The sequence below is a fragment of the Oncorhynchus masou genome, chromosome 33 (assembly GCF_036934945.1).
Source record: "Oncorhynchus masou masou isolate Uvic2021 chromosome 33, UVic_Omas_1.1, whole genome shotgun sequence".
Classification (NCBI taxonomy): Eukaryota; Metazoa; Chordata; class Actinopteri; order Salmoniformes; family Salmonidae; genus Oncorhynchus; species Oncorhynchus masou.
In genome coordinates, this window is record NC_088244.1 from 8,490,074 (window position 1) to 8,634,252 (window position 144,179).

The 144,179-nt window shown below is 43.7% G+C and overlaps 6 protein-coding genes across 10 annotated transcripts; 2 read left to right on the forward strand and 4 right to left on the reverse strand.

The window, feature by feature from the left end:
- The first annotated feature begins 2,249 nt into the window (after positions 1–2,249).
- Positions 2,250–42,620, forward strand: LOC135527641 (syntaphilin-like). Its single transcript, XM_064956127.1, has 7 exons — positions 2,250–2,393; positions 20,650–20,769; positions 24,140–24,238; positions 34,980–35,090; positions 36,022–36,174; positions 36,585–36,877; positions 36,992–42,620. The coding sequence occupies exons 2-7, from the start codon at positions 20,720–20,722 to the stop codon at positions 38,710–38,712; spliced, it is 2,427 nt and encodes an 808-aa protein (XP_064812199.1). The 5' UTR covers positions 2,250–2,393; positions 20,650–20,719; the 3' UTR covers positions 38,713–42,620.
- Positions 42,621–43,497: 877 nt separating this feature from the next.
- LOC135527770 (syntenin-1-like) lies at positions 43,498–66,624 on the reverse strand. Of its 2 annotated transcripts, none has more exons than XM_064956323.1 (9): positions 66,446–66,624; positions 55,904–55,955; positions 54,501–54,612; positions 48,220–48,320; positions 47,111–47,275; positions 46,730–46,905; positions 45,939–46,110; positions 44,640–44,731; positions 43,498–44,530 (listed from the first exon to the last, which is right to left on the reverse strand). In XM_064956323.1, the coding sequence occupies exons 2-9, from the start codon at positions 55,952–55,954 to the stop codon at positions 44,476–44,478; spliced, it is 924 nt and encodes a 307-aa protein (XP_064812395.1). In that variant the 5' UTR covers position 55,955; positions 66,446–66,624; the 3' UTR covers positions 43,498–44,475. The 2 variants fall into 2 exon arrangements, with proteins under 2 accessions (XP_064812395.1, XP_064812393.1); XM_064956321.1 differs by having other exon boundaries at positions 47,111–47,278.
- Positions 66,625–68,066: 1,442 nt separating this feature from the next.
- On the reverse strand, positions 68,067–74,216 carry LOC135527774 (peptidyl-prolyl cis-trans isomerase FKBP1A-like). Its single transcript, XM_064956331.1, has 5 exons — positions 74,083–74,216; positions 73,824–73,871; positions 70,647–70,759; positions 69,602–69,747; positions 68,067–69,464 (listed from the first exon to the last, which is right to left on the reverse strand). Exons 1-4 carry the CDS (start codon positions 74,117–74,119, stop codon positions 69,619–69,621), a joined length of 327 nt encoding a protein of 108 aa, XP_064812403.1. The 5' UTR covers positions 74,120–74,216; the 3' UTR covers positions 68,067–69,464; positions 69,602–69,618.
- Positions 74,217–74,516: 300 nt separating this feature from the next.
- LOC135527771 (sodium-dependent lysophosphatidylcholine symporter 1) lies at positions 74,517–89,922 on the reverse strand. Of its 3 annotated transcripts, XM_064956324.1 has the most exons (14): positions 89,654–89,922; positions 89,423–89,542; positions 88,480–88,604; positions 88,101–88,233; positions 84,388–84,466; positions 79,577–79,764; positions 79,152–79,242; positions 78,914–79,035; positions 78,706–78,789; positions 78,524–78,607; positions 78,308–78,420; positions 76,003–76,146; positions 75,516–75,692; positions 74,517–75,065 (listed from the first exon to the last, which is right to left on the reverse strand). In XM_064956324.1, the coding sequence occupies exons 1-14, from the start codon at positions 89,738–89,740 to the stop codon at positions 75,023–75,025; spliced, it is 1,590 nt and encodes a 529-aa protein (XP_064812396.1). In that variant the 5' UTR covers positions 89,741–89,922; the 3' UTR covers positions 74,517–75,022. The 3 variants fall into 3 exon arrangements, with proteins under 3 accessions (XP_064812396.1, XP_064812397.1, XP_064812398.1); XM_064956325.1 differs by lacking the exon at positions 79,577–79,764 and having other exon boundaries at positions 78,524–78,603; XM_064956326.1 differs by lacking the exons at positions 79,577–79,764; positions 84,388–84,466 and having other exon boundaries at positions 89,654–89,921.
- A 7,881-nt stretch (positions 89,923–97,803) lies between these two features.
- On the reverse strand, positions 97,804–101,519 carry LOC135527773 (NSFL1 cofactor p47-like). Of its 2 annotated transcripts, none has more exons than XM_064956330.1 (9): positions 101,382–101,519; positions 100,523–100,626; positions 100,249–100,326; positions 99,649–99,814; positions 99,386–99,481; positions 99,145–99,254; positions 98,804–98,941; positions 98,311–98,481; positions 97,804–98,207 (listed from the first exon to the last, which is right to left on the reverse strand). In XM_064956330.1, exons 1-9 carry the CDS (start codon positions 101,481–101,483, stop codon positions 98,045–98,047), a joined length of 1,128 nt encoding a protein of 375 aa, XP_064812402.1. In that variant the 5' UTR covers positions 101,484–101,519; the 3' UTR covers positions 97,804–98,044. The 2 variants fall into 2 exon arrangements, with proteins under 2 accessions (XP_064812402.1, XP_064812401.1); XM_064956329.1 differs by having other exon boundaries at positions 99,145–99,257; positions 101,382–101,517.
- A 10,434-nt stretch (positions 101,520–111,953) lies between these two features.
- LOC135527642 (perforin-1-like) lies at positions 111,954–114,880 on the forward strand (the record flags this gene model as incomplete). Its single annotated transcript, XM_064956128.1, has 3 exons — positions 111,954–112,022; positions 114,211–114,444; positions 114,866–114,880. Coding segments are annotated over 3 exons (318 nt in total), but the record flags the coding sequence as incomplete, so codon positions are not given.
- Positions 114,881–144,179: the final 29,299 nt, after the last annotated feature.

Consider the following 144,179-nt stretch of genomic DNA (forward strand, 5'->3'; position numbering starts at 1 on the left):
GCTAAGCTACAGGACTGTTTTGCTAGCACAGACTGGAATATGTTCTGGGATTCCTCCGATGGCATTGAGGATTACACCACATCAGTCATTGGCTTCATCAATAAGGGCATCGATGATGTCGTCCCCACAGTGACCGTACGTACATACTCCAACCAGAAGCCATGGATTACAGGCAGCATCCGCACTGAGCTAAAGGCTAGAGCTGCCGCTTTCAATGAGCGGGGACTCTAACCCGGAAGCTTATAAGAAATCCCGCTATGCCCTCTGACGAACCATCAAACAGGCAAAGCATAAATACAGGACTAAGATCAAATCGTACTTCACCGGCGCTCATGCTCGTCGGATGTGGCAGGGCTTGCAAGCTATTACAGAATACAAAGGGAAGCACAGTCGCAATGGCAACTGCTCGGCCTCCGACCGCAAGGCACTACAGAGGGTAGTGCCAACGGCCCAGTACATCACTGGGGCCAAGCTTCCTGCCATCCAGGACCTCTATATCAGGCGGTGTCAGAGGACGGCACTAAAAATTGTCAACGATCCAATTGTCAACGACTCCATTGTCAACGCCACCCTAGTCAAAGACTGTTCTCTCTGCTACCGCGCGGTACCGAAGTGCCAAGTCTAGGTCCAAGATGCTTCAAAACAGCTTCTACCCCCAAGCCAGAAAACTCATGAACATTTAATCAAATAGTTACCCAGACTATTTGCATTTCCCCCCAACCCCCCTCTTTACACCGTGGCTACTCTGTTGTTGTCATCTATGCATAGTCCCTTCAATAACTCTATCTACAGTACATACTACCTCAACTAACCGGTGCCCCTGCACATGGACTCTTTACTGATACTACCCTGTATATTGTCTTGCTATTGCTGTTTTACTGCTGCTCTTTAATTACTTGTTACTTTTATCTCTTATTCTTGTCCATATTTTTTGAAAATGCATTGTTGGTTGGGGGCTCGTAAGTAAGCATTTCACAGTAAGTATTCGGCGCATGTGACGAGTTGGATGACAGTTCAAAACATATTTTCCTAGTCGGAGCAAGTTTTTTTCTGAGTTCCCAGTTGTCTTAAACTCACTGAAGTCTGAGATTTCCCAGTCAAGAGTTTCCAGTTGTTTTGAACACGGCAGAAGAAATTGTGGAATGACAGCATGGTCAATGTATTCACCCTTTTCTTGCCCCATGGCATGTGAATCTTTTAATCTTGGAAAAGAGACCCTCAAACCCAGATTTAGACCACACTCCATTGAACAGCAGGCTAGTGATTGCTTTGCAACTCTTGCAGTTGATTCCTTCAAACCACTCATTGTTAAATTTGCGATTTCAAACTTGTTGTGTAATGTTCATGTTCATGTCCAATTGCCAATAAGCACCAATACGTTTTTATCTATAATTTCTCTTCATTATTTCTCTTCATATGACAAGGATTGAAAAGGTTTTGCCAGTAGATTGTCAACTTAATTCATGATGATGACTGCTAGCTTGCTAGCTAAGATTTTGAATGTATTATGTTGACATGATCAGTCCAATCAAAACTACGGTAGATATAACGATATGTGACACATACTAATGTCAAAATAACATGCAAAACAGGCAACAGGTGGGGCTCAAACAATTATTATTATTATTTGTATTTTTTTTAACTCAACTCGTCGAGCTCAGACATTCCTGCAGTCAGCATGACAATTGCACACTCCCTCAAGTTGAGACATCTGTGGCATTGTATTGTGTGACAAAACGTCACATTTTAGAGTGGCCTTTTATTGTCCCCAGCACAAGGTGCAACTGTGTGATGGCATGCTTTTAATCAGCTTCTTGATATGACACACCTGTCAGGTGAATGGATTATCTTGGCAAAGAATAATTGCTCAAAAACAGGGATGTAAACAAACGTGCGCACAACTTTTTAGAGAAATAAGCTTTTTGTGCATATGGAACATTTCTGTGGTATTTTATTTCAGCTTTATTTCAGCTTGGCACCATCACTTTACAGGTTGCATTTATATTTTTGTTCAGCGCATATTTTGTTCAGAACATAAATCATGTGAAGAATTATATAAACTGCAGACACATGAGTTCACTCCTGATTCAGTCTTTGTTTGTGCCCAGGACTGTTATTAAGATGCACGTTTGATATGAAGATCGGTGTTTCCCTTTAAGAACCAACGTAGCATTACGCATCTGCTTTCAACAATGCACTTGTCTTTCCGTGCGGCTCTCAAACGCAACTCAGGCATTCCGGTTATCCACCTCGAGCGCCCGAGCAGAGGCACACCGATCTCTGGCGGAGTCCTTACCGGAGACGGGAATCGCGGGGTAATCAAGAAGGCAGGCGGTAAACCATCCCGGGCTATAACGATGGAACCGTAAAATAAATACGGAAGGGGGGAACAGGTAAACCTCATTATTTTTCGATTCAAGTCGTTGTAGCCTAATGCCATTTGGCTTTGCTGACATTTTACTAAGGATGCTCCGGTGTAGGGCACATCAACGATTGTGAATAAGTATGAATAGAGTATTCCAGAAATGGTGACATGCAGAGAGAGCTGCAAGATGTTGCCAAGCCGAAAATAATATTGTTTATAAAAAGCAGAGTCACGCACGCACTTATAACATAGGCCTAATGTTATGATGGTTGGTTGTTTGTTTGTGTCGCTGTCCAGCAGCGAGCCTGCTGCTGCGAGGATGCAGCGCAGATGTGTGTTTACCTTGCCATCCTGCGCTATACGTTGGTAGTAGCGGTACTAGTCTATTCTCCGGCCAGGTGATCGCAAGCCCTGTATTTGAGAATTGGCGTTATACATTATTGATGCAATCTATTTGGAAAGCTTTTGATAGAGATGGTTCATATAAATGGCAGGTTCAGTAAGCGTTGGGAAAAAGCACAGTAATCTCAAGCCAAACACCTGCCATTTTAGTAGCCTACTAAAGTCGTGACTGGTCTCCTGGCATGCAATTTGACCTTGCAGTAGTTTTCGATTTTCAGTAAAATAGGAAATCTCACGGAAATATAAACATCTGGCTTGTGAAAGGGCTCTGGACTTTGTGTTTGTTGGTGGGGACATTCTAGATTGTAGGTCAGGTTACTCACACTCTCTCCAAATGTCCTCTAGAAATAGATGTTGTTTTCCCAGGAGTCTGCAGTGACTCAGCTTTGCATTGTGGTTGTTGGTGCATATTTTGATGACCTTAGGGGTAAAGGGCCCAGTTGTTGAGAGCACATGCACCCCACATACACCCTGCATGCACCCCACATACACCCTGCATGCACCCCACATGCACCCCACATGCACCCTGCATGCACCCCACATGCACCCCGCATGCACCCCGCATATAACCTCTGCCGGGTTCCTAAACAACCTCTGCTTGTTTCCAAAACAACCATAGCCTGGTCCTTTCCTGTCTAACAACATCCTCTTTAGTGTTTGCAGATTGGAGATGACTGTCACCGGACTGATCACATCAAATCACATTTTATTTGTCACATGTGTCATAAACAACAGGTGTAGACAAACAGTCAAATGCTTACTTAAAGGGTCATTCCTCAACAATGCAGAGATAAAGACACAATATAAAAATATATATATAAAAATTTAAATAGTGACACGATTAATAAATACACAGTGAATAATGAATAACAATGACGAGTAAAAATAACATGGCTATATACAGGAAGTAGAAAATAACATGGCTATATACAGGAAGTAGAAAATAACATGGCTATATACAGGAAGTAGAAAATAACATGGCTATATACAGGAAGTAGAAAATAACATGGCTATATACAGGAATAGAAAATAACATGGCTATATACAGGAAGTACCAGTAGCGAGACAATGTGCAGGGGTACGGGATAATTGGGCTAGATATGTACATATAGGTAGGGTTAAAGTGACTAGGCAACAGGATAGTTAATAGACAGTAGCAGCCATTTGATTAGCTATTTAGCAGTCTTGTTTAGCAAGTCTTATGGCTTGGGGGTAGAAGCTGTCCAGTTATTGTGCCACCACCTATAGCCTTCAATGCACTCAGTGAGCCTCTGTCTTATTGCAACACTGACGCTTTCCCTTCAGATCTGCAAACACTGAAGGTGTAAGGGCTAGAGGTTGGACCAGGCCTGCAGGGTCAGACAATTTTCTGCTGTCCAATCCCAGTGAACGACTGACCAATCCACTGCCAGTATCATATTCGCTAGCTACACACATCCTGATATTAAAAACACACCCTTGATCCAGTCTGTTACTGGGCATTGGGCAGCTCACCTTCTGGATAAGTGGCGGAATGACTGTCTCCATGGTAGCTTGGCCATCACTGTCATAGCATGCTGTTTCCTGTCAGTCTCCATTGTACATATCTCTCTCCAACTCCTCCTGAGGTAGAGTACCTCATGATAAGCTGTAGACCATACTATCTACCAAGTGAGTTTCATCTATATTATTCATAGCTGTCTATTTCCCACCACAAACCAATGCTGGCACTAAGACCGCACTCAATGAGCTATATAAGTGATTCATCCAATGGCATTGAGGAGTATACCACCTCAGTCACCGGCTTCATCAATAAGTGCATTGACGATGTCATGCCCACAGTGACCTTAAGTACATATCCCAACCAGAAGCCATGGATTACAGGCAACAGCCGTACCTAGCGAAAGGCTAGAGCTGCTGCTTTCAAGTAGCGGGACACTAAACCGGACACTTATAAGAAATCCCACTATGAACTCAGATGAACCATCAAACAAGCAAAGCATCAATACAGAACTAAGATTGAATCCTACTATACAGGCTCTGATGCTCGTCAGATGTGGCAGGGCTTGCAAACTATTACGGACTACAAAGGGAAACCCAGCCGCAAGCTGCCCAGTGACATGAGCCTACCAGATGAGCTAAATGTCTTTTATGCTCGCTTTGAGGCAAACGACACTGAAGCATGCATGAGAGCACAAGTTGTTAAGGACGACTGTGTGATCACACTCTCCGTAATCGTAGTGAGCAAAACCTTTAAACAGGTCAACATTCACAAGGCCACACGGCCAGACGGATTACCAGAGCATGTACTCAGTGCATGCGCGCACCATCTGACAAGTGTCTTCACTGACATTTTCAACCTCTCCCTTACCGAGTCTGTGATACCCCCATGTTTCAATCAGACCACCATAGTCCCTGTGCCCAAGAATACTAAGGTAACCTGCTTAACCTCTTGAAACTCTAGGGGCGCAATTTCATTTTTGGATGAAAAACGTTCCCGTTTTAAACAAGATATTTTGTCACAAAAAGATGCTCGACTATGCATATAATTGATAGCTTTGGAAAGAAAACAGACAATTTTCCAGAACTGCAAAGATATTGTCTGTGGGTGCCCTAGAACGGGAGCTACAGGCAAAACCAAGATGAAACGGCAACCAGGAAACCAGCAGGATTTTTGAGGCTCCGTTTTCCATTGTCTCCTTATATGGCTGTGAATGCGAGAGGAATGAGCCTGCCCTTTCTGTCGTTTCCCCAAGGTGTCTGCAGCATTGTGACGTATTTGTAGGCATATCATTGGAAGATTGACCATAAGAGACTACATTTTCCAGGTGTCTGCCCGGTGTCCTCCGTCGAAATTGGTGCGTCTTTTTCAGCTGCTGGTATTTTTCCATGCGATTCTGAGGGGAAAGCAGGCTTCCACGAACTGCATATCAATGAAGAGATATGTGAAAAAACACCTTGAGGATTGATTCTAAACAACGTTTGCCATGTTTCGGTCGATATTATGGAGTTAATTCAGAAAAAGTTTGACGTTTTGGTGACTGAATTTTCGGTTAGTTTCGGTAGCCAAATGTGATGTACAAAACGGAGCGATTTCTCCTACACAAAGATTCTTTCAGGAAAAACTGAACATTTGCTATGCAACTGAGAGTATCCTCATTGAAAACATCCGAAGCTCTTCAAAGGTAAATGATTTTATTTATTTGGTTATCTGGTTTTTGTGAAAATGTTGCGTGCTAAATGCTACTCAAAATGCTAAGCTAGCTTAGCATACTCTTACACAAATTAGTGATTTGCTATGGTTTAAAAGCATATTTTGAAAATCTGAGATGACAGTGTTGTTAAGAAAAGGCTAAGCTTGAGAGCAGGTGCATTATTTTCATTTTATTTGCGATTTTTAGAAATTGTTAACTTTGCGTTATGCTAATGAGCCTGAGGCTTTATTCACGATCCCGGATCCGGGGTGGGGAGTATCAAGAGGTTAAATGACTACCGCCCCATATCACTCACAGTAGCCATGAAGTGCTTTGAAAGGTTGGTCATGGCTCATATCCACACCATCATCCCGGAAACCCTAGACCCACTCCAATTTGCATACCGCCCCAACAAATTCACGGATGACCCAATCACAATCGCAATCCACACTGCCCTTTCCCACCAGGACAAACTCCATTGTTCAACACCATAATGCCCACAAAGCTCATCACTAAGCTAAGGACCCTGAGACTAAACACCTTCCTCTGCAACTGAATCCTGGACTTCCTGACGGGCCACCCCCCACAAGTGGTAAGGGTAGGAAATAACACATATACCACACTGATCCTCAACATCGGGGCCCCTCAGGGATGTGTGCTTACTCCCTGTTCACCCATGACTGCGGGGCCAAGCACGACTCCAACACCATCATTAAGTTTGCTGACGACACAACAGTGTTGGCCTGATCACCGACAACAATGAGACAGCCTATAGGGAGGAGATCAGACACTGCCAAGACAACAACCTCTCCCTCAATGTGAGCAAGACACAGGAGCTGATCGTGGACTACAGGAAAAGGAGGGCCGAACAGGTCCCCAGTAACATTGACAGGGCTGTAGTGGAGCGGGTTGAGAGTTTCAAGTTCCTTGGTGTCCACATCACTAACAAACTATCATGGTCCAAACACACCAAGACAGTTGTGAAGAGGGCATGACAACACATTTTTCCCCTTGGGAGACTGAAAAGATTTGGCATGGGTCCTCAGATCCTCAAAAGGTTCTACAACTGCACCATCGAGAGCATCTTGACCGGTTGCATACGACCCAATATATCACTGGGGCCAAGCTTCCTGACATCCAGGACCTATTTACTAGATGGTGTCAGAGGAAGGCAGCAGGTAGCCTAGTGGTTAGAGTGTTGGGCCAATAATCGAAAGATTGCAAGATCAAATCGCAGAGCTGACAAGGTAAAAATCTGTCGTTCTGCCCCTGAACAAGGCAGTTAACCTACTTTTTCCTAGGCCGTCATCGAAAATAAGAATTTGTTCTTAACTGCCTAGTTAAAAAAATGTACAAAAATGGTCAAAAACTTCAGTCACCCAAGTCATAGACTGTTCTCTCTGCTACCGCACGGCAAGCGGTACCGGAGCGCCAAGTCTAGGACCAAAAGTCTCCTTAACAGCTTCTATAAGACTGCTGAACAATTAATAAAATGGCCACCCGCAATATTTACATTGACCCCCGTTTTGTTTTAAAACTGCTGATACTTGCTGTTTATTATCTATGCATCTATGCCACTTTACCCCTACCTACATCTACAAATGACCTCGACTAACCTGTACCCCCTGTATATAGCCTCGTTATTGTTATGTCATTTTATTTTGTTACTTTTTATTACATTTTTTACTATAATTTATTTTGTAAATATTTTGTTAACTCCATTTCTGGAACTGCATTGTTGTTTAGGGGCTTGTAAGTAAGCATTTCACGGTAAGGTCTGCACCTGTTGTATTCGGTTTGATTTGATTGTGATTGACTTCTCCTCCTAGACCCACAAGCAGCTTTGTTAGTCCAGTTTTCTTTTCACCGGCCTTATTGTCTCAATGTGCTCCAAGCTTTCACCCGGACACCGCTCACTATATACGTAAAGCATTTAGCACAGTTAGTGCAGTGACCCCAGGCAAGGGAATTGCATTTCATGCTAAATGAAAGCAGTCCGAATGACTGCCGGATAGATGGGTTGATTTAATTTGCATTATCTGACTGATTCTTTGTTCTTTGTTTCATTGGGGATTTGCATGCAGTGATATCCAACTATAACACCATCTTGTTGAAGGGCAACAGGAATGTAATCTGAGCCAGTGACCCCCTCCTATAGCACTCTAACCACTGAACCCACAGTATCTTACTCTCTGGATGACTGCATCTATCTTTTCTCTATTATTCACAATCCTAAAGTTTAGTTGGATAAATCAATATGCTGAAACGGGCTACCAAAGTTCTAGTTAGAGGAGTCTTCCTCTTCCAAGCTTCTTTCTTCCTGGAAAGACCTTTTTATGTCATTATTCCTGTGAGCCGGTCGCTCTCCACAGTACAAATGCTGAACTCTGGAATTCCAAGCATCTGTCAATAGTGCTGAAACGCAGATCGCCATATTACCGCTTATTCAGGGTATTCTGGGTTTTTTTCAACATCGGACCTTTTTACACTTGACAAAGTCACCATAGTCCTCCAGTTTAGTTCATTTTGTCAGGTTCATTTCCTGTAAACTTGTCTCTTTGGGACATCTTTTTCAATTTGTCCCAGTTTTGCATGTTTTCCCAACAAGTTACTTTTGGTTTCTTCTTTGTTAATGTGATGTCCCTGTACACGAAGCCATCTTCATCCTGAAGGCAATCTAATCGAAAGATTGAATGTAGAAAACATGTATTTCCTGTTCCACCATGTCCCTACACTGATCATGGCTCAGAGAGAAATATTGTGCTTAGTGAGATTACGAATCCACATGCACTTCATACTTTTGTTGTTGTTGCTTTCTTGGCAATGGGGGTGAATCACGGTGGACAATGCCCCGAGCCAAGCCTGTAAATAACACTCCTAACAGCAGTATGGAGCTAACAGGGAGCGCTAATGGCCATTGGGCACATGTACAGTACACTCGCACAGTCTCTGGTTCAACAGGGTTTCTAGAGGTCCTGATAACATCACAGATAGACTGCTCAGCGAGAGGGGTCTCTGGTCAGTTAGGGGCAGGATGCTGCAACGGGATGGCAGGATCTTTCTGGAGAGCGCTCAAATTGAAAAACAACTAAAGCTGTGTTCAAATACTCATACTAACCTTACTAACTGTACTATTTGTGATGTAAATTGAGTATGTAGTATGCTTATTGGTCATAGTATGGATATAGTTTAGTATGCTTATTGGTCATAGTATGGATATAGTTAGTATGCCAAAAGTTACCGGATGTCGTACAACAATGGCGAAAATACAAAGTATTACAAGCAGTGGACACTATTTTCGTGCTTTTAGTGCCCATAATGCAATTCTTCAAAACATGGGCGTGGCTTCACATCGTTTTCAGATTTGAAGAAAATGGAGGAAAATATCCAATGAGAGTGGATACAAATTCATTGCTTTAACTAATTATGACAAATGTTAAGAAAATGTTGGGCAATGTAATAATGTAATGACTTTTCAAATAAGTTACCTTACACGTTATGTTGGCTGAAAATTTGTTAGCTACGCTGTCCTTACAAACCACATAGCATATCATTACAGCAGTATGTACCGGTATGTTAGCTAGCTACCTAACGTTAGTTGCCTACTAATACATCAAACTTGCCAGTATATTAACTATATGCTATCTAACTACCAAACGTTTGACATGATGAATCCTGTAATTCTTAGCTTAGCGAAGTGGTATAGTCATTGTGCGTTCTCAATGGACATTCTGGTGCTTTCGTAAATTCGCTCTGGTTATCTACTCCGATTTCAGAGCTCTCTCTCAGAGCGCAGATAACTGATGACTTTATGAACGTACCAGAGCGCAGATAACTGATGAATTTACTAACGTACCAGAGAGCAGATAACTGATGAATTTACGAACGCTCAATGCCCATTGAATCGGTGCAAAAAGAGCATAATTACATTGTTGAAAGCTGCACAGTTACAGTCACCAACGCTCTGATAACATGAAAACTTCCTAACCAGCTCTGCTAGGGCGAGTAAAATGGTCATAGTGACGTGTTCTCTAATTTGTTTCTGGAAGTAGCTGGCAAGCTAGCCAACGTTAGAACGCTCGGGTCAACGCTAATCCTCGGCCAGAGCGTTCCAGTGTGGAAACAAACGCTCTGAATTTCCAAACGCGAGAGCGCACTCTGAGCACCCTCTGATACTCCAGATTGTATTTAAGAACACACACACACACAAAGTCGTAAAATATCTAGCTAGTAATTTGTTATGCTAAGAAGCTAGTAAGAGGTTGCATAGCAACAGCATCAACTTCCAGTAGACAGGCGAAGAGCTAGTACGCTCAACTGAAAGGATACTGTTCGTTTACAGTGTACTAAAATTAACTAATAGTATATACTCATTAAGTATGTAGTATACAGTATATTAATATGGGTATTCAAACAAATCTTAACTCTGGACCCAACAGATTGGAGTAAATCATGGTTAGCAATACAAATGTTTGCTGTGACTCATCTGCTGAGGATCTCCACTGTCCAATGGTTGGAATTTCCCTCTCCATACCAAAGTTATTTGAGTGGTTTCAAAACACAACGTGTGGAGAGAAAAGCAACACGGTTGTAACATAGGCACACACAGTAGTTGTATATGTAGTAGCGATGGTGGAAAAATCCATGCAGTTAGATATCGGGATATTATATTTGACATTATTGCAATATTATATTTGACATTATTGCAATATTATATTTGACATTACTGCAATATTATATTTGACATTACTGCAATATTATATTTGACATTACTGCAATATTATATTTGACATTACTGCAATATTACTTTTGACATTATTGCAATATTATTTTTTTGTACTAGTCAGATGTACCTGCACCAAAACGCTGGTATGCTTCCTCCTAAAGCTTGTTCTCTATCTACTTAAAAACAAAAAAAAAAATCTGTACTTTTATTTCACCGACTGATCAAAACTCGTTTCCTAATGGATGTCTTTTGTGCCTCTGCAGCAGACATATGGTGAGCAATGTCTGGTTCATCGAATCGCAATTACATGTAGGACCGTAAGAATCGTGAGAATTGCCATACATATCGTATCAACACCTAAGTATGGTGATAATATCATATTGTGAGGTCCCTGGTGGCAATTCCCAGTCATAATATGTATACGTTGTTACATATCAGGCCCGCTTGCTTAAACCACAATTCCAGGGCGAGAAGAGGTTCCTGAATATGTTAACAAAGATGGCAACACACAGAAACAGTGGATGTGGCAACATTTGTTATGATAATCTTTGTCGCTTTAGTGGAGGTGCTCTTGCTGTTTCTCAGAAGGGGACCGGTGCTGGCTCCTGATTTGTTATATCCAGATGTCAGCCCAACATGGCCCCCCTCTTCTCCCCTCTCCTTAACTCCCCTCTCCACCTCACTTCTCCTCCCCCTCTCTTCCCTCACCCCTCTCCTCCACCCCCTCTTCTCCCCTTCTCCACCTCGCTTCTCCTCCTCCCCCTCTCCTCCCCCTCTCCACCTCGCTTCTCCTCCCCCTCTCTTCCCTCACCCCTCTCCTCCACCCCCTCTTCTCCCCCTCTCCACCTCGCTTCTCCTCCTCCCCCTCTCCTCCCCCTCTCCACCTCGCTTCTCCTCCCCCTCTCTTCCCTCACCCCCTCTCCTCCACCCCCCTCTTCTCCCCCTCTCCACCTCGCTTCTCCTCCTCCCCCTCTCCTCCCCCTCTCCACCTCGCTTCTTCTCCCCCTCTCTTCCCTCACCCCTCTCCTCCACCCCCTCTTCTCCCCCTCTCCACCTCGCTTCTCCTCCTCCCCCTCTCCTCCCCCTCTCCACCTCGCTTCTTCTCCCCCTCTCTTCCCTCACCCCCTCTCCTCCACCCCCTCTTCTCCCCCTCTCCACCTCGCTTCTCCTCCTCCCCCCTCTCCTCCCCCTCTCCACCTCGCTTCTTCTCCCCCTCTCTTCCCTCACCCCTCTCCTCCACCCCCTCTTCTCCCCTTCTCCACCTCGCTTCTCCTCCTCCCCCTCTCCTCCCCCTCTCCACCTCGCTTCTCCTCCTCCCCCTCTCCTCCCCCTCTCTTCCCTTTCCCTCCCCTCTCTTCTCTCACCCCTCTTCTCCACCCCCCTCTTCTCCCCCTCTCTTCCCTCACTCCTCTCCCCCTCCTTCTCCCGTTTTCCTCCCCCTCCCCTCTCGTAGCATTTACGTGGATGGTGTACAGAGCTCTGCTGCTGTAAGCTGCTCTGCAGTGCAGTGACTAGGCAGGATTCTTTTGAGATTCTTCGTAATGAAATGTGTTGTCCTGCCGAGTGCCGCAAGCTACTCTCCACTTGGCCTCAGAGCTCACACTGTCCCCTTTGGACATACAGGAGAAGCCTACCTGAAATCAGTTAGAGGTAGACTACTGCACTGGAGCTGTGTCCTGTCAGAGATGAACCATGTCTTTAGGGTTGTAGCTGGGAGTCCTAATTAGCTGGGAGTCCTACTTAGCTGGGAGTCCTACTTAGCTGGGAGTCCTACTTAGCTGGGAGTCCTACTTTGCTGGGAGTCCTACTTAGCTGAGAGTCCTACTTGGCTGGGAGTCCTAATTAGCTGGGAGTCCTAATTAGCTGGGAGTCCTAATTAGCTGGGAGTCCTACTTAGCTGGGAGTCCTACTTAGCTGGGAGTCCTACTTAGCTGGGAGTCCTACTTTGCTGGGAGTCCTACTTTGCTGGGAGTCCTACTTTGCTGGGAGTCCTACTTAGCTGAGAGTCCTACTTGGCTGGGAGTCCTACTTGGCTGGGAGTCCTACTTGGCTGGGAGTCCTACTTGGCTGGGAGTTCTACTTGGCTGGGAGTTCTACTTGGCTGGGAGTTCTACTTGGCTGGGAGTCCTACTTGGCTGGGAGTCCTACTTAGCTGGGAGTTCTACTTAGCTGGGAGTCCTACTTAAAGTTGTTTGATCTTTTGGTTGTGACTGGGAGTGTACTCTCCACTCATACATTTAGTCAGTGTGATGATGTTAATATGTGTGGCATTAGGAGCTGTTCTGGGCTGGTGTTGTTGTGAGCGGGGACATACATACATACACTCACTCACTCCACTATCGGCTGGCTGTGCTGGTGTTGTGAGCGGGGACAAACTCCACTATCGGCTGGCTGTGCTGGTGTTGTGAGCGGGGACAAACTCCACTATCGACTGGCTGTGCTGGTGTTGTGAGCGGGGACAAACTCCACTATCGGCTGGCTGTGCTGGTGTTGTGAGCGGGGACAAACTCCACTATCGGCTGGCTGTGCTGGTGTTGTGAGCGGGGACAAACTCCACTATCGGCTGGCTGTGCTGGTGTTGTGAGCGGGGACAAACTCCACTATCGGCTGGCTGTGCTGGTGTTGTGAGCGGGGACAAACTCCACTATCGGCTGGCTGTGCTGGTGTTGTGAGCGGGGACAAACTCCACTATCGGCTGGCTGTGCTGGTGTTGTGAGCGGGGACAAACTCCACTATCGGCTGGCTGTGCTGGTGTTGTGAGCGGGGACAAACTCCACTATCGGCTGGCTGTGCTGGTGTTGTGAGCGGGGACAAATTCCACTATCGGCTGGCTGTGCCAGCCGTCCTGATAAGAGCGTGTGAGTTATCATCATTCAGGGAGGAGAAGTGCAGCGCTGAAAACAAACATAGATCTATTATGCTTTAGAAAAACTGTCAGATCAACTATTGGGCAATAAAAAAACAAAACGTATGTAACTTATTCTATAGCAGCTGTTCCACCACAACTGCTCAGATATTCAGAAACCAGCTACCAGGTTCGTAAATACTGGACTGATGAGTGTGGGTATAGACAGTGATTGAGCGAGAGAGAGAGAGAGAGAGAGCTAGGATGCTGTGCTTGGTTTCTGGTGTGACTGCTACTTTTTCTGTTATAAAAACATTACAATACATTCATTACAGAATTCACAACACTAAGTGTGTGCCCTTAGTCCCATAGTGTGTGTGTGTGTGTGTGTGTGTGTGTGTGTGTGTGTGTGTGTGTGTGTGTGTGTGTGTGTGTGTGTGTGTGTGTGTGTGTGTGTGTGTGTGTGTGTGTGTGTGTGTGTACCCAGGGACAGTGATAGAGCTGTTATGAGTCACTCTGTCTCTCTATCCAATCCGTAGGGTGTACTGTACATTGTGAGTCAGAAGCCACAGAGAGTTTCACTAGTCTACTGAAACACAGAAGAGGGAAATATTAACCTGCGTTGTTTCATTTTTCAAGCACGTTAATATACACTATATATACAAAAGTATGTGGACACTCCTTCAAATTAGTTTATTCAGCTAATTCAGCCACACCCGTTGCTGACAGGTGTATAAAAATTGAACACAGCCATGAAATTTCCCTAGACAAAGATCTGCTGTACAATGGCCTTACTGAAGAGCTCAGTGACTTTCAACGTGGCACCGTCATAGGATGCCACCTTTCCAACAAGTCAGTTCGTAAAATTTCTGCCCTGCTAGAGCTGCCTCGGGCACCTGTAAGTGCTGTTATTGTGAAGTGGAAACGTCTAGGAGCAACAACGGCTCAGCCTCAAGGTGGTAGACCACACAAGTTCACAGAATGGGACCGCCGAGTGATGAAGTGCGTAGCGCATAAAAATCATCTGTCCTCGGTTGCAACACTTACTGCCGAGTTCCTAACTGCCTCTAGAAGCAAGGTCAGCACAAGAACTGTTCGTCGGGAGCTTCATGAAATGGGTTTCCATGGCCGAGCGGCCGCATACAAGCCTAAGATCACCATGCGCAATGGCAAGCGTCTGATGGCAGTGGTGTATAGTTCACCGTCATTCGACTCTGGAGCAGTGGAGAAACGCGTTCGCTGGCGTGATGAATCACGCTTCACCATCTGGCAGTCCGATGGATGAGTCTGGGTTTGGCAGATGCCAGGAGAACGCTACCTGCCCGACTGCATAGTGCCAACTGTAAAGTTTGGTGGAGGAGGAATAATGATCTAGGGCTCTTTTTCATGGTTCGGGCTAGGCCCCTTAACACATACAATCTTAACACATACAATGACATGCTAGACGATTCTCTGCTTCCAAAATTGTGGCAACAGTTTGGGGAAGGCTCTTTCCTGTTTCGGCATGCAATGCCCCTGTGCACAAAGCGTGGTCCATACAGAAATGGTTTGTTGAAATCGGTGTGGAAGAACTTCACTGGCCTGCACAGAGCCCTGACCTCAACCACATCGAACACCTTCGGGATGAATTGGAATGCCGATCTCGAGCCAGGCCTAATCGCCCAACTTCAGTGCCCAAACTCACAAATGCTCTTGTGGCTGAATGGAAGCAAGTCCCCGCAGCAATGTTCCAACATGGAGGCTGTTATAGCAGCAAAGGGGGGACCAACTCCATATTAATGCTCATGATTTTGGAATGAGATGTTCAACGAGCAAGTGCCATCATACTTTTTGTACATCTCTGTATGTACAGCAGCACGTATAACACACTTGTCAGACTCCCATTCCATGTTCATCAACATGTATACTTGTGAGTGACAGGAAAAACACCCTTTCTCTCTTCCCATCTCTCTCTCTCTCTTCCCATCTCTCTCTTTCTCTCTCTTCCCATCTCTCTCCCTCTCTTCCCATCTCTCTCCCTCTCTTCCCATCTCTCTCTCTCTCTTCCCATCTCTCTCTTTCTCTCTATTCCCATCTCTCTCTCTATTCCCATCTCTCTCTCTCTCTTCCCATCTCTCTCCCTCTCTTCCCATCTCTCTCCCTCTCTTCCCATCTCTCTCCCTCTCTTCCCATCTCTCTCCCTCTCTTCCCATCTCTCTCTCTCTCTTCCCATCTCTCTCTTTCTCTCTATTCCCATCTCTCTCTCTATTCCCATCTCTCTCTCTCTCTTCCCATCTCTCTCCCTCTCTTCCCATCTCTCTCCCTCTCTTCCCATCTTGCTCTCTCTTTCTTCCCATCTCTCTCTCTCCTCCCATCTCTCTCTCTCCCTCTCTCTATCTATTATCTTTCTTCCTCAAACACATGCGCGCTGCAGCGTCCTGTACAGGAAGTTATTGGTTGTGTATGAGATTAGTCGAGGTCACCTTTCCCCGGGAGAACATGAACATTCCCTCTATTTTTTTCTCTCTCTAATATATGAAGACTCTCTGTCGATCTCTGGCCTCCTTCCCTCTCTCCTCTCTCTGTCCACATGTCTCTGTCAATAATTTTGCACGCCCAATTTTTCAGTTTTTGATTTGTTAAAAAAGTTTGAAATATCCAATAAATGTCGTTCCACTTCATGATTGTGTCCCACTTGTTGTTGATTCTTCACAAAAAAATACAGTTTTATATCTTTATGTTTGAAGCCTGAAATGTGGCAAAAGGTCGTAAAGTTCAAGGGGGCCGAATACTTTCGCAAGGCACTGTATCTTTATGTACATATTCTTTATCCCCTTACACTGTGTATAAGACAGTAGTTTTGGAATTGTTAGTTAGATTACTTGTTGGTTATTACTGCATTGTCGGAACTAGAAGCACAAGCATTTCGCTACACTCACAATAACATCTGCTAATCATGTGTATGTGACATAAAATTTGATTTGATTTCTTGCATGCTGCTGGACCTTTCTGGCAGTGGTTCTGGCTGGGGATGCTGTTACATAAGAGAGCTTAATAAATCCTGTATGAATGCCTTATGATGTAAGTAGTAGGAAATACTGCCTGCTCCTGTCAACCAGGGATATTGGTGCTGTAGGCTGGAGCAGACAAGAAGAGGATGGGAAAGTCTAGTGCTGAGTGATTAACATAGATTTCGTTTTTTTCCCCGCTTATTAAACAACTAATTGTCCGATGTCGGTTCAATTACTTGAATCCCATTTCTGTTTTTTTTTGTGTGAGCCCAACGCAGCAATACTCTAGAGAGAAATCAAATCATTCACGAGAGAAATTAAGTCAAGATTGATGTTTGACACTGGGCTTAAGGGAGTTGTAGTTTACACAACACAACAATGAGAGGGATAGAGAGTGACAGTTTGTGAAACTATGCCATATCTACTTTGAAGAACTAGTCAAATGATTTCGTCAGACAGGTCTGCGGCATACTTTGGCAGCCTAGATAAATATGATGACTACAGACGGTACAGTATGGGGAGCACAGAGATAACGTTGTCTAGCTGGCTGCTACTGTCTGAGCAGAGATGATGACTTTGAGAAGAGACAAATAATAAATAGAAACTAAGTAATATACACATATTTTATTATTTCATAGTCATTTATTATTTTTTATATCGATGTCTACCCAATGTGGACCTGACAGAGACAATGGAATATTTTCTATGTTTTGGCAATTGAATGTCCACTATTTTTGGCTTTGGAATTTCCATTAAAAAGATCTAAAATGATTTTAATGCCATTATTTCATAATGCATTTAACGTGTCAAAATGATGATTGAAACCAACATTGGAAAACATTATTTTTTAATAATCGAACCTAACCAAAACTGACCTCAAAAAGCACTAATTGCTCAGCACATTTACATTACATTTAAGTCATTTGGCAGACGCTCTTATCCAGAGCGACTTACAAATTGGGACACGACAGGAAACATCCCAGAGAGTTCAGCTCCTATCGATCTGATCATCTTTACTCTGTTTACCACTACTTATGGTAGTGTGTGTGTAAGAGGGATTGTTTATTTTTGTATTTAATCATGTTACCCTTTTTTCCGAATCAAAAGGCTTTGATTGGCGCAGAGGGTTTGACGTTGCTAAGTGACAGCCAATAACAGGAAAGCCATCATGGATTCCTCCTCCTAGCTCACGCCCTGTGGCTGTAGAGATCCCAGAGGGGGTTCTGAGTGATGAGATAAGGTGACAACCAGCTGGGTCTCTCTCTGTCAGAGGGTGATTCAGCACAGTTACTCTACACTGCAGGGTTGGAACAAACAGTACATTACTGCTCAATCCTGCCAGGCAAGGAAAGTGGAACAACATAAACTACAGTGTAGCATTGTCTTTGAGAGTCTAATGGACTGGCTGTGTTCACATAAGAGTAGGGCCCTTACATGATCAAAAACACTGTATATATATATATATATATATATATATATATATAATTTAGGAGACACTCTAATCCAGTAGTGAGTGCATACATTTTCATATTGGCCCCCTGTGGGAATCTAACCCACAACCCTGGCTTTGCATGTGCCATGCTCTTCCAACTTAGCCACACAGGACCACAGATGGATGGATGGATATAGTAGCGTTAGATCCCGCCTACTAGCCAAACTATGGTTCCACATACAACACATAACTGATAACAGAGGGAAGGAATGCGGACAAGAAAGGAATAATTATATTGGAGAGTATTTTCAGAAGACGGGAAGAGAGGGGATGAGGAGGAGGAGAGGGGATGAGGAGGAGAGGGGATGAGGAGGAGGAGAGGGGATGAGGTGGAGGAGAGGGGATGAGGTGGAGGAGAGGGGATGAGGAGGAAGAGGGGATGAGGAGGAGGAGAGGTGATGAGGAGGAGGTCAAGACCAGTCGTGAGAGAGTAAGGAGGGTTGGGAGACTGAGAAGGCCTCTTGAAGTCAGAACAGGGAGCAAAAGGAGGCCACCTCTAGCTCTGAGCCAACACAGACAGAAGGATGGGTGGGTTTATGGAGAAGCCTGAGGGAGGTTTAGGGCGCATCCTTAGGGTGGACACTTGGCTCCTAAGCTCACTAAATCCTGTGTTCTATTATTGATGGGTTTAATCCCCTCTTTCCCGGGATGTACTCTCTCATTATGCCTGCTGATCACTCTATCGCTCCCCTCTCTCTCTCTCCTCTCTCCCACCTCTCTCTCCTCTCATTATGCCTGCTGATCACTCTATCGCTCCCCTCTCTCTCTCTCCTCTCTCCCCCCTCTCTCTCCTCTCATTATGCCTGCTGATCACTCTATCGCTCCCCTCTCTCTCTCCTCTCTCCCCCTCTCTCTCCTCTCATTATGCCTGCTGATCACTCTATCGCTCCCCTCTCTCTCTCTCCTCTCTCCCCCTCTCTCCCCCCTCTCTCTCCTCTCATTATGCCTGCTGATCACTCTATCGCTCCCCTCTCTCTCTTCTCTCTCCCTCTCTCTCCCCCTTTCTCTCCTCTCATTATGCCTGCTGATCACTCTATCGCTCCCCTCTCTCTCTCCTCTCTCCCCCTCTCTCCCCCCCTCTCTCTCCTCTCATTATGCCTGCTGATCACTCTATCGCTCCCTCTCTCTCTCTCCTCCCTCCCCCTCTCCCCCTCTCTCTCCTCTCATTATGCCTTCTGATCACTACCTCTCCCCCCTCTCTCTCCTCTCATTATGCCTTCTGATCACTACCTCTCCCACCTCTCTCTCTCTCCTCTCATTATGCCTGCTGATCACTCTACCTCTCCCCCTCTCTCCCCCCCTCTCTCTCTCCCTCTCTCTCCCCCTCTCTCTCTCTCCTCTCATTATGCCTGCTGATCACTCTACCTCTCCCCTCTCTCTCCTCTCATTATGCCTGCTGATCACCCTACCTCTCCCCCTCTCTCCACTCGTAATGCCTGCTGATCACCCTACCTCTCCCCCTCTCTCCACTCATTATGCCTGCTGATCACCCTACCTCTCCCCCTCTCTCCACTCATTATGCCTGCTGATCACTCTACCTCTCCCACCTCTCTCTCTCTCCTCTCATTATGCCTGCTGATCACTCTACCTCTCCCCCTCTCTCCCCCCCTCTCTCTCTCCCTCTCTCTCCCCCTCTCTCTCTCTCCTCTCATTATGCCTGCTGATCACCTTACCTCTCCCCCTCTCTCCACTCGTAATGCCTGCTGATCACCCTACCTCTCCCTTTCTACCTTCCCGATCAGGTCTGTCTCTTCCCCTCTCTCTCTCTCCTCTTTCTCTCCTCTCATTATGCCTGCTGATCACCCTACCTCCCCAATCAGGTCTGTCTCTCACAATCCATCACTGATTGTCTCCCCAGACTGTGTACCTTGATCACTAGACAGACTGTGTACCTTGATCACTAGACAGACTGTGTACCTTGATCACTAGACAGACTGTGTACCTTGATCACTAGACAGACTGTGTACCTTGATCACTAGACAGACTGTGTACCTTGATCACTAGACAGACTGTGTACCTTGATCACTAGACAGACTGTGTACCTTGATCACTAGACAGACTGTGTACCTTGATCACTAGACAGACTGTGTACCTTGATCACTAGACAGACTGTGTACCTTCAGACCCATATCTTATAATTGGCCTTCACCCAACATTGCGATGAATTTCAACCTGAGCTTTGACAGCATGTTTATTAGGTTGTATTGAAAGATCAAAACAACTGTCTTGACATACTTTATTTAGGTTTAGTTTATTATCACTAAATCAAATACAGAATTGTTTTCTGTTGAAGCACAAACACTGCTCTCTCCCATCTCAGGCCTGTGGTCAGACGAATGAGTGGGGATTGGCTGCTTCTCCCTGATGTTCTGTCTGGCTGGGCTGATCCCAGATCTGAGCCATCCCTGGCTCCTGCCATCTTGTGTCAGCTCTCAGCACAATGCTGAGACATCCATAGTTCTCACCAACGAAGCCTGCGCGCGCGTGTCAGTGTGTGTGTGTGTGTGTGTGTGTGTGTGTCTGTGTGTGACCTCACTGTCTTCTTCGTACTTGAATATAATAGCTTGTTTTGTTGGTTTAAAACAGTATGTGATGTCATGTCCTGCCTCGTCCACAGAGTCAGTACCTGTTTGTGTGTCGTTTGTTTTCCTCTCAGGCTGGCTGTCACAGCAGAGTGATAGAGAGACACGGAGAAAGACGAGGAGAGGAGAGAGGAGTCTGCCTCCATGTCTGCTCCTGTCCCTTCCAGTCGGAGATCTGCGTCTGGCTCACGCAGGTACAGCACTGCAGACACAGCTACCTAACTACCTATCTAAAACTCATACTCTCTCTGTCTGTTGTCATTTCTCTAATTCGTCCGCAATCTTTCTCCTTTCACCTTCTTTTTAGATTAACTTAACTCTTATGTAGTCAACCTCTCAGTCAACCTTCCTCAATCAACCCCCTCAGTCAACCCCCTCAGTCTACCCCTTCAGTCAACCTCTCAGTCAACCCCCTAGGTCAACCTCTGTCAATCTTATCAGTCAACCTCTTAGTCAACATCTCAGTCAATCTATTAGTCAACCTTCCTCAGTCAACCCCATCTGTCAACCTTCCTCAATCAACCTTTCTCAGTCAACCTCTCAGTCAACCTCTCAGTCAACATCTCAGTCAACATCTTATTCAACCTCTTTGCCAACCTCTCAGTCAACCTCTTTGCCAACCCCTCAGTCAACATCTTATTCAACCTCTTTGCCAACCTCTCAGTCAACCTCTTTGCCAACCCCTTAGTCAACCTCTTTGCCAACCCCTTAGTCAACCTCTTAGTCAACCTCTCAGTCAACCTCTCAGTCAACCTCTTTGCCAACCCCTTAGTCAACCTCTTTGCCAACCCCTTAGTCAACCTCTTAGTCAACCTCTCAGTCAACCTCTCAGTCAACCTCTTTGCCAACCCCTTAGTCAACCTCTTAGTCAACCTCTCAGTCAACCTCTCAGTCAACATCTCAGTCAACATCTTATTCAACCTCTTTGCCAACCTGTTAGTTAACCTCTTAGTCAACCTCTTAGTCAACCTCTTAGTTAACCTCTTTGCCAACCCCTTAGTCAACCTCTTAGTCAACCTCTTAGTTAACCTCTTAGTCAACCTCTTAGTCAACCTCTTAGTTAGCCCCTCTCTCTCTTGCATCTCTCTGTTGTTCTCCATACCTCCTCTATTTTGTCATCTTATTATCACCCACAAGAAATAGTCAGTGGTGAAGATAATGGTTCTGTCCCACCCAGGGACCATTTCTAATGATGGGGAGTCTCCTTGAATAGTAAATGTTGTGTGTGAACTAGAGGTCGACCGACTAATGACAATTACAACAATACTGAATTAACACTTATTTTAACTTAATATAAAACTTCAATAAAATCAATTTAGCCTCAAATAAATAATGAAACATGTTAATTTTGGTTTAAATAATGCAAAAACAAAGTGTTGGAGAAGAAAGTAATATGTGCCATGTAAAAAAGCTAACGTTGAAGTTCCTTGCTCAGAACATGAGAACATATGAAAGTTGGTGGTTCCTTTTAACATGAGACTTCAATATTCCCAGGTAAGAAGTTTTAGGTTGTAGCTAATATAGTATTTATAGGACTATTTCTCTCTATATCATTTGTATTTCATATACCTTTGACTATTGGATGTTCTTATAGGCACTATAGTATTGCCAGTGTAACAGTATAGCTTCCGTCCCCCTCCTTGCCCCTACCTGGGCTCAAACCAGGAACACATAGACTACAGCCACACTCGAAGCATCGTTACCCATCGCTCCACAAAAGCCGCGGCCCTTGCAGAGCAAGGGGAACAACTACTCCAAATCTAAAAGCGAGTGACGTTTGAAACAGTATTAGCGCACACCCAGCTAACTAGCTAGACATTTCACATTGGTTACACCAGCCATTAGGCTGATAGGCTTGAAGTCATAAACAGTGCTGTGCTTGCGAAGAGCTGCTGGCAAAACCCATGAAAGTGCTGTTTGAATGAATGATTACGGGCCTGCTGCTGCTCAGTCAGACTGCTCTATCAAATCAGACTTAATTATAACATAATAACACACAGAAATACGAGCCTTTGGTCATTAATATGATTGAATCCGGAAACTATCCTTTCGAAAACAAAACGTTTATTATTTCAGTGAAATACGGAACCGTTCGGTATTTTATCTAACGGGTGGCATCCCTAAGTCTAAGTATTCTTGTTACATTGCACAACCTTCAATGTATGTCATAATTACGTAAAATTCTGGCAAATTAGTTCGCAAGGAGCCAGGCGGCCCAAACTGTTGCATATACCCTGACTCTGTGTGCAATGAACGCAAGAGAAATGACACAATTTCACCTGGTTAATATTGCCTGCTAAACTGGATCAGTAGTTATAACTAGTGATTATGATTGATTGTTTTTTATAAGATAAGTTTAATGCTAGCTAGCAATTTACCTTGGCTTCTACTACATTCACGTAACAGGCAGGCTACTCGTGGAGTGCAATGGTTAGAGCTTTGGACTAGTTAACTGTGCGGTTGCAAGATTGGAACCCCTGAGCTGACAATGTGAAAATCTGTCGTTCTGCCCCTGAACGAGGCAGTTAACCCACAGTTCCTAGACAGTCATTGAAAATAAGAATGTGTTCTTAACTGACTTGCCTGATTAAATAAAAGGTATAAAAAATAATAATATTAATAATAATTGGAAATCGGCGCCCAAAAATACCGATTTCCGATTGTTATGAAAACTTGAAATCGGCCCTAATTAATCGGCCATTCCGATTAATCGGTCGACCTCTAGTGTGAACGTGTGTTTGTCTATACTGCTACAGTACAGGGGCTCATAATCTCCTGAGAGAGCTGAGGCTCAGCATTTGCTTCTGTCCCATCAGCTGCTGAGCTCCATAAATGGTTACAGGCCAATGCTTCTCTCTCTCTCTCTTCCGTTCCCTCCCTCTCTCTCGCTCTCTCTTTTTCTCACTATCTCTCTCTCTCACTGTCTCTCTCTCTCTATCTCTCTCCCTCTCTCTCTGTCTCTGTCCTTCTCTGTCTCTGTCCCTCTCTCTCTCTCTCTCTCATTTCTCTCTCTCTCTGTGTGTCTCTCCCTCCCTGTCTGTCTCTCTCTGTCTGTCTCTCTCTCCATCTCTGTCCCTCTGTCTCTCACTCCCTCTCTCATTTCTCTCTGTATCTCTCTCTCTGTCTCTCTCTCTGTCTCTCTCTCTCTCTCTCTCTCTCTGTGTGTGTCTCTCTCTCTCTCTCTCTCTCTCTCTCTCTGTGTGTCTCTCTCTCTCTCTCTCTCTCTCTCTCTGTGTCTCTCTCTCTTTCTCTCTGTCCCTCCCTCCCTCTGCAGTCATGATTGTGTCAGCACTTGAGAGGTTTGCTTTTCTCTCTTTTTATCTGATAGTGATTGGACCATGTAATTGTTTTGTTAGCTAAAGTGAATGTGGTGGTGTGTAGAGTTTCTATAAATGGAGTGAATAACTGGTCAGTAGTTCATTTATTCAACATAAGTGTTACTGTACTGTCACCTTGCACTCCATGTCTTTACGTTGATCTTTCACCTAAATGAATAACTAGTGTGCAATGTCCTAGCTACAGAGCAGTGGTAGCATGAAATCTGTCTCTCGTCTCTCTTCCCAGATTCAACCCTCTGAATCCTCTGCAGCCCAAACGCCGCTTGCAGCAAATTCTGTCGTCCTCCTCCTCGCCCGTACCTGTACCCCTACCCACGCGCCCTGCGTGAGACACAATTCTGTTATACTGTCCCAGAGAGCATGCTCTGTAGCTGTCGCTGCAGAACCACTAGAATGTACTGTACATGGAGAGGAGGAGATGTGCTGTAGTCATAGCTGGACAGACAGACAGAGATCAATGGATCTCTTGATTCACTGATAAACCCTCAGATGCACCAAACAGATTGGGTGGTACACTGACATCGCCAATATTATAGCCAATAGCTGGATGAGGTGATTGACAACAGTAAATGTACTATACGGCTGTGGTTAAAGTGACAGTGCTGGACAATCTCAAACCATCTTCAAACAGGACCACAGCTAGTTACTGTATGTTAGCTATAAGAGCATTGTCTCTGTCCACATCGTCTCACTTCTTGCAATCATTCTGTATAGGAGTATTCTGCACACAGCCTTCTCTTATACCACTCGGCCTTCTCTTATACCACCCAGCCTTCTCTTATACCACCCAGCCTTCTCTTATACCACCCGGCCTTCTCTTATACCACCCAGCCTTCTCTTATACCACCCAGCCTTCTCTTATACCACCCAGCCTTCTTTTATACCACCCAGCCTTCTTTTATACCACCCAGCCTTCTCTTATACCACCCAGCCTTCTCTTATACCACCCAGCCTTCTCTTATACCACCCGGCCTTCTTTTATACCACCCGGCCTTCTCTTATACCACCCATCCTTCTCTTATACCACCCGGCCTTCTCTTATACCACCCGGCCTTGTCTTATACCACCCGGCCTTCTCTTATAATATATCCCATTTAGCAGACGCTTTTGTCCAAAGCGACTTACAAGTCGGCTGGGGCCACTACTTTTGCATATGGGTGGCCCCAGCGGGAATCGAACCCACGACGCTTGGCGTTGCAAGCGCCATGCTCTACCGACTGAGCCACACAGGACTTATACCACCCGGCCTTCTCTTATACCACCCAGCCTTCCTACACATAATACCACCCAGCCTTCTCTTATACCACCCATCCTTCTCTTATACCACCCAGCCTTCTCTTATACCACCCAGCCTTCTCTTATACCACCCAGCCTTCCTACACATAATACCACCCAGCCTTCTCTTATACCACCCATCCTTCTCTTATACCACCCAGCCTTCTCTTATACCACCCAGCCTTCTCTTATAGCACCCAGCCTTCTCTTATACCACCCAGCCTTCCTACACATAATACCACCCAGCCTTCTCTTATACCACCCATCCTTCTCTTATACCACCCAGCCTTCTCTTATACCACCCAGCCTTCTCTTATACCACCCAGCCTTCTCTTATAGCACCCAGCCTTCTCTTATACCACCCATCCTTCTCTTATACCACCCAGCCTTCTCTTATACCACCCAGCCTTCTCTTATACCACCCAGCCTTCCTACACATAATACCACCCAGCCTTCTCTTATACCACCCATCCTTCTCTTATACCACCCAGCCTTCTCTTATACCACCCAGCCTTCTCTTATAGCACCCAGCCTTCTCTTATACCACCCAGCCTTCCTACACATAATACCACCCAGCCTTCTCTTATACCACCCATCCTTCTCTTATACCACCCAGCCTTCTCTTATACCACCCAGCCTTCTCTTATACCACCCAGCCTTCTCTTATAGCACCCAGCCTTCTCTTATACCACCCGGCCTTCTCTTATACCACCCGGCCTTCTCTTATACCACCCGGCCTTCTCTTATACCACCCGGCCTTCTCTTATACCACCCAGCCTTCTCTTATACCACCCGGCCTTCTCTTATACCACCCAGCCTTCTCTTATACCACCCAGCCTTCTCTTATACCACCCAGCCTTCTCTTATACCACCCAGCCTTCTCTTATACCACCCAGCCTTCTCTTATACCACCCAGCCTTCTCTTATACCACCCAGCCTTCTCTTATACCACCCAGCCTTCTCTTATACCACCCAGCCTTCTCTTATACCACCCAGCCTTCTCTTATACCACCCAGCCTTCCTATACATAATAACTCCAGCCTTCCTCACACCACTTACCTACCAGGGTCCATCTCAAAGGAGAAGAGATGTAATCAATCAAATGTATTTCTAAAGTCATTTTCATATCACCAGATGTCACAAAATGATATAAACATAGCTGGACATGTAATGAGGGACTCCAGTTGTGCCAAACCACTTATTTAGTCTATATATTTGACATGTTCTACCTTTCTTTCCAGCCTTGCTTCCACTGCTCTCCAAGCTTGACCGTGTTCTCTGTTTGTATGCTGTTTGCCTTCGTCATAACCTGTCATACCCTATCCTGACCCTTCCTACAATCCCCAGGCTGCTATATCTGTCATATCTGTTTTGCTTATCTCCTCCCACCCAGTCTGGAAGCCAGTGATTGGGCAAAACCCCTGTTCTCCTAGATAACAGACAGCCTTTGATTGCTTTGTTTAATTGGCCGTCATTAGTAAATCGACCAATTGGTTAACAGTAACAGATGAATACGGTACAGGAGTTGACCATCACAGTGCCCCTTCCCCTCACTAATAGAATTGGAAAACGACAGGTAACTGCCAAAAATAAAGGAAACACTTGAGTAAATGAGGGATACAAAGTATATTTAAAGCAGGTGCTTACAAGCAGGTGTGGTGGCTGAGTTAATAAAGCCATAAGCATCTCATCATGCTTACAAATGCTGGGCAGGCCATTATTTTGGCAATGCCCCCCCCCCATCCACAGGGCACGAGTGGTCACTGAATGGTTTGATGAAAACGATGTAAACCATATGCCATGGCCGTCTCAAGTCACCCGATCTCAACCCAATTCAACACTTCTGGAAGATTCTGGAGCGGCGACCAAGGCGGTGTTTTCCACCACCATCAACAAAACACCAAATTATGGGAATTTCTCCTGGAAGAATGGTGTCTCATCTCTCCAATAGAGATCCAGACACTTGTAGAATCTATGCCGAGGTGCATTGAAGCTGTTCTGGCTGGTGGTGACCCAACGACCCTATTAAGACACTATGTTGGTGTTTCCTTTATTTTGGCAGTTACCTGTACATGAATATAATTTCACCAGAAGTTAATACTTCAAATGTTTTGGGGAGATTTTATTTTTTTATTTTTTTAGTTAGTTGTTTTTGCTGTGTGTGGTTTTTCTTTCTTACGGGTTATGTGAGGTAAGAAATTCCCCAGATATTACAAGCATATATTTGGTGTGACTTTGGTATGGGAATCATGCAGCCTAGGGATATTTTCAGCTCTGATGCAGCTGCAAAATAAAAGGCTCACCTTTCGTGCTGAGGGGGGGGGGGGACAGGTAAGAACAGAGTGAGAAGTGGACCAGACATAGGTTCGCCATGTCAGCATGTCTTAATCATGGTTTGATTACCATTAATCATGGTTTAATCATGTCTTCGTTAAGGAGAATAATGTTGAGGTGAAGTCCTCTTCAGATGTCCTGTTAGCCTATAGCAGATCTCGACTGGGCAAGTTCATCGTTAGTAGTTGTTTCTCTGCCTTCGATCTTTCTCATAAAATAACAAAGCTGATGTATGTACACTTAACCAGTGTGAAGGTATCTCCCAGGCCTAAAGAATACATTATAATGAGCCAGTTTTAAAGGAGCGGTAATACTTGAAGCCACTATTAGCCAGTGCTTCTGCTCTGAACAACCCAGGCCACAGTCTTTAATGACTTTAAAGATTCTCCCTATCAGACTAGAGGTGTTCCCTTTACTTATACCATGATGACCATGGTCGATGTGTTTGGCCAACACAGGGTATAAGTCCTAAGTACTATTGATGTTGGTCACTTGGTCCTAGCCTGCATCTCAGTCTCACAGACACCACCTCACCGTATCAGCCAGTTGTCTTTGGTCAGGTTTGACTACTGCAGGTTCATAGAGCTAGACTACATTCCAATGGAGACAGGCTTTATGGTCTCAATGCGCCCAACGGATCGAGGATATCTCACTACCAAGTCTCCGGAGCAGCACTGTCGGTCAGCACAACTCTCCCTCTCTATATATACACCTCTCTCAATATATATATATATATATATACATACACCTCTCTATATATACACCTCTCTCTCTCTCTCTATATATATATATACACACACCTCTCTCTCTCTCTCTATATATATATATATACACCTCCCTCACTCTCTATATATACACCTCTCTCTATATATACACCTCTCTCTATATATATACACCTCCCTCACTCTCTATATATACACCTCTCTCTATATATACACCTCTCTATATATACACCTCCCTCACTCTCTACCTCTCTCTATATATATATACACCTCTCTATATATATATACACACACCTCTCTCTATATATATACACCTCTCTCTCTATATACACCTCTCTCTCTATATATATACACCTCTCTCTCTATATATACACCTCTCTATATATATATATACACCTCCCTCACTCTCTATATATACACCTCTCTCTATATATACACCTCCCTCACTCTCTATATATACATCTCCCTCACTCTCTATATATACACCTCTCTCTATATATATATACACACCTCTCTCTATATATACACCTCACTCACTCTCTATATATACACCTCTCCATATATATACACCTCTATCTATATACACCTCTCTCTATATACACCTCTCTCTATATACACCTCTCTCTATATACACCTCTCTCTATATATATATATACACACCTCTCTCTATATATATACACACCTCTCTATATATACACCTCTCTCTATATATATACACACACCTCTCTCTATATATACACACACCTCTCTCTCTATATATACACCTCTCTCTCTATATATATATATATATATATATATATATATATATATATATATACACACCTCTCTCTCTATATATACACCTCTCTCTATATATACACCTCCCTCACTCTCTATATATACATCTCCCTCACTCTCTATATATACACCTCTCTCTATATATATATACACACCTCTCTCTATATATACACCTCACTCACTCTCTATATATACACCTCTCCATATATATACACCTCTATCTATATACACCTCTCTCTATATACACCTCTCTCTATATACACCTCTCTCTATATATATATATACACACCTCTCTCTATATATATACACACCTCTCTATATATACACCTCTCTCTATATATATACACACACCTCTCTCTATATATACACACACCTCTCTCTCTATATATACACCTCTCTCTCTATATATATATATATATATATATATATATATATACACACCTCTCTCTCTATATATACACCTCCCTCTCTATATACACCTCCCTCACTCTCTATATATACACATCTCTCTCTATATATATATACACCTCTCTCTATATATATATATACACACCTCTATATATATACACCTCCCTCACTCTCTATATATACACCTCTCTCTATATATATATACACCTCTCTCTCTATACAGTGCCTTGCGAAAGTATTCGGCCCCCTTGAACTTTGCGACCTTTTGCCACATTTCAGGCTTCAAACATAAAGATATAAAACTGTATTTTTTTGTGAAGAATCAACAACAAGTGGGACACAATCATGAAGTGGAACGACATTTATTGGATATTTCAAACTTTTTTAACAAATTAAAAACTCAACAATTGGGTGTGCAAAATTATTCAGCCCCCTTAAGTTAATACTTTGTAGCGCCACCTTTTGCTGCGATTACAGCTGTAAGTCGCTTGGGGTATGTCTCTATCAGTTTTGCACATCGAAAGACTGAATTTTTTTCCCATTCCTCCTTGCAAAACAGCTCGAGCTCAATGAGGTTGGATGGAGAGCATTTGTGAACAGCAGTTTTCAGTTCTTTCCACAGATTCTCGATTGGATTCAGGTCTGGACTTTGACTTGGCAATTCTAGCACCTGGATATGTTTATTTTTGAACCATTCCATTGTAGATTTTGCTTTATGTTTTGGATCATTGTCTTGTTGGAAGACAAATCTCCGCCCCAGTCTCAGGTCTTTTGCAGACTCCATCAGGTTTTCTTCCAGAATGGTCCTGTATTTGGCTCCAACCATCTTCCCATCAATTTTAACCATCTTCCCTGTCCCTGCTGAAGAAAAGCAGGCCCAAACCATGATGCTGCCACCACCGTGTTTGACAGTGGGTATGGTGTGTTCAGGGTGATGAGCTGTGTTGCTTTTACGCCAAACATAACATTTTGCATTGTTGCCAAAAAGTTCAATTTTGGTTTCATCTGACCAGAGCACCTTCTTCCACATGCTTGGTGTGTCTCCCAGGTGGCTTGTGGCAAACTTTAAATGACACTTTTTATGGATATCTTTAACTTCTTGAAACTCCCCATCCCGGATCCGGGATCGTGACTAAAGCCTCAGGCTCATTAGCATAACGCAACGTTAACGATTTCTGAAAATCGCAAATAAAATGAAAATAATGCGCCTACTCTCAAGCTTAGCCTTTTCTTAACAACACTGTCATCTCAGATTTTCAAAATATGCTTTTGAACCATAGCAATTCACTAATTTGTGTAAGAGTATGCTAAGCTAGCTTAGCATTTTGAGTAGCATTTAGCACGCAACATTTTCACAAAAACCAGATAACCAAATAAATAAAATCATTTACCTTTGAAGAGCTTCGGATGTTTTCAATGAGGAGACTCTCAGTTACATACCAAATGCGCAGTTTTTCCTGAAAGCGTCTGTGTGTAGGAGAAATCGCTCCGTTTTGTACATCACATTTGGCTACCGAAACGAACCGAAAATTCAGTCACCTACAACGTCAAACTTTTTCCGAATTAACTCCATAATATCGACCGAAACATGGCAAACGTTGTTTGGAATCAATCCTCAAGGTGTTTTTTCACATATCTCTTCATTGATATATCGTTCGTGGAAGCCTGCATTCTTCTCTGAATTCTGTGGAAAAATACTTGCAGCTGACTTTTGCGCACCAATTTCGGCGCAGGACACCGGGCGGACACCTGGTAAATGTGGTCTCTTATGGTCAATCTTCCAATGATATGCCTACAAATACGCCACAATGCTGCAGTCACCTTGGGGAAACGACAGAAAGGGCAGACTTACTTCTCTCGCATTCACAGCCATATAAGGAGACAATGGAAAACAGAGCCTCAAAAATCCTGCTCATTTCCTGGATGCCGTCTCATCTTGGTTTTGCCTGAAGCTCACGTTCTAGGGCACGCACAGAAAATATCTTTGCAGTTCTGGAAACGTCAGAGTGTTTTCTTTCCAAAGCTACCAATTATATGCATAGTCGAGCATCTTTTTGTGACAAAATATTGCGCCTAAAACGGGCACGTCTTTTTATCCAAAAATGATATAGCGCCCCTAGAGTTTCAAGAGGTTAAGAAATGGCTTTCTTCTTGCCACTCTTCCATAAAGGCCAGATTTGTGCAATATACGACTGATTGTTGTCCTATGGACAGAGTCTCCCACTTCAGCTGTAGATCTCTGCAGTTCATCCAGAGTGATCATGGGCTTCTTGGCTGCATCTCTGATCAGTCTTCTCCTTGTATGAGCTGAAAGTTTAGAGGGACGGCTAGGTCTTGGTAGATTTGCAGTGGTCTGATACTCCTTCCATTTCAATAGTATCGCTTGCACAGTGCTCCTTGGGATGTTTAAATCTTGGGAAATCTTTTTGTATCCAAATCCGGCTTTTAACTTCTTCACAACAGTATCTTGGACCTGCCTGGTGTGTTCCTTGTTCTTCATGATGCTCTCTGCGCTTTTAACGGACCTCTGAGACTATCACAGTGCAGGTGCATTTATACGGAGACTTGATTACACACAGGTGGATTGTATTTATCATCATTAGTCATTTAGGTCAACATTGGATCATTCAGAGATCCTCACTGAACTTCTGGAGAGAGTTTGCTGCACTAAAAGTAAAGGGGCTGAATAATTTTGCACGCCCAATTTTTCAGTTTTTTTTTGTTAAAAAAGTTTGAAATATCCAATAAATGTCTTTCCACTTCATGATTGTGTCCCACTTGTTGTTGATTCTTCACAAAAAAATACAGTTTTATATCTTTATGTTTGAAGCCTGAAATGTGGCAAAAGGTCGCAAAGTTCAAGGGGGCCGAATACTTTCGCAAGGCACTGTATATACCCCTCTCTATATATATCTATATCTATACCTCTCTCTCTCTCATATATATATATATATATATATATATACACACCTCTCTTTCTATATATATACACCTCTCTATATATGCACCTCTCTCTATATATGCACCTCTCTATATATATATGCACCTCTCTCTCTCTATCCCTCTCTCCATATGCCTTTCTCTCTCTCTCTAGCCCTCTCTCTATATCCCTCTCTCAATATCTCTCTCTCTCCCTCTCTTTATCTCTCTCTATATCCCTCTCTCTCTAGCCCTCTCTATATCTCTCTCTCCCTCTCCCTCTAGCCCTCTCTCTATATCCCTCTCTCTCTAGCCCTCTCTCTATATCCCTCTCTCTCTATCCCTCTCTCTCTATCCCTCTCTCTCTATCCCTCTCTCTCTACCCCTCTCTCTCTAGCCCTCTCTCTCTAGCCCTCTCTCTGTATCTCTCTCCCTCTCTCTCAAGCCCTCTCTCTCTATATCCCTCTCTCTAAAGCCCTCTCTATATCCCTCTCTCTCTATCCCTCTCTCTCTACCCCTCTCTATCTAGCCCTCTATCTATATGCCTTTCTCTCTCCATCACTCCCTCTATCCCTCCTATCTCATTGTCTCTTTGTTATCGCTCGCTGTTCCCTAGGCGTGGATTTGGTCTTAATGCCAAGATGCTTTGTCGTTGAATATACATTTTTTCAATATTAATTGGAACTTCTGATTTACTTTAAATATATATATATAATTGCATATCACTAGACATGTTAGTATGTTAGAACAACGTAACATTATGCTACGAAGTCCATGGCACGATGTAGGTTGAATCCAGGTATTTTCTAAAACCATCACACGCAAGCTGATCTGTTGTTGGCTGGATTATAACCTTTCACCTTTCTCATTCATTGAAAGTCATTGAATGACATTGTTGACGTCCTACTTTGTTTTCGCTTTCATCCATTCAGAAAGTCAAATGTTTAATGGTCTGTGTTACAGAACATAATTTACAGTTGAAGTCAGGGGTTTACATACACTTATGTTGGAGTCATTAAAACTAGTTTTTCAACCACTGAGCAAATTTCTTGTTAACAAACTATAGTTTTGGCAAGTCGGTTAGGACTTCTACTTTGTGCATGGTACAAGTAATTTTTCCAACAATTGTTTACAGACAGATTATTTCACTTATAATTCACTGTATCACAATTCCAGTGGGTCAGAAGTTTACATACACAAAGTTGACTGCCTTTAAACAGCATGGAAAATTACAGAAAATTGTGTCATGGCTTTAGAAGCTTCTGATAGGCTAATTGACATCATTTGAGTGAATTTTAGGTGTACCTGTGGATGTATTTCAAGGCCTACCATAACACTCAGTGCCTCTTTGCTTGACATCATGGGAAAATCAAAAGAAATCAGCCAAGACCTCAGAAAAAAAGTTGTAGACCTCCACAAGTCTGGTTCATCTTTGGGAGCAATTTCCAAATGCCTGAATGTACCACGTTCATCTGTACAAACAATAGTACGCAAGTATAAACACCATGGAACCACGCAGCCGTCATACCGCTCAGGAAGGAAACGCGTCCTATATCGATATAACCTGAAAGGCCGCTCAGTAAGGAAGAAGCCACGTCTCCAAAACCGCCATAAAAAAGCCAGACTACGGTTTGCAACTGCAGATGGGGACAAATATTGTACTTTTTGGAGAAATGTCCTCTGGTCTGATGAAACAAAAATAGAACTGTTTGACCATAATGACAATCGTTATGTTTGGAGGAAAAAGGGTGAAGCTTGCAAGCTGAAGAACACCATCCCAACCGTGAAGCACGGGGGGGGCAGCATCATGTTGTGGGGGTGCTTTGCTACAGGAGGGACTGATGCACTTCACAAAATGAATGGCATCATGAGGGAGGAAAATTATGTGGATATATTGAAGCAACATCTCAAGACATCAGTCAGGAAGTGAAAGCTTGGTCGCAAATGGGTCTTCCAAATGGACAATGACCCCAAGCATACTTCCAAAGTTGTGGCAAAATGGTTTAAGGACAACTAAGCCAATGTACTGGATTGGCAATCACAAAGCCTGAACCACAATCCTATAGAAAATTTGTGGGCAGAACTAAAAAAGTGTGCGCGAGCAAGGAGGCCTACAAACCTGACTCAGTTACACCAGCTCTGTCAGGAGGAATGGGCCAAAATTCACCCAACTTATTATTATTGGAAGCTTGTGGAAGGCTACCCGAAACGGTTGACCCAAGTTAAACAATTTAAAGGCAATGCTACCAAATACTAATTGAGTGTATGTAAACTTCTGACCCACTGGGAATGTGATGAAAGAAATAAAAGCTGAAATAAATCATTCTCTCTACTATTATTCTGACATTTCACATTCTTAAAATAATGTTGTGATCCTAAATGACCTAAAACAGGGATTTTTTATTAGGATTAAATATCAGGAATTGTGACAAACTGAGTTTAAATGTATTTGGCTAAGGTGTATGTAAACTTCTGTCTTCAACTGTATGTCTTCCTCCATGATGGTCTTTTATGTCTTGGCAAGTTCTGTCTCGTGTATTTTTTTGTGGGCATGATTACTGTTGGTTTAAGCAGATCATTGGTGTCTGTGTTGTATGATGGAGTAACTATGTCCCTCTCACTCTGGCACAGACGGACAGCTGCCCCAGTCAGCAACAGAGATCCCCATGGCAATGCCTCTCTCAGCAGCAGCAGCACTAACTCTGGCTCCTGCAAGGGCAGTGACTGCAGCCCCACCAAGGGGTAAGGATCAAAATGGCCTCCGCATCAATCTTTAAGACAGGGCTCGATGCCCCTGATAGGTCAGCGTTATAACGAACTATGCAGCGTTTACTGTGAATCCAGCCTCTGCAAACGCAGGAACGTGGCCTTTGGGGCGGCAGGTAATAATATAATAATAATAATAATATATCCCATTTAGCAGACGCTTTTGTCCAAAGCGACTTACAAGTCGGCTGGGGCCACTACTTTTACATACGGGTGGTCCCAGCGGGAATCGAACCCACGACGCTTGGCGTTGCAAGCGCCATGCTCTACTGACTGAGCCACACAGGACCCCAGGTAGCCTAGTAGTTAGAGGGCCAGTAACCGAAAGGTTGCTAGATCGAATCCCCGAGCTGACAAGGTAAAAATCTGCCTAGGCCGTCATTGTAAATAAGAATTTGTTCTTAACTGACTTGCCTTGTTAAATAAAATAAAATAAAATAAATTTTAAACGTGCCGTACAGCGAATATTCAGTGATACTTATTGAATCGAGCCCTAAGCCAAGGTAGTTATGCCTCATGTTGGTATCGTGCTTCTACATGGGAAAATGAGTGCCTAGTGAAAAGTATCCTATGATCATGTTGTATTTTGAACGATGAGGACATGTTATTCTAAGGTCTTATAACGTGTTATAAGAATGTATTGACCTTTTAAAAAGCTCTAATCCTTACTTGGTGAAACGGCCACGTCCGTTTTGAGATATTACAACGACAAAGACGTTACTACTCTCCCCGCTGACATCATCACAGGCATAATAGAACAGCAGAATGTGTACTGCACTTTTTCATGGATTTACCCACTGCTGCCTGCAGGCTTACAGGAAGTAATGGGTTCTATACCTGTGCTCTCTCTCTCTCTGTCTCTCTCTCTGTCTCTCTCTCTGTCTCTCTCTCTGTCTCTCTCTCCAAGGCGTCATATGAAGGCATACACCTCGTGTAAAGATAACCATGGCATCCGCCCCCCTCCCCCAGAGCAGTACCTCACACCCCTGCAGCAGAAAGAGGTGTGTATCAGACACCTGCGGGCCCGCCTCAAGGAAACCGTCGACAGGCTGCAGGACAGGTGAGACGCAGGGCACACACTGATAATACATCTCAAGACAAATAGACATTTTCCCAGAGTAACCATGGGCTCATTAAACTGGTTCTCTTTCTGAACGCACATTATGTAAATTTACATTTAGATTTTAGCATTTTATGTTTTGGAAATATTATGGTCTTTGAAGTTGTAATCAGTAAGCATTTGTGTCAACTGCTACCCCATTTCCATCAAATGACCATAATAATTATTTAATTTTGTAATTTTGATATATTAATGTTTCAACATTTTTGCCAAATACATTAATGACAATTGCCCCCCATCTCTCTCTCTCTCTGTCTCTGTCTCTCTCTCTCTCTCTCTCTCTCTCTCTCTCTTTGTCTCTCTGTCTCTCTCACAACCATTCTTGTTTACTCTCTGCATGTCTGTCTCAGGGACTCTGAGATCGATGAGTTGAGGACCCAGTTGTCTCGTATGCAGGAGGACTGGGTTGAAGAGGAGTGTCACCGCGTGGAGGCCCAGCTGGCTCTGAAGGAGGCACGCAGGGAGATCCAGCAGCTCAAGGAAGTGGTGGACGTGGTGCGCACCAACCTCAGCTCCAGCGACTCCACCGACACCGGCGTCCAGAAATACTTCCAGGACATCAACGTCCAGAACCACAAGCTGGAGACCCTGCTGCTCAGCATGGAGCTGGCTCAGAACGGGGTGGCCAAGGAGCAGGAGGCTGCTGCTGCAGCACGGGGAGCGGCAGGGTGGGCTGGGAGGCCTGGGACTGCGGGGTCATGGCCTGGAAGTAGTCCCGCTGCATCAGGGACTGGATGGGGTGGTTCCAAAAGTCTGTGTGGGTCTTGTGACGGCTCCCCCGCTCGCTCTCTGCCCCGTAGCTTCACCTACACCAAGCTGAGCGACCATGCGCTGGCGGACAAGAACGGGAACAGCGTTTTAGGGGAGGAGAACCATGACAGTGGCTTTGTGTGCTGTGGGGAGAGTCGCAGTGCAGCCAGCAGTCATAGTCACAGTCGCAGTGCAGCCAGCAGTCACAGGGCAGATCTGCTTCTGGAGGCAGCCTTCCTGTCTGAGGAGACAGCCTCTCTGCTCAGCACCTACTCCCTCCTGCCACACTTCTCCACCTACGACAAGCTGTGCCCCGGGAAGGACAGGGTGGCGCCCCTTCGCTGTGCCATGGGTGGGGCGGGCAGCGCCAGCCACCCCTGTCTGTCCCACCACCTTTACCTGCACCATCCCAGGGAGCAGGCCGTCCAGACAGAGAGCTGCCCCGTCCCCGGGGGGGTGGGCTACGCCTCTGACCTGGACACCATTGCAGAGCGCACATTCCGCTCTCAGGCCTGCAGCCCCACCTCCACCTGGGTCTCAGACGAGGGAGACGACCTGGACTCGGTTACCCCAACAACCCTCAAAGCTACAACAGAGCCCGGTCCTGGCCCTCCATTACCCAGCTCTTCCTGCCTCTCAGTGGAGGAGGATGGGGAGGCGGTGGGGGAGTTGGAGAGGCAGACAGCGGTAGTGGGGGAGAGTGCCGGGGTGATGGTAGAGGCAGGCAAGCAGGAGGAGGATGGGCGATTGGTACAATTGTGTGAGCATGAGGAGGTAAAGGGCCTGGGGTTGCTAGGGGAAGGAAAGCAGGAGGAGGTAAAGGGACTGGAGTTGCTAGGGGAAGGAAAGCAGGAGGAGGTAAAGGGCCTGGGGTTGCTAGGGGAAGGAAAGCAGGAGGAGGTAAAGGGCCTGGGGTTGCTAGGGGAAGGAAAGCAGGAGGAGGTAAAGGGCCTGGGGTTGCTAGGGGAAGGAAAGCAGGAGGAGGTAAAGGGCCTGGGGTTGCTAGGGGAAGGAAAGCAGGAGGAGGTAAAGGGACTGGGGTTGCTAGGGGAAGGAAAGCAGGAGGAGGTAAAGGAGTTAGATGTAGATAGTCAGAGGGAGGAAGTGGAGGTGAGGAATCAGGGAGAGTTGGAGGAGGTGTGGTCGGTGGAGGACGTGTGGTCGGTGGAGGAGGTGAGGTCAGTAGAGGTGGAGGAGGTGTGGTCGGTGGAGGACTCAGTAGAGGTGGAGGAGGTGAGGTCGGTGGAGGTGAGGTCAGTGGAGGTGGAGGAGGTGAGCTCAGTAGAGGTGGAGGAGGTGAGATCAGTGGAGGGGGAGGAGGTGAGATCAGTGGAGGAACGGCCCCACACCTCCCAGCCCAGGAGAAGTTTGTTACAGCAGGAGGAGATCGCTGGGGTGACGGTGGTAGAGGTTGATGATGATGAAGATCAGGCTCAGGGAGCAGTAGGGGGAGAAGAGGAGTCTACCTCGTCTGGGTCTGGACCAGCAGTGAAGAGCTACTGGAGCCGCCACTTCCTGGTCGACCTGCTGGCGGTGGCGGTACCCGTGGTGCCCACGGTGGCATGGTTGTGCCGGGGGCCGCGGGGCGATGCCCTGCCCATTTACCACTTCGGCTCCCTGCTACGTGGCTGCTGCACCGTGGCCCTCAGCTCCCTGCGCAGGGCCGGGGGCGTTAGGCACTACCCCGCAGGCACAGGTGGGGCAGCCATGGGAGGCACAGAGATCTGAGACAGGCCCCATGACACCCTGGGAGCTGCACACACACAACCCTGCCCTCTCTGGTCCTGGGTCGTCCTCCACCTGATGTACTGGGTAAAGGAATGAGTGGAGGAATGAATCTGAAGACAGGACAGCCTCCTAGCAAAGCGTACATCTCTCTCCTTTGAGCCTTGCTCCTGGTGACCTCTTCCACCTCCTCTGCTGGACTGAGAAGAGACACCGGGATGTGTTGAAGTGACACTGAATGGACACTGAAGGATTGAATGGACACTGAATGATTGAATGGACACTGAATGGTAGAACTGAATGATTGAATGGACACTGAATGATTGAATGGACACTGAATGATTGAATGGACACTGAATGATTGAATGGATACTGAATGATTGAATGGACACTGAATGATTGAATGGACACTGAATGATTGAATGGACACTGAATGACCTGAGGGTGTGATTGATGCTGATTGTAACCTCTCTCTAGTGTGCAGGGCAACTGAACGGTCTGTCAGTCTCTGTGAGTCTCTTCATTGTTCCAGTTCAATTTTGACTCGTGGTGTGTAAGTATATGTGCACACAAGGTGTGAGTGTGTTGCGTGTGTGTTCTTCTCTGGTGTGTCGATGTGTAGCCAAAGCACCTGGATGTCTGAAGGCAATCACAGCCATAGCTGTGCAGTAGTTGGTCTGCTCATTTTGGAGTCAATGATGGGACATATGGCCTTTCCCCCCTAAAGGTACCAGGCAAGCTGCTGCTGTACATTTCTGCTTCCTGTCACCGGTGTCCTAGATTAACAATCACTCTTGTAGCATACAGTCCATGTCCACGGTCCAAGAGTTAGTCATTCCAGACCCATGAACCGGAAACATCTCAAGAAGGAATCATTTGTAGAGATAAAAGAATTCAAACAAAGTTTATTGTTCTGTTAAAAATAGGGGAGGGGGAGTATTATGGACTTGGTGTGGGGATTGTCACGGTAATCTGTTGTTATTTGAATGTTTGCATTGAAATCAAATTATGACTGAGTTGGCAGGATTTTAGTGTCTTGTTATTTTGGGCTGTAATGAATGTAAAGTCGTTGAGATGTAAAATAATTGAAAGGCTGAGCAAGCAGGCGCTGTACTGTAATGTTTTGGTACTAGTCTTTGTTAGGGACTAATGAGCTAACTGATGTCCTATGAGATTGTGATGCAACCAGCAAGAACAGTCCTTTGAGTTGAAGTATATTGAGGAGTTCAGAGAGGAAACAGGAACAGATCTTGTCATTTCTTTAGTCATCCATTCGCCATTTTGTTCTGCACTATTATTCACTTTATGAAGTTAAGCAATTCCCTTTTCCCTAATTGCTTGAAGTCAAGTTTGTGTTTCCAAAGTCTAATACGTCTACGGTTTCCATGGTATCCAAATTGGTAGTTACAGTCTTGTCTCATCGCTGCAACTCCCGTACAGACTCAGAAGAGGCGAAGGTTGAGAGCCGTGTGTCCTCGGAAACACAACCCAACCGAGCCGCACTGCTTCTTGACACAATGCCCACTTAACCCGGACTTAACCCAATGTGTCAGCGTGCGCTGCACCCGACCCACCACAGGAGTCGCTAGTGCGCGATGGGACAAGGACATCCCTGCCGGCCAAAACCTCACCTAACCCAGACCAATTGTAAGCCGCCCCGTGGGTCTCCCGGGTCGCGAACCCAGAATCTCTAGCCTTAGACCACTGAGCCAGACCTTATGTCTGCAGTTTTGCGTCAGAGTTTTTGTTGTTGTTGTGTGCAATATCATTTTGATATTCCATAACTATTCAATACCTGTATTATGGAATACGTTTCCGAAGCTAAAGTGAAATAATCAACTGTAACCAAGAAACAGTGAATTTGAATTAAGATTGTAGCATAGTTGAAGATCCTGACCATTACAGGCTATTTACCTTTGAATGCTGAAAAACATTTGCATTCCATGACTTTCGTTCTTGTACACAAGTGTTTTACTGGTTCCTGGATGTACGTTTATGTTGTTGCTCTGTAATCCCTGTTAATAATGCCCACCCCCTCCCCCCTCCCCCCGGTCATTTGTGAGGCCTGCTTGGTAAGGCCTCTAAATGTTACAGTAAAAGCCATAGGTGTTTGAGAATATCTCTAGCAGAATCCCAATCATGAAAGTGTTGTGTGCGTATAGACTGACTCAGCTGAAGTCTCCCCGACAGAACATGACGTGCAGGGCCAACCTCACTCAGGCTGGGAGTTAGTTCCTGCCCGACCTAGACTAGATCCCGCAGGCTTTGCGTGCCACGTCCATCACACTGTGCAGTCTTGGCATCAGATTGCTACATCATATGATGTGGTTAGCTGATATTATGTTATAGACGTATCCAGACATTGTAAGATCTGACATACATCTGCAATGTAGTCGGGCGGGAACTCGATTATTTTATACATTTATTGAGCAATTCACTTGGTGTTTTTAAAGGGAAAAAAATCCCCTCGTAAATGTATATTTTGTTATTTGTTTTCATTAGTCAAGTTTACAAGATATTGGACTTTCAAGAAGCAATGTGTCACAGTAATGTCTCTCAGTAATGTGGCATGTGACACATTGCTTATTGAAAGTCCAATATCTTGTAAACTTGACTGCTGACATGGGACCGTATCAACAGTGGACTAATAAAATATATATATATACATTTGAGGGGATTTTTTCTCTCTCCCTTTTAACAGTAAAACACCAGCTCTGCACAAAATAAGCTTAACGAACTGTATTGTTTGTGTCTGGGGTGTTCCGTTAATTAAAAGGCTTTTATAGGTAATGCTTATGTTAGAATCACAGTCTGCTAATTGCTTGTTATTACCCAACAGCTTTGTATTTTTCTGGGTTTTGAAGCATCGTGTGATTTCTGATGTTCTGGCGTTGCCAGCATAGCACTTTAACAAGCCCAGTTCTTTCCATGTACACTGTTCCACCCGCTGCTCTGAAGCATTTCATTTGGTAATGCACTGCTATGATGTTAAGTGTTATCTGTCCTGTGACTTTTTTTTATTTGGGAATAATTCCCAGTCACCAGTGTACCTGTTTTTGTGTGAAAAAGCTTTTAGCATCAACATAGACGATCAGGCTTTTATTGGTGGCTCGAAAATAACTACCCAAATCACATTTGGAGTCATCGGAGCTTGCATTAGTACATAGTTCATGTAGTGTCATCGCTATATATATATATATATATATAGCACTAAACACTGTCAAAATGTTTGAGGAATTATTTTTAATTTTTAATTGTTGTGACATTGCTAAAGGGGTAGACTAGTCTTTTGCTTTGGAAACTAAAGAATATTGTCTTTTTTAACAGGTTTCCCTACTGTGTTACTGTATCCTACATCGATTTCACTCATCTTATTTCACAATATGATTGAAAGATATATTACCTCAGAAATTGTCTGTGTTTCATAAGTTCACTTCAAGTAGACCTGGTGCACTTTACTGTTAAGTCTTGAGACTGGCTGGGTCATTAGCATCGGAAGAGTGAGGCTATAGTCAGATCTGAGATTGTGTGTTTCGCTGAGATATACAGTACAATCTTTGGGGGAAATCATTTGAAGTTCTCCTTATGAGCTGTTGTACTGAATGTGCACTCTTATTTTTTTTTTCCTTTAAATTGTCCAATTATTTGTTTGACGTGTAATGGGATCTATACCCAAGATGGTTGAGTTCTATAATATCTGTAACTGAAAGGTATTTTCCCTCTTAAATGCCTTGTATGGGGATAAAACAGCAATCAATACTTAATAGCTGTAGCTAGTTAGATCAATTATCTTTAATGGGAAAATTAAATATTTTAATGGCAATAGTAGCGACATCACTGTTCTTCAGTACAGATCCATTGTTCACTCCCACCATACTGAATAAAAACCAAATGACTCTATATTAAAACAGCATGGAGAACAACTGACAGTCGTCCCTTTTTCATCCCTTTCTCTGTTCAGTTACACACCCAGTTTTTACCTAAATGGAGCTCATTTAAAATAGCTGTGGAAAGGGAATGTAATCAAGTTTTGTGGAATTTCAAGTTTTAGGTTTTTGTTGGGCTTCCTCCCTTCCTGTGTTCTGTGGAGGAAGTCTATTAAATGATAACGTCACCTGTTTGATAAAGTATGAAATTGGATGTGCCGAAATGTGGCCTCTGAGTCCAGCCCTGCTTTAGAGCAATACCAGCCATTGTGCTTAGCTGATCAATTGGCCCAGCGTCATCCAGGTTAGAGGAGGATTTGGCCGGCTGGGATGTCCTTGTCATCCATCGTGCTCTAGCAACTCCTTGTGGTGGGCCAGGTGCACGCTGACTTCTGTCGACCAGCTGTACAGTGTTTCCTCAGACATATTGGTGCAGCTGGCTTCCGGGTTAAACTAGCAGTGGGTCAAGAAGCAGTGCGGCTTGGCGGGATTGTGTTTCAGAGGACGCATGGCTCTCGACCTCCTCTCCCCCGTATGGGAGTTGCGGCGATGGGACAAGACGATAACTACCAATTGGGAGGAACAATAATAGAATCCAAAGCTACTTCCTCCTCCAGGCAGGAAATGGGTGTTCTGAACTTAGGGTACACATTTAGTTGTCTTGTCGAAGGATATATCTTCTGTGAACAAAGGGGAGGGGACACTGATATAGCAGAATTTAAAATATGAACAAAATGATTATTTGTTTTTACATTAATTATGAAGGGGTTGTGTTAAATGCATTCAGTTGTACAACTGACTAGGTGTCCCACTTCCCCCTTTACATTCGTATAGAAACATTTAGATTCTAGCATTTACAGAATGATGGCTGTGTATTGTTTATTAAAGATGACGTAAAAGTGCAATGCAATACAAAACACGCTTCCAAACAAGAACAGCAATAAAGGAACAACATTCTAATATTAAAAAGAAACTCACCGATCAGGGCCCAGATTCACAAAACCTTAAGAAGAAATTTCTACTTAACTGACATTTGTTTATTCCCTTAACCATAGACATATGAAGAGAGTTAAGCAAAGTCACTATTCCTCAAAAAGGTTACTGGACATGTTAATGCTGTGTTTCTTAAGTTTTTGCGTGAGAAATGTTTTGTGATTCGGAGTCCAGGTCACGTTTTCCGTCTTGCCGTGCACATCAATCAACAAGTCGAGGGAATGATTGATTGAACCCCTAGATAACGTACATATTAATAACTTCCGTTTCTTGATTACTTTGTGCAACCAAATCCATTCCCAGTTAATTTTGACTCGACTTGGATCAATTAAAAAACATTTGAATGGTTACAGGAAAGTGCACTTAGTGGGTCCGCCCAGCGTAATGTCCCAGCTGCATAGGGGTACAGGCTTATGATCAAAAACCATGGAGATTATTGGCTTTTACAGCATTTTGACACAAAAGGTGAAAGGTCGCGAGCCAATTAACCATTTCCTTGCTCTTTATGAGGAAGCTCTAGACTCATGATAGTGCGCATGGCATTAAAACAAAAAAGGTCTCCTCAATGCAATGCCACAAACATAATTATAAGAAAACAATACTGGACTACAAGAGTTATGTAAAAATAGACAAAAGAGATCTACGTCAAATAACAATATTTGCGCCATCGGAGAAAAAAAAAGAAGGTATATTTAGATTATGCTACGATGAAAGAAGGCGGCGGTGACTGTGATACAAGAAGTTTTTCAGTACAGAGAGCGAGTTGACCCTATTGGCTGTTTGGGGGCCCAATGGGAACTCTGGAGATTGTAGGCGTCCAGTAGGAGACGTGGTCACGTTCCGGCCTTCACACCTCTGGCACAGAGTGGTCCATGGCTGACCGCAGCAGACCACTGGACATTCTAAAAAGACAAACACATTCTATTAATCCAAATGATCATAAGTATTCCACCAACTGTACCAACCTGAGACCTTATAACGCTATTCCTTAAAACTCCTCTAACTGCTTACCTCTTGACCATGTGTTCGTAGATGAACTTGGGCATGATGGTGATGGTCATGGCTGTAGGAGAGGTGGTCAGGATGTCCTTGATCTGAGCATCCTGCACATCAACAAACAGTATTAACATATACTGAGTGGCCAGTTTATTAGGTACACCACTCTGTTCACGAAACTGGATCGCTTCTACAGACAGTGAGTCTACGTTGCCGTGGCTTTCTGTAAAAAGCAGGCAGACAGGCCTCCAGTTAGTGTTGGAATGAACATTAGAATGGACAAAACTAGTGACATGATCGTCGGTGCCAGGCTCGCCGGATACAGTATCTCAGAAACGGCCGGCCTCGTGGGCTTTTCACGTACGACAGTGGGAATTCAACTCTGACTTTACATAAGGTTCGGAGCCTGCTTGTTTTTCTGATAATTCATTGCACACACCTGGTGTCCCAGGTCTAAAATCAGTCCCTGTTTAGGGAAGGGAACAATGAATATACAGTGGAACTGGCTTCGAGGTCCAGAGTTGAGTTTGCGGGGTCGAGGTTTTACAGAGAATGTTGCGACAAAACAAACCAGTCAGCGGCAGTCCTGTGGGCGGAAACAGCTCGATAATGAGAGAGGTCGAAAGAAAATGGCAAGAAATGTGCAAGCTAACAGGCGGGCCACAAATCCCGGAACACACACACACACACAAACACAACTCGTCGATCCTCGTCACGGATTGGCTGTTGCAGCATATATCCACACCGGGTTCCATCCTATCAGCTAAAACAAGAAGTGTCTCCAGTGGGCATGAGATCACCAACACTGGACAACTGAGGAGTGGAAAAACACTACCTGGTCCAACGAATCACCCTTCCTGTTGTGTCATGCTGAGTCAGGATTTGGTGTGAGCAGCGTGAGTCCATGGCCCCATCCTGCCTGGGGTCAACAGTACAGGCGGATGGCGGTGGTGTAATGGTGTGGAGATTGGTATCAACGTGTGACAGGAAAACAATCCAGCAACGATTGAACGTTGTTGCTGACCAAACCCAATAAGAGAGTCTTTGGGATGAGATGGAATGGGCTGTTGGCAGCATGAATGTGCCACCGTCCAATCTACAGCAAATGCATGATGCCATTGCGTCAGCATGGAGCAAGATCCCTGTGGAACGTTTAAGACACCTTGAAGAATCCATGCCCTGAATAATTCAGGCTGTTCTGGAGTCAGTCCCCGTAATAGACTTGATAAACTGGCCACTGAGTGTACATTCAACTTTGGACACTGATTCATCGTCAGGGGGAAGTCACCATCGACATTTGAAGTCAAAGCTCACCTTGAGGCCGATAACATTCTGTCCGTTGATCTCACAGATGTAGTGGGACGTCAGCAGGCCGTTGCGAGCAGCCGAACCATCCTTGACCAGCGAGGTGATGTTGCCCGACTTGAAGATGAACCCAACGTGGCCTGAGCTGTCTTTGTGCATGGTGACAGTACGCTGGAACGGCCTGAAGTCAGAACACAAACACAAAAGGCTCATGAGGTAGTTAATACTCAAGACGACCACTTAGTAGTAGTACAGTCCAAATCCTCCATTGTTTTTCATTGTGTCCTTTGGTCAGTATGATATTTTGAGAAAAGGCAAACAAACAACCTCTGATTCATAGTAAAACACCACAACATGTAGTGTTGTGATATGACCAGCAGGAGGAGCCAGAGCTGTAGTGTTTGTCAGGTTCACAGAGCAACTAAGAACATTTTTACACTCCACTTACTCAAACATTCCCTCTTAATGGCCGGACATATTGATGAACATCAGCACCTCATGACACAATCCAAGGAACTACACCAAACTAATCAGACCGGACTACACTACAAAAAAATAAAAATAATAATTAAAACACTGCGGCCCTGCGTCGTCCGGGGTAGGGGCGGGTTTGGCCGGGGTAAGGGGAGGGTTTGGCCGGGGTAAGGGGAGGGTTTGGCCGGGGTAGGAGAGGGTTTGGCCGGGGTAGGGATGTCATTGTAAAATAAGAATTTGTTCTTGAACTGACTTGCCTTGTTAAACAAAAGTTAAATAGATAAAATAGTATCCGCATGAAATAACGGTGGTCGTCACCTCCTTACCTGTCCCGGACAACGAGCTCGATGCGGGTCTCCGCAGCAACCTTCAGGGCTTTATGGGCCTTGTCCAGGCTCCAGCCAGCACAGTTCTGCCCGTTGATCTGGAGGACCTGGTCCCCGAAGCGCAGGCCCCCCAGGGCGGCCGGGGAGTTGGCCTGAACCAGCTGGATAAACACACCCTGAGGAGACGGATGGATAACTGTAATCTGTAGTCTGGTTTGAGGACAGATGGATAACTGTAATCTGTAGTCTGGTTTGAGGACAGATGGATAACTGTAATCTGTAGTCTGGTTTGAGGACAGATACAGATAGATAACCGTAATCTGAGGACAGATAGCCTAATTTACGACCAGACTACAGATTAGGGATATGATAATGACTCACATTGTCGATGGCTCTTAGCCTCAGGCCGACCTTCCTATCCTGGTCCTTACAGAGGATGATCTCACGCAGGCCGGGACGGATCTCTGCCCTCTTGATGCCCACGTCTGACCCCGTCACGGGACACACCATGCCACTGATTCCCATGCCAGAGGACACCGCCACTTGCTGTGGAGAGAGGGAGGTGACATTAAGATAAGAGGGCGGAGATTGGAAAATAGATGGTAGTGGAACGTTTCCATCAATAAGCAGTTGGAGATGGAACGTTTCCATCAATATGTGGGAGATTGACTGTGCCATTTCCGGGTTAACCAGTAGAATTTTCACTTGCCTGCTAGGAGTCCGTAGGACCGGGATGACACCAGTATCGCAACACGAGTTAGTATCGTGGCAAGGAAGCAAAACACAAAGCGGATTTAACTTCTTTAAGAACACAACCCTAATGTTGGAAACAAACATGTTGTCATTCAGAGTCACATGTATTCATTTTCCAGGTTATAGAACACAATATTTGACATACAGCAGGTTTTTAAAGGACCAAAGAGTTTGGTTAGCTTTGTTTTTTCATTTTGCCATGGAAAAAATATTACAATACAGATACTGGTATCGTCCCGAGACTATGAGTCCACTACTGAGAGCTCATCCAAAACCACTGTCCCATGTCTCATTCATGTACAACTCTGACGAACCAAATCAAGCTCAACTATCTCTCGTTGAACCCTGTGGTTTGAATGTATATTTACTAACTACAGTCTGAGTCGCAGTGTATACACTTCAGAATGTTTTTGTGAAGCAGAGGGAACTTTATCCAGGGCCGAGCGGTCTTCTCCAGAGACCTACAGGATGTGTTGTGTACTGGTGTTAGCTGGCCTGATGGCACTGGGGTCTGCTCTGCCGACGTCTGAGCATCACACAGAGGAAATATCACCCAGTAAAAATAGACCTTACATAATATGACATTCAGGCATCTTATCCCTCACTCAGCCAATGAGGAGGAAGTACCGCTGAAATGAGGTCACAACTGACATCCTACATTACAGACACATAGGGACACCATCTGACATACATCAGCAACAAGAAGTAGGCCTAAATCCTCCACACGCACAACTTACATTGTCTGCCATGGGCACCGAGGCCATGTTCCTCTGCACCTCATCACTGTCGAGGCTTAGGCCCATGTACTCTCCCAGCTCCTCCAGGTTAGGGTACAGGGCTAGGAGATAACAACACACTGTTAATATATAAAAAAAATCACATGTTATTTGTCGCACGCACCTAGTACACAGCAGGTGTAGACCTTACAGTGAAATGCTTACTTCCAAGCCCTTAACCAACAACGCAGTTTTAAGAAGAAAAAATAAAGTGTTAAGAAAGTATTTACTAAAATAAACCGAAGTAAAAAAAAAAAATCATAATTAAAAAGCAATAACAGTAACGAGGCTTCATACAGGGGGTACCGGTACAGAGTCAACGTGCAGGGGCACCGGTTAGTCGAGGTAATATGTACATGTAGGTAGAGGTAAAGTGACTATGCATGGGTAATAAACAGAGTAGCAACAGCGCAAAAATGGGGGTGGGGGCAATGCAAATAGTCCAGGTGGTCATTTGATTAGCTGTTCAGGTGTCTTATGGCTTGGGGATAGAAGCTGTTTAGAAGCTTTTTGGACTAGTACCGCTTGCCGTGTCGTAGCAGAGAGAACAGTCTATGACTTGGGTGGCTGGAGTCTGTCAACTTTTTGGGGCCTTCCTCTGACACCGCCTGGTATAGAGGTGCTGGACGGCAGGAAGCTTGCCCCAGAGATGTACTGGGCCGTACGAACTACCCTCTGTAGTGCCTTGCGGTCGGAGGCCGAGCAGTTGCCAAACTAGGCGGTGATGAAACCAGTGCTCTCGATGGTGCAGCAGTATAACTTTTTGAGGATCTGAGGACCCATGCCAAATCTTCTCCTGAAGGGGAATAGGCTTTGTTGTGCCCTCTTCACAATTGTCATGGTGTGTTTGGACCATGAAAGTTTGTTGGACACCAAGGATCTTGAAGCTCTCAACCTGCTCCACTACAGCCCCTTAATGATGGTGTTGGAGTCGTGCTTGGCCATGCAGTCATGGGTGAACAGGGAGCACAGGAGGGGACTGAGCATGCACCCGAGGTGCCCCCGTGTTGAAGATCAGTGTGGCAGATGTGTTATTACCTACTCTTACCACCTGGGAAAGCCCCGTCAGGAAGTCCAGGATCCAGTTGAAAAGGGAGGCGTTTAGTCCCTGGGTCCTTAGCTCATCACTAAGCTAAGGACCCTGTAGTTCACGGTCCTCTGTAGCTCAGTTGGTAGAGCACGCACGGTCCTCTGTAGCTCAGTTGGTAGAGCACGGTCCTCTGTAGTTCAGTTACTCAGTGTTGAAGCACCTTTTGCAGCGAATACAGCCTTGAGTCTTCTTGGGTATGATGCTACAAGCTTGGCACACCTGTATTTGGAGAGTTGCTCACATTCTTCTCTGCAGATCCTCTCAAGCTCTGTCAGGTTGTATGGGGAGCGTTGCTGCACAGCTATTCTCAGGTCTCTCCAGAGATGTTCGATCTGGTTCAAGTCCAGGTACTGGCTGTGCCACTCAAGGACATTCAGAGACTTGTCCCGAAGCCACTTCCCCGTTGTCTTGGCTTTGTGCTTAAGAGTCGTTTCTTCTGCTGGAAGGTGAACCTTTGCCCCAGTCGGGGGTCCTAAGCGGTCTGGAGCAGGGTTTTCATCAAAGATCTCTGTACTTTGCTCCATTCATCTTTACCTGGATCCTGACTAGTCTACCAGTCTCCCTGCCGCTGAACAACATCTGCACAGCATGATGCTGCCACCACCATGCTTCACCGTAGGGATGGTGCCAGGTTTCATCCAGACGTGACGCTTGGCATTCAGGCCAAAGAGTTCAATCTTGGTTTCATCAGACCAGAAAATCTTGTTTCTTTAGGTGCCTTTTGCCAAACTCCAAGCGGGCTGTCATGTGCCTTTTACTGAGGAGTGACTTCCGTCTGGCCACTCTACCATAAAGGCCTGATTGGTGGAGTGCTGCAGAGATGGTTGTCCTTCTGGAAGGTTCTCCCATCTCCAAAGAGGAACTCTGGAGCTCTTTCAGAGTGACCATTGGGTTCTTAGTCACCTCCCTGACCAAGGCCCTTCTCCCCCGATTGCTCAGTTTGGCAGGACGGCCAGCTCTCGGAGTCTTGGTGGTTCCAAACTTCTTCCTTTTAAGAATGATGGCGTCCACTGTCTTTGGGGACCTTCAATGCTGCAGACATTTTTTGTTGTTCTGTGCCTCAACACAATCCTGTCTCGGAGGTCTACGGACAACTCCTTCGACCTCATGGTTTTTGCTCCGACATGCAACCTTTCCAAATCATGTCTAATCAATTGAATTTACCACAGGTGTACCCCAATCAAGTTGTAGAAACATCTAGAATGATCAATGGAAACAGGATGCACCTGAGCTCAATTTCGAGTCTCATAGCAAAGGGTCGGAATACTTACGTAAATAAAATATTTATGTTTTTTATTTTTAATAAAAATACATTTTTGCTTTGTCATTATTTGATTGAAGAAATTGTTTTTGTGGAAAAATGGAATTGGTCTGAATACTTTCCAAATCCCATGTCTGTCTTTTACTGTGTCTGTGATATTTCACATGGACGACATTACTAAAGGTGTGCGGCCGACGTGGATGACATTGCTAACGGTTTACGGTCAACATTGCTAAAGGTTTACGGTTGACATTACTAAAGGTTTACGGTCGACATTACTAAAGGTTTACGGTCGACATTGCTAACGGTTTACGGTCGACATTACTAAAGGTTTACGGTCGACTTTACTAAAGGTTTACGGTCGACATTACTAAAGGTTTACGGTCGACATTACTAAAGGTTTACGGTCGACTTTACTAAAGGTTTACGGTCGACTTTACTAAAGGTTTACGGTCGACATTACTAAAGGTTTACGGTCGACATTACTAAAGGTTTACGGTCGACAGTACTAAAGGTTTACGGTCGACAGTACTAAAGGTTTACGGTCGACAGTACTAAAGGTTTACGGTCGACAGTACTAAAGGTTTACGGTCGACAGTACTAAAGGTTTACGGTCGACAGTACTAAAGGTTTACGGTCGACAGTACTAAAGGTTTACGGTCGACAGTACTAAAGGTTTACGGTCGACAGTACTAAAGGTTTACGGTCGACAGTACTAAAGGTTTACGGTCGACATTACTAAAGGTTTACGGTCGACATTACTAAAGGTTTACGGTCAACATTACTAAAGGTTTACGGTCGACATTACTAAAGGTTTACGGTCGACAGTAACATCTGGAAGACAAGGTGCATTATGAACACTGTGGTTTTTTTTTACAAATCAAAACAGAATATTTAAAAAAAGAAAAGACGGACTATTACATCTGTAAATTATGTAATTATAAACTCAAATATATTGATGTGAATGTTGAATTGTATTCATTTGAACTATTTATGATCGTAAAATGTGAAAAACAACAAATAATGTTTTTAGGAATAAAGTTTGGGTAGAAAGTTGAAGGACACGTGTATACCAAGGCATGTAGGAGATTGACACGATCAGCCAGACAGTCACACAGCACCCCCACAATAAACATTAAAAGGCATAGGCTATAGGGACTATTTTTGGTTCAAACTAAGGAACACACATGATTGACACAGAACATCCACCCACACGGTCCACAGATGCTGTATGGGAGACGAATTTGCTGTCAGGGATTCAACTAACCACCGCCTACACACATCATTAGAGGATCTCTTCCTATTGGACAGGAAAAATATATATAAAAAGACCAAGCACTGCTCAGTCTACGCATTGGTTTGGTTAACACACATACTCATTTAATAATTTAACTATTGGCCTCTCTTCTCACACACACACACACACACACACAACTACCACTCAGCTAATACAGGATATGAACTAACCTTGTCCTGGTGTAATCTGCAATACCAATACCAGGGATTAAATTATGTCTCAGTGTTAGTTTTACTCTTTCATCTAACCTCACCCCTGGCCCCTACGAAGCACCGGGGCTGAGCCTGACGACAACACTGGCCTCTACAGATCACAGCATGGGGACATTTGCCGAGAGGAAGAATTATGAAAATGTAAGAGAGAAGGATTTTTTTTTTTTGAGAAAATGAAAATATATGAAAGATGAATAACAGAACAGAAGAGGAGGAGGTGTGTAATAACAGAAGAAGAGGAGGTGTGTAATAACAGAAGAGGAGGAGGTGTGTAATAACAGAAGAGGAGGAGGTGTGTAATAACAGAAGAGGAGGAGGTGTGTAATAACAGAAGAGGAGGAGGTGTGTAATAACAGAAGAGGAGGTGGTGGTGATGTGTAATAACAGAAGAGGAGGAGGAGGTGTGTAATAACAGAAGAGGAGGTGGTGTGTAATAACAGAAGAGGAGGAGGTGTGTAATAACAGAAGAGGAGGAGGTGTGTAATAACAGAAGATGAGGAGGTGTGTAATAACAGAAGAGGAGGAGGTGTGTAATAACAGAAGAGGAGGAGGTATGTAATAACAGAAGAGGAGGAGGTATGTAATAACAGAAGAGGAGGTGGTGGTGATGTGTAATAATAGAAGAGGAGGTGGTGTGTAATAATAGAAGAGGAGGAGTATAATAACAGAACAGAGGAGGTGGTGTGTAATAACAGAAGAGGAGGTGGTGGTGATGTGTAATAACAGAAGAGGAGGAGGAGGTATGTAATAACAGAAGAGGAGGAGGTATGTAATAACAGAAGAGGAGGTGGTGGTGATGTGTAATAACAGAAGAGGAGGTGGTGGTGATGTGTAATAACAGAAGAGGAGGAGGAGGTATGTAATAACAGAAGAGGAGGAGGTGGTGATGTGTAATAACAGAAGAGGAGGAGGAGGTATGTAATAACAGAAGAGGAGGAGGTGTGTAATAACAGAAGAGGAGGAGGTGTGTAATAACAGAAGAGGAGGAGGTATGTAATAACAGAAGAGGAGGTGGTGGTGATGTGTAATAACAGAACAGAGGAGGAGGTATGTAATAACAGAAGAGGAGGTGGTGGTGATGTGTAATAACAGAACAGAGGAGGAGGTATGTAATAACAGAAGAGGAGGTGGTGGTGATATGTAATAACAGAAGAGGAGGAGGAGGTATGTAATAACAGAAGAGGAGGTGGTATGTAATAACAGAAGAGGAGGAGGTGTGTAATAACAGAAGAGGAGGAGGTGTGTAATAACAGAAGAGGAGGAGGTGTGTAATAACAGAAGAGGAGGAGGTGTGTAATAACAGAAGAGGAGGTGGTGGTGATGTGTAATAACAGAACAGAGGAGGTGGTGTGTGAGGGAATGAAGGGAGAGCAATGAGGGGGGATGCAGAGATAAGACATGATTGGAGGAGATGAGGAAGCGGACGGCAGTGAGAGCTGTGGTTGGGCTGAGGTTCAGTGGTGATGTCATGCAGGGCCATTTCCTTCACCACCTTTCCTGTCTGTCTCTTTCAGGCCTGAGGAAGAGAACTCCCCTCCCAGCGCTGCTACCAGGCCAGCCGTGTCCATGTCAACCATTAGCTAGCTCCACAGGGAGAAAACCAAAGCCCAGAGCACATCCCATACTGAGAAAGAGAGAATGGAAGAGGGGAACAAGTGAAAAAGAGCAGAAAACCACCTTTTTCCCCCTCCCTGTGTGGGCTCTGTCCACCTCCCTTTTATCTGGTAGTCCTTCCTCTATTGGAATCCCTGCATTGAGAGACTGCTCACTGTGGTCTCCCTGCCCATTTCACCCTCACTCAATGAAGGACACAGACTGAGCGGAGACCGATCCACAGATTAGGAGCTGAGCTAGAGAACATTCAATAAGACCCCATACCCCCAACTGCCTCTAATCCTCAGCGTGTCTTTATCTCCTCTCAACACCACACAACAGAGACAAAAGGCCTTTCACCACTAACAACAGCCTGATTCAGAGAAGAGCCCCAAAACAGACACAAAGATGGAAAGGGAAACCAAGAGACGAAAGGGAAAGTAGGAAGAAAGGGAGAGACCAGGGCCTGTATTCATAAAGTGTCTCAGAGTATAAGTGCTGCTCTAGGATCAGTGTTTCCTTTCAGATCATAATGAATAAGATTACATGGACACGGAAGGACCTGATCCAAAGAGCAGCAATCCTACTCTTGAGAACTTTTGTAAATAGGAACACCCTGGTCTGGAGGAGGGCAAACCAAAAGGGAAACGACAGAATATGGTCTGTGATACTGTGATACTCAGTGACTTTAGTGCAATGACTGGAAAACATAACAAAATGGTATCCACGCGTTCATACGACACTGTGGAAATCCAGAGGTATCCCTTTAACATGTGGTACAGGACTCACAGAAGCCGGTGGACTCCCCTGATGATGGCATCCCCAGCACAGCAGCCTGCGGCTGGTAGGTCCCCTCAGCGATGGCTGGGGTAGCAGTGGTATGGGCAAATTGGGTCTGAGCCTAGGAGAAAGACAGTAAAGATGTTTATTAAGTCGCCACACTGAAACTAAATATATATATATATTTATTTATTTTTTTGTCCACCTTTATTCAACCAGGTAGGCCAGTTGAGAACAAGTTCTCATTTACAACTGTGACCTGGCCAAGATAAAGCAAAGCAGTGCGACACAAACAACAGAGTTACACATGGGATAAACAAACGTGCAGACGATAACACAATTGAAAAATCTATGTCAATTTGATGGGCTTGTCTGTTAAATTGTCTGTCTTGAATGGTGTGCCCCAAGGCTCTGTATTTGGCCCTCTCTTATTCACTATTTATATAAATGACTTAGACAAAAATGTCCAAAATAAACAACTTCATTTTTATGCTGATACTGTTATTTACTGTTGTGCCTCGTCTCTTACAAAAGCTTTCCAGAGCTTGCAAACTGCTTTTTATACTGTTCAACATACCTTGTGTCAATTGAAGCTTATCCTCAATACTGACAAAACTAAACTAATGGTGTTTTCTAAAGCAAGAAATAGACCTCTGAACCTTTCACCTATGACTACCTGTCAGGGCAAGGAGATTGAGGTTGTAACCTCATAAATATCTTGGAATTTTAATTGATGACGGCCTCCCTTTTAAATTGCATATTCAACAACTTCCCAAAAAATTTAAGCTGAAATTGGGGTTTTATTTTAGGAATAAGGCCCGTTTTTCTTTTGAAGCCAGAAGGAGGCTTGTAGTATCAGCTACATTTATGCCTTTACTAGACTATGGGGATATTTTATATATGAATGCTTCCGCTCAGTGTTTGAGTTCAATTGACACTCTCTACCATGGCACTTTGAGATTTATTTTTAAACTGCAAAACACTTACGCACCACTGCAGTTTGTATACCAGGGATGGCTGGCCTTCTCTCGTCACTCGTAGGCTCAGTCACTGGTATACTTTTATTTACAAAGCCATTTTGGGGTTACTACCTTTTTATTTGTGCATTTTTATTGTTCAGAAATGTGGTGGGTCGTCTCTTCGGTCGCTGGACTTTATCCTGCTAACTGTTCCAAATGTCAGAACTGAATTTGGTAAAAGGGCTTTTATGTACTATGCGCCATCGTCTTGAAACACGGGACCTGGAACCTTTTGGTTTCTGGCCAAACGCTCTAAACCGCCAGGCTACCTGCTGTCTATTTTTCTTCCTCTCTTTTAACAAAGAACAAGGTCGATTTGCATTTGAATGTTTCAATTGGTTTTAGCCACCCAGGACGAGGTCAGTATTCTGTCCGATACTGGGTTTTCCTTACCTTCATGACCTTGTCCACCTTAAGATCCTCGAGGGATGGATACAGCGACATTCTGTGGGAAGAACACAAAGGAAACTGTCAATGTTGGCATGAGAAGAGTAAATACCACAATTACATATGAGAGAGAATTTCACCCATAAACTGCTAACGTTTGATGGCAGATCACTAGCTGAGAATAATGTGGCGGAAGACAGGATCAGAGGGGGGGGGGGGGGGGCCTCTGGACCACACAGAGAGAGGGTTGGAGAACAGAGCGGTCTGTCTGTCCATAGACCCGTGCCCGTACACAGCTCTGAAAGAGTGACACACGTGGCATGCGGACTCCCAGGCCATAAAGCTCATAATGAAATTCCTGTTTTTCAATTGAGGCTTAAGTTTTTCACCACTAATCCACCATGATGATCCATTTCTGCACTTCCAGACCCCTTCCCATCATCACTCATCCTTTTATTATTGTGAGACGGAAAAGAGAGAGAAGGGTAGCTAACGGCAACAAAGATGTGATGTAAGCTGAGAAGTGGGTGTGGTCAGAACACCCTATAAAAAGACCTAACTAACAAGCAAACAAGTCAGAGATACCCTTCTTATCCACATACTGTAGGCTGGGCGAGTTCTAGAACAAACAATGTAGGCTAGAAACTGACTGTAGTAAGTTAAGGTGGTTTTGATAACAAAAATGTGATAAAGAAGAATGTTCCTACCCTTAAAAATGCTGAAAGTTCACATTTAATGTTAAAACTTTTTTTTTTTTTTAAATGGCCTCATCTGACTACTGCGTGCCGCCAACGTGTCATCAATGACATCACTTGCATGGTTCGTCTGACAAGCAGCCCAGATTAGATCGCATGTTTGTAGCCTCATTAAGAATGTTTGAAATTTTGACAATACAAAATTATGAAAATAAGTGCCTTTATAGAAGGCTATCCTGTTAAGAGACGAGCCAGGTAACATGGTATGAACGATAAATTGACCAAAAAAATACACACACAAACACCGTGCAAGGTGGGCTAGCTAGCCAACTAGTCCGAAACCACGGCAAGCTCAGCTACCATTGATATTTTGCTAGGTAGCCTAGCGACATTGGCAGCATCATTTGGTAACCAAAGTAGGCTGTTCTGTTCCCACTATTCCTAGGCCTTCATTGAAAATAAGAATTTGTTCATAACTGACTAGCCTAGTTAAATAAAAGGTCAAAAATAAAAAGTCTCACAATTACCTGCAATTGATTTAATAAAAAGTGGACACTGTTAGCAACACTACATGTCTGGATTGAACTCTTTCAGAACAGACACCTAGCTATCTAGGAGGAGGCTCCCGAGTGACGCAGCAGTCTTAAGGCACTGCATCTCAGTGCAAGAGGTGACACTACAGACCCGGATTCGATTCCAGGCTGTAACACAACCGGCCGTGATTATCAGCCACCCTATGGGGACTCCCAATTGTCCCAGCGTTGTACGGGGTAGGCCGTCATTGTAAATAAGTATTTGTTCTTAACTGACTTGCCAAGTTAAATAAAATAGCATTGGCTGAATACTTGTTTTTCGAGCCAGCTCTTTCTAGCCCAGCTAGCTAGCTTCTCCTAGGTTTGGCACATCTGAAATCCCTCACTGCAAACCATATTGGATAACGTTTTATGCCTAGTGTACACGATCTGCCTTCAAAAGTGACTTATTGTAAGCATTACCATGCAGTTAGCATACTAACCTTGATGTTGTTAACTATCTAGCTAACATATGCTAACACAGTACGAGCCAATGCTCATGTCAAAACTACTGTAATGTTTAACACAGCTAAACCTTGCTCACTGAATGAACAAAAACATGTGCAAGTGGGTTGACTGGACTATACAGGGTAATTCTATGCTAGCTACCGGTTATTGTGGACATCATGCATTCAGCTAGCTTGCTAATGTTGAGTAACAGTTGATATGATGCCCCTGCCCATGTGAAAAACCACTAATGTAGCCTACAGCTGAATGAGCTCAAAAACGTTTGCAAGTGGTTTATTTTTTTATTTTTTTTTACCCCTTTTTTTGTGATAGCCAATTGGTAGTTACTGTCTTGTCCTATCGATGCAATTCCCGTACGGACTCGGGAGAGGCGAAGGTCGAGAGCCATGCGTCCTCTGAAACACGATCCCACCAAGCCGCACTGCTTCTTGACACACTGCTAGCTTAACCCGGAAGCCAGCCACACCAGTGTGTCAGAGGAAACACTGTACAGCTGGCGACCAAAGTCAGCGTGCCTGCACCCGGCATGCCACAAGTAGTCGCTACAGCGCGATGGGACAAGGACATCCGGGCCGGCCAAACCCGGACGATGCTGGGCCAAATTGTGCGCTGCCTCTTGCGTCTCCTGGTCGCAGCCGGCTGCGACACAGCCTGAGATCAAACACGGGTCTGTAGTGTGGAAACGTCTTTCTATCCTGAGATAGGCGCCGAGGCCACATCTTTCCATCCTGAGCTAGGCGCCGAGGCCACATCTTTCCATCCTGAGCTAGGCGCCGAGGCCACATCTTTCCATCCTGAGCTAGGCGCCGAGGCCACATCTTTCCATCCTGAGCTAGGCGCCGAGGCCACATCTTTCCATCCTGAGCTAGGCGCCGAGGCCACATCTTTCCATCCTGAGCTAGGCGCCGAGGCCACATCTTTCCATCCTGAGCTAGGCGCCGAGGCCACATCTTTCCATCCTGAGCTAGGCGCCGAGGCCACATCTTTCCATCCTGAGCTAGGCGCCGAGGCCACATCTTTCCATCCTGAGCTAGGCGCCGAGGCCACATCTTTCCATCCTGAGCTAGGCGCCGAGGCCACATCTTTCCATCCTGAGCTAGGCGCCGAGGCCACATCTTTCCATCCTGAGCTAGGCGCCGAGGCCACATCTTTCCATCCTGAGCTAGGCGCCGAGGCCACATCTTTCCATCCTGAGCTAGGCGCCGAGGCCACATCTTTCCATCCTGAACTAGGCGCCGAGGCCACATCTTTCCATCCTGAGCTAGGCGCCGAGGCCACATCTTTCCATCCTGAGCTAGGCGCCGAGGCCACATCTTTCCATCCTGAGCTAGGCGCCGAGGCCACATCTTTCCATCCTGAGCTAGGCGCCGAGGCCACATCTTTCCATCCTGAGCTAGGCGCCGAGGCCACATCTTTCCATCCTGAGCTAGGCGCCGAGGCCACATCTTTCTATCCTGAGCTAGGCGCCGAGGCCACATCTTTCCATCCTGAGCTAGGCACCGAGGCCACATCTTTCTATCCTGAGCTAGGCGCAGAGGCCACATCTTTCTATCCTGAGCTAGGCACCGAGGCCACATCTTTCTATCCTGAGCTAGGCACCGAGGCCACATCTTTCTATCCTGAGCTAGGCACCGAGGCCACATCTTTATATCCTGAGCTAGGTGCACAAAAGAATATTGTATTATGTTCTAAAAGCATTTTCATCATCAAGTTTACCGAACCTCGACATGTAAAACAATGTAGGTTGATTTGAGCATTTCAGTTTGTAACAGTCAAAACATTACAACAGGCAGAATGTGTCATTGTTCACACACAGCAATCCCCCAGGGCACGTCATCAGTTAAAAAACATGTTGTTATGTAAGCCTCAACCTGCAGCCCGTTTGTACTGCTGCCTTGTCTCCAGTCACTGAACCAGCAACACAGCAAAACATGTCTCAAGGAGCTGGGCTTTTGATCTCCGGATGTCTACTATCAAGAAGAAAACATTGACGTCATAAAGATTTTGTCAAGGAACATAAAATAGTTTCTATCAACTAAAAACAAGACAGTACATTACATCCATTAACACTGAAACCTATTGAGGAAGCTTGTGGTGGTTTCTACAGAAAGGCCTTCAGAAAGTATTCACACCCCCTAAAAATACAATACAATTATATATGAAATGTCTTGAGTCAATAAGTATTCAGCCCCTTTGTTATGGCGAACATAAAATGTTTTTTTTGTGTGTTTTTTGTTTAACAAGTGATTGCATGGACTCACTGTGTGCAATATTGGGGTTTTACGTGATTTCTGAACGACTACCTCTGTACCCCACACATACGATTATCTGTAAGGTCCCTCAACTGAGCAGTGGTTTTCAAACACAGATTCAACCAGAAAGACTAGGGAGGTTTTCCAATGCCTCGCAAAGAAGGGCACCTATTGGTAGATGGATATATATTTTTTAAGCTGACATTGAATAGCTCTTTGAGCATGAAGTTATTCATTACACGTTGGATGGTCTATCAATACACCCAGTCACTACAAAAATACAGGCATCCTTTTCAACTCAGTTGCCGGAGAGGAAGGAAATTTCAGCGTGAGGGATTTCACCATGAGGACAATGGTGACTTTAAAACAGTTAGATTTTAATGGCTGTGATAGAAAAACATCAACATTGTAGTTACTCCACAAATTACAATACTAACATACAGTTGACGTCAGAAGTTTACATACACCTTAGCCAAATACATTTAAACTCAGTTTCACAATTCCTGACATTTAATCCTAATAAAATTCCCTGTCTTCGGTCAGTTAGGTTCACCACTTTATTTTAAGAATGTGAAATTTCAATAATAGGAGAGAATAATAATTTATTTAATATTTTATGTCTTTCATCACATTCCCAGTGGGTCAGAAGTTTACATACACTCAATTAGTATTTGGTAGCATTGCCTTTAAATTGCTTACCTTGGGTCAAACGTTTCAGGTAGCCTTCCACAAGCTTCACACAATAATTTGGGTGAATTTTGGCCCATTCCTCCTGACAGAGTTGGTGTAGCTGAGTCAGGTTTGTAGGATCCTTGCTCATTCTGTACACACATTTTCTATAGGATTCAGGTCAGCGCTTTGTGATGGCCACTCCAATACCATGACTTTGTTGTCCTTAAGCCATTTTGCCACAACTTTGTAAGTATGCTTGGGGTCATTGTCCATTTTGAAAACCCCATTTCCGACCAAGATTTCACTTCCTGACTGATGTCTTGAGATGTTGCTTCAATATATCCACATAAGTTTCCTTCCTCCTGATGCCATCTATTTTGTGAAGTGCACCAGTCCCTCCTGCAGCAAGGCACCCCCACAACATGATGCTGCCACCCGTGCTTCACGGTTGGTATGGTGTTCTTCGGCTTGCAAGCCTCTCCCTTTTTCCTCCAAACATAACAATGGTCGTTATGGCCAAACAGTTCTATTTTTGTTTCATCAGACCAGAGGACATTTCTCCAAAAAGTACGATCTTTGTCACTATGTGCAGTTGCAAACCGTAGTTTGGCTATTTTATGGCGGTTTTGGAGCAGTGGCTTCTTCCTTGCTGAGCGGCCTCTCAGGTTGTTGATATAGGACTCGTTTTACTGTGGATATAGATACTTTTGTACCCGTTTCCTCCAGCATCTTTACAAGGTCCTTTGCTGTTGTTCTGGGATTGAGTTGCACTTTTTGCACCAACGTACGTTCATCTCTAGGAGACAGAACGCGTCTCCTTCCTGAGCAGTATGAGAGCTGTGTGTTCCCATGGTGTTTATACTTGCGCACTATTGTTTGTACAGATGAACGTGGTACCTTCAGGCGTTTGGATATTGCTCCAAAGACGAACCAGACTTGTGGAGGTCTATAAAAAAATATATCCACAAGTACACCTCCGATTGACTCAAATTATGTCAATTAGCCTATCAGAAGCTTCTAAAGCCATGACATCATTTTCTGAAACGTCCCAAGCTGTTTAAACGCACAGTCAACTTAGTGTATGTCAACTTCTGACCCACTGGAATTGTGATATAGTGAGTTATAAGTGAAATAATCGATCTAAACAATTGTTGGAAAAATGACTTGTGTCACGCACAAAGTAGAAGTCCTAACTGACTTGCCAAAACTATAGTTTGTTAACAAGACATTTGTGGAGTGGTTAAAAAACGTGTTTTAAAGACTCCAACCTAAGGGTATGTAAACTTCCGACTTCAACTGTAATTGACAGAGTGAAAAGAAGAAAGCCTGTACATAATAAAAATATTTAAAAAACATACATCCTGTTTACAACGAGGCACTAAAATAATACTGCAAAACATGTTACAAAGCAATTACCTTTTGTCCTGAATACAAAGTGTCCAATACAACACATTACTGAGTACAACTCTCCATATTTTCAAGCATAGTGGTGGCTGCATCATGTTATGGGTATGTTTGTCATCGTTAAGGACGGGGGAGTTTTTCAAGAATAAAAAATAAATGGAACGGAGCTAAGCACAGGCAGAATTCAAGAGGAAAATCTGGTTCAGTCTACTTTCCACCAGAGACTGGGAGATGAGGTCACCTTTCAGCAGGACAATAACCTAAAACACAAGGCCAAATCTACACCGGAGTTGTTTACCAAGAAGACAGTGAATGTTCCTGCGTGGCCAATTTACTGTTTTGATTTGAAAATCTACGGCAAGACCTGAAAATGGTCAACCAACTTGACAGAGCTTGAAGAATTATTTTTAGAATAAATGGGCAAAGGTGTGGAAAGCTCTTAGAGACTTAGCCAGAAAGACTCACAGCTCTAATCGCTGCCAAAAGTGCTTCTACAAAGTATTGACTCAGGGGTGTGAATAATTATGTAAATTGGATATCTATGTCATTTCATTTTCAATAAATTTGCAAAAATGGTTTTAACTTTGTCATTATGGGGTATTGTGTGTAGAGAAAAGTATATTTAAACAATTTTGAATTCAGGCTGTAACACAATAAAATGTGGAATAAGACAAGGGATGTGAATACTTTCTGAAGGCAACGTACAGTATGTACTGGGGCTGATATGGTCTGCGTTTTGGTACTGAGCCTTCGCTCTCTCAAAGCTGGTAAACAAATACACACAAGTCATCATGGAAAACTAGCATAATCACAGGACTGAGGGTGGAGCAAGATGAATGGATCTAGGCCTAATGGAATAGCAAGAGACAAACAGGATGAGAGAGCAGTTTCCCTTTTACTGGAAGAGATAGGCCAACAGCCAGAGTTAACAAGAAACTAAAAGCTCACTTACACCCACTAGAAAGAGAGAGACAGAAAGAGAGAGACAGAATGAGAAGGAGGGAATGGGAGAGAGAGAGAGGGGGAATGAGAGAGAGAGAGGGGGAATGAGAGAGAGAGAGGGGGAATGAGAGAGAGAGAGGGGGAATGAGAGAGAGAGAGGGGAAATGAGAGAGAGAGAGGGGGAATGAGAGAGAGAGAGGGGGAATGAGAGAGAGAGGGGGAATGAGAGAGAGAGAGGGGGAATGAGAGAGAGAGAGGGGGAATGAGAGAGAGAGGGGGAATGAGAGAGAGAGGGGGAATGAGAGAGAGAGAGGGGGAATGAGAGAGAGAGAGAGAGAGAGCGAGGGAATGAGAGAGAGAGAGAATGAGAGAGAGAGGGAATGAGAGAGAGTGAGAGAGAGAGAATGAGAGAGAGAGAATGAGAGAGCGAGGGAATATGAGAGAGAGAGAGAGAGAGAGAGAGAGAGGGGATATGAGAGAGAGAGAGAGAGAGAGAGAGAGAGAGAGGGGGATATGAGAGAGAGAGAGAGAGAGAGAGAGAGAGAGAGAGAGAGAGGGGATATGAGAGAGAGAGAGAGAGAGAGGATATGAGAGAGAGAGAGAGAGAGGGGGAATATGAGAGAGAGAGAGAGAGAGGGGGAATATGAGAGAGAGGGAGAGAGAGAGAGAGAGAGAGGGAATATGAGAGAGAGAGGGAATGAGAGAGAGAGAGGGGGAATGAGAGAGAGAGGGGGAATGAGAGAGAGAGAGAGAGAGAGAGAGAGAGAGAGAGAGAGAGAGAGCGAGGGAATGAGAGAGAGAGAGAACGAGAGAGCGAGGGAATGAGAGAGCGAGGGAATGAGAGAGCGAGGGAATGAGAGAGCGAGCGAATGAGAGAGAGAGCGAATGAGAGAGAGAGCGAGGGAATATGAGAGAGAGAGAGAGAGAGAGAGAGCGAGGGAATATGAGAGAGAGAGAGAGAGAGAGAGCGAGGGAATATGAGAGAGAGAGAGAGAGAGAGCGAGGGAATATGAGAGAGAGAGAGAGAGAGAGCGAGGGAATATGAGAGAGAGAGAGAGAGCGAGGGAATATGAGAGAGAGAGAGAGAGAGAGGGAATATGAGAGAGAGAGAGAGAGAGGGAATATGAGAGAGAGAGAGAGAGGGAATATGAGAGAGAGAGAGAGAGAGAGAGAGAGAGAGAGAATGAGAGAGAGAGAAAATGAGAGAGAGGGAGGGAAGGAGAGAGTGCATCACATGACAGAATACACACTTCCAGTAGAGTAAATAGAGATCAGCTGTACTATAGGGTGTGGCAGGTGAAACTGTCCCAGAGTCTACAGTAGACACCTACCATGCCGAGGAGTAAGAGCCCAGTCACTTATGAATGACTAATCATCATCATCCTCCTCAACTACTCAAACATACAAGCATTGCCTTTAAGGACCAGGCCTTTGGCTATGGTGTCCTTCTGATCAAATTGTTTCCGTAGGCCTATGCGTACATTCGTTAAGATGTCACCTGAGCCATACGGGTCATTCCAGGAAGAAGAGAAGACATGAACTGGTCTGGTCGCATTTCCGGTACGACATCAGAATCACTGTGAATGACGGTTTGTTTATAAGTTGGTGTCTCCAGTGTGTTGTTGAGAATGGTGTTGAAAAGGAAAAGTACAAGAGAGAGAGATGTTCATGTCACATGCTGTTCCTTTTTATATATTATACACTGTGGCATCCCACTTTGTGAATAAATCACAAGATAAGCCATGAACAGGAAACAGGAACTTAGAGGTAGTCAAAGATACACTGCTACCATGTCGACCACAGTCAGTGTCAATGTCCAAGTTCTCTCCCACACACACACAACAAAATGAAAAAAAAAAAATACAACACACAGCAAGCTTAGAGAGAGAAAAAAGAAAAGAAAAAAACACTCCTACACGTGTATACACCCTATCCCACAACATTGATGCAAATGATACTCACTCCTACACGTGTAACACTGTCAAATCACACACCATGAAAATAGCCAAATCCTTGTTCCTCTACAAGAACAACATACAAGACAACGGACAACAGACAATTGTGAAAAGACATAACCCTACTAACAGGTGGTTGACACTACTACAAAGTTTTAAAAACAAGTGATAAAAAATAAGCACATCGTGTGAACATTTAGCATGATGACTGAGCCAAGCTAAACATGCCCAACAATCACATTACTAAAGGCAAGACTACTGTAAACTACACATCCAATTCACAGACCAGAGAGAGAGACACACTCCATTATGTCTCTGAACACCAAATGAAAACATGGGAAGTGCCTTGAAATGTGCCCCCCACTCCAACCACCACCACTGGCCAGAGAAGGGGGGGGGTACTATGACAATGATCACAAGGTCCACTATTATAACTAATGACATGTTTTATGTCCACTCACCTTCCTCTTTGTTTTCAACCAGTGTATACCAGGTTGTGATCAGAAATATGCCTAGCTATCCCATTCAGAATGTTCTTCTGTGTAGTCCTACAGTACTGAAGTTAGCTTCATCCCTCAACTAGGCCATTTAAAATGACCATTTATAGTAACAATTTTGACTTTTAATTTATTTTACAGATGGCTACCCATTTGCAACATTAAAAGTGACTTATTTTTATATGTTATATAAAATGGTAGTTTAAAAATGGCTATTTCGCAGGACGAAACTACACTGAACTAAAGCATTGACATCCATATTCATTCATCTGTTTCAGTGCTGTCTGAGCTGATCAGTGACTAGATTGACCTAGGTCACTATACGCTTCTAAATCAGAAAGGTTGATATTCTCCCAAAACATTAACCTAGATGTCTAGTTAAATAGTCAATAAAAATACAATTAAAACGTTCCATACAGCTCATACTTAATAAGACATCACACATTTTGCTAAGACGGTCTAAGCTGGCTAATTGTTTGGGGGGGGTGCTCTACAGTAACTTACACATCTCTCTTGTGTGACAAGACATTTTTGTAGCATGAGTCAAGAATACACATGATGTCATGAGTCAGAGGTTTCAAAAACATTGAGATTTAATTAACATTTGTAAAGAAATATAGTTTCAACATTAGTTAGGTATGTAGCTGAATATGTAGTTTGCTAGCCAGTTAACTGTACTTACCTGGCCAGGCTAATAGCCTCACTGTGACACCATATGATAAAAGACAACCAACCACATGGAAGGCACAGTGCATCTCCCTATAGCTAACTTGGCTAGTTAGCTATAAATATATATATGCTAGCTAAACTAGCTACAGATTCTCATCAGCTAACTAACAAGAAGTTGTGGCTAAACGATGAGATACCTAGGTTAACAGGTTACCTAGTTAGCTAAATGTATCAAGACAAGATGTTACTCTTTTCTTTATTCCTCCAATCTCGGCTAACACGTCGCTGGTGAATAACTTTACTCACTGATGTTCAATCACCACCTTTGTTTCGATACATTTGCTAGCAAGCTAACAATATTTAGCTAACCGGGAGAGCTACGCTAGCTAACGGGAAATGTTGTTGGACATATGTAAACTCACCTTAAAAGTTTTTGATGGTGAATATCTCAGGGGGGGGGGAGAGAAAAAACACCTCCGACTTTTAGGTACTATACTCCTTTTTCTGCTTCGTACTTGGGACGAAAGCACCGCTGTTGAGAAGTGATATTCTGAGTCACCGCTAATGTCCTGGTCGAGAAAACCCAAGTCAATCAGAGGCGGTGACACAACCAATGACCGCCCATCAGCTGTTGCCGTCTCAGGGCATACATACATAATGCAGACATACATAATGCAGACATACATAATGCATACATACATAATGCATACATACATAATGCATACATACATAAGGCATACATACATAAGGCATACATACATAAGGCATACATACATAATGCAGACATACATAATGCATACATACATAATGCATACATACATAAGGCATACATACATAAGGCATACATACATAAGGCATACATACATAATGCAGACATACATAATGCAGACATACATAATGCAGACATACATATTAATGCAGACATACATAATGCAGACATACATATTAATGCAGACATACATAATGCATGCAGCTATGGTCAGGAATATCTCATTTTCAAGATTTTTCGCAAGTACTTGAAATTGTGCGATATGAGGTGGTTAAATACAATCAGTGAATTTAGTTAGTTCAGTAACTGTTCATCAGTGGAAATGGGGCATAGTGCTCCTACTACTACTACTGTGGAGCAATTTTGCCACTCTTCTACGTCTTGCTGTGGGTGATGGCTCATATATATTCTAATCTCTATGAATATGAACGATGATCCATAAAACCCTATTCCAATCCCAAGATATCACTTCGGTTTCTATAGCAAAGCGGACACTAATTGAACACCTTGATACTTAAAAGGTGCCACGACACCTAGAATGTCTCAGCATGTCTCCCCTAAGTTGAAGCTAGGCGAATTGCAACAGCACGAAGTAGGCTGTATTAAAAACACATCTCCCCTCACCCGCAACATGGCAGAGACACGGGCTTGGCGCCTCGTATCATGTGGATATGTATGCAACAAAAAGTTAAACATTCTCCTTCTGCTACCATTTATGTAAGCCGTATAGACATACAGTTTGATTCATACTTTCGATAAGTTCCATTTGAAATGAATGTACAGTACTTCTGGTGTACCAACATTCAAAACACTCGGTGTGATCCTTTTAGTTTCGGTTTTGGTCCACCGGTTTCAAACAGCTGTAAAAACAAAAATGTTTTGCTATTGAAAAATACATTTCACAGGGATTTAGATGGTACAAGGATCCCCTACACGATTACTCAGTGCTTGTTTTTGAGCGAACAGTGTATTATTTTAGCAACCACGAAAAGAGCAATTTCCACTAGATAACACAGGCACAGAGTAAATGCAGCTTTGACTGCGGCGGCCGCTCCGGGAGGAGAAAGCAACAGGCGAATATCACAGCCAATCACAACACTGGCGGGTAAATAATACTGCGAAACGCTATCATTCTACTATTACTGCAGATATAATATGTACATTTTCTAAAATTACAACACAACATTTCAACAAAAAAACATTATTTAATAACCCCAACCTCATTAATGCCAGATATCCCGGTAATTGAAGAAATTTTTTTACTTTCCACAAAGCAGGTAGAGAGCACTTTATTGCAACTGCAAAAACATTTATTGGTTGTGCCTGCGTATGTAACTCAGCACACAAATACACAGTACATAGGACTGCATTTGTGCCATGCGCCTAGACAGCTGTAACATCAAGAGCAATGATGGCCAGCATCTGAACATGTTCTATATGCATTAGATGTAACTCTATTTCAACAGACTTTTAAATGTGATACAAAACATGGATGTCTCCGTCACCTGACTACCACAACACAGCATTTTTATTTAGGCAGTGTGGTGTCAGTCTAATGACGCTGACAAAAAATATTTACCATTCAATTACAGGTAAAGTAGAAGTCATTCTTAGTTATCAAGTCAAATTGTATTGGTCACATACACATATTTTAGAAAGATGGCATCTGAAAAATATATAAAGTCAAGTTGTGAGACAAAATAAGGTGGGGGGAGGTCACAATTGAATCGATTCCTCAACACCCCTTTTAAAAATCATCACTACTCCAATTAATGTGCGTATAGGATATGGTTCCCATCACTGTTAATAACACATGCATGGCTTTCAACAGGGTTGAAGATTTGACTTGGAGAGAAACATAAGCAACAATAACAACAACAAAAATATTAAAATGCAAAGCGTTGACACGTATAGATCAGGATATCATTATGTATGACATGCAGAACCAGCTAGTTGGTTGGTCGTATGTCTCGTAATGAGAGACACGCAATATGATTACAACAATTCTCTTCTGTACTGGTTTCTCTGTGCAGAATGCTCACTAGCGCCTAATAAAGTTAATCAAAATGAAAGAAAACATCACTATTTAGTCTGGGTAAATACAACATATTAAAACAATGTTCCTGTTTAATACCATTAAGACATCCCATGATTCAATATTTTACTACACTTGTGCCTCTCAACATTACACTAAGCCCTACAACTCTAAAAAAAAATCAATTCATATTTGTTCTACTTTCAGCTGGGAGAGGTACGGATGCAAACATGTACGTTTCATATTCTCTTAGTTGTGTTCCTCGGGTCGGCTTCACGTCAAGCACCAGCCCTCTATGTTGCTAATGGGTTCTCTTGAAAAGAGATGAATGTCACTGCTAATATTTCATTGGTATTTTGCATTACTCATATAACCATGCACAACCAATAATTTCACAAAACAAAGTAAAGCACAATTTAAAAATTCAAGATTTAAAAACATCAAGGTTTGTATGGTTTTGAGGTTACGGCCCATAAGTTTTTAAAGAAAAACAAAATAACCGAGTCATTGATAACGCAGATTTTGTATATATGGATAAAATAATGACCAAAGTGGTGGAATTATAGACTCAGGTCTCTTATAGAATCAAGTGCAGACTTTCTTAGCCTTTCTACATGTTTCCTAGGTAGAAAGCAGCCTGCAAAGACAGAGGAGGAAGAGGAGAAAGGGATTAGATTGAATCCATAGAATTGTAGATGCATTTGTGCTATTCTTCAAACTATGGATAATAACAACAACAAAAAAACACTTAGAAAATCTTCAAAAAGTACTTACAAAATAAAAAAATATCTTCATTCAAGGCTCAGTAGCTCAACATCAAAGATGAGGGTGGCGTTGGGTGGAATGATCCCTGGGTGGCCCTTTGCTCCGTAGGCAAAGTCAGGCGAGCAGGTCAGCTTGGCTCTCTGACCGACACTCATCTGCAAGGAAGTGAGGGGGACATAGGTCAAGCACAGCCACACTGAGATAAGCAGATAAGAAGAACCTCTATACTTTATTTCAGAAAGAAACATTTACTTCATGATACTGTTGACAACTTTTTTTTGTTCAAATTGTGTTCATTTATGCATCACTTTTTGGTTGTACATAAAGCAGCAATTGACCCCGAACCAGACGCTTAGTGTGTGTTTGTGTAATTGGGGGAGCGGTTTGTTATGCTGTACGTGCGGAGCCTCTGATGAAAACGCTGAGGGCTCTTGTGGAGAACTGCCATTGGCTGGGAGAATGTCTAGCCAACACAACAAAGACTAATACGGGCACATCTCTTCACCGCATCTGTCGCCCTTGATAAGAATATTATGTAATCAACCTCCTGGCAAAAGCCCAGCGAACTGCTTTGAAGTACAACACAATGCCTCAGTCTCTCTCTCCTGTTGCACACATTTCCCTTTCAATCTGCTGCAGCTACACATCACAGAGCTGTACAACAAACAGACCGGACTGTGTGTACTGCCCTAGTAACAGTGAAACTAATGTAAAGGTTTATGCAAATACTTCAAACCGTCTTGTATAGCCCACACAAAGCATGTCATATGTTCAGAGAAATACTATGTATGAAGGTCATTATGTTCCTACTGATAGAGACGGTGGTACCTGGAACAGTTCAATTCATCGAGTAATAGAAATGTTTTTGCTCTGGATAATCTTGACCGAGGACTCATGCACAGCAACGAAATACACCGATGGGACATTCTGTGCTTTGGGAAAATGGCAACCTCTCCGTTACAAGGACGTGGTAATTTCATTGTAAAACCCTTCTCCTGTACTTCCTAGAAGTAAGGGCAGACAGACACCAGAAATGTCTGCACAGTACACCTACCTGCACGACTCCCTCTTCCCAGCCACGTATCACTTCCTGTTTTCCTATTTTAAACCTGAAGGGCTTGTCCCTGTCACGGGAGGAGTCAAACTTGCGTCCATCCGTCAGAGAGCCTGCAGAGGAGGAAATGAGAGGCAGAGAGGATTTATTTTTGACAATCTGTAACAGAGATGGTGGCATGTCTGTTACTCTCCAACGGAATCATTTCAGAACTGGACTGGGGGTGCAAGTCCCGTACTAAAACCCAAACTAACTTGAGTTCCAGCAGGCAGACGAACACTTAAGGTGAAAGACGTACATCCTGTGGCTCTTGTCGGTCTACTTCCATATCTACTGTTATGCAACACACAAGGGACAAAACCGACAGTTAACGAAGCATTAACAATATATCTTCTGAGTTATAGTGTAAAACAATATCCCCGAATGCAAATGAAGGGATTCCACCGATAGCAGAAATAGCCCCTGCAGCTGTCTCTGGGGGTGGGCAGCAAAGTGACAGGAAAATGTGGCCATAACTGGCCGTCTGCACTCGGCAATCCATCCCGAGGAGGCGTTCATTGTGTACTGTTGTTGTTACCACCAATCAGGCCAGGAGGGGGCTAATCTCTGGCGTGCACTGCTGTGGGGCACATCAGGGGGCAAGATATAGATAGTAGTAATCCCAGACGTGGCGGGGTTGGGTGGCCAGATTTTTTTAATTTTCTCTCTCTCCCTCTCTCTCTGCATTGGCCAATATAATGATCTATTAGGGATGGAATTTATAATGCAAAAACTTTTTCAGTTGTAATTTCTTTGACGTCGAACGTTATCGTTGTTGAAAGTCTCAAAAATATCCCGTCAGGGAGCAGATTTATGCAAATAGGAGACTGACTTATCATGAGGGCAGAGGAGTGTAATCATTGATGCCAATGGAAGCCAGGCTTCCCCCAAATATTTGACCAATAAAAAAAGAAAAATGGTATAAAATAAGTTAATCTTTCATCTGTGTTTTCATAATTTCCCTTAAAATTGGCAAATGGCTGAATCTCACTGGAGAAATCATCAGAGCGAGGGAAACAGCGCCCCTCTGTCTTAGTATTTGTAGCCCATGTATCTGATGCTGTCTGGACCCAAAGAGTGTGACATGTTGCCGCCACAGCATTTGATTGATTGATGCCAGCAAGCATTTCACCTCCGTTAATAAAAAAAAAAGCTGAGCTCAACTGTCGGTTGTCCTGGCACAGCAAAATGTCACCCAAAAAAGGAGGCCAGTTTGGATTTGGCTTTACACCAATCAAATCGCATCCAAAGCAAGAGGTTGTCAGAAAAACTTGTCCGTTCCTGGTCTGCTTGTGTCGTTGTCCTGCAGTAGCTCGCTTGCTAAATCAGCCCTTTCCTAAACCATGGATGGAGATTTGGACTCAATGATTATGATGGTGATTCTGATCTAACCATAAATTCATATATTGAGCCACGGGTCTGAGATGATTGAAATGCAATATGTAGTCTAGTAGTCTCACGTTAACTAGCTAGTTAACTTAGCTGGTTCATTGTTGCCCATGCAAGGAAGTTAGGCTAGCAAACATTTTAGCTAGGTAGCCTATGACAACAAAAACTAAAAGTGTACTGTATGACAAAGCCATATAATGTTTTACCAACATGAAAGAGAGGAGAATGACGTTGTCATTCAACTAGTCTACAAGTATGGCGAGTCAACTTTTAAAAAACTTGCACGCACACACACACACACACACACACACACACAGAGCGAGAGAGAAAGCTGTACCATGGACAGTCACATGATAAATTAGCAACATTGATTGGACTAAATTGTCTTTGGTATCTTTCCGTTTGTTTTCACTGTATTATAGCCTAGGTGATTTGACGACGTTTTAATGTTGACGTGTAAATGGTGCAGGAATAAGGGAGGCAGTTGCTCCCGTTGTCTTCGTGCTGACTTGCAGTAACTACGTGGATCTAAACCCAGCAGTTGTTTAGTAAACCGTAGAAAACATTCACTTGATGGACCATGCTGTAGGTCATTTAACTATTTGTTACATGCAATATTTGTTTTTGTGGACACCGGGACATGTGTTGCTTTCTGGTATCATGATGAAACAAGTATATGTGTAGTCTAATTTATTCCGCCACTGTGACTGTTGTCTTTTTTGTTGTCTCGGCCATATTGCATATCAGAGTGGTGTATGAACTAACGGGCTATAGAGCAAACGACACAATTATCACAGGTTGTAAATATGGCTTTTTTTACTGGCTTGGCTTCCCCAGTGATTTTACTCAAGCACCAGCTATTGCACGGGGTCACAGTTCACACATGAATAACAGGAAAATATCCTTTTCTGGCAGGAAATCAAAAAGTGGAGAAAAAAAAACTACTGTTGCTATAGCAAAGGTAGTAAAACGTGTAGAATCTGGCCAGTGGTGTAAATATTTTGTGTATGCATGAATCCGAGTATAATAGAAGTTACATGATAATCCAATAAGAGTGTTAGGACTACAATAACAGCTATCCTACAACTAGATAGCTGTCAATTGAATAGTCTAAATCGTATGGAGAAAATTTGAGAAAATTATAAAATATACCAACCCCTGCAACTATTACAATAACACACGAACTCATTAATAAACAATTACAACGAAAGGGGGGGGGGGGAATCCTTAAAAAGACATCAGACAGCAATATCCAACGTCACCAATCCCCTCAACTTCAACAAAGGCAGGGTATCAGACTGCGTTTAAATCCCTCGCTGTCTCGACCTCGGATTGAACCCTGCAGCTGCCGACGTCTGAACCCTCAACACAGAAACCTACCTGCATGTTATATTACCCTACTGTAATCACCTAGGAAGTGTCCGGTGGCTACATTGTAACAAAGTCGTCTTGACTTCGCACGCGATGTTACAATGTTGCTCAATTTATACAATGTAGTAATAACCGCATTCCAATACGAAGAAGCCACCTGCCTCCCTTGTACAGAAAGACGTAACGCAACACACTGTTGGGTGGCCAGAGCTAAAGATGTATTTGCAATTGCATCCAAATGAAATTCCCCTGAATGATAATATTACTATTGAAAGAAAAAAATGCACTCAATCGCCAAGGTTGTGGCCTGAGATTTAAGGGAATTTGCATTGGTGCTTGAATTCAGACAGACACTGGAAATGAATCTCCCAAACTCACCAACATAATGCACCACGCACGTCTGTCCTTTTTTAGGGAAGGTCCTTCCTGTGGGAGAAAAAGCCATAGAAAAACAGGATAACTGGCATGAAAAGACGACGAGACGCTAAAACAGGATAACGGGCATGAAAAGACGATGCGACGCTAAAACAGGATGAGAAGACTAAGAGAAGCTGCATTTTTTTGTGTGGAAATTAAAATGAATTAACGGAAATCCATCAGAAATCTTGAGCTAAAGATATGCATAAAAATATTTTACCATCGCCCGGGGTTATTGTCTCAATTTCTACTCCCATTTCCTTCGTTAATATCCCTCCACCCTACCAAGAGACTATCTTCCTTCAATCTGCTATTTCAGCGGCTGTTGTCGTCTGTCTCCGTGCAGTGGCGTCTACCACGTGATGTGAATGTAGCGGTTAAACCGGAAAAAAAAGTGGGAGTGTTCGTCACATTTTGAGCGCGATTTTGTATTTTTTTATTCTGTTCATAAATAATAACAATGTAATAACAATGCACGCACCATTAAACGATCCCGTGGTTTTTTCTTCTTCTGTTGGATGTTAGATTTACCTTCCCCATCTATTTATTGTAATATATTTGATCTGTAATGAAGCATCAGCATCCCATACTAGAGTAGAATTTAGGCCTACTGTATTCTAGGTTAAAATACTTCAAATAAAATGTCGATCTTGATCCCTTTGAATAAAAGTGGTTTATTACAAACATATTACTCTGAGGTCCTTGCATCCAGTGAACAGTACTGGACACCAGTGGTTCCCAACCAGAGCTACTAAGACCCCTGGTGGTACCTGCCCTATCCACAGGGGGTACCTGGTCTACCTACAGGGGGTACTTGAGAAGATGGTAAAACGCACATGAGGGGGTACATCAGGGGTACTCTGGGCAGAGAAAAATTAAGTTGGTGGTACATTAACAGAGAAAGGTTGGGAACCACTGTTGTACACAAAAGTGATTACAATGGTTGGATAAGAAAACACACACACGCAAAGATTCAATACATAGGCTGAGTCAAGTGTCTGTGTTTCGGCCTGTGACCATGACAATCGTCTTCAGTGAAATAGGAAGCAGTGTCCTAGCATGGTGTCAGATGAGGTGTGAACAGTCATGCGCCATGTCAGACAAAGACACTGACAGATGGAAGTTTCCAGCTTGACAGGCTGGCTGTGTCTGAGCGAAGTCTACAATCCCACTGCCTCCATTTCTTGGTTTCCATCCCCTTTCCTGTAAAGAACAAAATGGCTTTGTAAGTGAAACAATGTCATAGAATTATCAGGAAAGCTAACATGTCTTCATAAAATAAAATAAAAAGTAAATATATTATGATATCGTTCAAGTATATTTTTTATAAAATCATACTGTAAATTCTATTATGTACATTATTTTGATATTACTATTTGTATTACTTTTTTTTAATCTACTTTTATTTACCTCTTGTTATTTTGGTACTCTTGTATTTGTCATTGCTGAGGAGCATTAGCAAGTAAGCAAATGGCTGTACCATGTGCACGTGCCCAATAAACTTTTATTTGATTTGCGAGAAAAACAAAAACTAGACAGCTACAGTGATCTACCACTAGATGTCAGTCTAGCATACAATCTGTTCAACCAATTAATCCAAGTAATGTAGATCCACTGTAGGGTATTGGGACCATCAACAGGATGGAAACTCACTCTGCTTTCTGCAGTTCCTGTTGGATCTGGCCGCGCCGCTCCTCATTGATGGGGTAGAAATAAAACAGCACCAGACCAATGAGGAGGAGGACGACAGGCACAGGGGCGAACAGGACCCGCAAGGCTGTGATCACAGCTGGGTTCTGCCTGCAGGCCCCAGGCTTATACCCTGCAAAGCTGAGGGTGGGGAGAAGAGGGTTACACTCGGTAGACAAGCAATTGCAGAAGAGGGGAAACTCTTCTGAAAGTGCCGCCGCCCTACAGATAGAATCCAAGCATTGGTACAAATATAGATTGAGTCATGTATGGGTTTATTTACATCAACATGACTCTTCGTTGGGTGCTGTTTAGAGACATGACAAAGGTCTAAACTGCACCCAAATGAAGAGTAATGTTGATGTAAATAAATCCATACAAGATTCAAATTATATTTGTACCAATACTGTACCAATAATTTTAGTGTCCAATCCCTGCAGGTGGAACTCACTGTAATGCCAGGGTGGAGATGCCCACAGACATCCCTCCTCCAAACTTGTTGAAGAAAACATAGCATGAGTAAAACATGGGCTCTAGGTCTGTACTGGTGGGATTCTTCACCTTGAAGTCATCAACTACATCCGGCAACATAGACCTGCACACAGACAGGATGACAAGGTACTGTGTGAGAATACATTGTAGACTATTTCACTAAATAAATAACACATGTATTACTGTCCACTTCTTCTTCCTTCCTTCCTTTACTAGATGATTTAATAGTTGTAGTAAAACACAGATGTTTCTCAGCTCAGAGAGCACTGCAGACCATTTCTTAACTTTCCTCATGACTCAAGTCTTTAGGAGTGTGGTCTCCAATAGCTGTGGAAAAATAAGAATCTCAGAGTGTGTGGGAGGGAAGCGCCCCAGTCCAGAGTGTGTGGGAGGGAAGCGCCTCAGTCCAGAGTGTGTGGTAGGGAAGTGCCCCAGTCCAGAGGTTGTGGGGGGGAAGTGCCCCAGTCCAGAGTGTGTGGTAGGGAAGCGCCCCAGTCCAGAGTGTGTGGGAGGGAAGCGCCCCAGTCCAGAGTGTGTGGGAGGGAAGCGCCCCAGTCCAGAGTGTGTGGGAGGGAAGCGCCCCAGTCCAGAGTGTGTGGGAGGGAAGCGCCCCAGTCCAGAGTGTGTGGGAGGAAGCGCCCCAGTCCAGAGTGTGTGGGAGGGAAGCGCCCCAGTCCAGAGTGTGTGGGAGGGAAGCGCCCCAGTCCAGAGTGTGTGGGAGGGAAGCGCCCCAGTCCAGAGTGTGTGGGAGGGAAGTGCCCCAGTCCAGAGTGTGTGGTAGGAAAGCCCCAGTCCAGTTACCAGGGAGACAGGGCCATTATGATAGGCTATACTGACCTAACTGTTTATATAGTGGCTTTCAAGATACTCTAGAGCACTGTTTACTGAACTCAGTCCTCGGGACCCCAAGGGGTGCACGTTTTGGTTTCTGCCCAAGCACTACACCACTGTTTAAAATCAACAAAGGTTAATGTTATTATTTGAATCAGTTGTGTAGTGCTAGGGCAGGCCTGGGCAGCTCCAGTCCTCGGGGCCTGATTGGTGTCACAGTTTTGCCCCAGCCCCAAGCTAGCACGTCTGTGTTTTACTCATTTCTGGCACCAACATAATGAGGGGGGGGGGCGCTAGGATCAGTGCTATGAGTAATCAGGTGTGACCGTGTGGTGTGGCTGGAGGCCCGGACTAGTTATAGTATGCTACAACATGTCAGTGTGTTTTATTTAACCTTTATTTAACTAGGCAAGTTAGTTAAGAACCAGTTATTATTTTTTATAGTATTTTATTTACATTTACCTCTTTTTCTCCCCAATTTTGTGGTTACAGTTATGACTCATTGCTGCAACTCCCGTACGGACTCGGGAGAGGCAAAGGTCGAGAGCCTTGCGTCCTCCAAAACACAACCAAACCAAGCTTCTGCTTCTTGACACAATGCCCGCTTAACCCGGAAGCCAGCCACACCAATGTGTCAGAGGAAACACCGTGCACCTGACAACCGTGTCAACGCGCTAGGGCGCGATGAGACAAGGACATCCCTGCCGGCCAAACCCTCCCCTATCCCAAGCGACGCTGGGCCAAATGGGTCTCCTGGTCGCGGCCGGCTGCTACAGAGCTACTGGACTAGAGGCAAAGCTAGCTACTGCGATGCAGTGCCTTAGACCACTGCGCCACTCGGGAGGCACCAACAAATTCTTATTTGCAATGACGGCCTTCCCCGGCCAAACCCTATGGGACTCCCAATCACGGCCGGTTGTGATACAGCCTGGAATCGAACCAGGGTCTGTAGTAACGCCTCTAGCACGGAGATGTAGTGTCTTAGACCGCTGCACCACTCGGGAGCCCTAAGCCATTGAACATGTAATGGTACTGTATCTCTAATGCTCGTTAATACTATAATTTTAGTCATCACATTTATTGTGTTTTGACCTACAGTGCATCTGGAAAGTATTCAGACCCCTTGACAAGGTTGTAGCGTCATCACCCAAGAAAATGCAAGGCTGTACTTTCAACAAAGTACTGAGTAAAGGGTCTGAATACTTATGTAAATGTGATATTTCAGTTTGACATTTTTCGTAAATTTGCAAACATTTCTAAAAACCTGTTTTTGCTTTGTCATTATGGTGTATTGTGTATAGACTGATGAGGGAAAGAAAAAATAAATTAATCAATTTTAGAGTAAGGCTGTAACGTAAAACAAAATGTGGAAAAAGTCAAGGGGTCTGAATACTGTCAGAATGCATTGTATGTGTACAAACACAAACTCTCACCAGGGCAGCAGGTAGAGTGCCGATAGACTAGACCCAGATATGATGGACATAATGATGAAGACAGGCAGGTTGCTCTGTATGGACGCAATGATCACAAGGGCTGGTGCATACATCTGAAAAAAGGAGAAACAACAGACAGAGTGATGAAGGAAGTTCAAAATGTTAAGGATCAGGTGAAACATATACATAACCACGTTCTTGTAAAAGGGAACTTACACAGAGTCCTATGTACAGCGTCGTCTTCTTCCCCAGTCTCAAAAGCAGTGTCTGCCACAGAGGGATGGACAATGTGGCAGCTGTCTAGACAAGGACACACACATACAACAACAAAAAGACACTCTTGTTACCTAAACCTGAACCTACTCTGAATGAGTGTCAGACGTGGTTACTTTACTCACTAGCAGGATAAGGACGAGGTGTTGGAAGTAGGCCCCCAGACCTGCAGCATGGGTACAGAAGAGGGCAAAGTTTCCTTGAGCCATCTGGGTAATGTCGCCGTGACAGGAAAGAAAGAGAATAATTTAAAAGTCATTAACATCTCCATGATCATCATCATCATCATCATACACACAAAACACACAGTCCAGACCCTAGGGCAACCCTCACCTGGAAGGCAAGCGAGGCAAAGAGAAACCCGAATACGAGTTTCACGTAAGGGGTGTGTCCCACCACCATCTTCATACCTGCCAGGTAGGGAATACGGATACGGTCCAGGGTACTGAGAGGAGCTGGGGTGGAAAGTGAAACAAATCATCAATAAACAGCCTGATGTCTCTCGTACCCCAGTCAAAAAAAGTATTAATTAATCTACATACAACAGAAGCACCTAAGAAACCATACTCACCCAACTGCTCCTTCACACCCAGGAAGAGCACAACACAACACAGGAAATAGATTCCTCCCAAAACTAAAGCAGCAAGCACGTAAGCTCTCCTCTGAAGCCAAGACAGGAAAATAACAAATTAATATTAAATTAGCGTATTTGTACACAACAACAAGCTCAGGGGAAAATACTTGTCAACTCAGACAAGACAAGATTACATTTCCTGTAATGACCACAAATAGGGAAGAACCTATAACTGCAATGCTATTGTTGAATTTCTACAGTACAGGCAAATTCTAGTTGATAAGTTCTCTTTCACACTTTTGACATATTGCAGAGAGGAAGTGATGCAAAGTTGTCTTCTCGGTTACAGAAGAGTGTGATAGTGGTTATTGTAAGAGCGAGAAGAGAAAGACGGTGGGGGTTATGGATATGATGGACCAAACCGTGTTCTGAAGGGTATCAGTGAGGGACGAGGAAAAGTTCTGGATTAGGGGCGAGGAGACGTTACGGAGGGAGGCCTCGCTGTAGTTCAGCTGCCTGCAGACTTGTGCACTCTTAGCATGGTACACCCCCACAATCTGACCCTGAATGGTTGCACCCGCCAGGGTTGCAAACACCTCCATCCCCATTCCTGAGGGAAAAGAACTATTGAAGAGGATGGAGACATATACAATGAAAACAGTGACATGGAATTAACCAACCAGGAGTACGAGGAACCCTTGAAGTACCTGTCCTATCCACAGGGGGTACTTGAGAAGACTCATGAGACCATAGGTTAACTGGTAAAAGGAATATGAAGGGGGTACTTCAAGGGTACTCTGGGCAGACCAAAATGTACTTGGTGGTACAGTTTTTTTTATTTAACCTTTATGTTACTAGGCAAGTCAGTTAAGAACAAATTCTTATTTTCAATGACGGCCTAGGAACAGTGGGTTAACTGCCTGTTCAGGGGCAGAACGACAGATTTGTACCTTGTCAGCTCGGGGATTCGAATTTGCAACCTTTCGGTTACTAGTCCAACGCACTAACCACTAGGCTACTCTGCCACCCCAGTAACAGAGAAAAGTTTGGGAAACACTGACATGGAGAACAGTGAAGAGGAAATGGAGAGGGAAAACATTTTACCTCAGGTGTTTTGGGGGTTAAAACCAAAGATGCTCTTTTTAAAAACAATATTACTGTATGAGGCAACTCCACCACTTCTTTACCTACAGCACAATACCAGCGTCAACATGTGTGAAAACGGTCCATTTCTACATTTTGTAGAAGAAAAAAAAATAGTTCTACCTGATAACATCAAAAGTTTAAACGTTTTAAAAACAGTGATTTTCAAACACTATTATCCCTTTCATACTGTAATGAAACAGCAGGGAGCAGGTCTCGAACCCTCGACCTTGGAGCCCGAGGTCCGGCATGCTATCGACTGTGCCTCAAAAAGAATACTCGTGCGGCAGGGTCGATTTCCGCTTATAAACCCAGGGTCGTTACAATACTAAAACGTTTTTCACACCAACTTCACCACACCGTCAACTTTTATCCAGCATCTTCCTTATATCTGAAAGGTATTGCCGGTATCAATGTCAAAACTTTTATTTCTGCATAACTAATCATTTCGATACACTTTGGCCAAAGGCTTAGCATACAATTTTGACGCAATGCTGAGGCAGCAATCGTTGTAAAGGTATTCCCTTGTGTGGTCAAGAACATTTCAGCACGGTTTTTATTGATACAGCGCCAACACGCTGCATTGAGACAATTCTGTGGGGTCTCATCCTGGTAAATCAATCAACATTTTCACTGAATCTCCGTTTGTATATTGGTTATGCTACAATTAGGCTGGGGAAATGTTAGCTAAATTGAGGTGAGTGCTGCTCATGATAATCTTGTCTCGTTGGCTCATTTATTACAGCATGTTACCAGCATGTTATGTAGTTTAACAAGTGGATTATTTCGCAGTCCCTTAATAGCCTTAGCTTACTCCCGACCAAAAGCCTTCGACTTCACTGACTTGTCACTGACTGTGATTTTGTTTCACTGAATCTCTGTCTGTATAGAGAGGATTTGGTTAATTGGTTTCTTTCCCCAAAGCACGCACACACATCCCTGGTCGCTCCTCTTTTCAGTTCGCTGCAGCTAGCAACTGGAACGAGCTGCAAAAAACAATCCAACTGGTCAGTTTTATCTCCATCTCTTCATTCAAAGACTCAATCATGAACACTCTTACTGACAGTTGTGGCTGCTTCGTGTTGTGGCTGCTTCGCATGATGTATTGTTGTCTCTACCTTCTTGCATTTTGTGCTGTTGTCTGCGCCCCAACAATGTTTATTACATGTTTTGTGCTGCTACCATGTTGTTTTGCTACCATGTTGTGCTGCTGCCAGGATGTGTTGCTACCATGCTATGTTGTTGTCTTAGGTCTCTCTTTATGTAGTGTCTCTCTTGTCGTGATGTGTGTTTTGTCCTATCATTTTATATCCCAGCCCCCGCAGGAGGCCTTTTGCCTTCTGGTAGGCCTTCATTGTAAATAAGAATTTGTTCTGAACTGACTTGCCTAGTTAAAATAAAGGTTAAATAAATCAAATTAAAGTCGCTCTAGTTGATGTATTTGCTCATCTATCACTAACAATCAGAAACAATTAGCATGCAATAACGTCAGTCTAAAATATGCCAGCCTAAAATATGTAGGCATATTATTTTTGCTCGACTTCGTATAGGCAAAAGCACGTGGTTACTAGTCCCAACGCTCTAACCACTAGGCTACCTGCCGCTCTGCCTCACAAACACACGCGATCGTCCTTCCTCAAGCGTCTTAGACGATCGTGCCACCTCAAAAGCTAGCTAATGAGGTGAAGCAAGCACGAAACTTCAGGCTAAGGAGTTTCACACATCCCTATGTGCTACATCCACCCCTCAAACATACTCAACAGCGACCCCAGCGTTGAGCTGAGCTCAACTGTAGATCCGAGCTCAACTGTAGATCTGGGTCACGGTACCACTGAGCGCTCCCGAGTGGCGCAGCGGTCTAATGCACTGCATCTCAGTGTCACAACAGTACCTGGTTAAAATCCAGGCTGCATCACATCCGGCTGGGATTAGGAGTCCCATAGGACGACGCACAATTATCCCAGCATCATCTGGGTTTGGCAGGGATAGACCGTCATTGTAAATAAGAATTTGTTCTTAACTGACTTGCCTAGTTAAATGAGGAGATTCTGAGGAGGTTCTACTTAAAATAATAATAACTAAATAAATAAAAGGATGTCAAGCTGCTTAGAAATAGGGGCGTGCTGAGTACTCAGGCAACAGATATGGAGAATTTTCTGAAAACATATTTTTTATGAGTGTTTTTTATTTTTTATGAGTGTTTTTGTTTTTTCAGCTGCCAGCATGCATCTCTGTTTCACTCAAACAGTGTGAAGCTGTGTGCTCTAAACAACTATTGGCTAAATCTTCTGTAACAGTCAGTATATGGTGTGGCCACCAGCTGTATTAAGTACTACAGTGCATCTCCTCCTCATGGACTGCAACAGATTTGCCAGTTCTTGCTGTGAGATGTTACCCCACTCTTCCACCAAGGCACCTGTAAGTTCAAGGACATTTCAGGGGGGGAATGGCCCTAGCCTTCACCCTCCGATCCAATAGGTCCCAGACGTGCTCAATGGGATTGAGATCTGGGCTCTTCGCTGGCCATGGCAGAATACTGACATTCCTGTCACGCACAGAACGGGCAGTATGGCTGGTGGAACTGTCATGCCGGAGGGTCATGTCAGGATGAGCCTGCAGGAAGGGTACCACATGAGGGAGGAGGATGTCTTCCCTGTAACGCATAGCGTTGAGATTGCCTGCAATGACAACAAGCTCAGTCCGATGATGCTGTGACACACCGCCCCAGACCATGACGGATCCTTCACCTCCCAGAGTACAGGCCTCGGGGTAATGCTTATTCCTTCGACGATAAACACAAATCCGACCATCACCCCTGGTGAGACAAAACCGCAACTCAGTAAAGAGCACTTTTTGCCAGTCCTGTCTGGTCCAGCGACAGTGGATCCATAGGCGACCTTGTTGTCGGTGATGTAAGGCATGTCCTCACCAATCAACAGGCCTACAAGCCCTCAGTCCAACAACTCTCTCAGCCTATTGCGGACAGTCTGAGCACTGATGGAGGGATTGTGTGTTCCTGGTGTAACTCGGCAGTTGTTGTTGCCATCGTGTACCTGTCCTGCAGGTGTGATGTTCGGATGTACTTTACCTGTGCAGGTGTTGTTACACGTGGTCTGTCACTGCGAGTACGATCAGCTGTCCATCCTGTCTCCCTGTCGTGCTGTCTTAGGCGTTTCACAGTACAGACATTGCAATTTATTGCCCTGGCCACATCTGCAGTCCTCGTGCCTCCTTGCAGCATGCCTAAGGCACGTTCAAACAGATGAGCAGGGACCCTGGGCATCTTTCTTTTGGTGTTTTTCAGAGTCAGTAGAAAGGCCTCTTTAGTGTCCGAAATCTTCAGAACTGTGACCTTAATTGCCTTAATTACCTTAATTGCCACAGGTGCATGTTCATGAATTGTTTATGGTTCATTGAACAAGCATGAGTAACAGTGTTTAAACCCTTTACAATGAAGATCTGTGAAGTTATCTGGCTATGTACAAATTATCGTTGAAAGACAGGGTCCTGAAAAAGGGGCGTTTCTTTTTTTGCTGAATTTAGAAACACTGCTGTTTTCAGACACTGGTTTGGTTTTGGAGATAATGAATATGAGGTTGAAAAGTGGCAGAATTGCCGTTCAAGGCATACTGTCCATAGACTGAAACCAAGCCGGTATATATATTATCTCTAATGCACACAACACTTCTTAAATTAGGCGTCTTTTTTTTTCAGGAAATGTGTCTGTGTCTCTGATCCTTGACCTGTTAACTTTAGCTTGCTTTTCAGCCAACACCACGTCCACAGCAAACAGAGTCAGTCACTGCCAGGAAACCAAACCCTCAACAGTCTTGCATAAAACTGACATCCTGTCTGGCCTGCCTACGTCTCTATACAAATAATAATAGTGATAACCACTACATAGGCTGCATCACAACAACGGAGAACATTAAGAGTATCAGTGCTGGTTGTACCATCATCATTATCATAAGAATGTGTTTACTAATAATTTAATCTGGGAAGTCCTGCTAAAAATTAAATGAAATCATATTTTCCAAGGGAAACCTGAAACAATATCTGATGAGCGATTTAACTCCAGAGGATGCCTTACTGTAGGCGGTGGCAGAGTCTCTGTCCTTCTGGTCACCCCCCAGGAACATGTTGAGTGAAGAGTAGGGGACATGATAGCACTGGAGAGGGAAGAGATGGACTTCAACTACAGGAACAATGTACAAAGAACGGTAGAGTATTTGGCCCTAACCATAGTTCTGTTAGAAGTTGGGTGCACCTAAGCATTATAAGCACCGCTGGCAAAATGGAATAGATTGTGGCTACTAGCTTAGTAGTCGCCACGGAGGACCGAGCACACCTCCATCTACATTGACAGGGCTGTAGTGGAGCAGGGCAAGAGCTTCAAGTTCCTCAGTGTCCACATCACTAAGGACATATCATGGTCCAAACACACCAACACAGTCGAGAAGAGGGCACGACAACGCCTCTTCCCCCCTCAGGAGGCTGAAAACACATCATGTTTTACAGCTGCACCACTGAGAGAGAGAAACTTGAATGGCTGCATCGCCGCTTCTTATGGAAACTGCTTGGCAGCCGACGCTACAAGCTTGGCACACCTGTATTTGAGAAGTTTCACCCATTCTTCTCTGCAGATCCTCTCAAGCTCAGTCAGGTTGGTTGGGGAGTGTTGCTGCACAGCTATTTTCAGGTCTCTCCAGAGATGTTCTATTGGGCTCAAGTCCGGGCTCTGGATGTGCCACTCAAGGACATTCAGAAACTTGCTCCGAAGCCACTCTTGTGTTTTCTTGGCTGTGTGCTTAGGGTCATTTTGCTGTTGGAAGGTGAACTTTGGCCCTAGTCGGAGGTCCTGAGCAGGTTTTCATCAAGAATCGCTCTGTACTTTGCTCCGTTCATCTTTGCCTCAATCCTGACTAGTCTCCCAGTCCCTGTAGCTGAAAAACATCCCGACAGCATGATGCTGCCACCACCATGCTTCACTGTAGGGATGGTGGCAGGTTTCCACCAGACGTGACACTTGGTATTCAAGCCAAAGAATTCAATCTTGGTTTCATCAGACCAGAGAATCTTGTTTCCCATGGTCTGAGAGTCTTTAGGTGCCTTTTGGCAAACTCCAAGTGGGCTGTCATGTACCTTTCACTGAGGAGTGGCTTCCGTCTGGCCACTCTACTATAAAGGCTTGATTGGTGGAGTGTTCCAGAGATTGTTGTCCTTCTAGAAGGTTCTCCCATCTCCACAGAAGAACTGTAGAGCTCTGTCAGAGGGACCATCGGGTTCTTGGTCACCTCCCTGACCAAGGCCCTTCTCCCCCGACTGCTTATTTAGGCCGGACAGCCAGCTCTAGGAAGAGTTTTGGAGGTTCCAAACTACTTCCATTTAAGAATAATGGAGGCCACCATGTTCTTGGGGCACTACAAGGCTGCAGAAATGTTTGGTACCTTTCCCTAGAACTATGCCTCGACACAATCCTGTCTGAGAGGTCTACGGACAATACCGTCGACCTCATGGTTTGGTTTTTGCTCCGACATGCACTGTCAACTGTGGGACCTTACAGTGCCTTGCAAAAGTATTCATCACCTCTTGGCATTTCTCCTATTTTGTTACATTACAATCTGTAATTTAAATGGATTTATATTTGGATTTCAGGTAATGGACATACACAAAATAGTCCAAATTGGTGAAGTGAAAAAAGTAACTTGTTTTAAAATTATTATTTTTAATGGAAAAGTGGTGCATGCATATGTATTCCCCCCCCCTCCCCCTTTGCTATGAAGCCCCAAAATAAGATCTGGTTTAACCAATTACCTTCAGAAGTCACATAATGAATTAAATGAAGTCCACCTGTTTGCAATCTAAGTGTCACGTGATCTCAGTATATATACACTTGTTCTGAAAGGCCCCAGAGTCTGCAACACCACTAAGCAAGCGGTACCATGAAGACCAAGGAGCTCTCCAAATAGGTCAGGGACAAAGTTGTGGAGTAGTACATGTCAGGGTTGGGTTATAAGAAAAATATCAGAAATTTTGAACATCCCACGGAGCACTATTAAATCGATTATTAAAAAAATAGAAAGAATATGGCACCACAACAAACCTGCCAAGAGAGGGCCGCCCACCAAAACTCACAGACCAGGCAAGGAGAGCAATAATCAGAGAGGCAACAAAGAGACCAAAGATAACCCTGAAGGAGCTGCAAAGCTCAACAGCAGAGATTGGAGTATCTGTCCATAGGACCACATTAAGCCGTACACTCCACAGAGCTGGGCTTTACGGAAGTGTCCAGAAAAAAAGCCATTGCTTAAAGAAAAAAATAAGCAAGCACGTTTGATGTTCGCCAAAAGGCATCTGGGAATCTCCCCAAACATATGGAAGAAGGTACTCTGGTCAGAGGAGACTAAAATGTAACTTTTTGGCCATCAAGGAAAACACATGTCAGGTGCAAACCAAACACCTCTCATCACCCCAAGAACACCATCCCCACAGTAAAGCATGGCGGTGGCAGCATCATGTTGTGGGGATGTTTTTCCATCAGCAGGGAAACTAGTCAGAATTGAAGGAATGATGGTTGGTGATAAAGGGAAATTCTTGAAGGAAACCTGGTTCAGTATTCCAGAGATTTGAGACTGGGACGGAGGTTCATCTTCCAGCAGGACAATGACCCTAAGCATACTGCTAAAGCAACACTCGAGTGGTTTAAGGGGAAACATTCAAATGTCTTTAGATTGGCCTTGTCAAAGCCCAGACCTCAATCCAATTGAAAATATGTGGTATGACTTAAAGATTGCTGTACACCAGTGGAACCCATCCAACTTGAAGGAGCTGGCCCAGTTTTGCCTTGAAGAATGGGCAAAAATCCCAGTGGTTAGATGTGCCAAGCTTATAGAGACATACCCCAAGAGACTTGCAGCTGTAATTGCTGCAAAAGGCGACTCTACAAAGTATTGACTTTGGTGGGGTTTAATAGTTATGCACGCTCAAGTTAAGTTTTTTTGTCTTACTTATTGTTTGTTTCAAAATAAAAATAAATATTTAGCATCTTCAAAGTGGTAGGCATGTTGTGTAAATTAAATGATACCAACCCCCCCCAAAAAACTATTTTAATTCCAGGTTGTAAGGCAACAAAATAGGAAAAATGCCAAGGGGGGTGAATACTGTGCAAGCCACTGTATATAGACAGGTGTGTGCATTTCCAAATCATGTCTAATCAATTGAATTTACCACAAGTGGACTCCAAGTGAACATCTCAAGGATGATCAATGGAAACAGGATGCACCTGAGCTCAATTTCGAGTATCATTGCAAAGGGTCTGAACACTTATGTAAATAAGGTTTTTCAGTTGTTACATATAACATTTGCAAAAATCTCAAAATCTGTTTTCACTTGGTCATTATGGGGTATTTTGTGTAGATTGTAGAGGACTTTTTTTTTATTGAATCCATTTTAGAATAAGGCTGTAACGTAACAAAATGTGGAAAAAGTCCAGGGGTCTAAATACTTTCCAAATGCACTTTATATGTACATATCTACCTCAATGACCTCATACCCCTGCACATCAACTTAGTACTGGTACCCCTGCACATCAACTCAGTACTGGTGCCCTGCGTATGTAGCCAAGTTATTGTTACTCATTGTGTATTTATTTCTTGTATTATTGTTTTGAATTGTTCTATTATTTCTCTTTTTTACTCCTTTGCATCGTTGGGAAGGGCCCGTAAGTAAGCATTTCACTGTTAGTCTACACCTGTTGTTTACGAAGCAAGTGACAAAATAACATTTAATTTAATTTAAGCTTACAGTCATGAAGGCATCAAAAAGGCAGCTCCAGATGAAGAACCAGAAGAAACTGGAGGAGGGAGACATGGACTCCCGAGGCGTGAACCACATCATGATGTAGGCCAGGACGCCCAGAGGCATGGAGAATACGATCCTGAGGGGTGGAAGGGAGGGAATATCGCACATTACTTGAATGGGGAAATCATGGGCAGTTTTATCGTGTTTTATCGTCAGAATGTATCCTAAATCAGTGATGTGGTGTGCAGAGAAAGAAAGAAAGAATATCTAGTCAGTTGTACAACTGAATGCATTCAACTGAAATGTGTCTTCCGCATTTAACTGAATAAGAGGTGCGGGGGGCTGCAGATATTATGGGCGTTGCTCTTCTGAAGTCACTAACCAGGGAATGAGTTTGCCGATGCGTGTCCTACCACTCTTGATGACCATATATCCCACCAGAGGATCAGTGATGGCATCCCATGCCCGGCCAAGGAAGAGGATGAGAGACGCATAGAAGGCCCCCATCTAGAGGTGCAGTATAAAGAATCATTACTGGGTAGTGGTGGAGTTGTTAAGAAATGAGCCTTTGCCTGGTGTTAATAGAACTCACTAACTAAAGTAATGTAGGTGACAGTGTTGTTAAATTACAGAGGGTGGCTGCTCTGTTGCATCATGGGATGAGGGCTGAGCGCAATACCACACCAATAAATATATATAACAAATACAGAATCTAAAATACACACTATGCTATTACCATCATATACGGTGCTGTTTGGTTGGTAGAGTCGGCCTGAAGTAGTAGAATCTTACATTGAATTTCTAGGAGGTACTAATGAGGGGTTTATAGCCAAGGCCATACATAAAGGGGAAGTTACGAAATAACTTTTGTTAAACAACTCAACAAAGAGCATTTGATGCCAATAACTAAACTTCAGCCATGATGTTCGAGGCAGATGAATTATTTGATCATTTTCTGCATTATAAAAACAACTTTATTTGGAGAAGGGATGAGAGTTACAATAATAATACAAATATTTGCATTCCCACTACACACACACACACACTTGTAAAACTCCACCATACACATGCTACAGGCATTACAAAACATGCTATGAGAATTGAACTGAGGACACTATTCCAGTCAACTTGGAAGAGTCTTCAGAAAAAAAAAACATCAATATATTACTACCATCCTTATTGATTATACTGACATTATAATCCTCATTATTAAAATGGGTGGGCGGGGGAAGTAAATATTTTCTACAAAATTCCATCTCAGATCAATAGTTGAGGTTAAACATCAGTGTCTTCCAGGCAGACCTCATCCGAACCCCAGCACTGACCTGTACAACATCCAGCAGGAAAATCTGCAAGAAGAATCCCTTCGCGTTGGCCGTCATCTGATAGGGCATGCCACCAACTGCATAACTTATCTTCCTGGAGAAAGGAATGCCTCTGGTTTTCTGCAAGAATATTACATGGTTTATTTAGCCTGCTCAATTCACATTAGTCCGAAGTTCGGTGGATACAAATTATTGAGAAAGATTTGAAAATAACGGGCAAAATAACATTACCCGTGTTGCGTTTCCATCCTTCGTTGTAGCCAACTCATTTTTGTCCTCATAGGGTGACCCATCACTGATCACCGTGGTATGTGCCATTCTCTCGTTCACAACTTAAAAATAACTATAATTTTACGTGGTCTGGTATTATTAGTAAGCGATTTGAACTTCAATAGAGTGAGTGGTGTATGCTCGCATCGGTTTAAAGCCAGTTCGCATTTTGCGGTGATATTCAACACAGGGTATTGATGCTTTGTCTTTCGGAATATTGTGAAACCACCAGTAACCACTCCTTGTTGAGATGACAACACCACCAGAAGGTTCCGATTACTATGGCTGGAGTACAAAAGTTGCATACAACTAAAATTAAAATAATAAACGTTTTAATGGGCTTACCCTACAGAAATAGCACTATAATGTACTGATAGACAAACAGCATTCCATATTTAAGCAGATTAGTTAACCAACTAGGCTATGGTTCAAACCCGGGTCTCATCTGCACCACAAGACTGTTAGCCTGCTTTGTGAAGCAACAGCTGTGCTGGAATGCAAACAATATGGATGTCACTTCTGATGGTATGGAGCGGGAGGATGAGGGTCAAGGGCTGGAATGGCCGGTAGTGGAAAGACACAGGAAGAAGAGAGATCACGATACAGAAATACACAGGAAGAAGAGACATCACGACACAGGAAGAAGAGAGATCACGATAGAGAAATCAACAGGGAGAAGAGAGATCACGATAGAGAAATACACAGGAAGAAGAGAGATCATGATAAAGACAAAGGAATAAGAGAGATCACAATACAGAAAGACACAGGAAGAAGAGACATCACGACACAGGAAGAAGAGAGATCACGATAGAGAAATACACAGGGAGAAGAGAGATCACGATAGAGAAATACACAGGGAGAAGAGAGATCATGATAGAGAAATACACAGGGAGAAGAGAGATCACAATAGAGAAATACACAGGGAGAAGAGAGATCACAATAGAGAAATTCACAGGAAGAAGAGAGATCATGATAAAGATACAGGAAGAAGAGACATCACGATACAGAAAGACACAGGAAGAAGAGACATCACGACACAGGAAGAAGAGAGATCACGATAGAGAAATACACAGAGATGCAGTCAAAGAAGTGGAAGCTTATCAGTGATGCTGAGGTTTGAGACAGTCTTGCCGGGAAAAGTACAGATAGGATTCCTTAGTTTCAATGTTAGAGAATTTGTCCCATATGCACTGCATTGTTTTAAATGCCAAAGAATGGGACATGTAGCTGCTCAATGTAAAGGAAAGAAAAGATGTGCCAAGTAGGGAGGAGAACATGATTATGGTGAATGTGGAAGCAATGTGAAGGTTAAGTGCTGTAATTGTGGGGAGTACACAGTGCAGCATTGGGTGGATGACAGGTACGGAGAGAGGCTAGAGAGGATCAGAGATAAAGGATCAGTCATGATGTATCATACTCAGAGGCCATAAAACAGATTGGTAGAACTACAGTGCAGACTGATGGAGTGGACATGTGTGTACCTGTAGTAAGTGGACCTACTGTCAGACTGATGGAGCTGTAGTAAGTGGACCTGCTGTCAGACTGATGGAGCTGACATGGATGTACCTGTAGTAAGTGGACCTACTGTCAGACTGATGGAGCTGGTCCTGTCCTGGTTTCAAGGCCCTGCTGTCGGGGCTGGTGCTTCTGATGGTCCTGTCCTGGTTTAGAGGCCCTGCTGTCGGGGCTGGTGCTTCTGATGGTCCTGTCATGGTTTCGAGGCCCTGCTGTCGGGGCTGGTGCTTCTGATGGTCCTGTCATGGTTTCGAGGCCCTGCTGTCGGGGCTGGTGCTTCTGATTGTCCTGTCATGGTTTAGAGGCCCTGCTGTCGGGACTGGTGCTTCTGATGGTCCTGTCATGGTTTAGAGGCCCTGCTGTCGGGGCTGGTGCTTCTGATGGTCCTGTCATGGTTTCAAGGCCCTGCTGTCGGGTCTGGTGCTTCTGATGGTCCTGTCATGGTTTAGAGGACCTGCTGTCGGGGCTGGTGCTTCTGATGGTCCTGTCATGATTTAGAGGGCCTGCTGTCGGGGCTGGTGCTTCTGATGGTCCTGTCATGGTTTCAAGGCCCTGCTGTCGGGTCTGGTGCTTCTGATGGTCCTGTCATGGTTTAGAGGCCCTGCTGTCGGGGCTGGTGCTTCTGATTGTCCTGTCATGGTTTAGAGGCCCTGATGTCGGGGCTGGTGCTTCTGATGGTCCTGTCATGGTTTAGAGGCCCTGCTGTCGGGGCTGGTGCTTCTGATGGTCCTGTCATGGTTTAGAGGCCCTGCTGTCGGGGCTGGTGCTTCTGATGGTCCTGTCATGGTTTCGAGGCCCTGCTGTCGGGGCTGGTGCTTTTGATGGTCCTGTCATGGTTTCGAGGCCCTGCTGTCGGGGCTGGTGCTTCTGATGGTCCTGTCATGGTTTAGAGGCCCTGCTGTCGGGGCTGGTGCTTCTGATGGTCCTGTCATGGTTTAGAGGACCTGCTGTCGGGGCTGGTGCTTCTGATTGTCCTGTCATGGTTTAGAGGCCCTGCTGTCGGGGCTGGTACTTCTGATGGTCCTGTCATGATTTAGAGGCCCTGCTGTCGGGGCTGGTGCTTCTGATGGTCCTGTCATGGTTTAGAGTCCCTGCTGTCGGGGCTGGTGCTTCTGATGGTCCTGTCATGGTTTCAAGGCCCTGCTGTCGGGGCTGGTGCTTCTGATGGTCCTGTCATGGTTTCAAGGCCCTGCTGTCGGGGCTGGTGCTTCTGATGGTCCTGTCATGGTTTCAAGGCCCTGCTGTCGGGGCTGGTGCTTCTGATGGTCCTGTCCTGGTTTAGAGGCCCTGCTGTTGGGGCTGGTACTTCTGATGGTCCTGTCATGGTTTAGAGGCCCTGCTGTCGGGGCTGGTGCTTCTGATGGTCCTGTCATGGTTTAGAGGCCCTGCTGTCGGGGCTGGTGCTTCTGATGGTCCTGTCATGGTTGTTCAGAAATCTTGTTCATGAATGTGTGATCTCAAATAACACTGTAATAATGAATAAAGTTGACATCATAGCTTTTATTAGTAAAGTTATCAATACAATTCGGGTTGTGGAAAGCATAAATACCAGGTTGAAGGTTATTGTGGAGATGGCAAAAGAGATATTGGGGTTAACAGATGTTACTGTTGAAATGGTTGTTGACATGCTGGACAGTCCTAAGGGTGGAGTGTTTATGCAAAATATACAGTACCAGTCAAAAGTTTGGACACCTACTCATTCAAGGATGTTACCTTTATTGTAGAATAATAGTGAAGACAACAAAACTATGAAATAACATTTGGAATCATGTAGTAACAGAAAGTGTTAAACAAATCAAGATATTTAAAAGAATATATAAAATAACAAGCAACAAATTCAAAGATTTTACTGAGTTCTCCCCCTCAGACAATCCTGCAGGTCAAGAAGCCAGATGTGGAGGTCCTGGGCTGGCGTGGTTACACATGATCTGCGTTTGTAATGCCGGTTGGACATACTACCAAATTCTCTAAAACAACATTGGAGCCTGCTTGTGGTAGTGAAATTAACATTCAATTATCTGGCAACAGCTCTGGTGGACATTCCTGCATTCAGCGTTCCAATTGTACGCTCCCTCAACACTTGAGACATCTGTGATGGTGTGTGACAAAACTGTGTCCCCAGTTTCAGCTCACCAACACTTAACATGTTGTATTTATATTTTTGTTCAGTGCAGAAGGAAAGCCACTGAGGATGGCAGCTGACTCTATAGCCATTCCTCACATCTGTCATATGTTTAATCTGAGCCTAGAGGAAAGTCTTTGTCCTCAGGCCTGGAGGGAAGCCAAAGTAATTCCGATACCCAAGAGTGGTATAGTGGCCTTTACTGGTTCTAACAGCAGACCTATCAGCTTGCTGCCAGCTCTTAGCAAACTGTTGGAAACAATTGCGTTTGACAATTGCATTCGGAAACATAATGTTAACTTTCACTGCTATGCGGATGACACACAGCTGTACATTTCGATGAAACATGGCGAAGTCCCAAAATTGCCCTCCCTGGAAGCCTGTGTTTCAGACATAAAAGCAAATGTTCTACTTTTAAACTCGGACAAAACAGAGATGCTAGTTCTAGGTCCAAAGAAACAAAGAGAACTTCTGTTGAATCTGACAATTAATCTTGATGGTTGTACAGTCGTCTCAAATAAAACTGTGAAGGACCTCGGCGTTACTCTGGACCCTGATCTCTCTTTTGACAAACATATCATGACTGTTTCAAGGACAGCTTTTTTCCATCTACGCAACATTGCAAAAATGATGCAGGAAAATGTATCCATGCTTTTGTCACTTCTACTTTAGACAACTGCAATGCTCTACTTTCCGGCTACCCGGATAAAGCACTAAATAAACTTCAGTTAGTGCTAAACACGGCTGCTAGAATCTTGACTAGAACCAAAAAATGTGATCATATTACTCCAGTGCTAGCCTCCCTACACTGGCTTCCTGTTAAGGCAAGGGCTGATTTCAAGGTTTTACTGCTAACCTACAAAGCAGTACATGGGCTTGTTCCTACCTATCCTTGCGATTTGGTCCTGCCGTACATACCTACACGTACACTACGGTCACAAGACGCAGACCTCCTTAATGTCCCTAGAATTTCTAAGCAAACAGCTGGAGGCAGGGCTTTCTCCTATAGAGCTCCATTTTTATGGAATAGTCTGCCTACCCATGTGAGAGACACAGACTCGGTCTCAACTTTTAAGTCTGTATTGAAGACCAATCTCTTCAGTAGGTCCTATGATTGAGTGTAGTCTGGCCCCGGAGTGTGAAGGTGAACGGAAAGGCACTGGAGCAACGAACCGCCCTTGCTGTCTCTGCCTGGCCGGTTCCCCTTTCTCCACTGAGATTCTCTGCCTCTAACCCTATTACAGGGGCTGAGTCACTGGCTTACTGGTGCTCTTTCATGCCATCCCTAGGAGGGGTGCGTCACTTGAGTGGGTTGAGTCACTGACGTGATCTTCCTGTCCGGGTTGGCACCCTCCCTTGGGTTGTGCTGTGGTGATCTTTGTGGACTATACTCGGCTTTGTCTCAGGATGGTAAGTTGGTGGTTGAAGATATCCCTCTAGTGGTGTGGGGGTTGTGCTTTGGCAAAGTGGGTGGGGTTATATCCTGCCTGTTTGGCCCTGTCCGGGGGTATTGTCGGATGGGGCCACTGTGTCTCCCGACCCCTCCTGTCTCAGCCTCCAGTATTTCTGCTGCAGTCGTTTGTGTCAGGGGGCTAGGGTTAATTTGTTATATTTGGAGTACTTTTCCTGTCCTATTCGGTGTCCTGTGTGAATCTAAGTGTGCGTTCTCTAATTCTCTCCTTCTCTCTCTCTCAGAGGACCTGAGCCCTAGGAACATGCCCCAGGACTACCTGGCTTGATGACTCCTTGCTGTCCCAGGTCCACCTGGCCGTGCTGCTGCTCCAGTTTCAACCTGTTCACCAGACGTGCTACCTGTCCTAGACCTGCACTTTTCAACTCTCTGGAGACAGCAGTTGAATAATCGGCTATGAAAAGCCAACTGACATTTACTCCTGAGGTGCTGACCTGTTACACCCTCAACAACTACTGTGATTATTATTATTTGACCCTGCTGGTCATCTATGAACATTTGAACATCTTGGCCATGTTCTGTTCTAATCTCCACCCAGCATAGGACTGGCCACCCCTCATAGCTTGGTTCCTCTCAAGGATTCTTCCTTGGTTCTGGCCTTTCTAGGGAGTTTTTCCTAGCCACTGTGCTTCTACACCTGCATTGCTTTCTGTTTGGGGTTTAAGGCTGGGTTTCTGTACAGCACTATGTGACATCAGCTGATGTAAGAAGGGCTTTATAAATACATTTGATTTGACCAATACAATGCTTCTTCTCTGTAATCAAATTAACAGCAGGGTTTCAGCATGCTTATAGAGAAGGGTACTTAACATGTACTGCACTGACACAAATGACTGGTGATTGGTTGAAAGACATTTTGAAGATTGTGGGAGTTGTACTGTTAGATTTCAGTGCAGCCTTGATATTATTGATCATAACCTGTTGTTGAGAAAACATGTTTTAAAGCATTTCAACCATATCGTGGATTCAGAGATATCTAATATAACATAGGTTTTTCTTTAATGGAAGCTTCTCTAAAGTCTAACATGTAAATTGTGCTGTACCGCAAGGCAGCTCTCTAGGTCCTATACTCATTTCTATTTTTACCAATGACATGCCACTGGTATTAAACAAAGCATGTGTGCCCATGTATCCTGATTATTCATCTATATACGCATCAGTTGCAGTCTGTTTTGGAATGGGTGGCCAGTAATAAACTGGTCTTAAACAGCTCTCAAACTAAGAGCATTGTTGCTTACACTTCTTTGACTGCATCTCTCTTCTTCCTGTGTATTTCTCTATCGTGATCTCTCTTCTTCCCGTGTATTTCTCGATCGTGATCTCTCTTCTTCCTGTGTCGTGATCTCTCTTCTTCCCTAAGTTCTAGACCTCAGCTGAATCTGGTAATGAATGGACTGGCTGTTGAACAAGTTGAGACAAAATTAACTTAAGTTACCTTCGATTGTAAAGGGTCATGGTCAAAACATATAAATTAAATGGTTGTAAAGATGGAGAGTTGTCCATAATAAAGAGATGCTCTGGAAAGACTGATTGCGTCACTTCTTGTTTTTATAAGAAGCATTGTGTTGGAAAGTCAACTTACACACAGCACTGACACACTTCTTTTTAGTCTCCAGGTCCAGAACAAATTCAAGGAAACGTACAGTATTATACAGAGCTATGAGAGCATGGAACTCCCATCTTATACAGCACAAGTGAACAGCAAACCTGTTTTTTTTAAAAACAAATAAAGCAACACCTCACAGCACAACGCCTCTCCCCAAATGTGACCCACTTGTGTTTATGTACTGACATGTACAGTATGTGTAACTGATAGATGCACACACACATTACATGTTTATGTTTGGGGCGGCAGGGTAGCCTAGTGGTTAGAGCGCTGGACTAGTAACCGAAAGGTTGCAAGTTCAAATCCCAGAGCTGACAAGGTACAAATCTGTCGTTTTGCCCCTGAACAGGCAGTTAACCCACTGTTCCTAGGCCGTCATTGAAAATAAGAATTTGTTCTTAACTGACTTGCCTAGTAAAATAAAGGTTAAAAAAATAAAAATGTTTTTAAATGTATGTCAATTGTGATGTCTTTCGTCTGTCTTTTTCGTTATGTCTCGGACCCCAGTAAGACTAGCTGTCACCATTAGCGTTGCCATGGGGATCCTAATATATTAAATCAAACGGGTTGTAGTAGTATATGCACCGGTTTATGTCAAGAACTGGAACGCTGCAGGGTTTTTCACGCTCAACAGTTTCCCCGTGTGTATCAAGAAAGGTCCACCAGCCAAAGGACATCCAGCCAACTTGACACAACAGTGGGAAGTATTGAAGTCAACATGGTGCCATCATTCCTGTGGAACGCTCTCAACACCTTGTAGAGTCCATGCCCAAAACGAAATGAGGCTGCTCTGTTCTCAAATTAAGATCCTACATTTGGGCTCCAGAGCGGCGCAGCGGTGCTAGAGGCATCCCTACAGTGCTAGAGGCATCCCTACAGACCCTGGTTCGATTCTAGGCTGTATCACAACTGGCAGTGATTGGGAGTCCCATAGGGCGGCTCACAATTGGCCCAGCATCATCTAGGTTTGGGTTTGGCTGGGTTAGGCCGTCATTGTAAATAATAATAAAAAATAATAAAAAATTAAAAGTCCATTCCTCTATGATTTGAGGCTGTCCTGAGGGCAAAGGGGGACCGGGGATTGTAACTCAATATTAGGAAGGTGTCCTTAATGTGTAATACATCCCAGTTTATATTGGTAAAAGAAAGTCTCAAATAAAACCATTCTGTCTTTTGTTGTTGATGGTTTGTTGTGAATTGATGGGAGCAGGCTATTGGTCGCTGTACGTCGCTGTACGTCGCTGTACGTCGCTGTACGTCAGGGATGCAGGGGTACATTTTCAGTTGGGATGATGGAAACTTGTGTGGAAAAAGCAGGCAAGAGTTGAGCCAAAGAGATGATTGGAAGATGAACAAAACAAAATGACAGTATTATAAACATCTAAAGCAATCTCTGAAACTGTTAAGAAAGCTTTATTGTTATTGTGCATGTTCAACTACTACTTTCTAAACAGGTTTTACCACCAGATCTGTCTTTCATCAAAAGCCTTATCCGCTCCCCACGTCCCCTCGCAAACAGCCGAAGAGGGAAAATGTATCATCACTATAGAAAGAAAAAAAAGTCCATAAGTCCACGGTGTCTCGTTCCTCCAGGGGTGTAAAAGAGCTGTGAACCAGCTAGGCAACCAGGGGGCTCCATCACTTTAGTCGCTGCACAATGACTGCGTTGAGCAGGTTGGCATCCTGCAGCGACTGGCTCTCGTCAGTAAGCTCCTTGTTGGGGAAGGTTGTCATGAGCACAAACTCTGTCGCCGCCATCAAAGGGCGAGCTCCCACCACAAACTGACGCACGTCTGACACCCTGAGGATGGGAAGAGAAATGACGAGGAGAAAGTGGGTAATATGGTGTCGGACACGCCCATCATTGAGGGGGTGATGTAGAGCTTCATGGCTTCATCACTGACCTGTGAGTGTGGTTGAACTTCTGCACCAGTCTCCCCCCGTCGGCCAGTCTGATCTGGATGTTGGTCACAGGCTGGGAGGCATCCAGGTTCACAGAGGCGATGGCCTGGGTCTCACTGGCTACCGGATCCTGGTCCCCCATACACGGAGCAGACACCAGCTCAGGGGTGGCACTGAATGGACGGGTGAGGTGGGAAAGAGACATTTATTGTGATTTTGTGATTATACTGTATTTTAAATAAACCTGAAGAAAATATTATACGTGCACATTTTCCCAGAAGATAATATCAAGTATTGAAAAAATCTAAATGTAACCCAGCAATTTAACTTCAAAAGTCCATCAAATACAATATCACTTTGTGCCAAAATACCCCTTACTACCACCTTGTGGTAATAAGGTGCAACAGTCACATTATTAAAGCATTGTGCTGAAAAGGGGGGACCAATTCATTCCTTTCCTCTGCGTTGAATTCTATTAAAATAGAACTCACCCACCTGCCCAGTTTCTGTCCTTCCCCACCGAATGCCTTGAAGGCAACCTTGGGTTTGGAGAAGTCCTCATCCCGATTGTCCTCCATATCCAAGTTGACCTGACCCCCTCGGGAACGCTGCCTCAACTCCAAAGGAATCTCCCTGAAAGGACGAAGGACTTATGTTAATACAATGCTCCAGCAATAAGAAAACAGACTTCAGAGAGGGACATGTAGCCTCCAGCTGTCCAGTGCCATAAATCCATTTATAACTTATTAAAAGGATTGAGAAAAATGGTGATGTGTGACATGAGCTGTCGTCATATAAATAATATGACGTGGATACGGTACAAACAGTGTACTCACCCCCTGCGGATGGACTCCAGGAAGATGGCGTTTCCAGGGTCGCTGTAGTTTCTGAGTTCACCGTCATCCAGGCTGAAACCTGTCTTCCACAGCTTCAGGACTATATGCACCTTCAGCACGTAGTAAAGAAAATACACAAGTAAGTAAAGAAGTAAACTGAAGTAAATGTATTTTTCTGAGATTTAATGTATACTAGCAATACAACAAAACAATTTTTTTTTTGTTGCTGTCAAACACTCACATCCTGCTGGCTGTTAGCTGCTCTTCTCTCCCCAGCCACGTAAACAGGCTCCTCCTCAGGCGCTGCACCAAGCCGGTAGCCACCACCAATAAAGGGCTAGAGGGAAAGAGGAGAGATAAGCGTTTGAAAAACATGACAACTAACATCTTACACTATTGGATCCATCAATCCCAAAACACAGGGCTAATAACACATACAAATGATCAGTATATTAAAAAAGAATGATCCTGGTGCAGAACGTATCACTGAGAAGCTTTTCATACCCTGGCTCGACTCGGCTCTCCTGGGCCCCTCCCAGCCTTCTCCACGGGTACAGCCCCATGCTCCTTAGCCCCCTTGAAGAGGTCCTCCACCACCTCATTAGAGCTCTTCTTTTTGGGGGGTCCCACTATCTGCTGCCCACTGCGTTCAGAGCCCCCAGCAAAGAACCTGGTGGGAAGCCGAGGGAGGATGTGGCCATTGAAGAGGGGAAACAACACAACCTGGATTTTGGATCCAGTCCAAGCTTCTGGTTACAACACCAGTGCTGCAATTGTGTGGACAATGAAAACAATAACACAGGGACCCACCCCCACCCAGAAGAATCTGTTGATGCAGCAGAAAGCAATACCAGCCTACAGAGAACCGAATACAGAGACATTCTGGAGGCTCACTAGCCCCTGGGTACCAGTAGGTTTCTGTGTTTCTGCTCTCTTGCCAACTCCTCATAGAATTGTCATGCTGTTTGGCTTGACAATGACACTGGAGTAGGCAGAAACAGATCTGGGACCTAGAGGCTCACTGCACTACTGTCCAAAATGCACATAGACTACAACAATTCATTGAAAATACCCCCAAAGTCACAGAAGTATAGTCAAACCTACCTTTGTCCTTCCTCCTCATCACTGTCATCTACTTCCTCATGCATCATATCTCTGAAGGAGGTCACCCTATTTTCACTCCTTTACACAACAGAAACACACAAACAAATAACCATCAACATCTATCATGTAACATGAAATGCTTCATAGGATTTTATTCTATTTTAAGTTTGACAAGAGAAACACTGAAATTACTTAAGATATGGCCTATCCTAAATTATACCGAGACTAACAGAGTAACAACAGATTTACGGAGGTCAGTTAGTTAGCTATGTACCTGGGCCCCGTAGGACGAGGCACAGAGGATCCACCACTCTCTGGCTGAGGAAGTGTCACGATGTCATCCTCAGGACCATCTTCAAAGAAACTGGCCAGGGCAAGCTAAGGAAACAGACCAAAACGCCATGTCATCCAAACATCAAGATGTCAGTGTCTAGTCACAGTCTAAACTTGATCGCCAACTATTTTGCTAAAGCTTATTTGTGAACTTGCCAAATTTTTTAAAGGGTAGCTAACTAAAAATTCTGTTATTAAACTAGAAATTAGATAGCTAATTTATCAGATTTTTGCATCCTATCATCTCAGTCACTTGATGAAGATTGATGTTAGCTAGTTATGACTATAAACTAGGTTAACTGGAGTGGCAGGTAGCCTAGTGGTTAGAGAGTTGGAGTAGTAACCAAAAGGTTGCCAGATTGAATCCCAGAGCTGACAAAATATGTCATTCTGCCCCTGTACAAGGCCGTCATTGTAAATACGAATGTGTTATTAGATGACTGTGTTGAGAGAAGAGACATTATTAAAACACTTGCCTAGTTAAATAAAATATTTTTTTTAAACTGCTGAACATTTCTATCTGCCAGTCTTAGAGCAAATTAGCTAACGTTAGCCAAGCTAACTATTAAACAGTGGTTGTAAAACATTGTAAACTGATTGGTAGATATAGGTCCTAGACAACAATGGTCATTCAAGCTTTTGTTGTGAGAAAGAGTGACTTGCACAAATCGTTACAAACTAGCTTCGTTAGTTATCTAGTACCGGCTAGCAGTGGTGGTCTGGCAGCTAGCTAACTACTGTCATTCGTATATGGTTGTGAGTTCAAATCAAATATCCCATTTAGTACAACTTGTACGTACCTGCAAATCCCAGCCGGCAGACTCCAAGAAAAAACGGGCCCTCTCCTCATCAACATCTGTAACAGCAACGAACTCCCTCACCGAGACTTCTTGGTCCGCCATTTTGATATGCCCATTCAATGAAAGCACCGACCTCAACTGGGGAAACAACTACCAACTTGGTTCCTATCCGAGCAAGCTGTGGTTCCTATCGGCGAGAAATGTTTTTTTAATGAAATGTTGTATTTAGCACAAAGTAAATACATTTTATTTGAAGGAATAATATTTCACATATATTTGACATTTATATCTAACATTTTTTTCTTCTTTTGTATTACCATAACAAATACACCTATATGTTCTGCCTAAGCAAAGGGGTAATCTGGGATTTCCAAATAACAATTCAGACACCGCCACTTGTTTTTGTTAACAGCTGAGGGATTGGAGTGGAGAAGTGTAACCACTCTCAAATTCATAGACAGAGCTATGATGCAAGGACTGACATGACATGGGATCAACAACTATGATTTGAAGCTATATTGATGTTTATTTACAATTAAAAGAAGCTTATAGTTTGGGTTCTGAAGTGTTACAATAGTTATACTGAGCCTATTTGGGCATTTATAAGTGATATTCTTCAAGACTCTTTGGGAAATCTGATGGGATTTGTATTTAAATGTTTTCATTGTTTCTAATAACGTGGACATTTAAACACTAACTCATCCAGTATAAAGATTGGTAGGATAAAGAATGGACCCTAGTGCTCGCCCCGTGAGTACTTAAGAAACACTACTGTTCCTGTTTTCTTCTACACATGTTTTAAAACACCTGAGCCAGGCTAGGCATATAGCGTAGTAGTGATATGCATTACACAAATCCTAAACACAATTTATGACTGATAGCCTACAGGAATCATGTTTGTCTCACTTATAGGAGTATTTTCACCATCGTTGTAAAACCCTAGTTATTTCCTTTAACAAAGTAGTTTCAGAAAACTATTATTTATTTGATGTGATTCATTTAAATTTGTCCCCCAGGTTTAAAGGTCAGCTCTGTAACTGATAACTAATTTTAAAATTGGAAAACTATTCCTTTTTAAATATTATTTTTCAAAAATAAACATTTAACATCTACCAGTCAACTGAGCGGGTCGAGCATGACATGTCAACCCTGTTGCCCAAGTAGAAAAATAAATAATTAATTAAAGCACTTAACCCTAATTGCTCCGGTAATTCGTTGTGGATAAGAGCTCTGCTAAATGACTAAAATGTACTACGGAGTGGCATTTTTACAGTTTTACATAGCCTTCACATCAATAGACATGTTTGCTCATTTTAATCTGTGTTTATGATCTGGCTTTACAACTAGATATGAGATGATGTACCCTTTAGATTCATGAAGCAGCAGTTTTTATTTTGATTAGGCGTCTGTGATAATAGTAAAGTATTAAGCATCTTAGTCAATTTTGGTTCTTGTTCTTGTTGACAATGTAAACAAACAATATCTAATATATCCCTGCAACTAATGTTTTTGGGGTTGTAATGATGAGATAAGAGTAGCGCTAAATAATTTCAAATATTTAGGCTATGTATCATATCTTTCAAAAACCACGAGGAAGACGTTATTATCAATAACAATATCAAGTTACACAATGTTTTCTGATGCACCTTTAGTCTAATGTGTTTAGTACTTTCATATTCGTACTATATAAGAGAGCGGAAAAATAGATCATTTCATGAAGACTTTTGGCTACCATGAGAGAGAAGAGACATTTTGAAAATCTATGACCTTAAAATGCCTATTTACTCTATTCCATCTGACTGCGCAAACCACTGTCTCATCAGCCCAGCCTGGCAAATTACAAACTTGTTCTCCACTATAAAAAGGTATCTAGACATTATCTCACAATTATTTTAGACTACCAGTTAGTTTTCAACAGCAGAGATTTGTATAAATCTTGTTGTCTGTCTCTCTGACATTTGCAACATTGTTTCAATATTCAAATTGTCCCATAGTAATGTATGTGTATGTGTCGGGACGAGACAGACAGGCAACGTTTATCAGCCAGTTGAAATCATTAATGAGCTGGTATCATTATTATGGGTACATACAAAGAAATGTCAGTTGAAAAAAAGGCACAACGAAATGAAGTGTAGCTAGTTTATAGTCTTTACAACTTCATCTAGAAGTTGTATATAAGTGATAATGCCCGATAAGCTGGTGTTTGGAGGAAATATTGGCACGTTTTGCAACACCTGTGCAAATATGTCCTCCAAACATCAGCTTATAGGGCATTATCATGCTTAAATAAAACTTTTTACAACATATTAAAATAAAATAACAGTGAATGACATGTTTTCATTAAAACGTTATTCTGACAAGTCAAACTTCTTCCAACCAGAAGATATAGTCCGGACAAAAATCAGGTTGTTGGTTCTTTTGGTCATGCTGCTACAGACACGACCCAGTCATTAATTCATTTTGCATAGTTGCAATGCAAAAGGCCTGGTTTTCCGTTCTAAACAAAATGGTTGCTATGCAAAAGGCCTGGTCTTCCATTATAAACAAAATGTTTGCTATGCAAAAGGCCTGGTCTTCCGTTCTAAACAAAATGGTTGCTATGCAAAAGGCCTGTTCATCCGTTCTAAACAAAATGTTTGCTATGCAAAAGACCTGGTCTTCCGTACTAAACAAAATGTTTGCTATGCAAAAGGCCTGGTCATCCGTTCGAAACAAAATGGTTGCTATGCAAAAGGCCTGGTCATCCGTTCTAAACAAAATGGTTGCTATGCAAAAGGCCTGGTCGTCCATTCTAAACAGAATGGTTGCTATGCAGGCCGGATAACGTTATTGTCACTTGCTAGATAGCTAGCCAACTTCAGCTAACTCAGTCACGTCAAACATTGAACCTAGAATTACAGTACACTTTTTTTATATATTGGTATTTACTTGGATATGTCCATGATAACGATGTTGATGCGTGATTTCGACTGGCTCAGAAAAAGTTGTCTCGTCTCGTCTGGGCACCACCGAGGTAAAATCAGTTTCACATTGGATATTCGATGGATATTCGCCTGTAGTTTTCCTTACGTCCACCGCAGTTAGGGACCGTCAACATAGTGACAAATCAAATTGTTCCAATTTCAATAGCTCTTTAACCATTACTCCTAACACTTTCAAAACTGGTTGTATCTAACCCGATGGCCTAGACACACAATTGCACACCCTTTAGTTTGTCCATTTTCATCTCACATGGTTTTACATGAATTTGTCAAAATGTAGAATTTCAATAGCTCCTTGGTCATGTGACCTAATGTCCGCTGACAACCCTTCTATATTGCACACTCTTGTTTGTGTACTGTAAAATCATGAGGTGAAACGTACATTTTTCATAGTTTCAAATTTGCAGTAGCTCCTTGGTCATGTCAATTACATACCTCAGAAGTGTGCAGTGGATATACACCCATATTGCATAAACTCTAGTAATGTATCTTCTGTGTTGTTGTACATGAATATTGGTTTGACAATTAGGGGGTTCAGTCCAGCGTTGTGTTTACCCTTTTCTTTAATATTTATCTACAATAATCGGTAGTTCTAAGCACTTATTTTCCCTGTTTTTAATTTTTCCACAGTATTTAACAGTGGTACACAATAGGAGAGAGACAGATAATATCTTCTTTCGTCGTTCATATCAACCATAAAGGAAAAGGGCAAAGTACGAGAGTTATGTTATTAACTGTCCAAAGCAGGGATGGAGAGTGAGCTAGACTGGTCAATATATATACACTGAACAGGGATGGAGAGTGAGGTAGACTGGTCAATATATATATACACTGAACAGGGATGGAGAGTGAGGTAGGATGGTCAATATATATACACTGAACAGGGATGGAGAGTGAGGTAGACTGGTCAATATATATACACTGAACAGGGATGGAGAGTGAGGTAGACTGGTCAATATATATATACACTGAACAGGGATGGAGAGTGAGGTAGGATGGTCAATATATATACACTGAACAGGGATGGAGAGTGAGGTAGACTGGTCAATATATATACACTGAACAGGGATGGAGAGTGAGGTAGACTGGTCAATATATATACACTGAACAGGGATGGAGAGTGAGGTAGACTGGTCAATATATATACACTGAACAGGGATGGAGAGTGAGGTAGACTGGTCAATATATATATACACTGAACAGGGATGGAGAGTGAGGTAGACTGGTCAATATATATACACTGAACAGGGATGGAGAGTGAGGTAGACTGGTCAATATATATATACACTGAACAGGGATGGAGAGTGAGGTAGGATGGTCAATATATATACACTGAACAGGGATGGAGAGTGAGGTAGACTGGTCAATATATATACACTGAACAGGGATGGAGAGTGAGGTGGACTGGTCAATATATATACACTGAACAGGGATGGAGAGTGAGGTAGACTGGTCAATATATATACACTGAACAGGGATGGAGAGTGAGGTAGACTGGTCAATATATATACACTGAACAGGGATGGAGAGTGAGGTAGACTGGTCAATATATATATACACTGAACAGGGATGGAGAGTGAGGTAGACTGGTCAATATATATACACTGAACAGGGATGGAGAGTGAGGTAGACTGGTCAATATATATACACTGAACAGGGATGGAGAGTGAGGTAGACTGGTCAATATATATACACTGAACAGGGATGGAGAGTGAGGTAGACTGGTCAATATATATATACACTGAACAGGGATGGAGAGTGAGGTAGACTGGTCAATATATATACACTGAACAGGGATGGAGAGTGAGGTAGACTGGTCAATATATATATACACTGAACAGGGATGGAGAGTGAGGTAGACTGGTCAATATATATACACTGAACAGGGATGGAGAGTGAGGTAGACTGGTCAATATATATACACTGAACAGGGATGGAGAGTGAGGTAGACTGGTCAATATATATACACTGAACAGGGATGGAGAGTGAGGTAGACTGGTCAATATATATACACTGAACAGGAATGGAGAGTGAGGTAGACTGGTCAATATATATACACTGAACAGGGATGGAGAGTGAGGTAGACTGGTCAATATATATACACTGAACAGGGATGGAGAGTGAGGTAGACTGGTCAATATATATACACTGAACAGGGATGGAGAGTGAGGTAGACTGGTCAATATATATACACTGAACAGGGATGGAGAGTGAGGTAGACTGGTCAATATATATACACTGAACAGGGATGGAGAGTGAGGTAGACTGGTCAATATATATACACTGAACGGGGATGGAGAGTGAGGTAGACTGGTCAATATATATACACTGAACAGGGATGGAGAGTGAGGTAGACTGGTCAATATATATACACTGAACAGGGATGGAGAGTGAGGTAGACTGGTCAATATATATACACACTGAACAGGGATGGAGAGTGAGGTAGACTGGTCAATATATATACACTGAACAGGAATGGAGAGTGAGCTGGTGAGGTAGGCTGCAGTGGGTTTGCTGGACAATACATATACTGAACATGTAACCACAGTCATGGTGGCCAGTAAATCAATGAATAAAAATGTAATATTGACAAATGAAACAAATTGTAGACCTTTAATCTTTTCCAACATGTCAACAGACACTTAACTTCAATTAAGTATGAAACATTTCACAGTGTTAACTTTCTCTTTATCCCTGGTTGATGTACATGTCAGAGCCTCTTCAGTGTGGATGGGGTATAGCATACATTTTCAACAACAAAAACTGCACTTCCAGTGTGTGTTCATTACTCTGGTGAACTCTTTTGTCTTCGTTCCTCGGCACAGCACATGGAACCACCGCTGGCGTGCAAAACATTCAATCAAAACAAAACAAAGTGTAACACGTTATAAATAAAATCAGATATCAACGCGGTATGACGAATGACGAATTAGCCGTCCATTGTGTTATATCATAAATTGTCTTACATGCCGTCACTGTTGTCAAAAGTTTATAAACATGTTAAATAAAGTGACTAACCCAGTCAGTCTTTGGGCCACATCCAGGTTCTTTATCAGTGGCACATATGAAGCAGTTGTTGGCTTTGTTGAACTCTGAAATCATAGGCATGAACTGAACATATGGCTGTCCCACACAAGTACAAAAAATAAAGAATTTACATTTACTTTGAATGAAATGTCATTACAGAACAGACAGTTTTAGTATATCCTCAGCCATTTATTTCTGCAGTTGCTCCATGTGTTTTTGAAGGTTCCATATCAATTTGGGATGTTGGGGAAGTTCTGTCCAACTTCCTTGGCCATCTATACCAAAATATCAAATAGAGTTTTTGACCTAGTTGTCACGTAACAGCTAACCATTCATTATTGGAAATATAACTATCAAGTCTGCATTACAAAGACCCCACAGCTGAAGGTGCCCTGCTGCATGGTGGGAGTTATTTCCCCTCCTTTCCACTTTATGTCCACTCAGTCGTCTTTCGAAGTATTCTCTTTTTATGTAAAATAATGGAATTAGGATTAGTTATAGGCAAATTAATATAAAAGCCAAATGTGTATGCTGTTTTCCTTATCACTATAATCTAGTAGTAATTTATTAGTAGAGGAAATGTCCTTTATGCTACATTCTACACACACAGCCTATATTATATGCACTGAACCATTTACAGGACAGTAATACAAGTAGCATATAGGATCCAACCCTATCACAGAGTGAATAAATGCGTTTGTAGACTTTAAGAAAAAAATATTAAGTGACAGTTTCATCAGAACGTGCTTAAAGAAAGTCATATCACAAAAATCCCAGATGACAGTGCCCACCAAATCTATGACAATAGAGAATGAATTGTAAGCACCAAAGTGTGTTTGTCAAATTAATATCTGAAAATGTCAGTTGTTGAACATAATACTTCTATTTGCAATAGCAATTTATGATATGTGCAGTTGAGGAATATTCCATGTACCAACACTACATATAGGACGGACATAAGACATTTCCACATACAGTATTTAAAAATATAAAGAAATAACCTTTATTCAGCCAGTTGAGAACAAGTTCTCATTTACAACTGCGACCTGGCCAAGATAAAGCAAAGCAGTGTGACACAAACAACAACACAGAGTTACACATGGAATAAACAAACATACAGTCAATAACACAATAGAAAAGTATATATACAGTGTGTGCAAATGAAGTAAGATTAGGGAGGAAAGGCAATAAATAGGCAGTAGTGGTGAAATAATTACAATTTCGCAAATTAACACTGGAGTAAGATGTGCAGAAGATGAATGTGCAAGTAGAGATACTGTGGTGCAAAGAAGCAAAAAAATAAATGATATATATATATATAAATAAAATAAATAACAATATGGGGATGAGGTAGTTGGATGGGCTATTTACAGATGGGCTATGTACAGGTGCAGTGATCTGTGAGCTGCTCTGACAGCTAGTGCTTAAAGGTAGTGAGGGAGATATGAGTCTCCAGCTTCAGTGATTTTTGCAGTTCGTTCCAGTCATTGGCAGCAGAGAACTGGAAGGAAAGGCGGCCAAAGCAGGAATTGGCTTTGGGGGTGACCAGTGAAATATACCTGCTGGAGCTACGGTGGGTGCTGCTATGGTGACCAGTGAGCTGAGATAAGGCGGGGCTTTAGCTAGCAAGGGCTTATAGATGACCTGGAGCCAGTGGGTTTGGCGACGAATATGAAGCGAGGGCCAGCCAACGAGAGCATACAGGTTGCAATGGTGGGTAGTATATGGGGCTTTGATGACGAAACGGATGGCACTGTGATAGACTGCATCCAATTATCTGAGTAGAGTGTTGGAGGCTTACGTTTTACGAGGGTATGTTTGGCAGCATGAGTGAAGGATGCTTTGTTGCGAAAATAGGAAGCCGATTCTGTGATTGACAGAGTCAAAAGCCTTAGCCAGGTCGATGAATACGGCTGCACAGTATTGTCTTTTGTCAATGGCGGTTATGATATCATTTAGGACCTTGAGCGTGGCTGAGGTGCACCCATGACCAGCTTGGAAACCAGATTTTATAGTGGAGAAGGTACGGTGGGATTCGAAATGGTCGGTGATCTGTTTGTAGGTCTGTAACAGTTTGGGTCTAGAGTGTCTCCCCTTTGAATAGGGGAATGACCGCAGCAGCTTTCCAATCTTTGGGGATCTCAGACGATACGAAAGAGAGGTTGAACAGGGGTTGCAACAATTGCGGCGGGGTTGCAACAAAAGGAGTTGCAACAATTGCGGCGGATAATTTTAGAAAGAGAGAGATTGTCTAGCCCAGCTGATTTGTAGGGGTCTAGATTGTGCAGCTCTTTCAGAACATCAGCTATCTGGATTTGGGTGAAGGAGAAGTGGGGGAGGCTTGGGCAAGTTGCTGTGGAGGGTGCAGAGCTGTTGACCGGGGTAGGGGTAGCCAGGTGGAAAGCAAGGCCAGCCGTAGAAAAATGCTTATTAAAATTCTCAACAATCGTAGATTTATCGGTGGTGACAGTGTTTCCTAGCATCAGTGCAGTAAGGAGGTGGGTGCTCTTATTCTAAGGAGGAGGTGCTCTTATTCTCCATGGACTTTACAGTGTCCCAGATCTTTTTGGAGTTTGTGCTACAGGATTAACATTTCTGTTTGAAAAAGCTAGCCTTTGCTTTCCTAACTGCCTGTGTATATTGGTTCCTAACTTCCCTGAAAAGTTGCATATCGCGGGGGATATTCGATGCTAATGCAGTGCGCCACAGGATGTTATAGTGCTGGTCAAGGGCAGTCAGGTCTGGAGTGAACCTAGGGCTATATCTGTTCCTGGTTCTACATTTTTTGAACGGGGCATGCTTATTTAAGATGGTGAGGAAAGCACTTTTAAAGAATAACCAGGCATCCTCTACTGACGGAATGAGGTCAATATCTTTCCAGGATACCTGGGCCAGGTCAATTAAAAAGGCCTGCTCGCTGAAGTGTTGTAGAGAGCGTTAAACTGTGATGAGGGGTGGTCGTTTGATCGCAGACCCATTACGGACACGGGCAATGAGGCAGTGATCGCTGAGATCCTGGTTGAAGACAGCAGGTGTATTTAGAGGACAGGTTGGTCAGGATGATATCTATGAGGATGCCCGAGTTTACAGATTTGGGGTTGTACCTGGTAGGTTCCATGATAATTTGGGTGAGATTGAGGACATCTAGCTTAGATTGTAGGATGGCCGGGGTGTTAAGAATATCCCAGTTTAGGTCACTTAACAGTACAAACTCTGAAGATAAATGGGGGGCAATTAATTCACATATGGTGTCCAGGGCGCAGCTGGGGGTTGAGGGGGGTCTGTAACAAGCGACAACAGTGAGAGACTTATTTCTGGAAAGGTGGATTTTTAAAAGTAGATGCTTGAACTGTTTGGGCACAGACCTGGATAGCATGACAGAACTCTGCAGGCTGTCTCTACAGTAGATTGCAACTCCACCCCCTTTGGCAGTTCTATCTTGGTGGAAAATGTTATAGTTAGGGATGGAAATTTCAGGGGTTTTGGTGGTATGGTACTACAGAGATCGATGTCAGACAAGCACACAGCTAGGCTTATATTAACACCGCTGTACCAAAGTAAATGCTAGGCTTATATTAATCCCCGCTGTACCAAATTAAATGCTAGGCTTATATTAACCCAGCTGTACCAAACTAAATGCTAGGCTTATATTAACCCCGCTGTACAAAACTAAATTCTAGGCTTATATTAACCCCCACTGTACCAAACTAAATGCTAGGCTTATATTAACTCCCACTGTAACAAACTAAATGCTAGGCTTTTCTTTTACCCCGCTGTACAAAACTAAATTCTAGGCTTATATTAACCCCCACTGTACCAAACTAAATGCTAGGCTTATATTAACACCCATTGTACCAAACATTATGCTAGGCTGGAAGCAAGGGAAACTAATCTGCAAGTTGAGATAAATACAAGAGATTATGTTTTTGGCCTTTCTAGGGAGTTTTTCCTAGCCACCGTGCTTCTACACCTGCATTGCTTGCTGTTTGGGGTTTCAGTCTAGGTTTCTGTACAGCACTTTGAGATATCAGCTGATCTAAGAAGGGCTATATAAATCAATTTGATTTGATTATTCGGATAGGAACATGAACATGGTATTCATATCGAGGCGATGTGATACATTTCAGATGGAGCTGTTGCAAGTCATAGGTGTGTCTGTGACAGCCAATACAGCACGGGTTGGAACGCTGCTCGTCCTAACATCATCCAGGATCCAAACAACCCATTTATAAAACAAAATACATTTTGAACTAAAGTTAGTGTGTTGACTACGAAACAAACTGTCATTTTCTAGACTGTACATATTCACATTTGTTCTAATTTTACAGTCTTGGTACTTTTCCAACAAAATTGTTTGTACCATTTCTACAAACCCACACAGAATCCATCAATGTTATTACATCCTCTCTTCTAGATTGACCAATCAGGAGTGACAATAATAACAGCATCAATCCTCTTCTCTCCCCTGTCTCACCTGGTGTTCCTGGGTCTCTTGGCTCTCTATCACCTGGATGGAGTGTTCACCTGTCACCCAGGGACCCCAAAATAATGTATTTCTCTTCTCTTTGTGCCTGGCTACAAACTAGCTAGGGAGGGCTATGATGTGGTGACACTGCAGAGCAAAGGGGCCTATGTGCTTTTATAACTACTTATTAACCTTTATTTAACTAGGCAAGTCAGTTAAGAATAAATTCTTATTTACATTGACGGCCTAGCAAACCCTAACCAGTACGACGCTGGGCCAATTGTGCGCCGCCCTATCACGGCCGGTGTGATACAGCCTGGAATCAAACCAGGGTCTGTAATGATGCCTCTAGCACTGCGATGCCGTGCCTTAGACCGCTGCGCCACTCGGGAGCCCAACTACCAACTCATGCACTGTATGTAATAAGCCATTTATGGGAAGTCAGCTGCAGAAACTCCCTCTCTACATGGTGGCCTGGCAATCCCAAAACAACTGTAGGAAGGACATTCACTGCTCCTCATTTACACCTGTCCGCTCTCTTGTACAGAGCTCCACCTCTATAATACAGTATTACTGGAAGGTGGGGCTCAACCTGAAGGATATAGGGTTGTATAAACACAGCACCCTGTCAACACCCCCAACCTCACATTAACCTGTCAACACCACTCACCCTCACATTAACCTGTCAACACCACCCACCCTCACATTAACATGTCAACACCACCAACCCTCACAATACCATGTCAACACCACCCTCCTTCACATTAACCTGTCAACACCACCCACTCTCACAATACCCTGACAACACCACCCTCCCTCACATTAACCTGTCAACACCACCCACCCTCACAATACCCTGACAACACCACCCTCCCTCACATTAACCTGTCAACACCACCCACCTTCACAGTACCATGTCAACGCCACCCACCTTCACAGTACCATGTCAACACCACCCACCCTCACAATACCCTGACAACACCACCCACCCTCACAATACCCTGACAACACCACCCTCCCTCACATTAACCTGTCAACACCACCCACCCTCACAGTACCATGTCAACACCAGCCACCCTCACAGTACCATGTCAACACCACCCACCCTCACAGTACCATGTCAACACCACCCACCCTCACAGTACCATGTCAACACCACCCACCCTCACAGTACCATGTCAACACCACCCACCCTCACAGCATCATGTCAACACCACCCACCCTCACAGTACCATGTCAACAACACCCACCCTCACAGTACCATGTCAACACCAGCCACCCTCACAGTACCATGTCAACACCACCCACCCTCACAGTACCATGCCAACACCACCCACCCTCACAGTACCATGTCAACACCACCCACCCTCACAGTACCATGTCAACACCACCCACCCTCACAGCATCATGTCAACACCACCCACCCTCACAGTACCATGTCAACAACACCCACCCTCACAGTACCATGTCAACACCACCCACCCTCACAGTACCATGTCAACAACACTCACCCTCACAGTACCCTGTCAACACCACCCACCCTCACAGTACCATGTCAACACCACCCACCCTCACAGTACCATGTCAACAACACCCACCCTCACAGTACCATGTCAACACCACCCACCCTCACAGTACCATGTCAACAACACCCACCCTCACAGTACCCTGTCAACACCACCCACCCTCACAGTACCATGTCAACACCACCCACCCTCACAGTACCATGTCAACACCACCCACCCTCACAGTACCATGTCAACACCACCCACCCTCACAGTACCATGTCAACAACACACACCCTCACAGTACCATGTCAAGACCACCCACCCTCACAGTACCATGTCAACAACACCCACCCTCACAGTACCCTGTCAACACCACCCACCCTCACAGTACCATGTCAACACCACCCACCCTCACAGTACCATGTCAACAACACCCACCCTCACAGTACCATGTCAACACCACCCACCCTCACAGTACCATGTCAACACCACCCACCCTCACAGTACCATGTCAACAACACCCACCCTCACAGTACCATGTCAACACCACCCACCCTCACAGTACCATGTCAACACCACCCACCCTCACAGTACCATGTCAACACCACCCACCCTCACAGTACCCTTTCTCTTTTCTATCCGAGATTCCAGTAGAGGCCCAGCGGGACATAGCTTCTCTCCCAAAGGAGTTCAACATAACTTCTCTCCCAAAGGAGTTCAACATAGCTTCTCTCCCAAAGGAGATCAACATAGCTTCTCTCCCAAAGGAGTTCAACATAGTTTCTCTCCCAAAGCAGTTCAACATAGCTTCTCTCCCAAAGGAGTTTAACATAGCTTCTCTCCCAAAGGAGATCAACATAGCTTCTCTCCCAAAGGAGTTCAACATAGCTTCTCTCCCAAAGGAGTTCAACATAGCTTCTCTCCCAAAGGAGTACAAGTCCAACAGCAGTGACCCGTACCAGCAGTTCATTGACACTTATGGAACCCACTACATTCACCCGGTGGACCTTGGGGGGAGGATGAAGAGGGTGACTGGAATCCGCACCTGCTTGGCCACCCTGAACCAGGTGTCTGTGTCCCAGGTGCAGACATGTCTTAGTATGGGGTTGTCTGATGGCATGGGGTTGTTAAATGTGTTGAGTGGGCAGGGTTCAAAGGTCTTTAATAATGAAGACAGAATTACAGGTCATGACAAAGGTTTCCTGAGTCACAGCACTGAGGTGACAGGTTGGGATGGCTGGATGGGTGGGGTTTCCATGACCAAACCAGACTCTGAAGGCTTCAAAAAATGTCTGAATAGTCTAGAAAGGATCCCAGACATTCAGTCCTTCACTGGTCTCCCTCTGCGTGACTTGGTTCATGACACCAAGGTGAGGGATAATCTACAAGCAGCTATTGGTCAGAATGTGACAGACAATGAGATTGAGAGAAACAAGACAGAACAGACACCTTGTGGGGTGAGTTCTCCCAACCTGTCTCCTGATCGCTGCCCTCTGTTGGTAGGGAGAGGCAGACTGACTGTCCTTGTGGGGTGAGTTCTCCCAACCTGTCTCCTGATCGCTGCCCTCTGTTGGTAGGGAGAGGCAGACTGACTGTCCTTGTGGGGTGAGTTCTCCCAACCTGTCTCCTGATCGCTGCCCTCTGTTGGTAGGGAGAGGCAGACTGACTGTCCTTGTGGGGTGAGTTCTCCCAACCTGTCTCCTGATCGCTGCCCTCTGCTGGTAGGGAGAGGCAGACTGACTGTCCTTGTGGGGTGAGTTCTCCCAACCTGTCTCCTGATCGCTGCCCTCTGTTGGTAGGGAGAGGCAGACTGACTGTCCTTGTGGGGTGAGTTCTCCCAACCTGTCTCCTGATCGCTGCCCTCTGTTGGTAGGGAGAGGCAGACTGACTGTCCTTGTGGGGTGAGTTCTCCCAACCTGTCTCCTGATCGCTGCCCTCTGTTGGTAGGGAGAGGCAGACTGACTGTCCTTGTGGGGTGAGTTCTCCCAACCTGTCTCCTGATCGCTGCCCTCTGCTGGTAGGGAGAGGCAGACTGACTGTCCTTGTGGGGTGAGTTCTCCCAACCTGTCTCCTGATCGCTGCCCTCTGTTGGTAGGGAGAGGCAGACTGACTGTCCTTGTGGGGTGAGTTCTCCCAACCTGTCTCCTGATCGCTGCCCTCTGCTGGTAGGGAGAGGCAGACTGACTGTCCTTGTGGGGTGAGTTCTCCCAACCTGTCTCCTGATCGCTGCCCTCTGTTGGTAGGGAGAGGCAGACTGACTGTCCTTGTGGGGTGAGTTCTCCCAACCTGTCTCCTGATCGCTGCCCTCTGCTGGTAGGGAGAGGCAGACTGACTGTCCTTGTGGGGTGAGTTCTCCCAACCTGTCTCCTGATCGCTGCCCTCTGTTGGTAGGGAGAGGCAGACTGACTGTCCTTGTGGGGTGAGTTCTCCCAACCTGTCTCCTGATCGCTGCCCTCTGTTGGTAGGGAGAGGCAGACTGACTGTCCTTGTGGACCGTGGGTTCAGTATAAGGGGTGATGGGTGGGCCTGAACCAGAGGGTTACGTCCAATTGTGGCATGGAAATCCACACAGACCCATTGGTATACTACCTATGATCCACTTTGGCAATGTAAATACCCACCATTGTTTAAGTTCTAATTTAAATTTAGACTAGCTCCTTCCAAAACCTTCAGTTATCCTCCAGTTCACCTAAAATCAACCGGATGTGCTGCACTTAGTTAGAATACTGCATTGTCATGCTGCACCACTAGGTGGCAATATAATATAACAATTTTGTTTAGACCGCTACCTTACATTGGAAATACAGCTTGCAGCTTTAATAGCTGGTCTTGGGGGAAATGTAATTTAAGTGTCCTTACTTAGAAAGAAGGGAAATAACTCTTCACAAAGCTCACAAGCTTGACACCGGTCCTGACCGTGGTACATTTACTCCAGAAACCCATATGTTAGTTCTGGACTGAGATTCTTCTGTGTACATGTTTCTTGAAACACAATACCTTGCTCTTGGTAAAGATTTTTAGAACAAAGATAATACAACACTGTTCTAAGCCTGTGATCACAGATCTTTGTTCCTGAAAACAAAGATAATCTGCTACATCACAGACCCCTCACTGGGAGCCAAACAGCATGGTTGTACAGACATCACATAGTCTTAATTGTTTCTGTTTGATCTTCAAGGCTAATTAAGTTAATAAAATGATTGTTGTCACCAAGTACCTCTCCCCATCCGTCCACATACTGTATACGCATGCACACACGCACACACGCACACACGCGCGCATACACGTACAGGCACACACACATAACAACACACACACACACACAGACTAAGTTGTTATGTATCAGAATTTAAAAAACGTAACATTTCAGAAGTGTGATGACATTTTTTTTGTTTTCCCCTCAGTTTTTCTTCAAGCCCAGGGTCGGAACGATGAGGCAACAGTACATAGATACAGAGCAAGAGAGAGAGAGAGAGAGAGAGAGAGAGAGAGAGAACACCCTGTGACTGTGCTTTACACTGAACACCAGCCCCCTCAGACATGAAGATTCATAGACCTGTCACTCAAGAAAAAATACAATAATGTGCACTGTGGAATGAACCATCCTCTAGGACACCCCAAGGACTGAGATTTGATCTTGTTTGAGACTACCTTTGGGACCTGTGAGCGATGTTGACTTGCCTAAAGCGTTACTATCATTATGTGGTTAGTGGTAGGACAAATAGGGGACAGTACATGTCGGCCCACACATTTTTTTTTATAAAATAAGAGGCTTGGAAAAAGACAAATGTATTTTAAAACACTAAAGAAAATACTGTTTTTTGTTATTTTTTTAATAGGAAGATACATTTGTTTCTATAGAAGATCACTTTGAGAGAAGAGAGCTTAAGATGGCTGAGACTGTAGCAAAGGCAGACAAGGAAGCAAACACAATTATTGTTTGTTGGGTTTACATGTTTGATTTACATTAAGGCCATAATATTTTGTAGTATACGTTAAGTAACATAAAACAACCGCAATCAAACGTGTAGCTTGTTTGAGTTGATAAGGTCATCTGCCAAGCATCCATAAACCAAGAGAGAGAGAGAGAAAGCGAGAGAGAGAGAGAGAGAGAGAGAGACAGAGAGAGAGAGAGAGATACAGAAAGAGAGAGAGACAGAAAGAGAGAGAGAGAGAGAGAGAGAGAGAGCGAGAGAGAGAGAGAGAGAGAGCGCGCGACACGTACACCCTGTGACTGTGCTTTACACTGAACACCAGACAGCACTCACAAAGAGAGTAGTGGTGAAATTACCCTGCTCTCAATTCCCACCTCAGGCAATAGCACCATGTTGTAAAGTAACCTTGCATCCTTTATGACTCCTTAAAGAGTTCTTTATGACTCCTCCCTCTCATAGCATACTTGTCAGTTGAAGGAAAAGGGCTGACCTTATGACCTTCTGACCTAACATAATTGTTAACTTTATTTAACTAGGCAAGTCAGTTAAGAACAAATTCTTATTTACAATGACGGCCTACCCCGGCCAAACCCGGACGACGCTGGGCCAATTGAGCGCCGCCCTATGGGACTCCCAATCCCGGCTGGATGTGATTCAACCTTGATTCAAACCAGGGACTGTAGTGACACCTCTTGCGCTGAGATGCAGTGCCTTAGACCGCTGCGACACTCGGGAGCATTGTACTATCTGCCCAGAACAATTTCTCGCAGTGGATGAATTTGTGCTTCATCATCTCTCATTCTCAATCCCTCTGTATCCTTGTTGTCCATCCCCCCCATGTGCTGATAGAGTCATCATATATCTCCCTCAAATCCCCTCCTGGGTGGAACAGTAGATTAATGGCTTAGAGATGCTGCTGGGGTCACGACTCCATAGCTTGTTAATGTAACTCCCACCTAAAGGGTCAGCTGAGAAACAAGGCTTGAATGCCATGCTGTTGTTTGAGGAGAGTGCACAATTATGAAACAATTAGGCACATTTGGGCAGTCTTGATACAACATTTTGAATAGATAGGTAAGATTTCACTGGATTTTACTGGATTTCACTGGATTTCACTGTATTTCACTAGTTATAAAACTTTGTACCTACAGTGCTGTCATTTAGTGGACAATGGCTAAATTGTGCCTGGGCTAGAATAGTTCATTATGCCCTTTCTCTTACGTTTCAAAGATGATGGTAAAATTATTTATTTTTAAACGGTTTATTTTTTTCTTTGTATTATCTTTTACCAGATCTAATGTGTTATATTCTCCTACATTCCTTTAACATTTCCTCAAACTTCAAAGTGTTTATTTTCAAATGGTATCAATAATATGCATATCCTTGCTTCAGGTCCTGAGCTACAGGCAGTTAGATTTGGGGTATGAAATTTTTGGTGAAAATTGAAAAAAAGTGTTGGATCCTCTGAAATGAATGTGATGTATATCTACAACCTTAGTTACCTAAATACGGATGGGCTGTTCCCCAAAGGCATTCACTAGGTTTTAACATGGTATTGCGAGGTTGCACATGCTCAGATATAGAGATGGTGTGGTATCAACAGGAAGGAGACAACTAAGAGACTGGAGACACGGGAGATGGACTGGAGACACAGGAAATGGACTGGAGGCACAGGAAATGGACTGGAGACACAGGAGATGGACTGGAGACACAGGAAATGGACTGGAGACACAGGAAATGGACAGGAGACACAGGAGATGGACTGGAGACACAGGAGATGGACTGGAGACAAGAAATGGACTGGAGACAAGAGATGGACTGGAGACACAGGAAATGGACTGAAGACATAGGAAATGGACTGGAGACACAGGAAATGGACTGGAGACACAGGAAATGGACTGGAGACACGGGAAATGGACTGGAGACACAGGAGATGGACTGGAGACAAGAGATAGACTGGAGACACAGGAGATGGACTGGAGACAAGACATGGACTGGAGACACAGGAAATGGACTGGAGATACAGGAGATGGACTGGAGACAAGAGATGGACTGGCGACAAGAGATGGACTGGAGACAAGAGATGGACTGGAGACACAGGAAATGGACTGGAGACACAGGAGATGGACTGGAGACAAGAGATGGACTAGAGACACAGGAGATGGACTGGAGACAAGAGATGGACTGGAGAGAAGAGATGGACTGGAGACACAGGAAATGGATTGGAGACACAGGAAATGGACTGGAAACACAGGAGATGGACTGGAGACACAGGAGATGGACTGGAGACAAGAGATGGACTGGAGACACAGGAGATGGACTGGAGACACAGGAAATGGACTGGAGACAGAGGAAATGGACTGGAGACACAGAAGATGGACTGGAGACACGGGAGATGGAGTGGAGACACAGGATATGGACTGGAGACAAGAGATGGACTGGAGACAAGAGATGGACTGGAGACACATGAGATGGACTGGAGACAAGAGATGGACTGGAGACAAGAGATGGACTGGAAACACAGGAAATGGACTGGAGACACAGGAAATGGACTGGAGACAAGAGATGGACTGGAGACACAGGAAATGGACTGGAGACACAGGAAATGGACTGGAGACAGAGGAGATGGATTGGAGACACAGGATATGGACTGGAGACACAGGAGATGGACTGGAGACACAGGAGATGGACTGGAGACAAGAGATGGACTGGAGACACGGGAAATGGACTGGAGACACAGGAGATGGACTGGAGACAAGAGATGGACTGGAGACACAGGAGTTGGACTGGAGACAAGAGATGGACTGGAGACAAGAGATGGACTGGAGACACAGGAAATGGATTGGAGACACAGGAAATGGACTGGAGACACAGGAGATGGACTGGAGACACAGGACATGCACTGAAGACAAGCGATGGACTGGAGACACATGAGATGGACTGGAGACAAGAGATGGACTGGAGACACAGGAGATGGACTGGAGACACAGGAAATGGACTGGAGAAAAGAGATGGACTGGAGACACAGGAAATGGACTGGAGACACAGGAAATGGACTGGAGACACGGAAGATGGACTGGAGACACGGGAGATGGACTGGAGACACGGGATATGGACTGGAGACAAGAGATGGACTGGAGACAAGAGATGGACTGGAGACAAGAGATGGACTGGAGACACATGAGATGAACTGGAGACAAGAGATGGACTGGAGACAAGAGATGGACTGGAGACAAGAGATGGACTGGAAACACAGGAAATGGACTGGAGACACAGGAAATGGACTGGAGACACAGGAAATGGACTGGAGACACATGAAATGGACTGGAGACAGAGGAGATGGACTGGAGACACCGGATATGGACTGGAGACACAGGAGATGGACTGGAGACACAGGAGATGGACTGGAGACAAGAGATGGACTGGAGACACATGAGATGGACTGAAGACACAGGAGATGGACTGAAGACACAGGAGATGGACTGGATACATGGGAGATGGATTGGAGACATGGGAGATGGACTGGAGACACAGGAGATGGATTGGAGACATGGGAGATGGACTGGAGACACAGGAGATGGACTGGAGACACATGAGATGGACTGGAGACATGGGAGATGGACTGGAGACATGGGAGATGGACTGAAGACACAGGATATGGACTGGAGACACAGGATATGGACTGGAGACATGGGAGATGGACTGAAGACACAGGAGATGGACTGGAGACATGGGAGATGGATTGGAGACATGGGAGATGGACTGGAGACACAGGAGATGGACTGAAGACACAGGATATGGACTGGAGACACATGATATGGACTGGAGACATGGGAGATGGACTGAAGACACAAGATATGGACTGGAGACACAGGATATGGACTGGAGACATGGGAGATGGACTGAAGACACAGGAGATGGACTGGAGACATGGGAGATGGACTGGAGACACAGGAGATGGACTGAAGACACAGGAGATGGACTGGAGACATGGGAGATGAACTGGAGACATGGGAGATGGACTGGAGACACAGGAGATGGACTGAAGACACAGGAGATGGACTGAAGACACAGGAGATGGACTGAAGACAAGGGAGATGGACTGGAGACATGGGAAGAACTTGCCGCCAAGTAGGTAAACCACCAGTACCCTCCGTATTATTGGCCAACTTGCCAATAATAATCATTGGAAAATAAGCTGGACAATCTACGTTTAAGACTATCCAACCAACAGGACATGAACTGTAATATCTTATGTTACACCGAGACGTGGCTGAACAACGGCATGGATAAGCTGGCTGGGTTTTCCATGCATCGGCAGGACAGAGCAGCTACGTCTGCTAAGACGAGGGGCGGGGTGTGTGTGTCTATTTGTAAATAACGGGTGGTGCGCGATGTCCAATATTAAAGAAGTCTCAAGGTATTGCTCGCCTGAGGTAGAGTACCTTATGATAAGCTCTAGACCACACTATCAACTATTCGTAGACATCTATTTATCACCACAAACCGATGCTGCACTAAGACCGCACTCAACAAGCTTTATAAGGCCATAAGCATGTCACGCCTGCTCCCGCTCCCCATCTCTGGCGCTCGAGGGCGCCAGGCGACCCATCATTAGGCACATCTGTCACCATCATTACGCGCATCTGCGTAATATTGGACTCAACTGGACTACTTTGTTGATTGCCCCTCTATATCTGTGTGCTCCTCAGTTTGTTCCCAGGAGTTTTTTGTTTTTGTTAGTGAAGTCGGGTCTGGGTGCCGCTGCCGGAGTGGAGGAACTGGGGGTGCCTCAGCTGGCTCGTCGGTCTTCCAAGCCTTATCTGGCTCGAGAGGTTACCTTGCCTTGGTTGGCTCGGCAGGCTCCCATCCCACGTCATGCCTCAGCTGGCTCATCGGGCTCTCACGCCTCAGCTGGCTCAACAGACTCCCATCACACGTCATGCCACAACCGGCTCGCCAGTCTCCCATGCCTCAGCTGGCTCGTCCGGCTCCCACGCCTCGGCCGGCCCGTCAGGCTCGCCCAGGTGGGACATCGGGTGGAGCCCCTAGAAGGGGGGCACTCATGCCTGCTCCCACTCCACCCCTTTGGCGCTCGTCACCATCATTACGTGCATCTGATTGCCCCTCTATATCTGTGTGCTCCTCAGTTTGTTCCCCGTGTCAACATTGATGTCGTTATGTTTTCCCCTGACCAGACGCAGTCCTTGTTTGTTTCTTGTCTGTTATCCATTAATATTCACTCCCTATACTTGCTTCTCATCTCCAAGTGTCCTTACAAAGCGAACAACAAAATGCTCACCCAGAAGCGGTGCTCCTAGTGGCCGGGAACTTTAATGCAGGCAAACTTAAATCTGTTTAAACTCAACTCTACCAGCATGTCACATGTGCAACCAGAGGGCAAAAAAACTATACTCCACCTTTACTCCATACACAGAGACGCATACAATGTCCTCCCTCAACCTCCATTTGGCAAATCTGACTATAATTCTTTCCTGCTGATTCCTACTTACAAGCAAAAACCAAATAGGAAGTACCAGTGACTCGCTCAATACGGAAGTGGTCAGATTAATTGGATGCTACGCTACAGGATTGTTTTGCTAGCACAGACTGGAATATGTTCTGGGATTCATCCAATGGCATTGGGGAGAATACTACATCAGTCACCAGCTTCATCAATAAGTGCATCGGTGACATCATCCCCATAGTGACCGTACGTACATATCCCAACCAGAAGTCATGGATTACAGGCAACATCCACACAGAGCTAAAGGCTAGAGATGCCACTTTCAAGGAGTGGGAGAATAATCTGGATGCTTATAAGAAATCCCGCTATGCCCTCAGATCATCAATCAGGCTAAGTGCCAATATAGGACAAAGATTGAATCCTACTACCTTTTATGCTCGCTGAGGCAAGCAACACTGAAGCATGCATGAGAGCACCAGCTGTCCAGACGGCTGTGTGATAACGCTCTCCGTAGCCAATGTCAGCAAGACCTTTAAACAGGTCAACATTCACAAAGCAGCGGGGCAAGTCGGATTACCAGGAAATGTACTCAAAGCATGCGCGGACCAACTTGCAAGTGTCTTCACTGACATTTTCAACCTCTCCCTGACAAGTCTGTAATACCTATATGTTTCAAACAGACCACCATAGTCCCTGTGCCCAAGAAACCATAGCTAACCTGACTAAAAGATTACCGCCTGTAGCACTCACATCGGTTGCCATGTAAGTGCTTTGAAAGGCTGGTCATGGTTCACATCAACAAGCAATCTCAATCGCACTCCACACTACCCTTTCCTACCTGGACAAAAGGAACACCTATGTGAGAATGCTCTTCATTGACTACAGCTTGGTGTTCAACACCATAGTTCCCACAAAGCTCATCACTAAGCTAAGGACCCAGGGTCTAAAGACCTCCCTCTGCAACTGGATTCTGGACTTCCTGACGGGCCGCCCCCCAGGTGGTATGGGTAGGCAACAACACGTCTGCTGATCCTCAACACTGGGGCCCCTCGGGGTTGTGTGCTGTACCTCCTGTATTCTCTGTTCACACACAAATGTGTGGCCAAGCACGACTCTAACACCATCATTAAGTTTGCTGACGACACAACAGAGGTCGGTTTGATCACCGACATGATGAGACTGCCTATAGGGAGGAGGTCAGAGACCTGGCAGTGTTGTTCCAGGAAAACAGCCTCTCCCTCAAGACAAATGAGCTGATTGTGGACTATAGGAAAAGGAGGGCCAACACGCCCCCATTGACATTGACGGGGCTGTAGGGGAGCGGGTCGAGAGTTTCAAGTTCCTTGGTGTCCACATCACCAACAATCTATCCTGGTCCAAACACATTAAGAGAGTTGTGAAGAGGTCACAACAACACCTTTTCCCCCTCAGGAGACTGAAAAGATTTGGCATGGGTCCCCAGATCCTCAAAAATGTCTACAGCTGCACCATCGAGAGCATCCTGACCGATTGCATCACTGCCTGGCATGGCAACTGCTCAGCATTTTACCGTAAGGCACAACAGAGGGCAGTGCGAACGGCCCAGTACATCACTGCGGAAAGCTTCCTGCCATCCAGGACATGTATACCAGACGGTGTCAGAGGAAAGAACAAAACTTGTCAAAGACTCCAGTCACCCAGGTCATAGACTGTTCTCTCTGCTACCACACGGCAAGCGGTACCGAAGCGCCAAGTCTAGGTCCAAAAGGCTCCTCAACAGCTTCTACCCCCAATCCATAAGACTGCTGAACAATGAATCAAATGGCATCCCAGACTATTTACATTGAACCCCCCCCCCTCCCCTTTGTAGTTGCACTGCTGCTACTCATTTATTATCTATGCATAGTCACTTTACCCCTACCTACATGTACATATTACCCTCGACTAACCTGTACCCCTGCACATTGACTCGGTACCGGTACCCCCTGGATATAGCGTCGTTATTGTTATCTCATTTTCTTGTGTTACTTTTTGATGTAAGTCTTAAACTTTGGTTTATTTAGTATATATTTTTCTTAACTTTATTTCATGAACTGCATTGTTGGTTAAGGGCTTGTAAGTAAGCATTTCACTGTAAGGTCTGTTATATTTGGCACATTTCCAGAAACTGCATGCAGTGGTACCCCGTCATCCACATGCAGTCGCTTCCTTTTGATCTTCCTCACTCCCTTCCTCCCTTCCTCACTCTCTCTCTCTGTATCTGCCAACTTACCCACAGAACTACCTAACTAACCTTCCCGTCCATTGTATTTCCAACCGTCCAAACGTCCCCACCTCTCTCGGAAGAGCAGGGATGCACAACATGACATCACCAAAACAATCTCACACCTGTTCTATTCTCCATGGCAACTGGAAATAAAATGTCCTCCTGGTTGACTGGTTATAGAATGACTAGTAACAGAATGACTGGTTATAGATGACTAGTAACAGAATGACTGGTTATAGAATGACTAGTAACAGAATGGCTGGTTATAGAATGACGAGTAGCAGAATGACTGGTTATAGAATGACTGGTTATAGAATGACTAGTAACAGAATGACTGGTTATAGAATGACTAGTAACAGAATGATTGGTTATAGAATGACTAGTAACAGAATGGCTGGTTATAGAATGACGAGTAACAGAATGACTGGTTATAGAATGACTGGTTATAGAATGACTAGTAACAGAATGACTGGTTGTTGAATGACTGGTTATAGAATGACAATTAACAGAATGACTGGTTATAGAATGACTGGTTATAGAATGACTAGTAACAGAATGACTGGTTATAGAATGATAATTAACAGAATGACTGGTTATAGAATGGCTGGTTATAGAATGACTGGTTATAGAATGACTAGTAACAGAATGGCTGGTTATAGAATGACAAGTAACATAATGACTGGTTAAAGTATGACTGGTTATAGAATGACTGGTTATAGATGACAATTAACAGAATGACTGGTTATAGAATGGCTGGTTATAGAATGACTGGTTATAGAATGACTAGTAACAGAATGACTGGTTATAGAATGACTAGTAACAGAATGACTGGTTGTAGAATGACTGGTTATAGAATGACTTGTAACAGAACGACTGGTTATATAATGACTAGTAACAGAATGACTGGTTATATAATGACTAGTAACAGAATGACTGGTTGTAGAATGACTGGTTATAGAATGACTGGTTATAGAAGGACTGGTTATATAATGACTGGTTATAGAAGGACTGGTTATAGAATGACTGGTTATAGAATGACTAGTAACAGAATGACTGGTTATATAATGACTGGTTATATAATGACTGGTTATAGAATGACTGGTTGTAGAATGACTGGTTATAGAATGACTAGTAACAGAATGACTGGTTATATAATGACTGGTTATATAATGACTGGTTATAGAAGGACTGGTTATAGAATGACTGGTTATAGATTGACTAGTAACAGAATGACTGGTTAGAGAATGACTGGTTATATAATGACTGGTTATAGAAGGACTGGTTATAGAATGACTGGTTATAGAATGACTAGTAACAGAATGACTGGTTATAGAAGGACTGGTTATAGAATGACTAGTAACAGAATGACTGGTTATAGAATGACTGGTTATAGAATGACTGGTTATAGATGACTAGTAACAGAATGACTAGTAACAGAATGGCTGGTTATAGAATGACTGGTTATAGAATGACTGGTTATAGATTGACTAGTTACAAAAAGATTGGTTATAGAATGACTGGTTATAGAATGACTGGTTATAGAATGACTAGTAACAGAATGACTGGTTATAGAATGACTAGTAACAGAATGACTGGTTATAGAATGACTGGTAACAGAATGACTGGTTATAGAATGACTGGTTATAGAATGACTGGTTATAGAATGACTAGTAACAGAATGACTGGTTATAGAATGACAATTAACAGAATGACTGGTTATAGAATGACTAGTAACAGAATGGCTGGTTATAGAATGACAAGTAACATAATGACTGGTTAAAGTATGACTGGTTATAGAATGACTGGTTATAGATGACAATTAACAGAATGACTGGTTATAGAATGGCTGGTTATAGAATGACTGGTTATAGAATGACTAGTAACAGAATGACTGGTTATAGATGACTAGTAACAGAATGACTGGTTGTAGAATGACTGGTTATAGAATGACTTGTAACAGAACGACTGGTTATATAATGACTAGTAACAGAATGACTGGTTGTAGAATGACTGGTTATAGAATGACTAGTAACAGAATGACTGGTTATATAATGACTGGTTATATAATGACTGGTTATAGAAGGACTGGTTATAGAATGACTGGTTATAGATTGACTAGTAACAGAATGACTGGTTAGAGAATGACTGGTTATATAATGACTGGTTATAGAAGGACTGGTTATAGAATGACTGGTTATAGAATGACTAGTAACAGAATGACTGGTTATAGAAGGACTGGTTATAGAATGACTAGTAACAGAATGACTGGTTATAGAATGACTGGTTGTAGAATGACTGGTTATAGATGACTAGTAACAGAATGACTAGTAACAGAATGGCTGGTTATAGAATGACTGGTTATAGAATGACTAGTAACAGAATGACTGGTTATAGAATGACTGGTTATAGAATGACTAGTAACAGAATGACTAGTAACAGAATGACTGGCTATAGAATGACTGGTTATAGAATGACTGGTTAGAGAATGACTGGTTATAGAATGACTGGTTATAGAATGACTGGTTATAAAATGACTGGTTATAGAATGACTAGTAACAGAATGACTGGTTATAGAATGACTGGCTATAGAATGACTAGTAACAGAATGACTGGTTATAGAATGACTGGTTATAGAATGACTGGTTATAGAATGACTGGTTATAGAATGACTAGTAACAGAATGACTGGCTATAGAATGACTAGTAACAGAATGACTGGTTATAGAATGACTGGTTATAGATGACTAGTAACAGAATGACTAGTAACAGAATGACTGATTATAGATCGACTGGTTATAGATTGACTAGTTACAGAATGACTGGTTATAGAATGACTGGTTATAGATTGACTAGTTACAAAAAGATTGGTTATAGAATGACTGGTTATAGAATGACTGGTTATAGATTGACTAGTAACAGAATGACTGGTTATAGAATGACTAGTAACAGAATGACTGGTTATAGAATGACTGGTTATAGAATGACTAGTAACAGAATGACTGGTTATAGAATGACTAGTAACAGAATGACTGGTTATAGAATGACTGGTTATAGAATGACTAGTAACAGAATGACTGGTTATAGAATGACTAGTAACAGAATGACTGGTTAGAGAATGACTGGTTATAGATTGACTAGTAACAGAATGACTGGTTATAGAATGACTGGTTATAGAATGACTAGTAACAGAATGACTGGTTATAGAATGACTGGTTATAGAATGACTAGTAACAGAATGACTGGCTATAGAATGACTAGTAACAGAATGACTGGTTATAGAATGACTAGTAACAGAATGACTGGTTATAGAATGACTAGTAACAGAATGACTGGTTATAGAATGACTAGTAACAGAATGACTGGTTATAGAATGACTAGTAACAGAATGACTGATTATAGATCGACTGGTTATAGATTGACTAGTTACAGAATGACTGGTTATAGAATGACTGGTTATAGAATGGCTCTTTAAAGACCATGTACCATGTCACCATATTATTTCTTGTTATCAGGTTGCAGGGCCATAAGGCCGAGCTGCCCCTTGGCTCCAGCTAGTTCTATGTCTCTTTGTGATTTGATAACAAATGAGAAACAGCAGATCCAGGCCCTCTGGGCGTTTTCAGATGTTTGAGGAAAAAGAGGATCCCATTCCAGTCTCTTAACAAGGTTTCAGACAACCATAAATCTGTGCCTCTCAGCCAAGATTTACTGCAAGTTACTGTGTTTATTTCAAATTCTTCTCCCTCCTACAGCAGGGAAGGTCTAGCACTTAGCACATGCCATTGTTCCTCGAGGTCACACTGGCCTTCCATCGCTGCTCTACAAAGTTTATTTAAAGATGTTGATTTATGGTGATCAAGACGGCACAGAACAGCGATTATACGTCGGACACGTGAAAACAATCTATGTTGTTCAGAAAAACATAAATTTTATTTCATTTTAATTATTACGATCACGTTGAGCATTTTCTGTACAGAATCAGAAAAGCGAATGAAAATGGTAGTTGATTGAACTGTGTTACTGGACCAGTTATGTTGTTTGAAGAGCCGTTTACATGTGGAGTACTGCCCTTTATTGAATCGTGTGCATTTCTGGTTGAATTGCTTTGTTTTTCAAATTCATTAGGGTTTACATTCCCCCAAAATATTACATAAGGGAAAACATCTGTGAGTGTATGCACATGTCGATAGGTGCCTAATATACACATAATACACAATAATATACATATACAATAATATACAAATAATAAACAATAATATACACATAATATACAAAAATATACACATAATACACAATAATATACACATAATATACAATAATATACACATAATATACAATAATATACACATAATACACAATAATATACATATAATATACAATAATATACAAATAATAAACAATAATATACACATAATACACAATAATATACACATAATATACAATAATATACACATAATATACAATAATATACACATAATATACAATAATATACACATAATACACAATAATATACACATAATACACAATAATATATATATAATATACAATAATATACACATAATATACAATAATATACACATAATACACAATAATATACACATAATATACAATGATATACACATAATATACAATAATATACACATAATACACAATAATATACATATAATATACACATAATATACAATAATATACACATAATACACAATAATATATACATGATATACAATAATATACAATAATATACAATACTAAACAATAATATACACAAAATATACAATGATATACACATAATACACAATAATATACACATAATATACAATAATATACACATAATACACAATAATATACACATCATATACAATAATATACAGATAATATGCACATAATATACAATAATATACACATAATACACAATAATATACACATAATATACACATAATATACATTAATATACACATAATATACAATAATATACACATAATATGCAATAATATACACATACTATACAATAATATGCACATAATATACAATAATATACACAGTATACACATAATATACAATAATATACACACAATATACAATAACCTACACATAATGATATACAATAATCATATATAATATATAATAATATACACAAAATATACACATCTGAATTCATGGCTTTCAGAATTATAGACTTATTTAGCCATTTTCAGAGACAAAGGAAGTCAATCTGCTTCTGTAATTAACGGTGCTACAAAGCCTCGGGAACTCACTTGGTTGGTGTGAATGCACAATAAAAACCCAAGTCAAACAAGCATAAAAACAGCCCACTCTCAGTGCATGTTTCATCTCAGGACCCCCCCCCCCCCCCTGCTCCCCACTCCAGGGGGAATTCTTTCCTCTTCATGCCTTTTTAGTGGGGTCACCATGGTAACCACATGCTCCACTGGAGAACCTCATCTGGCCAAATGGGCATTTGGGATGTGCCTGCAAGCCAATGCCCCAGATCTCAGCTGACATTTGGCAGTCTTTAGTGTCTGTCTGGCTGTGTATATGTGTGTGTTTATGTATGTGCTGATGTGCATGTGGGGGGAGGGGCTCTGTCTGGCAGAGTGTTCATCTGGGCCATATAGAAATGACTTCTGTCTGGCGTTTTTTTTGTTTAGTTTCACCGGCAAAAAGACACAACTGAGTTGATCTAAAGAATATAGAGGAGTGGTGGTGTGGCCCAAGGCTCAGCTGTGTCTGTGTCCTCGCTGATATCTGTGTTATGGGATCATTTATTTTTGGGATCGATATCTGAGAAACAGATTTGGTCCTGTTGTGTTGTTACCACTGGAAATATGGAGATGTGTTAAACATTTATGTCCCGACTTGAAACTGGTCCCTTGAAATACCATAGTATACTGTATATGGTTGACGTTCTTTAAAGGGATATTTCGGGATTTTGGCAAAATAGGCTTATAGAGTTATTTATTTATTTTACCTTCAAAGCGTACGTAGACACATAAAAATGGTATCCTTCAGTTCATCTGAGTCTGTGGAAATAGATAACGAGCCTCATCTGACTCTGGGTCAGGAGATAAAGAGCCTCATTACCAAAATCCAGAAGTATCCCTTTAAAGATTCAGGCATGGCTCTTCCTCTTTCATCTTTTCTCTCTCTCTCTCTCTCTCTCTCTCTCTCTCTCTCTCTCTCTCTCTCTCTCTCTCTCTCTCTCTCAATTCAATTCAATTTCAATTCAAGGGCTTTATTGGCATGGGAAAACATGTGTTAACATTGCCAAAGCAAGTAAGGTAGATAATATAAAAAGTGAAATAAGCAATAAAAATTAACAGTAGACATCACACATACAGAAGTTTCAAAACAATAAAGACATTACAAATGTCATATTATATATATTTATACAGTGTTTTTACAATGTACAAATGGTAAAGGACACAAGATAAAATAAATAAGCATAGATATGGGTTGTATTTACAATGGTGCGTGTTCTTCACTGGTTGCCCTTTTCTCGTGGCAACAGATCACAAATCTTGCTGCTCTGATGGCACACTGTGGAATTTCACCCAGTAGATATGGGAGTTTTTCAAAATTGGATTTGTTTTCGAATTCTTTGTGGATCTGTGTAATCTGAGGGAAATATGTCTCTCTAATATGGTCATACATTGGGCAGGAGGTTAAGAAGTGCAGCTCAGTTTCCACCTCATTTTGTGGGCAGTGAGCACATAGCCTGTCTTCTCTTGAGAGCCATGTCTGCCTACGGCGGCCTTTCTCAATAGCAAGGCTATGCTCGCTGAGTCTGTACATAGTCAAAGCTTTCCTTAATTTTGGGTCAGTCACAGTGGTCAGGTATTCTGCCACTGTGTACTCTCTGTGTAGGGCCAAATAGCATTCTAGTTTGCTCTGTTTTTTTCTTAATTCTTTCCAATGTGTCAAGTAATTATCTTTTTGTTTTCTCATGATTTGGTTGGGTCTAATTGTGCTGCTGTCATGGGGCTCTGTAGGGTGTGTTTGTGAACAGAGCCCCAGGACCAGCTTGCTTAGGGGACTCTTCTCCAGGTTCATCTCTCTGTAGGTGATGGCTTTGTTGTGGAAGGTTTGGGAATCGCTTCCTTTTAGGTGGTTATAAAATTTAACAGCTCTTTTCTGGATTTTGATAATTAGTGGGTATCGGCCTAATTCTGCTCTGCATGCATTATTTGGTGTTCTACGTTGTACACGGAGGATATTTTTGCAGAATTCTGAGTGCAGAGTCTCAATTTGGTGTTTGTCCCATTTTGTGAAGTCTTGGTTGGTGAGCGGACCCCAGACCTCACAACCATAAAGGGCAATGGGCTCTATGACTGATTCAAGTATTTTTAGCCAAATCCTAATTGGTATGTTGAAATTTATGTTCCTTTTGATGGCATAGAATGCCCTTCTTGCCTTGTCTCTCAGATCGTTCACAGCAACAGTGTCTAGATGGAATTTGTATTTGTGGTCCTGGTGACTGGACCTTTTTTGGAACACCATTATTTTGGTCTTACTGAGATTTACTGTCAAGGCCCAGGTCTGACAGAATCTGTGCATAAGATCTAGGTGCTGCTGTAGGCCCTCCTTGGTTGGTGACAGAAGCAACAGATCATCAGCAAACAGCAGACATTTGACTTCAGATTCTAGTAGGGTGAGGCCGGGTGCTGCAGACTTTTCTAGTGCCCGTGCCAGTTCGTTGATATATATGTTGAAGAGGGTGGGGCTTAAGCTGCATCCCTGTCTAACCCCACGACCCTGTGTGAAGAAATTTGTGTGTTTTTTGCCAATTTTAACCGCACACTTGTTGTTTGTGTACATGGATTTTATGATGTCGTATGTTTTACCCCCAACACCACTTTCCATCAGTTTGTATAGCAGACCCTCATGCCAAATTGAGTCAAAGGCTTTTTTGAAATCAACAAAGCATGAGAAGACTTGGCCTTTGTTTTGGTTTGTTTGGTTGTCAATTAGGGTGTGCAGGGTGAATACATGGTCTGTTGTACGGTAATTTGGTAAAACGCCAATTTGACATTTGCTCAGTACATTGTTTTCATTGAGGAAGTGTACGAGTCTGCTGTTAATGATAATGCAGAGGATTTTCCCAAGGTTACTGTTGACGCATATTCCACGGTAGTTATTGGGGTCAAATTTGTCTCCATTTTTGTGGATTGGGGTGATCAGTCCTTGGTTCCAAATATTGGGGAAGATGCCAGAGCTAAGGATGATGTTAAAGAGTTTTAGTATAGCCAATTGGAATTTGTTGTCTGTATATTTGATCATTTCATTGAGGATACCATCAACACCACAGGCCTTTTTGGGTTGGAGGGTTTTTATTTTGTCCTGTAACTCATTCAATGTAATTGGAGAATCCAGTGGGTTCTGGTAGTCTTTAATAGTTGATTCTAAGATCTGTATTTGATCATGTATATGTTTTTGCTCTTTATTCTTTGTTATAGAGCCAGAAAAATTGGAGAAGTGGTTTACCCATACATCTCCCTTTTGGATAGATAATTCTTCGTGTTGTTGTTTGTTTAGTGTTTTCCAATTTTCCCAGAAGTGGTTAGAGTCTATATGGATTCTTCAATTACATTGAGCTGATTTCTGACATGTTGTTCCTTCTTTTTCCGTAGTGTATTTCTGTATTGTTTTAGTGATTCACCATAGTGAAGGCGTAGACTCAGGTTTTCCGGGTCTCTATGTTTTTGGTTGGACAGGTTTCTCAATTTCTTTCTTAGATTTTTGCATTCTTCATCAAACCATTTGTCATTGTTGTTAATTTTCTTCGGTTTTCTATTTGAGATTTTTAGATTTGATAGGGAAGCTCTCTCTCTCTCTCTCTCTCTCTCTCTCTCTCTCTCTCGCTCTCTCTCTCGCTCTCTCTCTCTCGCTCTCTCTCTCTCTCGCTCTCTCTCTCGCTCTCTCTCTCTCATCTCTCTTTCTTTGTCACACTGTATCAAGTGAATAAATAACTCTATAATTGCTTATCCCATCACTGCCACCCAGATCAACGAGTCACCACATTAATATAAACCCTGATCAATACATCAGCGAGGTATTGTTCACATGAGGCTTGGTGAGATCCACCCTCTGCACACAGCATTCAGTGTAAGGTACTCCCCATGTCAAAGGGATAACATTCTCAGTCTTTGAGGTAGCACATCCAAATCACATGCAGATGAAAGGGATTTTGGAGGCAGGGTTGTGGTCCCGGCTCGGTCCCATGAGGCCATCTCTTCTCGTCAGCTTCTGATTGTCTTCCAGACCAAACAAGGCCTTGGATCAAACGTTATCCCTACTAAACCATCTCTGTCTTTCTGTCTTGTACCGGCCCTTTTTTCTCTCAGTCTGCCTGCCTTTATCCTCTCTATCGTCTTTATCTCTCCCATCCCTCGCTTCCTCCCTGTGACTGATTGGGCACATCCTTGGCAGGTTCTGTCTCAAGGCTCTCCTGACCTATTTCAACAACAGGAAATACATGTTTTGATGTAATTTAATCAATTCCCTAACGCGGTGTCTTATACTACTTCTACTTCTTCTTCGCCTCCGTTTCCTTTCCATTTCCCTTCCATTTCTGCTATTGCTCTAACAAGTTTGTCACACCCTGGTCGAAGTATTTTGTGTTTGTCTTCATTTATTTGGTCAGGCCAGGGTGTGGCATGGGTTTTTGTATGTGGTGTGTTTGTATTGGGATTGAAGCTTAGTGGGGTCTATGGCTGTCTGAAGTGGTTCTCAATCAGAGGCAGGTGTTTATCGTTGTCTCTGATTGGGAACCATATTTAGGCAGCCATATTCTTTGAGTGTTTCGTGGGTGATTGTCCTTAGTGTCCTGATGTCCTTGTTCTGTGTTTATTTACACCAGTATAGGCTGTTTTGGTTTTCGTTACGTTCTTTGTTTTTTAGTGTTTGTAATTGATTCGTGTTTTACGTTTGTTTATTAAACATGGATCGCAATCTACACGCTGCATTTTGGTCCGACTCTCCTTCCCACCTAGAAAGCCGTAACAAAGTTTAATTATCTCTCTCTTAGAAATCTCCTTTTCTCTTTCTCTCCCAGTCAGTCTCTGTTTTTTTTTTTTTCCTTCCTTCCTTCCTTCCTTCCTTCCTTCCTTCCTTCCTTCCTTCCTTCCTTCCTTCCTTCCTCACTCTCTCCTTTCCTCTGTCCCTTGTTATCTCTCGTCTCTCTTCCTTTTCTATGCCTTCCTAAATCTGTCTCGGTCCTCTCCTCTGGTGGGGGTTTCCTCCAAGCTCTCGTGGCTCTAGTTCTCTCTGTTATCAAACAGGAAGTGGCTGAAAGTGGCATCCTGTTCCACATACACAGGGCATGATAATACCCCAAAAATTGACACCACTATTTATGAAATATTCAGCCGAGAGCTCACTGCGACACTGCCTAGAGCACACTCTATCACGGCTTCTATATTTCATTGTGTGTCATTGAACAGGTGTTACAGTGAAATGCTTACTTACTAGCCCTTAACCAACAATGCAGATTTAAGCCAAATAAGTGGTAAGTAAAAAAATAGATAAGTAAAAAGTAAAAATAACAAATAGTTAAAGAACAGCAGTAAAATAACAGTAGCGAGGCTATATACAGGGCGTACCAGTAATATGTACATGTAGGTAGAGTTAAAGTGGCTATGCATAGATAATAACCAGAGAGTGGCAGCAGAGTAAAAGAGGGGTGGGGGGGGGGGGGTGAGACGGGGGAGCGGGCAAATAGTCTGGGTAGCCATTTGATTAGATGGTCACGAGTTATGGTTTGGGGGTAGAAGCTGTTAAGAAGCCTTTTGGTAACGCTTGCCGCACGCCAGTCTATGACTAGGGTGGCTGGAGTCTTTGTAAATCTTTAGGGCCTTCCTCTGACACCGCCTGGTAAAGAGGTCCTGGTTGGCAGGAAGCTTGGCCCCAGTGATGTACTGGGCCGTTCGCACTACCCTCTGTCGTGCCTTGCTGTTGGAGGCCAAGCAGTTGCCATACCAGGCAGTGATGCTCTCGATGGTGCAGCTGTATAAATCCTTTTGAGGATCTTGAGGGCCCATGCCAAACCTTTTCAGTCTCCTGAGGGGGAATAGGTGTTATAGTGACCTCTTCATGACTGTCGTGGTGTGTTTGGACCATGATAGTTTGTTGGTGATGTGGACACTAAGGAACTTGAAGCTCTCAACCTACTCCACTACAGCCCCGTCGATGAGAATGGGGGCGTGCTCAGTACTCCTTTTCCTGTAGTCCACAATCATCTCCTTTGTCTTGATCATGTTGAGGGAGAGGTTATTAACCTGGCACCACACTGCCAGGTCTCTGACCTCCTCCCTATAGGTCCTTTGAGGGCACTATGGTGTTGAACGCTGAGCTGTATCAGCCTCATATTCAACACAGAAAGCATGACTGTATGGGAGAAATGTGGAATGACCAGAGAACTGATCTCTGTGCTGCTGTGTGAACTCAGACGTAGCATTCAACAGGAGGTCATTACTTTGCCTGTCATCTCTTCTCCCATAAGCATGTACTGTATCTGGCAAACACTGGGACCACACAGACAAGCCAGCTATGTTTCACGCACAGACCAGCTACATGCTGAATCAAGCCCTTTCAACAGACCAACTGCAGGCTGACTCAATCCCTTTCAACAGACGACTTACAGGCTGGATCAAGCTTTCAAAAGGAGCCTGGCAGAGAGGAATATAGAGTGAGGAAATACAGAGAGACAAACAAGACAGAAAGAGACAAACAAGACAGACCGAGAGACAAACAAGACAGACATGGACAAACAAGACAGAGAGACAAACAAAACAGAAATGAGGAAAGTGGAAGTGGAGTAAACCTTGTGTACCCCAGTAAGAATAGCAGGGACTCACAGCTAATGGGGACTCAAATAAACTAAACTAAACCTAAAGAAAAGTACAAAGACTGAAACTAGGGACATTCTGAAAAGCATATTGCTGATTCAACATGCATGTTTTTTTCCCCAATGGTCTGATAGGAGAGCAGAAAGTAAAGAGGGGTGCTGTGGGAGGAGGGCTGGGAGGAGGGCTGGGAGGAGGGCTGGGAGAAGGTCCAGGAGGAGGGCTGGGAGGATGGCTGGGAGGAGGGCTGGGAGAAGGTCCAGGAGGAGGGCTGGGAGAAGGGCTGGGAGAAGGTCCAGGAGGAGGGCTGGGAGAAGGTCCAGGAGGAGGGCTGGGAGGATGGCTGGGAGGAGGGCTGGGAGAAGGTCCAGGAGGAGGGCTGGGAGGATGGCTGGGAGGAGGGCTGGGAGAAGGTCCAGGAGGAGGGCTGGGAGAAGGTCCAGGAGGAGGGCTGGGAGAAGGTCCAGGGGAGGGCTGGGAGAAGGGCTGGGAGAAGGTCCAGGAGGAGGGCTGGGAGAAGGTCCAGGAGGAGGGCTGGGAGAAGGTCCAGGAGGAGGGCTGGGAGAAGATCCAGGTGGAGGGCTGGGAGGAGGGCTGGGAGAAGGTCCAGGGGGAGGGCTGGGAGAAGGGCTGGGAGAAGGTCCAGGAGGAGGGCTGGGAGAAGGTCCAGGAGGAGGGCTGGGAGAAGGTCCAGGTAGGAGGGCTGGGAGAAGGTCCAGGAGGAGGGCTGGGAGGAGGGCTGGGAGAAGGTCCAGGAGGAGGGCTGGGAGGAGGGCTGGGAGAAGGTCCAGGAGGAGGGCTGGGAGAAGGTCCAGGAGGAGGGCTGGGAGAAGTTCCAGGAGGAGTGCTGGGAGAAGGTCCAGGGGGAGGGCTGGGAGGAGGGCTGGGAGAAGGTCCAGGGGGAGGGCTGGGATAAGGGCTGGGAAAAGATCCAGGAGGAGGGCTGGGAGAAGGTCCAGGAGGAGGGCTGGGAGAAGGTCCAGGAGGAGGACTGGGAGAAGGTCCAGGAGGAAGGGTTGGAACAGACACAAAGAATGACCAGAAACCATACCTCCATCATGAATTGGAGATAGTTGGTGAGTGGGAGGAGGAGGCAGAGGGCAAGTCCAGCCAAGAAATGAACAAAACAAAGTCAGCCCACATGTTACGCAATCTGGGTTCGTCTTTCCCTTTCAGCTAGCCAACAGGTGAGTCAGGTGAGACACACACACACACACACACACACACACACACACACACACACACACACACACACACACACACACGGCTGCAGCCTACCGACTGAGAAATTGCTACAGAGGATGAGATTACCCATTTTTCTTGTGTCGTTCCTGTATATATTCTGAAATACTGCTGGGCCTCTGCTATTTCAAACTGCACCAGCGGCTGAATTAGCAATGGAAATGGTTACATGAATTAGAGATACACATCCGTTCCGGCTCATTGATTTATACATCACAAGCAATCAGACAGAGAGCTTTGGGGCGAAGGTCATTGTATTACAAATACAGATAAAAAGAGGAAAACATCGAGACTCTTGAGTGGCGCAGCGTCATCCGGGTTAGGGGAGGGTTTGGCGTGGGGGCTTTATTTGGCACATCGCGCTCTAGCGACTCCTTGTGGTGGGACGGGCACCTGCAAGCTGACGTCGGTTGTCAGTTGAACGGTGTTTCCTCCAACACATTGGTGTGGCTGACTATCGGGTTAAACGGGTGGGTGTTAAGCAGTGCGGTTTGGCGGGTCATGTTTTTGGGGACGAATGAGTCCTCCTTCGCCTCACCCGAGCCCGGTGCAGCGATGAGACAAGAACATAAATGAAATTGTGAGGAAAAGGGGGTTAAAATACGAAAAATATATATATTTTAAAGAAACAAAAAAAGGAAAAACCTCAATCATTCAGCTATCATATTAAAATGAGCCTTTGTGAAAATCCCTGTTAGTGAATCACTGGAGAGTTGTACATGATGTCCCTGTTAGTGAATCACTGGAGAGTTGTACACTATGTCCCTGTTAGTGAATCACTGGAGAGTTGTACACTATGTCCCTGTTAGTGAATCACTAGAGAGTTGTACACGATGTCCCTGTTAGTGAATCACTGGAGAGTTGTACACTATGTCCCTCCTCATAGACAATAGTCACATGGTCAGTCACATGACCTATCCAAACCAGAAGTGCTCCAGATGCATTTCACCAGAGCTGACTAACTGGTATGGCGTCTCTGGAGGGGATTCATGCTCCAGTCATGGTTGTTGTGGGTTGCTGTGTGTCCCGGGGTGGATTAGATTGGGTTGGGCAGGTAAGAGGATTGGCACAGCGGGTCGGGGTCAGCACCTCGCATTAGCCAGCAGGTCAAACAGGCAGCTGCACAGTCAACCATAATCTTGCCTTCGCCTCTCTCCTCCCAGATCCACCAGTAATCTCAGCCGTACTCCCACATGAGAACCCCATCTCACACTCAGAACCACAGGATTCCAGGTCACCTGACCTGGTTCTATCACGTCGGCCAGCCAGACGTATGCAGAGGCAATGCATTCACACACATCTCATCTCCACGTCTCAGTTTTTCCAGCTCCACTCATTCCACCCCCCCCCCCGACACACATCTCATCTCCACGTCTCAGTTTTTCCAGCTCCACTCATTCCACCCCCCCCCCCCCGGCACACATCTCACCTCCACGTCTCAGTTTTTCCAGCTCCACTCATTCCACCCCCCCCCAACACACATCTCATCTCCACGTCTCAGTTTTTCCAGCTCCACTCATTCCACCCCCCCCCGACACACATCTCATCTCCACGTCTCAGTTTTTCCAGCTCCACTCATTCCACCCCCCCCGACACACATCTCATCTCCACGTCTCAGTTTTTCCAGCTCCACTCATTCCACCCCCCCCCAACACACATCTCATCTCCACGTCTCAGTTTTTCCAGCTCCACTCATTCCACCCCCCCCGACACACATCTCATCTCCACGTCTCAGTTTTTCCAGCTCCACTCATTCCACCCCCCCCCCCGACACACATCTCATCTCCACGTCTCAGTTTTTCCAGCTCCACTCATTCCACCCCCCTCTCCCCCCGACACACATGCACGAGTCAAAAAGACAGATTTTTATCACGTCATCTAGCTGTCTACCAATACAATCTACCCAATACAATATACCAATACGATCAACCCAATACAATCTACCCGATACAATCTACCCAATACAATCTACCAATACCATATACCAATACCATATACCAATACCATATACCAATACCGATACAATATACCCAATACAATATACCCAATACAATATACCCGATACAATATACCAATACAATCTACCAATACAATATACCAATACAATATACCAATACAATATACCTGTCACGGTCGAGACCAAGGCGCAGCGTGATACGCAGACATTCTCCTTTTAATGAAGGAAACCACTAAACTAAGAAACAAAACGAATGTGCCGCTATATACCACGAGTGCTGACAGGCAACTACACATAGACAATAACCCACAAAACCAAAATGGAAAATGGCAACCTAAATAGGATCCCCAATCAGAGACAAAGATAAACAGCTGTCTCTGATTGGTAACCAATTCAGGCCACCATAGACCTACAAACAGCTAGACATACCAAAACCCCATAGAATTACAAAAAACCCTAGAGAAGACAAGAACACACATACCACCCTCGTCACACCCTGACCTAAACAAATAAATAAATAAAATAAAGATAACAAAGGTCAGGGCGTGACAGTACCAATTCAATATACCAATACAGTCTACCAATACAATATACCAATACAATATACCCATACAATATACCAAAACAATCTAGCAATACAATCGACCAATACAGTCTACCAATACAATATACCAATACAGTCTACCAATGCAATATACCAATACAGTCTACCAAAACAATATACCAATACAATATACCAATACAATATACCCATACAATATACCAAAACAATCTAGCAATACAATCGACCAATACAGTCTACCAATACAATATACCAATACAGTCTACCAATGCAATATACCAATACAGTCTACCAAAACAATATACCAATACAATATACCCATACAATATACCAAAACAATCTAGCAATACAATCGACCAATACAGTCTACCAATACAATATACCAATACAGTCTACCAATGCAATATACCAATACAGTCTACCAAAACAATATACCAATACAATATACCAATACAATATACCAATACAATATACAATACAGTCTACCAATACAATATACCAATACAATCTACCAATACAATATACAATACAGTCTACCAATACAATATACCAATACAATATACCAATACAATCTACCAATACAATATACCAATACAGTCTACCAATGCAATATACCAATACAGTCTACCAAAACAATATACCAATACAATCTACCAATACAATCTACCAATACAATATACCAATACAATCGACCAATACAGTCTACCAATACAATCTACCAATACATTCTACCAATATAACATACAATACAATATACCAATACAATATACCAATACAATATACCCATACAATCTACCAATACAATATACAAGACAGTCTACCAATACAATATACCAATACAATCTACCCGATACAATATACCAATGAGATCTACCCGATACAATATACCAATACAATCTACCCAATACAATCTACCAATACGATCTATCCGATACAATAAACCAATAAAATATACCAATACAATATACAATACATTATACCAATACAATATATCAATACAATCTACCAATACAATCTACCAATATAATCTACCAATACAATCTATCCTATACAATAAACCAATAAAATATACCAATACAATATACCAATACAATATACAATACATTATACCAATACAATATATCAATACAATCTACCAATACAATCTACCAATATAATCTACCAATACAATATACCAATACAATCTACCAATACAATCTGCCAATACAATCTACCAATACAGTCTACCTAATACAATATACCAATACAGTCTACCAATACAATATACCAATATAATATACCCATACAATATACCAATACAATATACAATACAGTCTACCAATACAATATACCATTACAATCTACCAATACAATCTACCAATACCTTCTACCATTACAACATACAATACAATATACCACTACAATATACCAATACAGTCTACCAATACTGTCTACCAATACATTATCCCAATGCAATCTACCAATACAATGTACCAATACAATATACCAATACAATGTACCAATACAATATACCAATACAGTCTACCAACACAATATACCAACACAATATACCAATACAATCTACCAATACAATCCCATCTTCACCACTGGGTTGGTCCTCCCCTCTCCACGGCTTCAGCACTGGGTTGGTCCTCCCCTCTCCACAGCTTCAGCACTGGGTTGGTCCTCTCCTTCTCCACATCTTCACCACTGGGTTGGTCCTCCCCTCTCCACATCTTCACCACTGGGTTGGTCCTCCCCTCTCCACATCTTCACCACTGGGTTGGTCCTCTCCTTCTCCACATCTTCACCACTGGGTTGGTCCTCCCCTCTCCACAGCTTCAGCACTGGGTTGGTCCTCCCCTCTCCACATCTTCACCACTGGGTTGGTCCTCTCCTTCTCCACATCTTCACCACTGGGTTGGTCCTCCCCTCTCCACATCTTCACCACTGGGTTGGTCCTCCTCCTCTCCACATCTTCACCACTGGGTTGGTCCTCCCCCTCTCCACATCTTCACCACTGGGTTGGTCCTCCCCTCTCCACATCTTCACCACTGGGTTGGTCCTCCCCCTCTCCACATCTTCACCACCCTTTTGGCCTGCTTTCAGAAAGCTGATTCCTCTCCATAATTCATCAATGTGTTCCGTTAGTTGACGCCGTTGGCCGTTGGCCTGCCTTCAGAAAGCCGATTCCTCTCCATAATTCATCTGACTGCTCAACACACATGGAATAGATACAGCAACAGACCTGCTCACAGTCACACCTGCCATATTTAATGACCCATATATGCAGCTGAAGTCTTAATGGAGAATCCAAGTCAAATTATGGTCTCTGGGGTACAATGTCTCCCACTGTTCGAGACAAATGCACGAGCGCTGGTTGAGACACTCACACGCACGCACACCACACACACACAAAACACACACACCCACACACACACACTCCTTGTCAAGCAGTAACATTAGCTTGCCCATTAGATTGAGAAGGCCCAGGGGATTTCACCTCTTAAATGGTTGTAGTGCCGGACACTTAGGCATGCTATTATTGCATGCTGTTGATGTTTACATACTAGAGAAACCCCCTGACCATCATATATGCTAGGGGGGAAGCTTAGTGGTGTGACGCCTTCATTTAATGAGACAGTGTCATTACACACTACATCCAGAAGCCTGGAGTGCATCTGAATTCCTTCCCCTCACGGTTCAATACATTGCATACCCGACAGCTAGCTATAATAAGGACAGATATTCAAATTAATGTGTAAACCAATTAAATGTTGTCCTCACTTCCCGTTTCCTTGGTGACTCCTTACTTCGCACCCTGTGATCCTACAGTATGCCGTATATGTTTGAGATTTAAAAATAACCAAAACAAGGCCAGGGAAAAGAGAACACGAAGCTACTGAACGCAGACATACCATAACCACGAAGCTGTGTCACGTCATTTGGATGGATTCAATTTATCCATCCAGGCAAACCATTATAACTGAATGTACTCATTCCAGTGCTACCCCCAAAACTTTTCTCTCTTGTAAAATCCTTCGCTACACTGGCGACCCAGTTTAGTGATATCGCCTCAGAGACATTAGCGTTTCCCTTTGAAGACGCGTTGAGCTTCAAAGCATGGCATCCACATTACAGAGCCGGGGAGAGAAATCCCTCAATTACTGATGCTGATTCCAGAGGAAGAGTGAAAATGCAATATTCATTTGACAAAGTCAGTACCTTATCAAAATATGTTAGCATTGATAGTGTAAAGGTAAAGTCTATTCTGTTACATTCTATGGCATTTAGTGAGATACCCAATGGGTTGGATGATTTTCTTCACATCACTCATCTTGAAAAAAACGTGTACTAAAAAGTTGGAAATCAATAAAAGTATTTGTTATTTAAATATTGAAAGTGTGTGTGCTACGGATAGAAACAAATTTATGCAGATTTAGGTTGTGGTGGGAAGTGATGCGGGCGCTGGAGATGGTGGTGTGAGCTAGTGGGTCTGATGTAGTTGATGGAGATGGTGGTGTGAGCTAGTGGGTCTGATGTAGTTGATGGAGATGGGGGTGTGAGCTAGTGGGTCTGGGCAGGTATGAT

Bases quoted from the DNA above. Each gene is read 5' to 3' on its own strand.
- LOC135527641 (XM_064956127.1), top strand. From the start codon at position 20,720: ATGTCTGCTCCTGTCCCTTCCAGTCGGAGATCTGCGTCTGGCTCACGC. The intron at 36,175-36,584 runs GTGAGACGCAGG...TGTCTGTCTCAG, and splicing joins GTCGACAGGCTGCAGGACAG to GGACTCTGAGATCGATGAGT. The intron at 36,878-36,991 runs CTGCTGCAGCAC...CCAAAAGTCTGT, and splicing joins GGCCAAGGAGCAGGAGGCTG to GTGGGTCTTGTGACGGCTCC.
- LOC135527770 (XM_064956321.1), bottom strand. From the start codon at position 55,954: ATGTCGCTGTATCCATCCCTCGAGGATCTTAAGGTGGACAAGGTCATG. The intron at 48,321-54,500 runs GTGAGTCCTGTA...GTTATCTCCTAG, and splicing joins AGGGGAGTCCACCGGCTTCT to CCCTGTACCCTAACCTGGAG. The intron at 44,732-45,938 runs GTGAGCTTTGAC...GTTGATGTGCAG, and splicing joins AGAATGTTATCGGCCTCAAG to GATGCTCAGATCAAGGACAT.
- LOC135527774 (XM_064956331.1), bottom strand. From the start codon at position 74,119: ATGGGAGTAGAAATTGAGACAATAACCCCGGGCGATG. The intron at 73,872-74,082 runs GTAAAATATTTT...TTTCTCCCACAG, and splicing joins GACAATAACCCCGGGCGATG to GAAGGACCTTCCCTAAAAAA. The intron at 69,748-70,646 runs GTAGGTGTACTG...ACTTCCTTGCAG, and splicing joins GGGAAGAGGGAGTCGTGCAG to ATGAGTGTCGGTCAGAGAGC.
- LOC135527771 (XM_064956324.1), bottom strand. From the start codon at position 89,740: ATGGCACATACCACGGTGATCAGTGATGGGTCACCCTATGAGGACAAA. The intron at 89,543-89,653 runs GTAATGTTATTT...ATATTCTTGCAG, and splicing joins AGGATGGAAACGCAACACGG to AAAACCAGAGGCATTCCTTT. The intron at 78,790-78,913 runs GTGAGGGTTGCC...GACATTACCCAG, and splicing joins TTGCCTCGCTTGCCTTCCAG to ATGGCTCAAGGAAACTTTGC.
- LOC135527773 (XM_064956329.1), bottom strand. From the start codon at position 101,483: ATGGCGGACCAAGAAGTCTCGGTGAGGGAGTTCGTTGCTGTTACAGAT. The intron at 99,815-100,248 runs GTAGGTTTGACT...GCTTCCCACCAG, and splicing joins GATGAGGAGGAAGGACAAAG to GTTCTTTGCTGGGGGCTCTG. The intron at 99,482-99,648 runs GTATGAAAAGCT...CTTTCCCTCTAG, and splicing joins GAGAGCCGAGTCGAGCCAGG to CCCTTTATTGGTGGTGGCTA.